This window comes from Dendrobates tinctorius, unplaced genomic scaffold (assembly GCF_039654945.1).
Source record: "Dendrobates tinctorius isolate UK_male_01 unplaced genomic scaffold, ASM3965494v1 ptg000060l, whole genome shotgun sequence".
Taxonomy (NCBI): domain Eukaryota; kingdom Metazoa; phylum Chordata; class Amphibia; order Anura; family Dendrobatidae; genus Dendrobates; species Dendrobates tinctorius.
In genome coordinates, this window is record NW_027361728.1 from 81,640,692 (window position 1) to 81,762,587 (window position 121,896).

The following is a 121,896-nucleotide window of genomic DNA, read 5'->3' on the forward strand; positions in this document are numbered from 1 at the left end:
ATACATAATGCTACAGCCAACACAAACATTCATCACAGCACACACAATAACTCCACATCCATCCAACCACACACCTTTTTCTTTTTTTTTTTAAGTCTTCACAATCCGGTGCCCGCACTAGAGTGACTCCCAGGACATCCCAGCGTCGTCAAGGAGATGCGTCTGGTGGTCGCCGAACAGTATTTGGTTGATTGGTTAAGCTCATGTGTTTCAATTTAATAATCTTTTTTTTGTTTTGTTTTTTCACAGGTTTCACAGCGTGCTCCCCAAATACCAGTGGAAGAGGGGATAATCATTGATGTGGATGCCCTCATCGAGGCTGTGCAACCACGGGAGCCGCTGTGGAACATGGGAAACCGCTTCCATGCCGACCAACCAACCACCCGACGGCTATGGGATGAGGTGTCTTCGGAGGTTGTAGACAACTGGGAGGAGCTCGATGCGAGGGCCAGGGATTTTGTGCGTAAGTATTCCAATTTCAGTAACTTAATATTACAGCATGTGAAGTTTTTAATACTAACCAATTTTTTTATTTTTCCCTTCACAGGTGACAGGGTTATCATACGGTGGCGGTCGCTCAGGGATCGCTTCAAGAGGGACTTCAACAAGGAGATGCAGGCCCCGAATGGATCGAGAGGACGCAGGAGCACCCCGTATAAACATTACAGAGCCCTGTTGTCCTCCGGTCGATGATGGTGAGCAGAAGGTAAATATTCCACACACCATTACAGTTGTACAAATGTATCAATGTTTAACCAAATTATTTTTTTACAGCAATGCTAAATGAAATGTAAATATATTAATATATTTTTTTTTCTCTTTTCTAGCACCATCTGCAGCACTCGGGAGCCTGCTTTCGAGTTGCCTCCCTCTGGAGTGATCCCTTCGGAGACCGCCACCGGGGACCACATCGAGGTATCTGACCCCTCTGTACCTTCCCTCTTGTCTCGTCTCTCTATCCCCTCCACCAGCACTGGAGCAGCAGGGCAGTCTTCATCACATGAAGCTGCAGGTGACTATTTAGAGTTCCCTTTACCCCATCCCTCTGACACTGCTGCAACATCTCGACCAACTTTTGGTTCTGGACGGCAGCGTCAGAAAGATCAGGAAAGGATGACCTTGTCTGACTGTTTGAATCTGAATTCAACCATTCAGAATGCATTCCGTATTTTGGGGCAACAGTTAACTTCTGGGTTGAACATGATCAATCAAAGTATCATGGAACTCAGAAGTTACATGGAATGGTTGAATGCAGAGTCAAACCAGACGCCGATACATATTTTTTTTCATTCAGTTGTCCGGCAAATGGAAGGTTTAAATACTCACCAGCAGATGCATGTGATGCAAGTCTGTCACAATGCTCTAGTGGCTGCAGTGTCCGAAGCATCCCATTCTACCCATGCACCTCATTCCACCGTCCTCCTCCCTCTGTTCATCCTTCCCCAATCCATCCTTCCACCGTCCATAATTCCACCACCATCCATCATCTTACCACCATCCATCCTCCTACCACTCCTCCTTTCTCTAGTTCCCCATTCCATTCTTCCCAGTACCTTCCTTCCCCATTGCATTATACCCCAATGCCCTCACCATACCCACCCCCACACACGCCTTCAATGTTCCCACAAACATCCTCTGTTCATCTCCCATCCCAACCTCATGTTTTCAACCCCCCTTCCACTTCTGATCCTCACCAACTCTGTTCCCAGTCCTCCACCCCCCCCCGATGTGGTCAACCCTGTTCCCTCCGATGATCTCTCCACCCAACAGTACCAGCATCTGTAATTTTGTAAAAAAAATTGGTAAAATAAGTTTTCTCAAAAAATTAGTAATAAACAGTATATAATTTTGAAAAAAAATTCAAAAATAAACATGTTTTTGTTTCAAAACAATTTTATTGTGTAGTTTACTTTTTTTCTTTACTTCTTGGTGAAGTTTCAAAGTACACCGGTGGTGTAAAGGTAAAAAAACACAACACTTGGTGAAGTTTCAAAGTACATCGGTGGTGTACAGATACAAATACACAACACTTGGTAAAATGTCATAGTACACCGGTGATGTACAGATACAAATACACAACACTTGGTAAAATTTCAAAGTACACCGGTGATGTACAGATACAAATACACAACACTTGGTAAAATTTCAAAGTACACCGGTGGTGTAAAGGTAAAAAAACAAAACAATGTTATTACCCACAATTGATGTAAAGGTATCAAAACTATGAAAGAAAAAAGGAAAAATTACAAAAGTTTTTCTTATCCAAAAAAGGAACCTTGGTATAAAAAAAAAAAATAATACAAAAAATTATACCTTGTCATCTTGGCAGTCAACTCTTCCTTCTGGTGACAGAAAATAATCCGCAAATGTGTCCCTCATTCTTGACACTGACACAGTACTCCGAACACTTGTCTGCTGATAATCCCACAAGGTGGTTTCACAAACATTTTCTTCCATGGAAACAGGTTCCTTTGAAAGTACAAAATTGTGCAGGATGACACATGCCTTCACCACCTCATCCACAGTCTCAGTTTTCATTTTTATGGTCATTAACAGCACTCTCCATTTTGCAGTTAAAATCCCAAAAGCACACTCCACCACTCTTCGCGCTCTTGTCAATCGATAGTTAAATATTTTTTTGCTGTGTGTCAATCCATGACTTCCATAGGGCTTGAGAAGATGTTTGGAGAGTTGAAAAGCGTCGTCACCAACACACACAAATGGCATTGGTGGGCCCGTTGTTCCAGGGAGTGGTCTTGGAGGTGTGAATTCAAAATTGTCTCCATACAAATGACGGCCCTTTGCGGACATCTTAAATACCTGCGAATCGTTGGATCGACCATACGCACCAATGTCGACCGCAATAAATTTGCATTTTGAGTCTGCAATGGCCATCAATACAATGGAGAAGAATTTCTTGTAGTTGAAAAATTCTGATCCAGATCCAATGGGTTTCACAATCCGTATATGCTTCCCATCAACTGCACCAACAATTTGGAAACTGGCAAATTTCTTGAAAGTTGTCCGCAATCTCCAGCCACCTCTCCTGTGTTGGCTGTGGGATGTACTCCTCGTGTAGACAAATCCCACAATGCCCGGCAGGTCTGTTGGACAATTCCAGATATTGTCGATATCCGAAGCTGGAACTGGTAATGGAGGGAGGTGAAGGATTCTCCAGTTGCCCGGAATCTGTTAAAAAAAGGGGAAAAAAGTAAAATTAATACAAACTACAAGCAATAACATAACATTAAAAGTCTGCAGAATCAGAAAACTTTGAAAAATAGATAACTTACCGAAGGGTCACAATCAAACGCTCCGCCGGTGAAATAGAAAACCACATGTAGGTGTCTCTTCTCCGGATTTGCGCTCCGACACGCTCCACCAACATCTCAAACAAGTCCTGTCTCATGCGCACATAATTGATGAACTTGTCCGGATTATCCCTCAATTCCAGGTACAGTGTAGAAAACATGCCAAGGGTAAATCTCTGTGCATTTATCGGATTAATCGAAAGCCGTCTCTTCCTCCAATGCAGGATTCGCAGTCTTTTCTCCCTCTGGAGAGCAATAATTGCCAAACGATTGCATTGAAAATCAAATTCCACAAAGAGGGTGTTAATATTCGCTATTACTCCTTCCATCTCTGCTACTAGCTCTAAAACCTTTCAAAGATATTGTTTTACAATACCATAGATATAGTTTTCCCTAGCTTCCAGGATCCAATCACATTTGGGAGCATTTTCAAAGAGCCAATCATATTTGAGAGCATCCCATTTGGAAGGTGTGTAAAAACGGATCCGTCAGAAAACGGACCAAACGGATGGAAAAAACGGATGCGAGCGTATGGTACGGATCCATTTTTTGACGGATCCGTACACAAATCCGTGTAGCGGATCTGTCAAAAAACGGATCCGTACCATCAGCTCGCATCCGTTTTTACACATTTTCACTTTTTGGCGGATTTTGACTGATTTGAAAAAACTGATGAGTGAAACAGGCCTAAGAAAGTGAAAGAACTGGGAGCGCAGGTGGTCGCATCCATCCTCTCAGTGGATGGCCATGGAACAAGGAGATGGAGTAAGATTCTGCAGGTGAACAACTGGCTACGTCTATGGTGCCGTCAGCAAGGATTTGGATTTCTGGATCAAGGAGTGAATTACCTATATGATGGACTACTTGCTAGAGATGGGGTGCACCTTATGAAGACTGGAAAACATGTATTTGGAAGTCACCTTGCTACACTCATCAGGAGAGCTTTAAACTAGAACAATGTGGGAAGGGAAGCAAAAGGCCAGAAAAAAAGCCATACACTTGACAAATACTATTGAGAACTCTGTTATTAGAAGTGGAAAGGAAGAACAAAGACAAAAAAATCTAAATAATAAAAATATTGGAAAAAGAGATACCACAAACAAATGTTTCTATACAAATGCACAAAGCATGGGCAACAAATGAGAACTGCAACTAACACCACAGGAGAAGAAATATGATGTCATTAGAATCACTGAAACTCAGGCTAGTTTCACAACGTGTTGGGTTTTGGAGCGCCCGGCGCACCGTCAAAAGGACGCGTGCGCTGGCAAAAGCATACCTGAGCACGGCCTGCGTACCCAATGCTAAAGAAAGGGTGCACAGGTCGCATGCAGCGTCATGAGCCCGTAGGCAGAGCTGACCGGAGGAGGCACGGCAGGGGGCGGAGCATCATGACGAGCATGCGCTGCGCCTCCAAACGCTAGTGGGAAACTAGCCTTAGTGAGACGATACACATGATTAGAATACAAGGCTAGAATGATACAACTTGTTTGCAAGAATCAGACTTGATAAATGAGGAGGAGGTTTCGCATTGTATGTTAGAAAAGTGTATATCTGCACAGAGATCCAAGCTTCAGAGACTGGGAGTTCTGTAGAAACTGGGTAAGAATGCAAGGAGAGAATAACCGAAAGGACACCATTGTAGACATTTCCTACAGGCCGCCTGTGCAAGCTGAAGATATGGATGAACTCTTTATGTATCAAATGGCCAAGTTTTGCAAAAAATATGATATTGTGTTCATGGGAGATTTCAACTATCCAGGCAAAACTAACACGTCAAGCAAATTCTTATCCTCTTTTCTGACAACTTTATCTTCCAATAACATAGTAACATAGTTAGGCTGAAAAAAGACAATAGTCCATCCAGTTCAGCCTATAAAATTCTGTCAGAATAAATCCCCAGATCTACATCCTTCTAAAGAACCTAACAATAACTGTAAGATGCAATACTGTTACGCTCCAGGAAGACATCCAGGCCTCTCTTGAACCCTTCGACTGAGTTCGTCATCACCACCTCCTCAGACAGGGGATTCCAGATTCTCACTGCCCTAACTGTAAAGAATCCTCTTCTATGTTGGTGGAAAAACCTTTTCTCCTCCAGACGCAGAGAATGCCCCCTTGTGACCGTCGCCTTCCTTGGTATAAACAGATCCTCAGAGAGATGTTTGTATTGTCCCCTTATATTATACATGGTTATTAGATCGCCCCTCAGTCGTCTTTTTCTAGACTAAATAATCCTAATTTTTCTAATCTCTCTGGGTATTGTAGTTCCCCCATCCCCTTTATTAATTTTTTTGCCCTCCTTTGTACACGCTCTAGTTCCATTATATCCTTCATGAGCACCGGTGCCCAAAACTGTACACAGTACTCCATGTGCGGTCTAACCAGAGATTTGTACAGAGGCAGTATAATGCTCTCATCATGTGTATCCAGACCTCTTTTAATGCACCCCATGTTTGCCTTGGCAGCCGCTGCCTGGCATTTGCTGCTCCAGGTAAGTTTATCATTAACTAGGATCCCCAAGTCCTTCTCCATGTCAGATTTACCCAGTGGTTTACCGTTCAGTGTGTAATGGTGATATTCATTCCTTCTTCCCATGTGTATAACCTTACATTTATCATTGTTAAACTGCATCTGCCACCTTTCGGCCCAAGTTCCCAACTTATCCAGATCCATCTGTAGCAGAATACTATCTTCTCTTATATTGACTGCTTTACATAGTTTTGTATCATCTGCAAATATCGATATTTTACCGTGCAAACCTTCTACCAGATCGTTAATAAATATGTTGAAGAGAATAGGTCCCAACACCGACCCCATGCGGTACCCCACTGGTCACAGCGACCCAGTTAGAGAATATACCATTTATAACCACCCTCTGCTTTTTCTATCACTAAGCCAGTTACTTACCCATTTACACACATTTTCCCCCAGACCCAGCATTCTCATTTTGTGTACCAACCTCTTGTGTGGCACGGTATCAAACGCTTTGGAAAAATCAAGATATACTACATCCAATGACTCACCTTGGTCCAGTCTATAGCTTACCTCTTCATAAAAACTGATTAGATTGGTTTGACAGGAGCGATTCCTCATAAACCCATGCTGATATGGCGTTAAACAGTTATTCTCATTGTGATAATCCTGAATAACATCCCTCAGAAACCCTTCAAATATTTTACCAACAATAGAGGTTAGACTTTACTGGCCTATAATTTCCAGGTTGACTTTTAGAGCCTTTTTTGAATATTGGTACCACATTTGCTATGCGCCAGTCCTGTGGAACAGACCCCGTCGCTATAGAGTCTCTAAATATAAGAAATAATGGTTTGTCTATTACAATAAGTAGGGGAGAAAACAAGGATCTAATCCTTATAAACAGGGAGGAAATGGTTGAGGAGGTAAGAGTGGCTAAGACCCTAAGAGGTACTAGGAACTAGAGGAGGAAGACCTGTGAAGACTCAAACTTCAAGGTTAGATTTCAGAAAGGCAGATTTTAAAGGACTCAGAAAGAGAATTGGAGGGATCCAATGGCTGGATATCCTTAAAGGGAAACTGTCACCCCCCAGGTGTTTTTAAGAAAAAGAGCCACCTTGTGCAGCACTAATGCTGCATTCTGTCAAGGTGGCTCTTTTATTTAGCGTCCCTTCCACCACAGAAATAATCGTTTATAAAATTGGTCAGACATACCAGAATTTTGACGGGGGGGGGCAGGTCTTTCCCCCTCTGACACCGAAGCCTCACATCCATCACTCATTTCATCGTTATGTCTTTGCTCCACCTCCTCTGTGGTCAATTTCAAATGCTGTCGCCTGCCCTGTAATATATTTTCTTGGGTATGCACAGTTAGCGCTACCTGTTCTCACATCACTTCATGGCCTGGCTATCGCGCCTGCGTGGACGCGCTGCCAGAGATCCCGCCCCGCAGTCGCTTATGATTTATTCACACTGCAGGGCTGGGAATCTTGGGCATGCGCAGTAGTTCTCTGTGGCTCTCATTTTTTCAGTTTTGGGCACCACATATTAAAAAAAGACATCAACAAACTGGAGCAAGGTCAGAGAAGAAAGACCAGAATGGTGACCGGTCTGCAAACCATGTCCTATGAGGAGCGGTTACAGGATTTGGGAATGTTTAGCATGCAAAAAAGAGAAGACTTAATAGCTGTCTACAAATATCTCAAGGGCTGTCATACTGTAGAAGGATCATCTTTATTCTCATTTGCACAAGGAAAGACTAGAAGCAATGGGATGAAACAGAATTTGAGGAGACAGATTAGAAATTAGAAAAAACTTTTTGACAGTGAGGGTGATCATTGAATGGAACAGGCTGCCATGAGAGGTAGTGATTTCTCCTTCAATAGAAGTCTTCAAACAGAGGTTGGACAGACATCTATCTGGGATGATTTAGTGAATCCTGCTTTGAGCAGGGGGTTGGACGGGATGACCCAGGAGGTCCCTTCCAACTCTACCTTTCTATGATTCTAACTTACGTCTTTTGTTGGAATGTGGCTGGACTCTCCTTACCCGATTTTTTTTTTTTGTAGGATACGCACTGACAGTGAACTCTCTTACTTGCCCGTCACTTCTTATCAAAGCCGGCAGGGGAGCACGTTTCCTTTCTGGGTTGGAGCAGAGGCTGCAGCAGTGACCGTACCCTCTGCCCTCTGATGACAACTCATTTAGTATCCCAGCATGCACTGGGATTCTCCAACGACGCATCATCAGGAAGTAGGGAAAAATAAAGCAGTCTGAGTAGTGAGAGAACAGTAGGGACTTAAAGGTCCCGTCACACATAACGACGCTACAACGATCCCGACAACGATACGAGATGTCAAACAGTACAATCTACCCAACGATGGAGCAACGATCTGGCGTGCCGTAGCGACCTTTGTAACGATGTTGGTGGTCGTTGGGACCCTGTCACATTGCAGGCTCTCTTGACGATTCACAGCTCAATGAGGGATGTATTTTGCGACGCTGTATTTACACAAGCGGGGATAGCATTCCCTTTTTCACGCCCTCTCAGCTCTGATTGGTGGTCGCTACCGCGTCCTGATTGGCGACCATGCATTTAAAAGAAGGTGACATACTACCGCTTCAGTTCATTGTTCCTGACCGCGAGAGTCTTTTGGCTAGCAGAACCTAGTAGCATTCACCGGCTGTCCTAGTAGCGTTCACCGGCTGTGATTCCAGATTGATTGACCCAGACGCCTACTCAGTGTTGACGGTATGTATTTTTGGCGTCTACTTTGGCGTCTAATTCGTTTTAGAGGGAGGGCCTCGCTTCATTCGACTTTTGTATGTTCAGCCATTGTAGTTGGTCAAAGCACGTTACTGGCACGCCCTGTAATAGGATGGTATGCAATTTTGCATCACACATTGGATGTTGTGACTTTTTATTTAAACCTTTTATAATATTTCTATTTTATTTTTTACAGTTTGCTCCATCAACAAGGCACAGTGTTCGGTTGTGGTGGCTGCTTTGTTGGCTGAGGAGGCTCGCCATCGTGATGAAGCCCACATCCTGGAGAGGCATTCCAAAAGAAAACATCGCATGTGGACCAGAGAATGGCTGCAGAGGAAGTCCGAATTGTCGCACATGCAGCTAGTGAGAGAGTTGCAGGACAAAAATCTACACGATTTCCGGAACTATCTGCGGATGTCTGAGGAATCGTTCATCTATTTACTGGAGCTAATTACTCCACTTATTGAACAGAGGGATACAAAAATGCGTGCTGCCATCCCTGCAGATGAAAGATTGGCAGTCACGCTGAGATTCCTGGCCATCGGGCGCTCACTTCAGGACCTACATTTTTCAGCCTCAATTTCAAGGCCCCTCCTGAGTGTTCTTATTCCGGAGACATGCAGAGAGATTTTCCAATGTCTACGCAGCTTCATGGATTTTCCAAAAACGGACGAGGATTGGAAACAGATTGCCTCCGATTTTGAGGAACTTTGGCAGTTTCCTAATTGTGGTGTTGCTTTGGACGGCAAACATGTCCGCATCACCCAACCGCCCAACAGCGGGTCATACTTCTTTAATTACAAGGGCTATTTTAGTATCATCCTGATGGCCCTTGTAAACGCCAACTATGAATTTATGTGGACGTGGGCATGAACGGAAGGGTTTCCGATGGGGGAGTTTTGGAGCATACCCATTTTGGAGAACGTTTATTTAGCTCTGACCTTCAGTTGCCTCCAAACTCCGACACCCGAGGAAACATGAACTTTGTTTTTTCGGCGACGAGGCCTTCCCGCTTCATCTACATTTGCTTAAACCGTTCCCTCAAAAACCTCTAACAGCTGAAAGACATATTTTCAACTACCGCTTGTCAAGGGCACGTTGGGTGGATGAAAATGCCTTTGGGATCATGGCCAATCGGTTCTGCATACTGCCCATGCCTATAAATATGAAGCTTGACTCAATTGACTCTGTGGTGATGGCATGTTGTGTGCTCCATAACTTTCCAGTTCGTACTGCCCGCCTGGGTTCATGGATTCTGTGGACGTAACAAATGGCGACATGCAGCTGGGGGAATGGCGTTCGACCGCACTCGCAATAGCAGGCCTTCAACCTTTAGGACCTGGCAGATACTCTCACGATGCCAAGACCTGCCGTGAACAGTACTGCCATTATTTCAATGGTCCAGGCGCTGTTGCTTGGAAGCATCAGCAGTGACTTAACCGTTTATCTTTTTATTTAACGTGTTTAAAAAAAAGGTTACTTTGTATACTAAATGTTTTAATAATAAAGTTTTAGTTGAAAAAATTTTTTTGTGTTCTTTCTTTATAAAACATATAAAGTTACATACTAATCCGTTTACACACGTTAAAGCACACAAACATAAATGTGCCCTTACCTAATAATACACATACTACACACAAACTGAAAAGCATACATACACATTATATACACAATATGAATATCTGCCTATGTGAACAGTTTATTGGTTTAGGGACACAAAAGCGTCTCAGGTGGACCAGGAATTTATATGGCAAAAGTCGTTAGAGGACGCAGTAGCGTCCGCGAAGCCGCCGCATGTCAATAATAAATGTGGGTGGAGCTGTAGTGTCGTGGGCGTGTTTTATGACCTTACTGCAGCCTAGCTGATTTTAAAATGGCGACCGGGCGGCGTTCTAGTCACTGGGGTGACGCTGATGTGCGCTATCTAATCAGGGAGATGAATGAACAAGACAATGCCTGCACCCAGCCGCATGAACATCCAGTCCTCCATAAGCAGGCAGTGCTGCGGAGGATTAGACGGGGCTTGGCCAGGTGATTTGGTCTGGAGCGGTCCACAAGGCAGATTCGTAAGAAGCTGGCTGATCTGCGATATCGGTCCAGCAACCGCATCGCCAGTGTCCGGGCCCAGATGGTCTCCCATCGTGAGTGCACATAGTACAGACCCGCATAGTCCCAGGAAAGTCCCTGCCAGGGCCTGCACAGACCCGCATAATACCTGCACAGACACACGATCCTCTGTATAGTCCCTGAAAAGTCCCTGCCAAGGCCTGCACAGTCCCGCATAGTACCTGCACAGACACATGAACCCCCGTATAGTCCCTGAAAAGTCCCTGCCAAGGCCTGCACAGACCAGCATAGTACCTGCACAGACACATGAACCCCCGTATAGTCCCTGAAAAGTCCCTGCCAAGGCCTGCACAGACCAGCATAGTACCTGCACAGACACATGAACCCCCGTATAGTCCCTGAAAAGTCCCTGCCAAGGCCTGCACAGACCCGCATGGTACCTGCACAGACACACGAACCCCTGCATAGTCCCTGAAAAGTCCCTGCCAAGGCCTGCACAGACCCGCATAGTACCTGCACACACACACACAAACCCCCGTATAGTTCCTGAAAAGTCCCAGCCAAGGCCTCCACAGACCCGCATTGTACCTGCACAGACACATGAACCCCCGTATAGTCCCTGAAAATTCCCTGCCAAGGCCTGCACAGACCCGCATAGTACCTGCACAGACACACGAACCCCCGTATAGTCCCTGAAAAGTCCCTGCCAAGGCCTGCACAGACCAGCATAGTACCTGCACAGACACATGAACCCCCGTATAGTCCCTGAAAAGTCCCTGCCAAGGCCTGCACAGACCCGCATGGTACCTGCACAGACACACGAACCCCTGCATAGTCCCTGAAAAGTCCCTGCCAAGGCCTGCACAGACCCGCATAGTACCTGCACACACACACAAACCCCCGTATAGTTCCTGAAAAGTCCCAGCCAAGGCCTCCACAGACCCGCATTGTACCTGCACAGACACATGAACCCCCGTATAGTCCCTGAAAATTCCCTGCCAAGGCCTACACAGACCCGCATTGTACCTGTTCTATTGATAAAAGTGTCCGGGCCCAGATGGTCTCCCATCGTGGTGAGTGCACATAGTACAGACCCGCATAGTCCCAGGAAAGTCCCTGCCAGGGCCTGCACAGACCCGCATAGTACCTGCACAGACACACGAACCTCTGTATAGTCCCTGAAAAGTCCCTACCAAGGCCTGCACAGACCCGCATAGTACCTGCACAGACACACGAACCCCCCGTATAGTCCCTGAAAAGTCCCTGCCAAGGCTTGCACAGACTGGCATAGTACCTGCACAGACACATGAACCCCCGTATAGTCCCTGAAAAGTCCCTGCCAAGGCCTGCACAGACACATGAACCCCTGTATAGTCCCTGAAAAGTCCCTGCCAAGGCCTGCACGGACCCGCATAGTACCTGCACACACACACAAACCCCCGTATAGTTCCTGAAAAGTCCCAGCCAAGGCCTCCACAGACCCGCATTGTACCTGCACAGACAAACGAAACCCCGTATAGTCCCTGAAAATTCCCTGCCAAGGCCTACACAGACCCGTATTGTACCTGTTCTATTGATAATTGTGTTTTTTTGACACCGAAGAAGAAGACCAACAGCCACAGCCGGAGACCCCTGAAGAACAAGAGGATGCACGAGGATCCGGGTGGAACATAAGCCCCTCATCCTCAGAAGAATCGGAGGGCCCGAGCAACCGTAAGTGTTTATTAAACAAAAAGTAACCAATATTTTGTTGCATGTTCAGAATTAAAGTTTGACCATTTCCCACCATAGGAATCCCAACTCATGAAGAACTGCAGGAGAGTGACCCAAGCTGTTGAGGACCACCAACGGCTGTTGTTAAGGGCTGTGGCGGCCCAACCACGGGGCGGCAGACGTTAATTTTTGTTTCTTTTTTGTTTTTGGGTTATAATGTAATTAGTTTTTTGTTTGATTTTGATAATGTTCTTGAAAATAATTATTGCTGATAGGCTATAAAAAAGTTAAATATCTACATTTGTTGTGTTTTCTGTTTTTCCACAAAAATTTTAAAAAAAACCTCGCTCACAAGCATTATACAGCTTTCCATTCCGATAGATGTTCCACAGACCCTCAATAGTTGCTATTGTTATAAAAATATGCAAAATAAAATGAAGAATGCAGTAACTTTTACGGTAAAAACAGGACATATTTATTTAAATCCAACAAACAATAAATAAAAACAGTGTATAATTATGCAAATATAATAAAAATTTTAAACTGGAAACAAAAAAAGAAAAAAAAAAAGCTATAATTCTTCATATCTATTCTCTTGATTAGAAATTCCACGCCTGGGAGGAGAAGAGAGTTCGGAAAGAAATGACTGAGAGAAGTGAAGAAAACCAGGGGAAGAGTCTTGAGGAGATCATTTGCATATTCACAGTGCCTTCTGGGATAAGTGAAGAGTCTCCGCGAGCTCAACGATCACTGGGTTTTGGCCGTTGCAGCTGAAAAGAGGAAATCGGAAAACCAGGGGAAGAGTCTTGAGGAGATCATTTGCATATTCACAGTGCCTTCTGGGATAAGTGAAGAGTCTCCGCGAGCTCAACGATCACTGGGTTTTGGCCGTTGCAGCTGAAAAGAGGAAATCGGAAAACCAGGGGAAGAGTCTTGAGGAGATCATTTGCATATTCACAGTGCCTTCTGGGATAAGTGAAGAGTCTCCGCGAGCTCAACGATCACTGGGTTTTGGCCGTTGCAGCTGAAAAGAGGAAATCGGAAAACCAGGGGAAGAGTCTTGAGGAGATCATTTGCATATTCACAGTGCCTTCTGGGATAAGTGAAGAGTCTCCGCGAGCTCAACGATCACTGGGTTTTGGCCGTTGCAGCTGAAAAGAGGAAATCGGAAAACCAGGGGAAGAGTCTTGAGGAGATCATTTGCATATTCACAGTGCCTTCTGGGATAAGTGAAGAGTCTCCGCGAGCTCAACGATCACTGGGTTTTGGCCGTTGCAGCTGAAAAGAGGAAATCGGAAAACCAGGGGAAGAGTCTTGAGGAGATCATTTGCATATTCACAGTGCCTTCTGGGATAAGTGAAGAGTCTCCGCGAGCTCAACGATCACTGGGTTTTGGCCGTTGCAGCTGAAAAGAGGAAATCGGAAAACCAGGGGAAGAGTCTTGAGGAGATCATTTGCATATTCACAGTGCCTTCTGGGATAAGTGAAGAGTCTCCGCGAGCTCAACGATCACTGGGTTTTGGCCGTTGCAGCTGAAAAGAGGAAATCGGAAAACCAGGGGAAGAGTCTTGAGGGGATCATTTGCATATTCACAGTGCCTTCTGGGATAAGTGAAGAGTCTCCGCGAGCTCAACGATCACTGGGTTTTGGCCGTTGCAGCTGAAAAGAGGAAATCGGAAAACCAGGGGAAGAGTCTTGAGGAGATCATTTGCATATTCACAGTGCCTTCTGGGATAAGTGAAGAGTCTCCGCGAGCTCAACGATCACTGGGTTTTGGCCGTTGCAGCTGAAAAGAGGAAATCGGAAAACCAGGGGAAGAGTCTTGAGGAGATCATTTGCATATTCACAGTGCCTTCTGGGATAAGTGAAGAGTCTCCGCGAGCTCAACGATCACTGGGTTTTGGCCGTTGCAGCTGAAAAGAGGAAATCGGAAAACCAGGGGAAGAGTCTTGAGGAGATCATTTGCATATTCACAGTGCCTTCTGGGATAAGTGAAGAGTCTCCGCGAGCTCAACGATCACTGGGTTTTGGCCGTTGCAGCTGAAAAGAGGAAATCGGAAAACCAGGGGAAGAGTCTTGAGGAGATCATTTGCATATTCACAGTGCCTTCTGGGATAAGTGAAGAGTCTCCGCGAGCTCAACGATCACTGGGTTTTGGCCGTTGCAGCTGAAAAGAGGAAATCGGAAAACCAGGGGAAGAGTCTTGAGGAGATCATTTGCATATTCACAGTGCCTTCTGGGATAAGTGAAGAGTCTCCGCGAGCTCAACGATCACTGGGTTTTGGCCGTTGCAGCTGAAAAGAGGAAATCGGAAAACCAGGGGAAGAGTCTTGAGGGGATCATTTGCATATTCACAGTGCCTTCTGGGATAAGTGAAGAGTCTCCGCGAGCTCAACGATCACTGGGTTTTGGCCGTTGCAGCTGAAAAGAGGAAATCGGAAAACCAGGGGAAGAGTCTTGAGGAGATCATTTGCATATTCACAGTGCCTTCTGGGATAAGTGAAGAGTCTCCGCGAGCTCAACGATCACTGGGTTTTGGCCGTTGCAGCTGAAAAGAGGAAATCGGAAAACCAGGGGAAGAGTCTTGAGGAGATCATTTGCATATTCACAGTGCCTTCTGGGATAAGTGAAGAGTCTCCGCGAGCTCAACGATCACTGGGTTTTGGCCGTTGCAGCTGAAAAGAGGAAATCGGAAAACCAGGGGAAGAGTCTTGAGGAGATCATTTGCATATTCACAGTGCCTTCTGGGATAAGTGAAGAGTCTCCGCGAGCTCAACGATCACTGGGTTTTGGCCGTTGCAGCTGAAAAGAGGAAATCGGAAAACCAGGGGAAGAGTCTTGAGGAGATCATTTGCATATTCACAGTGCCTTCTGGGATAAGTGAAGAGTCTCCGCGAGCTCAACGATCACTGGGTTTTGGCCGTTGCAGCTGAAAAGAGGAAATCGGAAAACCAGGGGAAGAGTCTTGAGGAGATCATTTGCATATTCACAGTGCCTTCTGGGATAAGTGAAGAGTCTCCGCGAGCTCAACGATCACTGGGTTTTGGCCGTTGCAGCTGAAAAGAGGAAATCGGAAAACCAGGGGAAGAGTCTTGAGGAGATCATTTGCATATTCACAGTGCCTTCTGGGATAAGTGAAGAGTCTCCGCGAGCTCAACGATCACTGGGTTTTGGCCGTTGCAGCTGAAAAGAGGAAATCGGAAAACCAGGGGAAGAGTCTTGAGGAGATCATTTGCATATTCACAGTGCCTTCTGGGATAAGTGAAGAGTCTCCGCGAGCTCAACGATCACTGGGTTTTGGCCGTTGCAGCTGAAAAGAGGAAATCGGAAAACCAGGGGAAGAGTCTTGAGGAGATCATTTGCATATTCACAGTGCCTTCTGGGATAAGTGAAGAGTCTCCGCGAGCTCAACGATCACTGGGTTTTGGCCGTTGCAGCTGAAAAGAGGAAATCGGAAAACCAGGGGAAGAGTCTTGAGGAGATCATTTGCATATTCACAGTGCCTTCTGGGATAAGTGAAGAGTCTCCGCGAGCTCAACGATCACTGGGTTTTGGCCGTTGCAGCTGAAAAGAGGAAATCGGAAAACCAGGGGAAGAGTCTTGAGGAGATCATTTGCATATTCACAGTGCCTTCTGGGATAAGTGAAGAGTCTCCGCGAGCTCAACGATCACTGGGTTTTGGCCGTTGCAGCTGAAAAGAGGAAATCGGAAAAACCGCGCGAATTTTGGCTCATCTTTCATCGTTTTTAAGAAATCTCAAGATGGAAGAGGCCAGGAGCCATTTGGTGAGCTGCATTTCGTGCTACATGTTCACAGATTTACCAGTGGAAAGGCCAAACTTCACATGCCACAAATGCAAGCTTGTGACCCTGTTGGAGGAAAAGTTGCAAAATCTCGAAGAGAGGTTAGCTACGTTGAAGATCATTAAGGAAGGTGAAGAGTTCTTGGACAGAGCAGAATTATCTCTTCATGTTACAGAAAGAGAAGAAATTCGAAGTGCACCTGAAGAAACAGAGGAATGGAGACAAGTGACCCAGAGAAGCAGGAGGATCAGGAGGCAGTCAGCACCCATACTGCTCAGAAACCAGTACCAGGCTCTCACGCAGGAAAACGATGAAGAAATACATCAGGATAAGACTTTGCCAACAAACAGCAACCTTGTACGCCTTCAGAGTCCTCCTGGATGGAGAAAGAAAAATGTTGTGAAGAAGAAACGGAGAGTGGTGGTCATGGGGGATTCCCTGTTGAGAGGAACAGAGGCCGCTATCTGCAGACCGGATATAACTTCAAGAGAAATGTGCTGTCTTCCAGGTGCAAAAATTAAAGATGTGTCTGACAGGATATCAGGACTCTTCAGACCTACAGATGACTACCCATTCCTGCTACTACATGTGGGGACAAATGACACCGTAAGAAACGACCTGGAAACCATCTGCAGAGACTTTGAAGACTTAGGCAAGAAAGTGAAAGAACTGGGAGCGCAGGTGGTCTTCTCTTCCATCCTCCCAGTGGATGGCCATGGAACAAGGAGGTGGAATAAGATTCTGCAGGTGAACAACTGGCTACGTCGATGGTGCCGTCAGCAACGATTTGGATTTCTGGATCACGGAGTGAACTACTTATACGATGGACTACTTGCTAGAGATGGGGTGCACCTTACGAAGACTGGAAAGCAGGTATTTGGAAGTCGCCTTGCTACACTTGTAAGGAGAGCTTTAAACTAGAACAACATGGGAAGGGAAGCAAAAGACCAGAAAAAGCCATACACCTGACAAATGCTATTGAGAACTCTGCTATTAGAAGTGGAAAGGAAGAACAAAGACGAAAGAATCTAATTAATAAAAATATTGGAGAAAGAGAAACCAATCACAAACTAAAATGTTTCTATACTAATGCACAAAGCATGGGCAACAAACAAGGAGAATTGGAACTACTAACACATGAAAAGAAATATGATGTCATTGGAATCACTGAAACTTGGTGGGACAATACACATGACTGGAATACAAGACTAGAAGGATACAACTTATTTGCAAGAAACAGACTTGATAAACGAGGAGGGGGTGTCGCATTGTATGTTAGAAATGCGTATATCTGCACAGAGATTGAAGCTTCAGAGACTGGGAGTTCTGTGGAAACTGTTTGGGTAAGAATACAAGGACAGAACAATGGAAAGGACACCATTGTAGGCATTTACTACAGGCCGCCTGTGCAAGCTGTAGATATGGATGAACTCTTTATGCATCAAATGGCCAAGTTCTCCAAAAAATATGACATAGTTGTCATGGGAGATTTCAACTATCCAGACATTTGTTGGGAATCTCTCTCAGGCAAAACTAACAGGTCAAGGAAATTCTTATCCTCTCTTGCTGACAACTTTATCTTCCAAAAGGTAAAGGAGAAAACAAGGGGAACTGCTACCTTGGATCTAATCCTTATAAACAGGGAGGAAATGGTTGAGGAGGTAAAAGTGGCTGGGACCCTAGGAGGTAGCGACCATGCTATTTTAGAATTTTGGATAACTAGAGGCGGAAGACCTGTGAAGACTCAGACGTCAAGGTTAGATTTCAGAAAGGCAGATTTTAAGGGATTCAGAAAGAGAATTGGAGGGATCCAATGGCTGGATATCCTTAAAGACAAAAATGTCCAGGAAGGATGGGAAATCTTGAAAAATGAAATTCTCAAAGCACAGTTGTTAACAATTCCGAAAAGAGGGAAGAATAGGAAGCATTTAAGGAAACCAGGATGGATGAACACAGAACTTAAGCACATGCTAAAAAGGAAGAAAAAAATGTTTATAAAATGGAAAGAGGGAGGCATATCTAAAGAAGAATATAATGCTGTCTGCAGAACCTGCAGGGCACAAATCAGATTATCTAAAGCTGAAAATGAATTGAGACTTGCAAGAGATGTCAAAAGCAATAATAAAGGATTTTGGGGATATGTCAAAAGTAAAAGAAAAGTCAAAGATGCTATAGGATTTTTACAGGATGAAAATGATGAAATGGTAAGACAGGATGTTGAGAAGGCTGAACTTTTAAATTCCTATTTTGCATCTGTTTTCTCTCAGAAAGGAAATGTAACATCAACTGTTATTCACTGTCCTATTAAGGGAATAGAAGAATCCAGGATATTTATAAACAGAAAGATAGTGAGGAAACACTTAGCTAACCTAAATGAATTCAAGTCTCCAGGTCCAGATGAATTACACCCCAGAGTACTGAAGGAGATAGCAGAAGAAATTTTTGAACCCCTCTCCATAATCTTTGAAAATTCTTGGAGAACAGGAGAAGTGCCAGAAGACTGGAGAAGAGCAAATGTTGTTCCTATCTTCAAAAAGGGGAAGAAGGTGGACCCAGGCAACTATAGGCCGGTGAGTCTGACTTCTATACCAGGAAAGATCTTTGAACAAATTATTAAACAACATGTATGTCAATACTTGGATAAGAATGAAGTGATTAAACAGAGTCAGCATGGGTTTGTAACTAATAAGTCATGTCAGACTAATTTAATTTCCTTCTATGACGGTATTACTGATTGGGTGGATCAAGGAAATGCTGTAGATATAGTATATCTTGACTTCAGCAAAGCATTTGACAAAGTCTCTCATACAATCCTTATTGAAAAAATGACTAAGTATGGAATGGACAAGGCAACTGTTAGGTGGATTCATAACTGGCTTAGTGATCGGACCCAAAGAGTGGTCGTAAATGGCTGCACATCCAGTTGGAAGAATGTCTCAAGTGGGGTACCACAGGGCTCTGTCCTGGGCCCTGTATTGTTCAACATCTTTATCAACGATTTAGATGAAGGAATTGAAGGTAAACTGATTAAATTTGCTGATGACACAAAGCTAGGAGGGATAGCTAATACTAGAGAAGAGAGAGAGAGGATTCAAAAAGATTTAAATAAACTGGAGAAGTGGGCAGCAACTAACAGAATGGTTTTTAACAGGGAGAAATGCAAAGTACTACATCTGGGCAATAAAAATGAAAAAAGCATATATAGAATGGGAGGAATAGGGCTAAGTGACAGCACATGTGAAAAAGACTTGGGTATACTAATAGATCACAGACTGAATATGAGTCAACAGTGTGATGCAGCAGCAAAAAAGGCAAATGCAATTCTAGGATGTATTAACAGAAGCATACAGTCTAGATCACGTGAAGTAATTATTTCCCTCTACTCCTCTTTGGTCAGACCTCATCTGGAATATTGTGTCCAATTTTGGGCACCACATTTTAAAAAAGACATCAACAAACTGGAGCAAGTTCAGAAAAGAGCGACCAGAATGGTGACCGGTCTGCAAACCCTGTCTTATGAGGAAAGGTTGCAGGATTTGGGAATGTTTAGTTTGCAAAAGAGAAGACTGAGAGGAGACTTAATAGCTGTCTACAAATATCTAAAGGGCTGTCACATTGTAGAAGGATCAACTTTATTCTCATTTGCACAAGGAAAGACTAGAAGCAATGGGATGAAGCTGAATGGGAGGAGACACAGATTAGATATTAGAAAAAACTTTTTGACAGTTAGAGTGATCAATGAGTGGAACAGGCTGCCACGAGAAGTGGTGAGTTCTCCTTCAATGGAAGTCTTCAAACAGAGGCTGGACAGACATCTAACTGGGATGATTTAGCGAATCCTGCTTTGAGCAGGGGGTTGGACCAGATGGCCCAGGAGGTCCCTTCCAACTCTACGATTCTATGATTCTATGAAATGGTGGTTGGGTGGGGGTAAGGGATGGTTTTGCGGTGGCCCAATCCTCCGCACTAGTGTTGCTCCGCATGGGCTCTTGAATTTGTGTCCATGAAGGTGGCCAAGAAGGGTCACGGGCGTTCACACTTTTGACGGTCGAAGTTTCATCCAGTCCACCTGACGCCGCTTCACTCAAAGTTTCAAAAATTACCCTTTCGGCGTGCTTTCTTTGGCTTGCATCCAGCTTACCAAGGCGATCTGCTGCAAAGTTGGCAAAGCTGTCCATGGCAGAGTTTGCCATTATTTGATTGGCCAAACACATCAGGTCTGGGGACATGGACAAAGTTCCCTTTCTTTTCCGTGAATTATTAGTTTGCCGTCGAGATAAAGTAAGGGGAGCAGGTTCTTGACTCGACCCCTCTGCCTCCTCCATACTCCTTTCACTCTCGGTGATGGTGTCACTCCCTTGCTTGGCCTGTTCTTGTTGCCGGTGCTGTGGGAACAAAAGCAAAGAAACCAAAAAAGCAAATTAAGCAAAGAATGGCTAATATTTCACAACTTTTAATGCCACACCCAAAAATTTTGACTGGATGGGCAGATGTTAACATTTTCTACAAAATATTTTTCCAATAAACTATGGCATGTACATGCAAATTAAAAATTCAATTTTCATGGGAAAAAAGAAGGTACTTACATCTCCAACAGGGGACTCTTTATCATTCTCGATCTCTGGGTCTGGTTCCAGATTCGGCTGCATTGAAGACACTGTCTTCCTCGGAAGTTCCTGGTCACGGGTGAAGCCGAATAGGTCGTAGTACCACAGCGAGGGCACGTACACCTCATCTATTCCGCCACCCGACTTCCTCGACTTCTCCACCTTGTTCAGCTCCTTCTTGTAAACGGTGCGGAGAGACTGAATTTTTTTTCTAAAAAGAGTTTCGTCAACCTTCTCGCTCGGGTTATGACGCTTGAACAGGGAAATCATTTTTTTTATAAGCCTCCCTTTTTTTGCTCATATTACTGTAGTCGGCAGACTTTATTTTCCAAAGACATGGCAGAGACCAATATAGCTCAATCATCTCCCGAACGAACTCCTCACTATTGTAAGACATCTGTAAAGAAAAAGAAAAGATTACCATACTATGAACATGCATGGAAGTATACCACGAAAACAAAAAAAAAATTACAGAAAAATACAGGGTGTTGGGTGTGTTCACTTCATACACCCTAAAATGGCTGTCCATGCATGACCCTTTGTTCACAAAAGAAAAAAAAAAAAACACCCTCCCGCCAGAGCAACTGTAGCACAAATTTAAAAAAAAAGGGAAAAAATCCTGAGGAAAAAAAAATGGAAACGCTGTTGAGACTCCCAAAAATATACCTACCATAACCACAGGCTATAGAAGCACCGTTGAATTCAGATGAAAAAGCAGATGAGACAATGTGGAGTCACAGCCGTTGAATGCAAACAGGATCTGAACTAGGACACACCCGGGTCAGGAACAAAGAACTGAAGCACTATTATGTTACCTTTTAAAAGAAAGCCCGCCAATCAGGACGCTGTAGCGGCCACCAATCGGAGCAGAGGGAGGCGTGGAAACGGGAACTCAAATCCACGCCTTTGTCTCGCTTCTGAGTCGCTAACGAGGTCGTTGGGCTAGGTGTCAAACGTGACGATGCATGCTACGCTGCGGGACATGAGCGACCAAAAAAATGTCCTGACCTTTCGGGCACGATCAGCGATACCCGGCAGGGGGGCCGGTCGCTGATCCGTGTCAAACACAGCGATATCGTTGGTGAGATCGCTATTACATCACAATACTTGTGACTCAGCAGCGATCTCGCTAGCGATCTCGCTTAGTGTGACGGGGCCTTAAGTTATATTAGCAAAGAAATTAGATTATATAAATAGACATTAAGGATTAAAATAAATGTTATTTTCCAACCACCACTTTAATTCTAATGGTCGTGTTCTAGTTCTTGTGAAAAGAGGTTGAGACAGACACTATTAATGCAAACAACAGGAATCAGTTTATATGGATGTGATATTCTGGTTTTTTAGAATATCGTGTAGTAGAAAGAGCCATTGCTGTTACCAATATGTAAAGCATCAGTGTCATAAAAGAAATCAAATATCAAAAAAAGACCTAGGACAATCAAGTTTTGTGTGTTGACTTTTCTTTTACTCTATATATTCATTTCCCTATTTATGAATTATAACAGTTTATTAGCTTAGACGTCTCTCTTTCAACTTCTTTCTGCACAAGTTGCAGACTCTACACACAACGCTCTTCCGAGGGAAGACAACACAGTGTATCAAACTTTACCTTGACATTTCCCATGTTTCATATCATGATGTTGAAGACCTTCACTTGACGTTTTCAATTACAATAATGAGTTACATGTCAACTAAAAGTTTCAGTAAGTCCTTTATTAATGTCCAAAAGCTTGCTGTAAAGAAATTCTGAAAAAGTCACAAATCTATCCGCATGTGGTGGCCAAATAAATAACTGAAAAAGACCGTCTTTCAGATCCCAAAATATACAGTAAGCCAACCTTAAAGGCAATGATATCTGATAAGAGCGACTGAAATGGATTGGATTATATAAAACTATGTCCTATATGTAAGTAAATGGATTTTGGAGCTGGTTGCCTTCTATCCCCGTGGTTTAAATAAATGATTGAGTCATTTGTGTTTGATTAATGTTTAAGTTTTACTTGCATGTGGAAAATAAAATGTGATATTTTAGTAGTTATGTGGGCCTCGTAAACAGGACGGCGGAGTCGATATAAAATGGACCGACTTCAACTCATAAAATATGTTAGAAATTGGTACAGTAGATCGATGCAGGATGTGATGTAAATGTTTTCATAAGATTTAAGAAAAGTTATGAAATGCCCAATAAATGTCTGTTCTGTTCCTGATCTAAAGACCTGGGCTTTTAACTGACATGAATCTTGTCACAATCCCGCCGCTGACACCATTATGTCATGGACGGAGCGGCGCACAGCCAACACACGGCTATCACAGGCACAGGGAGGCTTATCTTAGTTATCGCACCACTGGCACCATGTGATAAAAAACAGCAAGCTAGTCTTGCCCTAACAATTTACCAAAGGGGGGTTTATTTTGGTTATCCCACCACTGCCTCATTATGTTACAAGCGGGTCGCGATTTATGAGTTTCCCACTTTCTCAGTTCCACTTTGAAACTTGCAGCTCTCCGGCATCCCCCCTTATCCTCAGGTCAGTCACAGAACTACACCTAGGATAATTGGTCGCCGACCGGGCTGCTTATTGTGCACTGGCAATTAGGCCGCTGCAGTGAGGGAACTATAAATGCTTTGGCCGCAGCCACACAATCAGCTTATGAAATCCCTTTCTATCACTGCCAGCTAGCCCACCCGGCCAGATCACACTTCGCTGCCACCAGCTACGATTCTCTTAATCAAGGAGTTAATTAAGAGGGTCCGTAGCAAACCCCCAAATTAGTAGTGTAATTATCTTAAAGGCACATTATAATTTATTCCCAAAAGGCGGGCAGTGTTAACAGAGATAAAAGATCTTACAAAGTTGAGACATTAAATATGTACAATGCAAATATAAAATAAATGGGTTTAAAAACAGAGGTTAACACTTACATTTGCTTAGGTGGTCTTAGGCTAACCATGTGGGGAGAAGGCGGAGCCAAACGTCTCCATTCATCTGAGTTCCTTTTGGCATGAAATCTCCAGCTTGAATGACCTCCCAACTGAGTGAGTGTACTCTATAGTTCTGGGTCATGACATCATAAAAGGGTCTGAGTTACCGGGGTCGACCCCTTTTCTCTAAGTTACACTTTGAGTTCTGGAACCTTCTCGCTTTATAACTGGGCTTGAGAACCTAGCAGGGTATCCCCAGACACATCATTCATCTTCTCTTGAAATTTCCAATGACATCATCAAACACTAGCTGTTTATTCCACTCTGTATAGGAGAACTCCATTTCTCTGGTTCTGTCGATACTAGGATTTAGCAAGAACCACTGTAGTGAAGCCCGATTGGTGCATGTTACCAATATGTAATTTTCATCTCTCTGTTGCGTATTGTTTCCGAGATCCGGCCTCTTTAATATTTCCCATACTTATGCAATCACATGGTGCTTCAAACAAAAAAAATCCTTTCCTGGCTTTGTGTGTGAGCTGAGGGGAGGGGGGAGGGAGAATCCTCACTGGGATCTCAGATTACACAGAGCGGCAAGCAAATCTGTGCTGCACTTTATGCACATGCTCAGTAGTGACCAGTGCTGTGGGGTCATAGATGAGATGAATCTGTGCTGCACTTTATGTACATGCTGTGGGGTCAGAGTCAGGGAAATTGAAGAGTCGGAGTTTTGGCTTCCTGAGCCCTGCTCATAAAGGATGTAGGCTCATGTGTCAGTGGTAATTAAGCTGAGTCTCTATATAGGAGTGAGAGAATAACCCATGCCTGATGAAGAGAGCATGCATCTCAGAAATGCATTGGTTGTATGTGGACCTTGCTGAGTGCCGTTTGGTGTTGTGACATTACAGCAGGACACTGCCGCTTCAAGTTTGAAAGCTGACAGTGGGAAGAGTTGCCACCAGCCAGGGCACTTTCTACAGAACACTTTAAGGGAGTTTCGGCTCTTTACTGGTGTAACATGAATTTGATGGGTGGGAGTGACCACGCCCCATCCTGCCATGTCACACTGCACATGGGCACAGCTGGCTAGGACTGGCGTTCTAAAGCCAAAATTTAATATCTTTGTGCAGCTGCTGAGTTCCACAAGAATATTGTGACTTATTATTTCTGGAGTAAGCACCTTAATGAATTATCCCCGATGACTTTCCCTGTCCCTCCGTAACCGAGATCAGTGTCAGTGGACAGCAAGATAGATAGAAAGGAGTGTAACGCCGCTGTGTTTGGACCTTGTTTCACAGCGTTATTCCTGCATCTCTGCTTTAACCCTTCGCTCTTTTCCCTCTAATGTGCTGGAATGCTGTTGTCAGTTATCTGTGTGTATGCTGCTCAGTGCCCGGCTCCACTGCGTAGCCGTACATGCGTGCATGGTTCCACTGCACTGCATGACCACCCGCACGTGTGGTCCCTGGCAGTCGCTGTGGGAAGCTACCCGTGGGTTAATGAGGTCTGCTGCACTCTGCATGACTTACCACATGTGTTCAGGCTTCAGCTTCTGCCAGGTGTCCTTTGCATCGCTGATTTTGTTTGGCTTTGCTTAGGGTGCGCGCGGCCACACCTCCCCTGCTTTTATGAGGGATGGGTGTGTTAGAATTGCTGCTCCAGCCTATCGCTGAGAGGTACTGCGATGGGGAGCCCTTGTGCCCCCACGTACGCTAACATCTTCCTGGGCTGGGCTGGTGGGAGGAAACCCATATCTTTGGGGAGAAGGATGAGTGGTGGAACCAGTATATTAGCCTCTGGGCCAGATACATTGACAATATTTTGGTCTTTTGGTCTGGCCCAGAGGCGGAGTTCCGTCGCTTTGTGGAGACTATTAATATTAATCAGGTTGGACTTAGATTTACCTCTGAGCATCATGACAGAAGTATAAATTTCCTTGACTTGACAATTTCTAAAGAACGTGATGGGAGTATCAGGACCTGTACATATCGTAAACCCACGTCCACTAACAATCTTTTAAGATGGACAAGCCATCATCAAGTTCCTTTAAAATAAGGTATACCAAAGGGGCAGTTCATGCGTGTAAGAAGGAACTGCAGTGATTCTGTTACTTTTAGGAGACAGGCGGATGATTTATATGACAGGTTTAGAGCTCGAGACTACCCCTGTGAAATTCTGGATGGCCCTTACAATGAGGCCCTCTTTGCCGATAGGCAATCCCTTCTGAGAAAAAGAGATTAGGGACTGTGGATCCAATATGGTTAGGCTGATTGGCACATATGATGGTTAATCTGAGAGAGTTTATCAAATCCTTAAGAAGCACTGGGGTGTTTTGCTGGCGGATTCGAATCGCAAAAAATTTGTGTCCCCTAAACCGAGCGTGACATATAGAAGGGGAAGGTCAATAGGGGACCAGCTTGTCCATAGTTTATATCAAAGACCTAAAAAACCAGGGACCTGGTTAGATAGAAAACATTTTGTTTTTTTAAATGTGGGAATTGTTCAAGATGTGACAGGATGTGTCAAGGAAAAACCTTTATTAGTGCAGCAAGTGGTAGGGTCTTTACTGTCTGGGATTTTGGTAATTTTAGATCTTCGGGACTCGTTTATAAAGCTACCTGTACCTGCCCCATGGACTATGTTGGGAAAACCATAAGGGAGCTGAGGGTCAGGGTGGGTGAGCATTTATGTGATATAAAAAATAAACGAGATACACCGGTGGCCCGTCATATGAATGAAGTACATGATGGACGCTTGAGTGAGATCACATTTTGTATGATAGAACTGGTCAAGCCTAAAATTATAGGGGGGATTTGGATAAGATCATACAGAGACGAGAGGCTGAATGGATATTCAGGCTACAGTCCCTTACCCCGAGGGGTTTGAATGAGTGTCTATCGTATACTTGCTTTATATAAATAATAGACTGTACAGTTTTGAACCTCTGGTTGGGTTATTGCCTGTACTTGTTGATGGATTTGTGTCGAGAAGCTGCATATTCTGCATGTATTTGGATTTTTCTAACATGCACTCGATTGTGGGATTTTGTATTCTATTAATAATCTATGGTTTCTGATTTTATCAGTTTGAAAGAAAACTATGCATGCTCTACTCCCTTAGGTTAAACTATGTCGGCGGAAAAAATAGAAATATAAAAATATATATATATATATATATCATGATTATCCAATTTCTAATATTGCCTATGGTGAGATTGGGTATTAACCCTTTGAAGGGGATGTTTACCTAAATATGGGTAATATCCTGGGGTTATCACCCTTGTTCCTGTGTATGTACCAGACATCGCTTATTTTATATTGTTTAACTCTGAGCTATATCTATGAGCCGAGATGGATGAGAGACTTTGCGATATACGATCGCTAGTATTATGATGCTGTAAATCATGAATGTTAAATATAATGATGGTCATATGACCGGAGTGCAGGATCCCCGAGACCGGAAGTGACGTCAGTCACGTGATCGGAGCCTGTCCCGTGACTTGAGAGAGTGCCTGGGGCTGAGGTGTGGAACGCACGCCAGCGTGGACCGCAGATGGAGGGGAAGTTGAGCATGTAATAACAGCGCGACCCGAGCGTGTTTACCGCCGATTATAGGTAGGCGGAGCCTGATAATGGGATTGATTAACCCCTTCCTGACATGAGACGTACTATCCCGTCCACGGTACCCGGGCCCGTATGACCGGGGACGGGATAGTACGTCTACCGCGATCAGCGGCGCCCATGTGGTGAGCGCCGCTGATCGCGGCCGGGTGTCAGCTGATTATCACAGCTGACACCCGGCACAATGTGTCAGGGGCGGTCACGGACCGCCCCCGACACGTTAACCCCTTGCACACCGCGATCAAACGCGATCGCGGTGTACCGGGAGTTAAAGGGAAGCATCGGCAGGGAGGGGGCTCCCTCCGTGCTTCCCTGAGCCCCCCACGGCAGCGCAATGTGCAGCGCTGCTGCGGGGGGCTCCTATCCTCCAGGCCCCCGAATCCAAGATGGCGACGGGGGGCCTTCGGGGGCCTGGGGAAGCTGGCTTCCTCAGTGCCTGCAAAGCGCAGGCATGAGGAAGCCTTGTGCACTGCCTGTGACAGATTGCTGATCTGTCACAGTGATCTGTGATGTGACAGATCAGCGACCTGTCACAGGACAGTGATGTCCCACCTGGGACTATGTAATAAAGTAAAAAAAAATTAAAAAAAAAGTGTAAAAATAAATTTAAAAAAATCGTCAAATAAATTAGTAAAAAAAAAAAAAAATATTCCCCAATAAATTCATTTTTTTAAAATAATAAAAAAAAAAAACAATAAATGTACACATATTAGGTATCGCCGCGTCCGTAACGACCTGCCCTATAAAACTGTCCCATTAGTTAACCCCTTTAGCAAACCCCTTAAAAAATAAAAATAAAAAACGAAGCAAAAAATAATGATTTATTATCATACCGCCAAACAAAAAGTGCAATAACGCGCGATCAAAAAGACGCATATAAATATCCATGGTACCGCTGAAAACGTCATCTTGTCCCGCAAAAAACAAGCCACCACACAGCATCATCAGCAAAAAAATAAAAAAGTTATAACTCGCAGAATAAAGCGATGCAAAAATAATTATTTTTTATATAAAATAGTTTTCATTGCATAAAACCGACAAAAACATAAAAAAACGACCTAAATGAGGCATCGCTGTAACCGTACTGACCCGAAGAATAAAACCGCTTTATCAATTTTACCGCACGCGGAACGGTGTAAACGCACCCCCCCCAAAAGAAATTCATGAAACGCTGGTTTTTGTTCATTCTGCGTCCCAAAAATCGGAATAAAAAGCGATCAAAAAATTTCACGTGCCCGAAAATGGTACCAATAAAAATGTCAACTCGTCCCGCAAAAAATAAGACCTCACATGACTCGGTGGGTCAAAATCCGGAAAAATTATAGCTCTCAATATGTGGTGATGCAAAAACTATTTTTACAATAAAAAGCGTCTTTTAGCGTGCGACAGCCGCCAAACATAAAAACCGCCATAAATAGTAAATCAAACCCCCCGTTATCACCCCTTTAGTTAGGGAAAAATAATAAAATAAAAAAAATGTATTTATTTCCATTTTTCCATTAGGGTTAGGGCTAGGGTTAGGGCTAGGGGTGTGTTGGGGTAGGGTTAGGTTAGGGTTAGGGTTAGGGCTAGGGTTAGGGTTAGGGCTAGGGTTAGGGTTAGGGCTAGGGCTAGGGTTAGGGCTAGGGTTAGGGCTAGGGTTAGGGGCGTGTTGGGGTTCGGGTTGGAGTTAGAATTGGGGGTTTCCACTGTTTGGGCACATCAGGGGCTCTCCAAATGCAACATGGCGTCTGATCTCAATTCCAGCCAATTCTGAGTTGAAAAAGTCAAATGGTGCTCCTTCCCTTCCAAGCTCTGCTATGCGCCAAAACAGTGTTTTACCCCCACATGTAGGGTATCAGCCTACTCAGGACAAATTGCAAAACAATTTTTGGGGTCCAATTTCTCCTGTTACCCTTAGGAAAATAAAAAATTGGGGGCAAAAATATCATTTTTGTGGAAAAAAATGATTTTTTTATTTTCACGTCCGAGCGTTATAAACTTCTGTGAAGCACTTGGGGGTTCAAAGTGCTCACCACACATCTAGATAAGTTCCGTGGGGGGTCTAGTGTCCAAAATGGGGTCACTTGTGGGGAGTTTCAATAGTTTAGGTACATCAGGGGCTCTCCAAACGCACATGACACCCGCAGACCATTCCATCAAAGTCTGCATTCCAAAACGTCACTGCTTCCCTTCCGAGCCCCGACGTGTGTCCATACAGTAGTTTTCTCCCACATATGGGGTGTCAGCGTACTCAGGACAAATTGGACAACAACTTTTGGGGTCCAATTTCTCCTGGTACCCTTGGGAAAATAAAAAAAATGGTGACTAAAAGATCATGTTTGTGGAAAAAATACGAATTTTTTATTTTCACGCCCGGGCGTTGTAAACTTCTGTGAAGCACTGGGGGGGTCAAAGTGCTCACCACACATCTAGATAAGTTCCTTGGGGGGTCTAGTTTACAAAATGGTGTCATTTGTGGGGGGTTTCAACTGTTTAGGTACATTAGAGGCTCTCCAAAGGCAACATGACACCCGCAGACCATTCCATCAAAGTCTGCATTCCAAAACGTCACTACTTCCCTTCCGAGCCCTGACGTGTGCCCATACAGTAGTTTTCTCCCACATATGGGGTAGCAGCGTACTCAGGACAAATTGGAAAACAACTTTTGGGGTCCAATTTATCCTGGTACCCTTGGGAAAATAAAAAAATGGTGACTAAAAGATCATGTTTGTGGAAAAAATACGAATTTTTTATTTTCACACCCGGGCGTTGTAAACTTCTGTGAAGCACTGGGGGGGTCAAAGTTCCCCCCACACATCTAGATAAGTTCCTTGGGGGGTCTAGTTTACAAAATGGTGTCATTTGTGGGGGGTTTCCACTGTTTAGGTACATTAGGGGCTCTCCAAAGGCAATATGACACCCGCAGACCATTCCATCAAAGTCTGCATTCCAAAACGTCACTACTTCCCTTCCGAGCCCCGACGTGTGCCCATACAGTAATTTTCTCCCACATATGGGGTATCAGCATATTCAGGACAAATTGGACAACAACTTTTGGGGTCCAATTTCTCCTGGTACCCTTGGAAAAATAAAAAAATGGTGACTAAAAGATCATGTTTGTGGAAAAAATACGAATTTTTTATTTTCACGCCCGGACGTTGTAAACTTCTGTGAAGCACTGGGGGGGTCAAAGTGCTCACCACACATCTAGATAAGTTCCTTAGGGGGTCTAGTTTCCAAAATGGTGTCATTTGTGGGGGGTTCCACTGTTTTGGTACATCAGGAGTTTTCCAAACGCGACATGGTGTCCGATCTCAATTCCAGCCAAAAACGTCAAATGGCGCTGCTTCCCTTCCGAGCTCTGCCATGCCCCCAAATAGTGGTTTACCCCCACATGTGGGGTATCAGCGTACTCAGGACAAATTGCACAATAACTTTTAGGGTCCTGTTACCCTTGGAAAAATAAGAATTGAGGGTGAAAAGATCATTTTTGTGGAAAAAATATGATTTTTTAATTGTATGGCTTTATGTTATAAACTTCTGTGAAGCCCATGGGGGTTCAAAGTTCTCACCACACATCTAGATAAGTTCCTTAGGGTGTCTAGTTTCCAAAATGGTGTCATTTGTGGGGGGTTTCCACTGTTTTGGTACATCAGGGGTTTTCCAAACGCGACATGGTGTCCGATCTCAATTCCAGCCAAAAACGTCAAATGGCGCTGCTTCCCTTCCGAGCTCTGCCATGCGCCCAAATAGTGGTTTACCCCCACATGTGGGGTATCAGCGTACTCAGGACAAATTGCACAATAACTTTTAGGGTCCTGTTACCCTTGGAAAAATAAGAATTGAGGGTGAAAAGATCATTTTTGTTGAAAAAATATGATTTTTTAATTGTATGGCTTTATGTTATAAACTTCTGTGAAGCCCATGGGGGTTCAAAGTTCTCACCACACATCTAGATAAGTTCCTTAGGGGGTCTAGTTTCCAAAATGGTGTCATTTGTGGGGGGTTTCCACTGTTTTGGTACATCAGGGGTTTTCCAAACGCGACATGGTGTCCGATCTCAATTCCAGCCAAAAACGTCAAATGGCGCTGCTTCCCTTCCGAGCTCTGCCATGCGCCCAAATAGTGGTTTACCCCCACATGTGGGGTATTAGCGTACTCAGGACAAATTGCACAATAACTTTTAGGGTCCTGTTACCCTTGGGAAAATAAAAATTGGGGTGAAAAGATCATTTTTGTGGAAAAAATATGATTTTTTAATTGTACCGCTGTACGTTATAAACTTCTGTAAAGCCCTTGTGGGTTCAAAGTTCTCACCACATATCTAGATAAGTTCCTTGGGGGGTCTAGTTTCCAAAATGGGGTCACTTGTAGGGGGTTTCCACTGTTTAGGTACATCAGGGACTCTCCAAACGTGACATGGCGTCCAATCTGAATTCCAGCCAATTTTGCATTGAAAAAGTCAAACGGCGCTCCTTCCATTCTGAGCTCTGCCATGCGCCGAAACAGTCGTTCCCCCCCACATATCAGGTATCTGCGTACTCAGGACAAATTGCACAATAACTTTTGCAGTTCAATTTCTCCTGTTACCCTTGGTAAAATAAAAAAAATTGAACCTGAATTATTTTTTTTATGAAAAAAAGTTAGATGTTCATTTTTTTTTAAATATTCAAAAAAATTCCTGTGATGCACCTAAAGGGTTAATAAACTTCTTGAATGTGGTTTTGAGCACCTTAAGGGGTGCAGTTTTTAGAATGGTGTCACTTTTGTGTATTTTCTATCATATAGACCCCTCAAAGTGGCTTCAAATGTGATGTGGTCCTAAAAATAAAATGGTGTTGTAAAAATGAGAAATCGCTGGTCAACTTTTAACCCTTATAACTTCCTAACAAAAAAAAATTTTGGTTCCAAAATTGTGCTGATGTAAAGTAAACATGTGGGAAATGTTAGTTATCAAGTTTTTTGTGTGCCGTATCTCTGTGATTTAAGGGCATAAAAATTCAAAGTTGGAAAATTGCGAAATTTTCAAAATTTTCGCCAAATTTCCATTTTTCTCACAAATAAACGCAAGTTATTTGAATGAAATTTTACCACTAACATGAAGTACAATATGTCACGAGAAAACAATGTCAGAATCACCGGGATCCATGGAAGCGTTCGAGAGTTATGACCTCATAAAGGTACAGTGGTCAGAATTGTAAAAATTGGCCCGGTCATGAACGTGCAAACCACCCTTGGGGGTGAAGGGGTTAAACAGGGGTTATTTAAATCCCCTGTCTAAGAGCGCCGGATATGCCTTACATCATTATGGCATCCGGCATCAATATGCATTCCTCCTGATGAACCGTGCAAACGGGGAAACGCGTGGGGGTGGCCGGAACATACGCTAAGTTCCAATTATTTGCATCATTGTATATTGCTCTATTTTTAAGGCCTTATGTCCCTACGATTGAGGGGCTATCTATTGGTATTACCATATGTGATTAAGTCTTTTATTAATGAGGGAGACTATTGCTCCTAGGTTAATGAATATGCCGCTATGTGTGTAACACTCTTTGAGGTGGCTTAAATATATGTCAAAATTCAATCATTTGTATTATTATATATGGCTCTAATTCAAAGGCCTTATGTCCCTATGATTGAGGGGCTGTTACATTGATATTATCATATATGAATAAGTCCTTTATTTATGGGGGAAAAATTGTTGCTCCTAGGATGTGAAAATGCCGCTGTGTGTTTAACATTTTTTCTGGATTTGGATCATTGTGGCAATTAGGGGCCTTAATGTTGTTTGGCCTTTTTATGTTGCCTGCTAATTCTGGGTTTGAACCTACTAAATGAAATGTTATATATCGTGTAAGGATCTATTCCTTTCATTTCTTTTTCTTATCTATATTGTTTTCCCCCCTATATTGATAGGGTGATATTAGGGGAGAGAGGGACAGTCCACGATGAGTGGGGGCGCCAAAAAATCGTTTCTTAGGGTGCCAACCTCCACGGCAAGGAAGGAGTCAGTGAGGCATATTGCAGGCAACTTTTGTGTGTTAATATTGTAGGTTATATGGGTTTTTTTACCCTACACACTGGGATAGGTGTTTTTTATTATAATAAGGAATTAAAATTGTTTTTAAGGGAAAGATATGTTCACTATCTCTGAGAGGTAGTCCCTATATAAAGTTCCCTCCCCCTTTGGGGCATTGCCAGAGCTTTGCATTGAGTTCCTGAACCTCGCCACATGAGTCTGTGTGTTCAGCTCCTGCTCTGATTCTGATCAGTTCTGGGGGAGCTGTTGGTCTTTATCTTGTAGCTGTGTCTTGTATCTTGGCCTGCTCTGGGGGTATAATACCCAGATCTCCTTTCCTGGAGGCTGCATATCCAGGCCTGTCCATGTTGTGTCTTGTTCCCTGAATGCCTGCTCTGGGGGCATAATACCCAGATCGCCTATCCTGGAGGATGCATATCCAGGCCTGTCCATATTGTGTCTTTTCCCTGAATCCTGGATCTGCTCTTGACCCTGTCTGAACTGTGTCCTCTCTGTGATGTTCCTGAGGTCCTTCCGTGTCTTGAACCCTGTGCCCAGTGACTGTGACTCTTTGCTACCTGACTTGCAGTGATTTAACCTTGGTTCATCTTGTAAGTAGGAGTCCGGTGTGTTCGCAGAGTTTCTGCTACTCTGTGCTCAGCTGGGGATTCAATGCAATTCCCTGCCAGTTCCAGTCCAACCCGGCAGGGATGGCACCAGACCGCTTGGGTTCCTTTCTAGGTCGCTGCTAGATGTCCAGAGCCTGATGACCGTGGCCTCTCGTCCGGAGCCTGATGACCACGGCCTGATGTCCGGTGTCCGATGACCTCTTCCAGATGTGCTGTTCCTGATGTCCACCTGGTGTCCAGATGTCCTGATGTCCACCTGATGCCCTAATGTCCACCTGATGCCCTAATGTCCACCCTGGTGTCCAGATGTCCTGAAGTCCACCTGATGTCCTGATGTCCACCTGGTGTCCAGATGCCCTGATGTCTTCCTGATGTCCTGATGTCCTCCTGGTGCCCTGATGTCTACTCCGTGTTCCTGATGTCCACTCTGTGTTCCTGATGTCCGGCCTGAGTCCAGATGTCTCTCCGTATTCTGATGTCCAGCCTGTGTCCAGATATCCAGTCCATGGTTCTGGTGGTCCAAGTTGTGCTCTTAAGCCGGTCCCGTTCTCCTTCTTGGATGGAATCCTCCTCCGTGGTCTCGGGGAGTCTCCAGCTCTGTTCCCAGGTGACAGTCCCACCTGTGAGTCCTGGATCTGAGCAGCCTATGCCGGTGCTGTTGTGCCCACATTCCTGGACCCGTGCTATCCGAGTCCCGTTCTGATGTCCTGCCAGTTCCCTAGGGTCTTACTCGTGATGATCTCTGCCATCATCTGAAGTCTGCTCGAGGTCGGTGTCAGACGTTCTCCTGCTGAGCCTGTGCTATGCCCGAGGCCCGAGAAAGAGACCATTCTAGTATGCCCATGCCAGACAATCCTGAACTGCGTCAACCCATGATGACCTCATGCTTCGCCTGTCAACCTGAGTGGTGTTTCCTTCATGATGTGCATATTCCAGAATCCGGTGTTATGCTTTATTTCAGTAAACTTTATTATTCTTCATACCTGAAGTTGTGCCGTGTCTGTTAGTCCTGCATATGGCCATCTTGTCCACTAGCTCAGCTGCAACAGACCCCGGTTGCTACCTTCCCTTGTCCGGGTAGGTCCGGGTCCCCCCCTGTGGTCCAGTGGGTCCACATTCCACGATCACCTGGGACGCATACCCCGTCGTCGTTGTAGTTCGACGACATGGGAGCATTGGCTGGGTAAGCCACGTTGCGCCCGCGATCGTAAAAAGGAGACATCTAATGGCTGGCATTTTGGAGGCATTTTGGAGGTAAACCGCATCATTTTCAAAAAAAGTTGTCTAAAAGTGCAGTAAACATTTAGTCATCAGGGGGTATTGAAATATTTGTCATGAATTTGTAATATGTTTAACTGTGTAGAAGGGGTGTGAAAAAATACTGAAGCATTGATGGACACCTCTGTAACTTAGAAATCTATAGTTTTTAAGTCAGAAATTTTCATTTATGCAAATAACAAAGTTGTAACTCTTCCCCTATCTCTAGAACAGATACCAGGGCTCATAAGAACACAAAGACTCTTTGAGAACTTTTGGTATTTCGAAAGACTTTATCGAAACACCATGGCACATTCCATAACAATGTTGGGAGATACAAAGTACACATTTGCTCAAAACTTCACGTTAATGTTGATGCAGAGCCAACAGGCTCTAATAGAACAGACTTGTAAAATTCTCATTTTTTAGATCCAAAATTGTAATTAAATAACTTCTAAATATATATGAATTTAGATTAAAAAAAGCAAAACAGCATTGAAGGGTGGACACACACTTTATGTCAAAATAAATGGTGCTGTTTAACATGATCACAGCAGGCCATATTCTGTATGCCAAGGTTTTTTCCAGGCAACTCAATCTTTAAATAAGATGGACTGCTCGCTTGCTGTGAAGGCCTATAGCTATTTAAGAATTAATCAATCATGCACACATAAAAAGAAGCTACTCTGGCAGTTATAAACATAGTAAAGTCTTGCGGAAAGCAAAAACCACACAGGTCTAAATAATTAAAGGCCTCTTGTCTAAACGCTTAATCCAAGCTCACATCCTGATGAAAGACGACCTAGAGCTAGGGACTGCCTGCTATTGTACAACTGATCGCTAGTAAATAATGCTACAAGCAGAAGATGTGCTGACTCTTGCAACATCCTCCAAAGACACCACCATACTGAACAGAAAGTGGAAAATAAGGGAGCCCTTTAATGGAGGGGGACACACACTTGCTGAGGGTGATCAAAGAACTGCGTTCGGAGATCAATAAGCTAGAGAACGAGAACAAAGAACTCAGAGGAGAATTAAGCCAGAGTGGACATAATACAATATCTGGCAAGGAGCGAGAGCCTAGATCCGCCATCAGATGTGACCAGGTACAAAAGGAAGAGGTGAAGTGCAAAGGCCTGCTCTGGAGAAATGTGTCGGTCCAGTCTGCTGATCTGCTGCCAGAACAGAAAGGTGATGTACTAAGCTTTCAGCTTTCAGCTCCCTCATCATGGCGGTTCTGCATGAAAACTAGTACAGAGGTTACTGTACAAGAGGTAGTACCATTTATAGTGACCAGGTATCTTGTTTTATTCGTGCTCTATATCTGTATGCAACCAACCACACGACATATTCCCACCACTTCTGTCTACCAGCCTTCAGTTTCATATTATTATTAGTCTTTTATCAAGCACAGGCCTTTACAATATCCATTTGCTCCAGAAATTAGACATTTTTCATTATTTGTATAGTGTTAATATATTCTGTATTTACAAAAATTATAGACTGAAACTCAAAAAAGTAAATTCTGACGAGTAAAGTAAAGTGAATCTGCCTTGGCGCAAAATTTGTATGGAGACCGTCACTACATACTATTTTTAATACTAATGTCATCTTATGTATAGGGATAAATTAGGCTCTCTAGGACACCAGGGCCCATGTGCAACTGCTACACCTGCACCTAGCTACACAATCACACTTGAAAAAATGATTTACTTATATACGGTAGAAAAAAATCATAGGGTGTGTTAGGAACGGCGGAACGCACTAAATAAATAAATAATAAAGTGCGTTCGCCACTCGGGGTCCACCGTGCAGAAGGTGTTATCACTGCTGCTGAGTAATGGCAGACGCGCTTTATGGCTGTATAACGCGCACGGGTTAAACGCCACCCGATGTGCGCTGAGCGGACTCTGTTAGCTCACTGAGGCGCTGTAACATAAACACAAACGCCGAGCCTGTTAGACTCACAGGACACAGCTAAATTGCACGCGCGGATTACGGTCACAGGACACGGGCCCAAGGCTGAGGTCGGTGTCCGTCTAGACCTACCGTGCGTGCGGCGTTGCTACCTCGGACGCCGGTAAGTGCTGCTGACTGCAGCGCAGTGGCAAACACAGCCGCTATACGATAGTGCCGTGAGGCGTGGCACGATCAGATGCTAGTGTAGAGGTGCGGTGTGCACGTGGCCTAAGGCTTTTCACTGACTGGCGCTGACTCTTTCTCTAGTTCCCTATCCACATGCGTAATATCAGAGGGAGGGGAATCTTAATAAGTCAGTCACCAGAATCATACATCCATCACGATTGACACACATCTAGCAAGTAAAGTCTATACTAGCGCATGGCCAAGCGGCCATGCGGGCCTTTTATAGCCGTGCGCTGCCGGGACCTTCCAGATCTCTGAGATGGACCAATCTGATCTGGAGAAGGACCTGAGCATGTGACTCCTAACCTCCAGTGGGAGATCATCTCGTGAGCATGCTAGGTGGAGCAGCAGAGGGACTTAGCCTCAGGAATGGCTTGCTGCAGAGCAGCATGTGAGGCTCTGGATTCCTGTTGTGTCGCTGCAGGAATCCGACGCCTCACAGGATGTCCACCTCATACTCTATATCTGAGTTCTTACTAATTCTATGTACTCACGTGATCAAGTACTTCTGCAACATTAGTAAAACCGACCCGTCACCCGGTTGTGGACACTAAAGCCATAGCCAGAGGCATGGCCGGTATGCAGATTCATCAAGTTTCTGGTGGTCCTCGTCACTGCATTGTGCACTACTGGATTTATCTTCTGAGTAGAAGGAAACAATGTGCGGTTCTCAGCCCTGTCCACAGTTTAGGGGGATGTTAAGTGGGTCCATCATTGAATCTTTATGCATTTTGTGATGGAATATTACAATGTGGCATGTCATGACTGGCTTTTACTATAAGATTGACTGTATGCGGTCTTTCTTAAAGGGAACCTGCCACCTAACTCATGTTAACCAAACCACAGGCAGCCTGAATTGAAGCTTGGCTTCACGATTGTAGCCAAGTACATTATTCTCTAAAACGCTCATTTCAGAGAAAAGGTACGTTAAAGATCCGAACGTCTTTTCCCTGCACGGCAGTAGGTGACTGACAGGTCTCTTGCTGGAGTGGTGATCAGCATTTCATAGAACAGTAGACCCTGATGATTGCAGTCAGGTTCTAATCAATGCTGGCCACATTTGGGACACTATGAATCAGGTGACAGGGTACCTTTAAGTGTTATGAGCCAGCCACCATGGTCAACTGACTAACATGGTGACGCAATGGGCATCAGAAAATACTTTGAAGGTGGTAAACCCACTTGACTATTAGAGTGCACAGGCTCTTCCATTTTCACACTTCAGCACATTCACTTCTGATGTCATCTGGGTCTTCAAGCCAGCCGGACGGCTGAGCTGGTTTAGGATTAGACTTCATTTATCCCTCTTACTCGTGGTCTGTGCAGTTTTTCACGCTTGTCTGTACTCTCACAAGAATCTTTTGGCATGCAATGTCCTTATGACATCTCCCTCCTGATGGTCCAGGCGTGGTGTCCCTTAGGTCCCAGCTACTCACTCATATTTCAACTTCTATGTGTTAGATTACATTAGATGGGATGTTCTGCACAATATTTGGGATTATGAAGGATTTTTTTCCTGGAGAATATCAAATATTCTGTATTCTGTATCATGGACTTTCTGCCTTCCTCTGGATCCTCTGGATCAACTCTGCAGAAGATTACTTTGTACTTTATGTATTTTTTTCAACATTGCAGTGCTACCTCTATAACCCAGGCCAAGGTAGAATTGGAACGGCTTATCTACCAAGCAGTCTTCTCACCGCACATGACCTGATGTACGCTGGGATACAGTGCTGCCCTGATCATTATCTATTGGTTATATACCCGTAGGAGAGAATTAGGGCTTCTTAAGAATCTGTTTGAACTCCACATTCATATCAGACAATGTATTTAATGTATAAAAGATGATTTCTCTGCATTAGAAATATATTTTAATTTATGTGCACGCTGGGTTAAATATGTTACAGGAGTGATAAAAAGCTAATAGCGCATAGATCAAATATTTTTATATTCCTAGCTGTTTATAGTGTGAACTGATTAGAATCTCCATAACTTCATATTGTTATATTGTACATTTATACTTGTCATCAGCAAGTATTAGGGTGTCAAGGTGAAATATCTTACGCATTCATTTAGAGAGGTTGTCCGGTCTTCTGCTAAAAGTCTGCAGTCACAGACGCTCATACACCGTGTGTATGATTGGCATACATTTGGCCATGTTTCGGCTAGACATGTGGCCTCGCTCAATTCACTTGTATGCAAATCTCATACTTATGGTAATGTGATTGCCTACTCTTGGCAGCAATACTGGAGAATCCTGACAGTGTGTGTTGTGTGCACTGCAAGGATTCAGAAGTCTGCAGTCACATAAAGTCTCATAAGTGCAAACTTTTTGGAACCCCTTTAAAAGGAATCTATCAGCAAGATTTCACACCCCAAACTGTTTATATGTGCATGTAGCTGTTTCAAAGAAAAGTCCTGCACTACCTTTATATGGCCAGTCCATTTCCACGTAAGTAAGAAATCAGAGTTTGAACTGATATGCAAATGAGGCTGTAGATCTATTTGTATATCTGGAGTCGCTGTCACTCCAGCTCTATTCCTCTCCAAACACAGCCTCTTCCTGCTTGATTGACAGCCAATATGCCATGTGACTTCAGGCATAAGAGCCATCAGTCAAGCAGGAGAACGGAAGTAGGCAGCACATGGCAGGGACCAGCTCTCCAACAAGCTCTCTGATACTCATTCCATCAATGGCAGGGAGCTTCTCCCCTTCTCTGCTTCAGTAATGTAATAAAGGGGCTGTCTGTGAGGCTCAGTCCAGTTGTCAGCGCCTTTCTCAGTCATGGTTGTTTCATACAGAACGTTGCATCTCTCTTAAAGCACATCACTAACACACAGAGGAGGAAAAACTACTAAATGTTAACATGTTATTGAGTTTTTACATGGCATATCTGGATGGAGTAGCACCTGCACTTTGATCTATATTTTCCTCTAACTGATTATGTGATGCAGAGAACGCTTTTTGAAAGATGGCCGTCCAGGACAGGTCTGTTTTGTTTTTTTGTGCAATCTTGGGATAAAAAGTTGCAATATTATTATTAAGCCTTAAAATATCACACATTAGTCTTTAACTGCGCTCAATGCCTTTACCCACCATTTTCACTTTTATTTTTTCCTCAATATAGCCATTTGAGGGCTTGTTTTTTGCGGCACGAGTTGTAATGTTCAGTCCAGTCACATCATTCTATTTATCATGTGATGAAATGGAGAGCGGGAAAAAAATTCCATGTGCATTGAAATTGCAAAAAAAGTACAATTTTGGGGAGTTTGGTTTTATATAAAATGCTTACTATATGGTAAAACTGACCTAGAAATATGATTCTGCAGGTCAATACGTCTACGCAGATGTCGAACATGTAAAGTTTCTTTTTTTATTTAAGTGGTGAAAAAAAATTCGGAAATTCTTAAAAAAGAAACTTCTTGTGTTGCCATTTTCCAAGACCTGTAATGCTTTCAATTTTGGGGATTTACGGTAGTAAATTGTGAGGACTTATTTTTTGTGCTCTGAGCTGAAGTTTTTACTGATACCATTTTGGGGTAGATATGATGTTTTGATCGCCTCTTATTGCATTTTATTGCAAAGTTTAATTTATTATATATTTTCATAGATCATACTTTTAAGGCCATGTGCACACGATGCAGATTAGCAGCGTTTCCGCAGCGGATTTTACCGCGCAGAAACGTTGCATATCCGCATTGTGATGTACAGTACCTTTAAAATGAATGAAAAAAAAAAAACGCTGTGCAGACGCTGCGGATTTTTCCGCGCGGTTTTCCTGCGGTACAAAATCCGCAGCATGTTGCTTCTTTTGTGCGGTTTTCTATCTCCCCTGTTACCAAATCCGCAGGGGGAAGACCGCAATGGAAAACCGCACAAAAACCGCATGAAAACCGCGTGAAAAATGGAAGAAATCCGCAGGAAAAATGCAGGTCATTTGACCTGCGGTTTTCTTCCATTCTGCACGGAAAAATCGGCAGGGCTCAAAACTCCGTCTGCACTCAGCCTAAGAACACAGCAATATCAAATGTGTAGTTTTTATTGTTCTATTTTTAATAAAGAAAAAGGGGGTGATTTGAACATCTGTGTTTTGTTATTTGTCATATTTTTTAAAACTTTTATTTTTTTAACTTTTTAATGTACCATATTTAATAGTTCCCTTAAAGGACTTGAAGCTGCGATCTTCTGATCGTTTGTGCTAAATCCTGACTTTTTCAGGAAGATCCTCATGACAAGCACAGTGATCACATCAAGGGCGTGCCAATGGGCCCATGGAATGATGTGCCCCCCTGTAGTCATGTGTTACATGTCAGAGATTGACAGCAGGATTTAATAGGTTAACAACTGCGGGCAGCGCTTCCCTCCACCTGTGGCTGTTAAAGGTACTTGATGGCTGATTGAATCAGCCATCATTTGCCGGGAAAGATGCGGGCTCGGCGTGAGAGCCCACATCAAAGGCAGAGACATGTCATATGACTTACATGTATGACATGTTATGAAGGGCTTAAAAAATAATTGGGGGTTAAAAAAAATCAGATTTTTGTACTCCAACATTTTGAAAAGTCAAAGATAAATTACGCTAAAGCATCTGGATAACTAAAACCATGGTCAAAATGCTTAAAAAAAAAAACACACAAATTCTGCACTGGTGCTGTTCCCGTTCCCATTGTTCCCAGCATTATTAAACACGTGCATCGGAGAACACTAGAAACGGCACCAGCGCAGAAGCCACTTGATGCCTATACCTATAGAAGGGCGGAAGATTTCGGAGGAAAGACGAGAACAGTAATGCGCACGTATGAGATTTTCTTTCACGCAGCCGACGGCACAGGGACAGAGTGATGAAATACTGTATATAGAGATGTTCTGAGGCAGACTTATCTTCCAGGCAACGTCCTGCCCTTAGCCTGAAAGAGGTAATTTACATAAACGGATAAAAGATGATTTATCAGTAATTGATATGAGTGAACCCAAACATAAAAGTTCCTGGTTCGTACTGGACAGTTAGTGTCCGGTGTTAAACGCCGAACACGGACTTCTCCAGGAAATCCATTGCAATGTTCGAAGTTCCAGGGGTAGTCCGTTGCAGAGAGAGATAGACAGGGAGAGAGAATTTTTTCTCCAGATCCAAAGATCGGGTCTCCATTGTTTTCAATGGTGCACAGGTTCTGGTTCAAGTTTGGGTGCAGTTCATGTTTAAAAAGTGAACTTTGGACTAAAGTTCGGGTCGGGTATCAGAACCCGAACTTCCATGGGTCTGCTCATCCCTATTCAGCAACAATGCATCTGATGCGGACATATAGGTGTCGCTCTTTTCAGCAGTCTACATTGATGAGCAAAAGGGAAACAGATTGTTTTGAACCATGCTGAGAAGAAAAGTGAACAGCACCTCCAAAAATCATACAATGATCTAATGCCACTAGGCAAAAATATATATAACTGAACGTGAGGTTCTAAGTTTAACATTCTTATCAGACTGTATGAAGCCCACTGCCACATCCTGTGGTTTTGTGCTGGTGGGGCAGCGTGGTCTGAAGACATAGTGCTGTCTCTCCTGACTTTGCATTGCTGCTGTGGCGGTGGTTGTTCCGTTATGGCAGCACTGCGAAGTTTGCCATGACGTGACAGTGGGCTTCATACAGTCTGATCAGAATGTTAAACTAAGAACCTCATGTTCAGTTATATATATTTTTGCATAGCGGCAATTTGTATGATTTTTGGAGGCTCTGTCCACTTCTTTTTTAGCATAGAGAATGTTTTGAACTTTTGAAATTCTGGCTTCATATCTCACCATCCACTACTGCTTTGAATGAAAGACTACCATCATTTTATAGACAATCATCTTGACTATCTCATTCATAAATTTGACTTGCAACAATTTAACGTATGATTAATTAAACAGATGCTTGTCATGTCACTGCATTGTCACTGTTTTACTCCTGGTCGTGGAAAAATCTTTTTCTTCTTTTATACTACAAATTGCAACCTGTTCTCACATTCCCTAATAGTTTACAGTTTTATTAGGCTGATTTCCAAGCAAGAGAATCGAGGCGCCACCATGAAGATTTCCCAAGAAAAGAGAAACAGCATCATAAAGCTCATCAATAGCGATTTCTTGGCCAAGAAAATTGTCAAACTGCATCATGTGAGTGCTATGACAGTTGGAAGAATAGTAAATGAAGTCCATCAATCCATTCTAATCTGATAAGCTTTTATGAAGAGGTAAGTTCCGGACTGGACCAAGGGAATGCAGTGGACGTGGTGTACATGGACTTTTCAAAAGCTTTTGATACGGTGCCACACAATAGGTTGATACATAAAATGAGAACAATGGGGATGGGGAAAATATGTGTAGGTGGGTTAAGAGCTGGCTCAGGGATAGGAAACAAAGGTGGTTACTAATGGAGTTCACTCGGACTGGGTCACGGTTAGCAGTGGGGTACCACAGGGGTCAGTTTTGGGCCTGCTTCTTTTTAGCATATTTATTAATGACCTTGTAGGGGGTATAGAGAGTAGAATTTCAATATTTGCAGATGACACTAAACTCTGCAGGGTAATCAATACAGAGGAAGACCATTTTATATTACAGGAGGATTTATGTAAACTAGAAGCTTGGGCTGATAAATGGCAAATGAGCTTTAATGGGGATAAATGTAAGGTCATGCACTTGGGTAGAACGAACAAGATGTATAATTATGTGCTTAATTGTAAAACACTGGGCAAAACTGTCACTGAAAAAGACCTGGGTGTATGGGTGGATGACAAACTCACATTTAGTGGCCAGTGTCAGGCAGCTGCTGCAAAGGCAAATAAAATAATGGGATGCATTAAAAGAGGCATAGATGCTCATGAGGAGAACATAATTTTACCTCTATATAAGTCACTAGTGCGACCACACTTAGAATACTGTGTACAGTTCTGGTCTCCGGTGTATAAGAAAGACATAGCTGAACAGGAGCGGGTGCAGAGAAGAGCGACCAAGGTTATTAGGGAACTAAGGGGTCTGCAATACCGAGACAGGTTATTACACTTGGGGTTATTTAGTTTGGAGAATCGAAGGCTTAGGGGTGATCTTATTACAATGTATAAATATATGCGGGGACAGTACAAAGACCTTTCTAATGATCTTTTTACTCTTAGACCTGTGACAGGGACAAGGGGGCATCCTCTACGTCTGGAGGAAAGAAGGTTTAAGCATACTCACAGGCGTGGATTCTTTACTGTAAGAGCAGTGAGACTATGGAACTCTCTGCCATGTGATGTTGTAATGAGTGATTCTCTAATAAAATTTAAGAAGGGACTGGATGCCTTTCTTGAAAAGTATAATATTACAGGTTATATACACTAGTTTCCTTAATATTGCATTGATCCAGGGAGCTAGTCTGATTGCCGTATGTGGAGTCGGGAAGGAATTTTTTTCCCCAATGTGAAGCTTACTGTTTGCCACATGTGTTTTTTGTGCCTTCCTCTGGATCAACATGTTAGGGCAAGTTAGGATAGGATATAGGACTAGAACTAGATGGACTTATTCCTTCAACCTTAATAACTATGTTACTATGTTACTATGTTACTATTCAAAAGCAAAGAGGTGGTATAAAAGTCAGTAAGCTGGACTGTGATGGGTGTATCTGGGCCTTGAAGAAACAAGGGAAAAGGGGCTAATAGATTGAGAAATTGAAGGAACTGTCAAGTTTGGTGGAGGAAGCCTGATAATATGGGGTTGTTTCACAGACAAAGGCGTTGAATACTTGACCAGGATCAATGGTGGTCTCAATGCTGAGTTATATGTGAGTAGCTTAAAAGACAAGTTACTTTGTGCACTCGAGTACTATGGGTATGAAAAGGACGACATAGTTTTACAGCAGGACAACCACCTGAAGCATTCGTCAAGACAGGCGAAGAAATGGTTCAGTGACAATGAAGTAGAGGTGCTGGATTGCCCCCCACAATCCCTAGACCTCAACCCAATCGAACCCTTGTGGGTAGAGTTGAGGAAAAAACTGTATTCATACCCAAGTGAGACGACCAGTATGCACCAACTTTGGGAACATGTAGAAGAGATCTAGGATCATATTTCAGGCAAGACATGTTTGAATCTGATTGAGAGCATGCCCAGAAGGATTCAGGCAGTGTTGAAAGCCTAAGGTGAATTTGCAAAACACTAACAAAATAATAAAAATTTAAGTTGAGATTTTTAGGAGCAAAACGGTAACAATTCAGTGACAGGCTAGGAATCTGCATAACTAATCATATGGTAACACTTGGTGAATGTTTTTCCCTGCAATATGCGCTCCTGAAGGATGATGATGGAACTTGATATGATTTTTAATATTAATTCAAAATAGAATACAACCGGTTTCGACTGCTAAGAGTCTTCCTCAGGTATAATGTCAAGAATATAAACGGATCTGTCTGAACACATTTTATAGCAGATCTCCCTGCATGTGGAGATCTGCATGTTGTTCCTATCTTCAAAAAGGGGAAGAAGGTGGACCCAGGCAACTATAGGCCGGTGAGTCTGACGTCTATACCAGGAAAGATCTTTGAACAGATTATTAAACAACATGTATGTCAGTACCTGGATAAGAATGAAGTGATTAAACTGAGTCAGCATGGGTTTGTAACTAATAAGTCATGTCAAACTAACTTAATTTCCTTCTATGACGGAATCACTGATTGGGTGGATCAAGGAAATGCTGTAGATATAGTATATCTTGACTTCAGCAAAGCATTTGACAAAGTATCTCATACAATCCTTATTGAAAAAATGACTAAGTATGGAATGGACAAGGCAACTGTTAGGTGGATTCATAACTGGCTTAGTGATCGGACGCAAAGAGTGGTCGTAAATGGCTGCACATCCAGTTGGAAGAATGTGTCAAGTGGGGTACCACAGGGCTCTGTCATGGGCCCTGTATTGTTCAACATCTTTATCAATGATTTAGATGAAGGAATTGAGGGTAAACTGATTAAATTTGCTGATGACACAAAGCTAGGAGGGATAGCTAATACTAGAGAAGAGAGAGAGAGGATTCAAAAATATATAAATAAACTGGAGAAGTGGGCAGCAACTAACAGAATGGTTTTTAACAGGGAAAAATGCAAAGTACTACATCTGGGCAATAAAAATGAAAAACGCATATACAGAATGGGAGGAATAGGGCTAAGCAACAGCACATGTGAAAAAGACTTGGGTATACTAATAGATCACAGACTGAATATGAGTCAACAGTGTGATGCAGCAGCAAAAAAGGCAAATGCAATTCTAGGATGTATTAACAGAAGCATACAGTCTAGATCACGTGAAGTCATTATTTCCCTCTACTCCTCGTTGGTCAGACCTCATCTGGAATATTGTGTCCAGTTTTGGGCACCACATTTTAAAAAAGACATCAACAAACTGGAGCAAGTTCAGAAAAGAGCGACCAGAATGGTGACCGGTCTGCAAACCCTGTCTTATGAGGAAAGGTTGCAGGATTTGGGAATGTTTAGTTTGAAAAAGAGAAGACTGAGAGGAGACTTAATAGCTGTCTACAAATATCTAAAGGGCTGTCACATTGTAGAAGGATCAACTTTATTCTCATTTGCACAAGGAAAGACTAGAAGCAATGGGATGAAACTGAGTGGGAGGAGACACAGATTAGATATTAGAAAAACTTTTTGACAGTTAGAGTGATCAATGAGTGGAACAAGCTGCCACGAAAAGTGGTGAGTTCTCCTTCAATGGAAGTCTTCAAACAGAGGCTGGACAGACATCTGACTGGGATGATTTAGCGAATCCTGCTTTGAGCAGGGGGTTGGACCAGATGGCCCAGGAGGTCCTTTCCAACTCTACGATTCTATGATTCTATGATTCTATGAAACCGGTTGTATTCTATTTTGAATTAAAAATAAAAATCATCCTTGAATCTAAATATCAAGTTCCATCATCATCCTTCAGGAGCGCATATTGCTGGGAAAAACATTCACCAAGTGTTACTACCTATGAAAGCACTGTCCAGTGCTCTCACTAGTTCCCAGATCTTTGCAGCAAACTGAATGGAAAGAGGAATGGAATGATCCAGGGATTGGATCTACATGCAGTATCTCAAGACACCAAATAGGTGAGTGTATTCACACTGAGTATATACCTTTGATAATTAACTACTACACTTAGAAGCTTGCGCTTCCCATTTTTCTCCCTATAATCCTCTCTTATTTCATAATCATATGCTAAATAGTTGCAAGTCAAATTTATGTATGAGATTGCCAAGGTGATTGTCTATAAAATGATGGTAGTCTCTCATTCAAAGCAGTAGTGGATGGTGAGATATGGACCCTGAAAGTCAAAAGTTAAAAATCTTGTTATCCTTTAGCTCATCAGTGTATATCCTCTGTGCCCATATTAATAGTTTAGATAGATCAAATGTGGTAACACATTCCCTTTAACCCCTTAACCCCCAAGGGTGGTTTGCACGTTCATGACCAGGCCAATTTTTACAATTCTGACCACGGTCCCTTTATGAGGTAATAACTCTGAAACGCTTCCATGGATCCCAGTGATTCTGGCATTGTTTTCTTGTGACATATTGTACTTCATGTTAGTGGTAAAATTTCATTCAAATAACTTGCGTTTATTTGTGAAAAAACAGAAATTTGGAGAAAATTTTGAAAATTTTGCAATTTTCCAACTGTGAATTTTTATTCCCTTAAATCACAGAGATACGGCACACAAAAAACTTAATAAGTAACATTTCCCACATATTTACTTTACATCAGCACAACTTTGAAACCAACATTTTTTTTTGTTAGGAAATTATAAGGGTTAAAAGTTGACCAGCGATTTCTCATTTTTGCAACACCATTTTATTTTTATGGACCACATCACATTTGAAGCCACTTTGAGGGGTCTATATGATAGAAAATACCCAAAAGTGACACCATTCTAAAAACTGCACCCCTTAACGTGCTCAAAACCACATTCAAGAAGTTTTTTTAACCCTTCAGGTGCTTCACAGGAATTTTTTGAATATTTAAAAAAAAAAATGAACATTTAACTTTTTTTTCACAAAAAAAATATTTCAGGTAAAAAAAAATTTATTTTACCAAGGGTAACAGGAGAAATTGGACTGCAAAAGTTATTGTGCAATTTGTCCTGAGTACGCTGATACCTGATATGTGGGGGGGAACCACTGTTTCGGCGCATGGCAGAGCTCAGAAGGGAAGGAGCGCCGTTTGACTTTTTCAATGCAAAATTGGCTGGAATTCAGATCGGATGCCATGTCACGTTTGGAGAGCCCCTGATGTACCTAAACAGTGGAAACCCCCCACAAGTGACCCCATTTTGAAAACTAGACCCACTAAGGAACTTATCTTGATATGTGGTGAGAACTTTGAACCCACAAGGGCTTCACATATGTTTATAACGTACAGCTGTACAATTAAAAAATCATATTTTTTCCACAAAAATGATCTTTTCACCCTCAATTCTTATTTTTCCAAGGGTAACAGGACCCTAAAAGTTATTGTGCAATTTGTCCTGAGTACGCTGATAACCCATATGTGGGTGTAAACGACTATTTGGGCACATGGCAGAGCTCAGAAGGGAAGCAGCGCCATTTGACGTTTTTGGCTGGAATTGAGATTGGACACCATGTTGCGTTTGGAAAGCCCCTGATGTACCAAAACAGTGCAAACCCCCCACAATTTTGGAAACTAGACCCCCCAAGGAACTTATCTAGATGTGTGGTGAGCACTTTGAACCCCCCCAGTGCTTCACAGAAGTTTATAACACCCGGGCTTGAAAATAAAAAAAATCGCATTTTTTCCACAAACATGATCATTTAGTCCCCAATTTTTTTTATTTTCCCAAAGGTACCAGGAGATTGGATGCCAAAAGTTGTTGTCCAATTTGTCCTGAGTACGCTGATACCTCATATGGGGGAGAAAACTACTGTATGGGCACACGTCAGGACTCGGAAGGGAAGTAGTGACGTTTTGGAATGCAGACTTTGATGGAATGGTGTGCGGGTGTCATGTGCGTTTGGAGAGCATCTGATGTGCCTAAACTATTGAAACTCCCCACAAGTGACCCCATTTTGTAAACTAGACCCCCCACGGAACTTATCTAGATGTGTGGTGAGCACTTTGAACCCCCAAGTGCTTCACAGAAGTTTATAACACCCGGGCGTGAAAATAAAAAAATCATTTTTTTTCCACAAAAATTATATTTTTGCCCCAAATTTTTTATTTTCCTAAGGGTAACAGGAAAAATTGGACCCCAAAAGTTGTTATGTAATTTGTCCTGAGTAGGCTGATACCCCATATATGGGGGTAAAGCACTGTTTGGGTGCATGGCAGAGCTTGGAAGGGAAGGAGCACCATTTGACTTTTTAAATGCAGAATTGGCTGGAATTGAGATCAGACGCCATGTTGCGTTTGGAGAGCACCTGATGTGCCCAAACAGTGGAAACCCCCCAATTCTAACTCCAACCCTAACCCCAACACACCCCTAACCCTAATCTCAGCCCTAGCCCTAGCCCTAACCCTAGCCCTAACCCTAATGGGAAAATGGAAATAAATACATTTTTTTAATTTTATTATTTTTCCCTAACTAAGGGGGTGATAACGGGGGGTTTGATTTACTATTTATGGTGGTTTTTATGTTTGGCAGCTGTCCCACGCTAAAAGACGCTTTTTATTGTAAAAATAGTTTTTGCATCATCACATATTGAGAGCTATAATATTTCCATATTTTAACCCACAGAGTCATGTGAGGTCTTATTTTTTGCAAGACGAGTTGACGTTTTTATTGGTATCATTTTCGGGCACTTGACATCTTTTGATCGCTTTTTATTCCGATTTTTGGGGAGCAGAATGAACAAAAACCAGCGTTTCATGAATTTATTTTGGGGGGTGCGTTTACACTGTTCTGCGTGCGGTAAAATTGATAAATCGGTTTTATTCTTTGGGTCAGTATGGTTACAGCTATACCTCATTCATGTCTTTTTTTATGTTTTGGCGCTTTTATGCAATGAAAACAATTTTATATAAAAAATAATTATTTTTGCATCGCTTTATTATGCGAGCTATAACTTTTGAATTTTTTTGCTGATGATGCTGTGTCGTGGCTTGTTTTTTGCGGGACAAAATGACGTTTTCAGCGGTACCATGGATATTTATATGCGTCTTTTTGATCGCGCATTATTGCACTTTTTGTTCGGCAGTATGATAATAAATCATTATTTTTGCTTCGTTTTTTATTTTTATTTTTTAAGGGGTTCGCTAAAGGGGTTAACTAATGTGACAGTTTTATAAGGAGGGTCGTTACGGACGCGGCAATACCAAATATGTGTACTTTTATTGTTTTTTTTATTTCCAAAAAATGAATTAATTAGGGAATTTTTTTTTTTTTGTTTAGCGATTTTTTTAAAAAATTATTTTTACACTTTTTTTTTCTTAACTTTATTACATTGTCCCAGGGGAAACATCACTGTCCTGTGACAGATCGCTGATCTGTCACATCACAGATCACTGTGACAGATCAGCAATCTGTCACAGGCATTGAAGCAGACTTCCTCCTTGCATGCGCTTTGCAGGCACTGAGGGAGCCGCCTCCCTGCAGGCCCCCGATGGTCCCCGTCGCCATATTGGATCAGGGGACCTGCAGGGAAGGAGCCCCCCGCAGCAGCGCAGTACATTGCGCTGCTGTGGGGGGCACAGGGAAGCATGGCGGGAGTCCCCTCCCTGCCGATGCTTCCCTATAACCCCCGGGACACTGCGATCGTGTGCCAGGGGTTAACGTGTCGGGGACTGTCCGTGACCGCCCCTGACACATTGTGCCGGGTGTCAGCTGTGATAATCAGCTGACACCCGGCCGCGATGCTGATCGCTGTGACGTACTATCCCGTCCCTGGGAATTAAGTCCCAGGGCACATGGACGGGATAGTACGTCACATGGCAGAAAGGGGTTAAATGCATTTATTGGCATTTTATGTTATATTGAAATACACGGTAGCATTTGTGAAGTGTAAAGGAAATGATGCATGGCTTTCTAATTATATTAAAAATATAAATCAGAAAAATTGTGATGAGCATTTGTATTCAGCTCCCTGTAGTCTGATACCCCTAAATACAATCCTGAGTGACCAATTGCCTTCAGAAGTCACATAAATAGAGAAATGCGTGCACCTGTGCATAAATTATATATAGCTTTTCTGTGAAGGCCTCAGAAGTTCATTTGAAAACATTAGGGATTAGGTTATAAAAAATAGCCCAAGCTATGAACATCTAACAGAGCACTGTTCAATCCATCATCCAAAAAGTAGTATGTAGTATGGCACAACTGCAAAGCTACCAAGACATGGCTATGCACCTAAACTTACATCCCAAGCAAAGAGAGCACTAATTAGAGAAGCACCAAGAGGCAGATAATGACTCTGGAGGAGCTGCAGAGATCCACAGCTCACGTGGGAAAATATGACCACAGGACAACGTTTAGTCATATATTCCATAAATCTGGCCTTTATGGAAGAATGGCAAGGATAAAACTATTTTAGAATGCAAACCATAAGAAGTTCAATTTGCAGTTTGAAAAAAGCCATATATGAGATAGAGTTAGACTATGGAAGAAGGTCTACTGGTCACATAAGCCCAAAATAGAACCTTTTTGGGCTAAAAGCAAAACACTTTGTGTGATGGAAAACTAACACTAAACGTCACCCTGAAAACACCATCCTCATTGTTAAACATAGTGGTGGCAACATCATACTATGGGGATTTTTTTCTTTATCAGGGACAGGGAAGATAGTCAGAGTTGAAGGGCGGATGGATGACGCTAAATACAGGGCAATCCTGAAGGAAAACCTGTTAGAGGCTGCAAAAGACTTGAGACTGGGGCATAGATTCACCTTCCAGCAGGACAACAACCCTAAACATACTTCCAGAACTACAATGGATTTTTTTAAGATCAGCGCATTGTGGTAGATCAGCTCACTCAGCGGTACACAGAGATAGAAACAGAAACACTGTCTCTTTGAGTCCTTCACTGGTTTACTAGGTACAGGTGGCATGGTGAAGTAAAATAAACATGGCCATTTGGGCAAAACAGGAAAACAAACAAAATGGTATCTCACAATCCATATATCTGTGGTTATCCGCCGCCTCAGGGTTAGTAATAATGCATGATTCAGTTTAGCACCAACACAACCACTTTCCTGGAGTTATTCTCTCTGTTGTGAGCTCATTTTTGGGTTTGCCTCTGGCTTCTGGTGAGGGTTATGGAGCTGGCTGTGCTGACAGAGGAGTAGTGAGTTCTCTATCTGGACTCCCTCTGTTGGTGAAGGGAGGTAATGAAGATGATCTAAATGGCAGAGATTAGCCACCTGAGGAAGAGGACTGTGATTGGACATCAGGAATTTCTGATTGGATTTAAGGCAGCCGACTCCCTAGTTTCTTGCTGGTGTTTTCTCCTGACCATGGCTTCTGGTTTCCAGTTTGGTTCCTGCCTTCTTAAAGCTAAGGTTTCTCTGCTATTGTTCATATGAGTTTTCATCTGGTTACTTAGTTTTTGTGTTCAGCCAGCCCTGGCTGGGACTGGGCTGAATCCCCATTTTGTCTCTGATCAGTTGATCTCTTTTGCTCTGTCTTCAGAATATACCTGAGTGCTGATATAGGGAATTGAAGTCTAGCAACTTCAGGGCCTTTTTCTATCAGACATGTTGGACATTTTTTGGCAGGGTTTTTGCGTGATTGCAGACAGCAGCTTTTCTTTCCTGTCTTTTCTAGTTAGTGAGGGCCCCATCGTTTGCTCAGCCTATCTTTCTATCTGTGTTTGTGTTTTCATCTTTTTTCACCTACAATACATGTTGGGGGCTGTCTATTGCTTTGGGGCCTGCTCTGGGGCAGTTTAGATTTTCCCTTTCTTTCTTTAGGCTTATTTAGTTCTCCGGCCGTGACGAGGCGTCTAGGACCACCGTAGGCACGCTCCACGGCTACTGCTAGTTGTGTGTATAGAATCAGGGGTCTGCAATCCGCTAGTTACCAACCTCTCCGGTTTTCTGGGCTTAGCTTGCTTTTTGTTTTTTCCTCCTCGGTGACTCATTCATAACATCTCTCCCAAACGTACTGAACAATGAATACCTCTTTTTAAGCCCCATACCACTCCTCGGGGTGGAGATAAGGTTGACAGCCTCCCACCCGCTCTACGGATGTCCACAAAAACCCAGCCCTTAAACAAGATGGCTGATTAACCCCTCTAAACAGTGTGCTGGAGCAAAACTTATGGGTTTCAAATCACTGGAGCCAATAGCCTCAGCAAAGCATATCTTCCCTCCAGAACTTTGTCACAGCATATTCAGATATATGAATGTTGCAGTCACAGTTCATACCTAAAACTCATTGAGAATCTGTGGCAAGACTTGAAACACAGAATTACTGTTCAATCAAACAACAGGAGATTGGTGCATAATGGCGGGGCCAATCATTTATATACACCTCCTCACCTGCTGGGCTTCTATATATCGCCACCCTTTTCTAGCACTATGAAGCCACAGCTGTCAATCAAAGAAGAGAAGGGTGAAGATTTAGGGAAAGTAAGCGGCTGTGAAGAGTATATAAATGATTGGACCCTTCGTGAAGCATCGAGTTTGAACAGTTTTCTTCTCCTGACAGAGTCCCTGTTATGATTGAGTCACCATAGGAGGCAGACACAAAAATAGAAGCTACGTCCAGAAAACCAGAGAAGTTGGCAACTATCAGATTGCAGACCCCTGAACCTATCAACACAACTAGCAGTAGCCGTGGGGGGTTCCTACAGTGCCCTAGACCCCTCGATCACAGCCGGAGAGCTAAATAGCCTAAAGACAGAAAAGGAAATCTAAACTGCCCCAGAGCAGACCCCAAAGTAAAAGACAGCCCCCAACATATAATGACGGTGAAGCAAGATGAAAAAACACTCACACAGATAGAAAGATAGGCTGAGCAAACGATGGGGCCCAAGCTAACTAAACAGAACAGGAAAGGAAGGTTGCTGTCTGCAATCTGCCAAAACCCTATCAAAAACATAAGCCAACAAGCTGATATGGAAAAAGACCCTGAAGCAGCTAGGCTTCAAAAACTAAATCAGCACTCAGGTATTTTCAGAAGACAGCTAAAGGAATTCAGCTCACCCCAGCAGGGAATGGCAGAAATCCAGAAAAACAAAGCAAAACAAAGTCAAAGCACAAATGCAAAAAGCCGAGCAGAAAACTTAGGTTTAGAAGAGCAGGAATTCAGACTGGTCTCCAAGGATCCCACAGAGAAATCACCCGCAGGGCAGAAGGGCGTTGGCGGCCTTATATCCAGTCAGTAACTCCACTCAGCCAGTCATCATCATTAGGCTCAGGTGTTTGATAATCAGGCTCACTACCTTTCTTTACCAGAAGAGGGAGTTCATCGGGCCTCAGTAGTAAAGGGGAAAATGAACTCACAACAGTCCCTTTAAGTTTGTGCGTGTAATGTGAAAAAATGAGGAAACGTTCAGGGGGTATGTATAGTTTTTCAAGGCATTGTAGATGTGTAATATAATTTTTCCATATATATGACAAGAATCACAGACATTTATCTGCTTTCTCTATAAGTTTTTGAAATGTGCATTTCGGGGTCCCTGTTCCGTGCATATGTTTAGGATGCTTGTTAGCTATGGCAACAGGTTTTATACTATGCAATAAAAAGAAATACAGAACAGATGTATGCCAGCTGGTAATAAAAATGAATGCTCCAATTAATTCTATTTTTCCTTCAGGCACTGCAATGACGGTCCGCCGGTATTCTATGTCTTCTCTTCTTTCAAGTTCTGAATACTATAAACACAGTGCACACATGAAAAGACATTCAAGTAGTGAAACACTATCGGGACCAAGGCAGAACCAACAGTCTGACACTGATCTTCAGTTCGCCAAAGATGAGGAAACTGCTTCTGAAATGCTGGTTACTAATATCCCCAAGACGAGATCGTTCCCGCAACATATGCACAAGTGCAGGTACTCGCTCATGTTGTGTGCTCATATCTAACACACTACATACACCAACAATAAGAAGTGGACTAAGGGATTCCTGTGGTCTGTGGATGACTCCTCATGGTAATAAGAACACGTATATTTTACTGCAGTGGTTTCCAGTTTCGAGTCCTAAAGTCACATATTGCAGATTTTCCATTAACGGAAAAAGCGCAACATTTTTGTTCGGGAACCTATCAGATCAGATATAGAAAAGTCCTTGAGAAAAAAAATAGGAAAATCATTTAATGATAAGTCAAAACTGAGGAAGACAACATTTTGAAATAGGAAGATGCATAAAATTCATTACTGTAAAGAGATGGAAGAACACAATAGGGTCTAACCCAGGTTAAAAATTTGATAAAGGTAAAACCTCTCACCTTGTAGGGTTGTGAGGGACACACATAAAGAGCCTAAAGACCAGATGCAGCAGCTTCCATAGAATATCAATATAGGTAACCGAATTGGAAGTGTTTCTGAGCTCCTGTTTCTGCACGAGTTATAGTAGATGAAATTACAGGTTTATTGTTGACGCGTTTCAAAGTCCACCAACTCAAAGGTTATTTTTGTATGGTTGTCCTAATGAAGGAGTCCGGTGGACTCTGAAACGCGTCAACAATAAACCTGCAATTTCATCTACTATAACTCGTGCAGAAACATGATCACAGATGCACTTCCAATCTAGTTACCTTCAATGAAATTCATTACGAGATGTGCACCTCTTTAACCCTTTAAGGAGAGGGTGATTTTTCATTTTTTGCTCTTTTGTTTTTTCCTCTTTTGTTTTTTTCCTTTCCTTCTTGCAAGAGTAATAACTTTTTTATTTTTCCATTGAAGTAGATGTATGAGGGATTGGGGTTTTTTTTTTGCAGAATAAGTTGTAGTTTTGAATGACATCATTCATTTTACCTTACAAAGTACTGAAAAATGGGAAAAAATATTCCAAGTGGGACGAAATGTGGGCTTGTCCCAACCATTAACTCTTATCTATCCCTGTAGTCAACTACACATATACTAATGCACTACACTATTCACATTACATCACAATACTATTTACACTCACACTTCACAGTATTTCCAAAATTTGCGGGACGCAATTCACATGACTTTATACACATTACAGTCAAACTCAATTCTTCATGGGGGGAAATGCGGTCAGCATGTCTATATCCTTACAGGTACATTACAAAACAAGAATGTAGATCATGTCCCAGTACATTTATCGCCAAAAAGTAATATACCAAAAGGTCATTATGTGTCTAAACTTTAGATATAAACAAGAATGGGGGATAACAAACAAAGATGACAAGAAAAAGTAAAGAGAGAAAACGGGGAAAGAAAAAAAAAAGACCTTGGGGGGGTAAATGGGGGAAGGGGTTGGGTTGAAGATGGGGTGCCATAAAGGCATGCTTCAAATCTAATCTTAAGAAAAGAGAGTACGGAAATTATCAGACTCTTTAAATTCTTTCCACAGATGCCATATCTGTCAACATTTTCCACATTCACCAGGATTCTCAGCTGAAAGCTTTTTTTTTATCAGAGAGAAATTACATTTCTTGAGGCCATTCCAACATGGAGGGAATATTAGTGGTGTGCTAGTGACGTGGCGTGCCTGTATAGATTTTTTGCATAGGGGATTTGAGCCTGTAGTGGTCTGCTCACTTGTACTATACATTATACTACAATACCACAGTGATGCAGTATATAGTGGAACTCATGAAGCTCAGCCTGTGAGGTCGCGGTAAACTGGTAGATATGTAGAATTATTTTGTCTGGATCTTATCTCTGTATCGTCCCTTATGGTGGCTGTGGCAGCTTTTTGAAACTAGTGGAGTTATTTGTATTTATGTTCCCCTCTTTTTTCTCCCTAATTTGCAGGGGCCATGTATCTATGTATTTTCCTGCATTACAACAGGGCTGCGCACCAGCACTATTAGCAGTTTATAATGGGTCTGTTGCATTAGCACTATTAGCACTTAACCTGTACATATTGCTAGTATACATTGACAAGTGGTTTCTTGTGCCTTATATGGGCTATTTCCTGGATAATTACCCTTGCTTTATGTTGCACTTTGGATATTGCCTCAGGCTGGTCTCACATTCGTGTTTTATCACGCAGCGCATCGTGCGCTATAGTAAGCATGCGCAATGCTCCCCTATCTTTAACATGGGTGCGCATGGTGTAGCGCTTGCACGTGTTCATCAGCGTTTGTCGTGCGCTGCGCCCAGACGCGCCAGACGCTACATGTTGCATTTTTTGTTCTGCCCAACCTCTTAAAAAACGTGCATCGTAATGCGCAAAAAAAATAACATTACAGTCTATGGGTGCGCTGACGAGCGCATGGCTCCGCGCTTATCAGCACATGGAAAGTTTGAGTAAACAATGTCTAGACACTGGTTCAAACCACCCCCTACACAAGAAACATTGTTTGAGATGAGTCTAGATAAAGAAGGTGTCTGCCTGTACTGTACCACAACTCTACAGACAGCCTGGAGAGCAGACACCTTGCAAAACAAGAGAGCATTTTGGATTCAAGCTTCAGCAGCAAGAATGTGAGTATTCTTACATCTAAAAGGTATGCCTGTCTTATCAAATGTATTCTGTACTAATGTTTTTGTTTTTTTTACATGCAGTATGTCTTCAGGATCAAATTATTCACCATCTCGGGAGGAAATGGCCCAAGCAGAGCGTGAGGTGATTATTTTCATGCCTTTGGATAAGTATAGCTGCTGCATCTACAAATGTCTAATAATTGTTGTTCTTTTTTTCAGACTTCATTATCAGCGGACACAGCAAGTGACGCCGAACAGGGGGAGCAGCAAAGCCAAGTCCCGGCGGTGAGACGCAATGTAAGTATAAAATGATTTTGAATGTCCCTTTTTTTTACCTTCTATCTTTCTTCTTTTCTGTTTCTTTCTAGAACTTTTTAATTCACAAAACATTCCAATATTCTAATTATTTTTTTTTATAGGTTCCACAATGGGATGAAGACGTCTACCTGGATAATGAGCACCTGATCCGCCTGGTCCAGGAGCATGTCCCGTTGTGCGACAGCCGTGACCAGCTTCACAAGGACAATGTGGTGACCCGGCGGCTATGGAATGAGGTGGCCGCAGCGTTGATGGATGGCTGGGACAGTGCCCCTGCAACCTCCAAAAAGGCATTTCGTAAGTATTTCCCTGCTCTATGATGCTGCAGTGACTATTGTCCTTGATGACACTGTTGTGTTTACTGATAGATATTTTCTATCAGTAAACACAACAGTAATATCAGGATCAACAGTGACTGCTTTGGGTATTGTATTGCTGAATTGTGCTGCCTTTTTTTTCCTGATAGCACTGTTGTGTTTACTGATAGATATATTCTATCAGTAAACACAACAGTAATATCAGGATCAACAGTGACTGCTTTGGGTATTGTATTGCTGACTTGTGTGGCCTTCACTGTTTTTCCTGATGGCACTGTAGTGTTTACTGATAGATATATTCTATCGGTAAACACAACAGTAATATCAGGATCAACAGTGACTGCTTTGGGTATTGTATTGCTGACTTGTATTGCCTTCACTGTTTTTCCTGATGGCACTGTTGCGTTTACTGATAGATATATTCTATCAATAAACACAACAGTAATATCAGGATCAACAGTGACTATTTTGGGTATTGTATTGCTGACTTGTGCTGCCTTCACTGTTTTTCCTGATGGCACTGTTGTGTTTACTGATAGATATATTCTATCAGTAAACACAACAGTAATATCAGAATCAACAGTGACTGCTTTGAGTATTGTATTGCTGAATTGTGCTGCTTTCACTGTTTTTCCTGATGGCACTGTTGTGTTTACTGATAGAATATATCTTGCATCATACACATACAGTTATTTTCTTTGTTTTTCCAACAGTGAATAAAGTCCGAACACGTTGGCGCTCGATGAAGGACCGCATTAACACTGATGTTCGTGCTGAGGGACAGGTTCGCAGTGGGTCAGCGGCAAGGACCAGAACCAAATACCGGTACCATCGCAATTTGGAGTTCCTAAGACCGGTCTTTGCCACCAGAGCGTAAGTATTTTATTTTTTTTTTAAATCTATGCTTTTCTATTTCACATCTGATACTTTTTTTTAAATGCATGATAGTAATGTTTTTCTTTTCTTTCCACAGCACCTGGAGCAGCACCCTGCAACCTGTCCCTGGAGCGGTCCTTCATCGGATGACCTCGGACCCATCCCAGCCATCCAACAGCCAGGAAGCACCTTGCAGGTCAGCAACATGTACAGTTGGTGACCAGGAAGCTGGTCAATCAGGTGTTCCCCTGTCCCAGGTCTCTATCACTGGTTATGCGGGCACTACCCACCAGCGGCAGAGGGCCTTGGACAGGCCTGTCTTGCCCGATTTCATGCACTGGAGCGAGGCCTTTCATGCCAGCCTCAAGTCGCTGTCAGACAGAGTGGAAAGCGGTTTTTCACTCATGGAACGAGGTTTTAACCACATGCAACACCGCTTCCAGTCTGTCGAACAGCGCCTTGAACATCTGGAGGCCGACCTCAACAGACCAGCGCACCATTTTTTTAGTAAAATTGAACGGGGCATGGCGGAACACCTTAGTCCTGATCAACAGCTGAGTGTGTTGCAGTCCTGCAACACTGCTTACTTGCAGGCTATGCAGCAGAATCGGTACGTGAAGCAGTCAGTGGTGTCATTTCCAACTGTGCCACCACTGACTCGCTACACCTCACTACCGACTTCTGCTGCATATCACTGCATGGCCACCTCTATTCAAAGCCTTGGCAGCCAACATTACACCACCACAAGTCGGAGTGCAGCTGGTCACTTCACCGCCACCACCATGGCAAGCGCTGCTTCTGTCTGGAGCACCACCGCCACCCCCACGCCTGCATGGAGCACAGCCACCGTGACCACTCCTCAAGCGTGGAACGACCCTGCCGCTGTGGTAGGGGGCCGGATTGGGGGGTGGTCCACTGCTTACCACGACCGTACGATGCAAAGACGAGACGGAGGCAGAATTCAGCTGTAACAGATCCGGGTTTATTGGCCGTCCTCCTGACGACCTTAGCCATGCACCGCAGTTCCTTTACAGCTCTCCGTTTCCAGGCCCGGGTACCTTTAACCTTTCCTTTAGTTGTGATGATGTCCCTCGCGGATCTTTCACTGGGGCTGTCCTAGACCAATCTACCGCCAGCGTTTCACCTGTCATCCAATCGGTATCCCAGAGGCCTCGTCTGTCCTGCGGTACGTCATGTCAGGGCCACCCCCCTGACTGTCTTCTCCTGTCAGTCCCCTGGTCGAGCTCTTCACCGTTCTCCGTCTTCTGTCCTGAGTCTTCCTCTGCTGAGCTCCTCCCAGGACTAGCCTCTCTGGAACCCCAACCAGTCCTATTTATCCCCTCTCTCACTGGGAATTCCCCTCCTGGGTTCCTATCTCCCCGCCCCCCAATGACTAAGCAGTTTCTATAGCCGTAAGCTGATGTTAAGTCCTGAACTACACTCCCCCTGCCATCTTGTGGTCAAATTTCGGTACTGCACTCCCTCTTCTGTCTTTCCCTGCTGTTACCTGTCTGTCATTGCCAATCTTCGTCTGTAGTGCACAAATCGTCCCCTCCTACTTCCAGTCAGGTCAGTCCGTCAAGTTACCTTCCCCACACTGCCACCACTCCAACATGTAGTAGCCCTGTCGCCATCACTCCGCAAACATGGACCAGCACTGCCGCCACGAGTCTACGTGCAAGGACGAGCACTGCCACCGCCACCACTGAGCAGCAGCCACAGCAGCAGCCACAGCAGCAGCAGCAAACGGGGGACCTCCATTCCTTATTTGTCCCAAGTTCCAGCCGGAGCCAAGATTCAAGGCGGTCATTGGGCACAATGAGGTCCAGACAGGACTGTCTCAGGAGAAACAAAAAAGGTCGCAAAACTTTAACTGTACCTCCCCCCTCTCCTAGTAGTGAGTCTACCTCCATTTCCATCACTGACCTCCTTTTCCCCACAACTTATGTGGCCCTTTCGCCTAGAACACCTTCATCCACTGTAAGCCGTTCATCGTCACTGCACACCCCAAACTTGCACTCATCTTCTCCCAAACGGGGTAAAAAATAAAGTTATTTTTTCATATTTATTTAAAAAAAAATAAATGTTCATTTCTGGTTTACCATAATAAAGTTTGATAAATGTGTTTTTCGATGCCTACACACACTGCACCGTACACACACTGCGCAGCACACTTTGTGTATTTGACAACTCATATCTCCACTAATGACACATGTTTCTTGTGTCTGTCAAGGAGATATGTGTTGTCAAAAACACAAATATATGACTTGTATTTTCACCACCAGTCTATTCAGTTTGCTAAAATTGCACAGACTGAGTAGAGGATGGTGTTGAGTGCAAGGCATATCTATTGTCACCTTGGCAGGTATCATAAAAATTGAATTGAGGATGGTCTGCTTTCTAACATTCTCAATTCAGTTATTATGAGACCAGCCCGGGGGATTCTAGATATACCTTGTAATTAACGACATCCTCTCTTCAGTGAGTGTTGAATAAACTGATGAAATGATGGGTAAAATACATGTCATATGTAGAATAACCAGGCCTAGTATCACAAGTATATATCAAAACTGGGCCGGTGAATATACATATGATTTTTCACCAGCAGCGTCACTTCAGTCTGAATATATTTCACGCAGACTGTAGCGATGCTGTAGTTTAACTCATATGTGTATTTACCTGCCCAGGTGTGATAACATTCTGAAGTCAGGATGCGTTATTTTTGGCGTCCTCACTTCAGCCTGACACTAGGCCTGGGGATTGTAGAAGTTTTATAAACTTTATTATCTCTACAGTCTCAGTTCAAACTTAAACCACAGTGTTGATCCTACAAATAATATTTAGAGTCACATGGTCAGGTGTCATAAAGAATGACGGATGCTACTGCATAACCAACTCACAAATTTTAAATTCAGGTCATGTGACACAAATATTATTTGTATTATCCACCGTCTCCGCAAACTGTAGAGTTGATAAAGGTCATACAAATTGTGTGTATGTATAGTCACCTATTCAGGAGTGCTAGTAAATTCATGATGCACAAAACACAGCATCATGAATTCACAAGTATACTTGCAAATTGCCTCTTCAGAGGAAAAGAGTATTTGGACTCTATAGCGCCACCTGTTGGTAGTAGCGATCCTACAAGTCACAATCAACCCTTTAACAAGTCTTGTAATATAACTTAGGATAAAAGCCAAATCAGAATCTCAGTTGCAGACACAGTGTTTCGAGCTATTGGCTCTCGTCAGTTTAAAGTATGAGAACTGATTTGGCTAGGTGAGAGGCTCTGGACTGAGGTCTAAGGGGTAAGGTTTCTCCTTATGGAGAGTGACATGCCAGCTCTGGCTTGTCGAGGTAAGGAGGCTTATTCGCCGTGCAATGCTCCTCTGGGAAAATAATATGCAAATTGCCTCTTCAGAGGAAAAGAGGACTTGAACTCTATAGCGCCACCTGTTGGTAGAAGCGATCCTGCAAGTCACAATCAACCCTTTAACGAGTCTTGTAATATGACTAAGGATAAAAGACATCAGAATCTCAATTTGTAGACACGGTGTTTCGAGCTATTGGCTCTCGTCAGTGCAAAGTATGAGAACTGATTTGGCTAGGTATACTTGGGCAGTTGATAATTGTATTGGAGTGTAAAAAAGACATAGTGCACTTGGTACATGTATCAAAACAGGTTTTTTTGTTACCTATTTTTAATAACATACACACAAGAAAATATTTTTACACCATTTGATCTTTCCATTCCACACGTCCTTCATCAGAGATGAAGTAGGCTGCAAATTGGTCCCTCATTTGGCCAAGTTCAACAGATGACCTGAGAGGGTGCTGAGTGAAATCAGGCAATGGGTTAGGAGCAGCATCATCGAGTTCAAAGGTCGGGTGCTCTTTCGCCATTACAGAACCACACACGCCTTCACCACCTCATCCACTGTTTCCAGTTTAAGATTAATGGCTGTGCCAAGAATGCGCCATCTGGAGACAAGAATCCCAAAAGCACACTCTACAGTTCTGGCCCTGGTCAGCCTGTAATTAAAGATTTTTTTGGTGTGGTCCAAGTCACGGTTGGAGTAGGGTTTCAGTAGGTTTGCGCACATTTGAAAAGCCTCATCCCCAACTATTACAAACGGCTGTGGCGGAGCTTCGGTGTGGGGAAGAGGCCGTGGCATGGGGAAATTAAATTGGTTGCCATACAGCCTCCGACCCATGTCCAAGTTTTTAAAAGCCTGGTAGTCATTCCCACGGCCAAATACCCCAATATCCACTGCTACAAACATACATCCGGCATCCGCAATGGCCATGAGTACTGTAGAAAAGTACTTTTTGTAATTATAGTACTCAGATCCAGTTCTTTTGGGTTTGATGATACGTATGTGTTTACCATCAACAGCTCCCAAACAGTTGAGGAAATTGCAGACTGTCCAGAATTTGTCAGCAATTTCCATCCACTTTTCTGCGGTGGGCAGGGGCATAAATTCTGGACAGAGAACGTTCCACAAAGCCCAGCAGGTGTCCGTAACAATTCCCGACAAGGTGGAGATTCCAATCCGGTATTGGAAGTGTAGTGAAGATAGAGTCTCTCCAGTCGCAAGGAATCTGCGAAACAGAGAAACAAGTAAAATTAATATTTCTGTATATTGTTTTTTAAAACAATAAAAGAAGAAAAAAATTTAGTAGATAGCATAAAAATAATTTTGCCATGTTTGGAAAAGTACATGTCACAACAAAGAAAATTATGCAGGCATTGGTTGGTAAATATAACGTACCGTAATGTGACCAGGAGCCGTTCCTCAGGAGGAATCGCACGACGGAGCTGCGTGTCCTGTCTCCGGATGGATTGTTCAACACGAGCAAGTAAATCCCTGAAGCTTTGTTGGGACATCCGTGTGTAATCAGTAAATTTCTCCGGGTTTGCCTGTAGCTCGCTGTAGAAGGTGTGGTACGCTCCACGGCTCTCCCGGAGTTCAACAATCGGATGTATCCACAAACGCCGCCGCTGCCGTCTTCACTGTCTCTCTCTCTCCCTTTGTTGATGGCAAGCAACTGCATAAGCCTGAGCCAGCGCGATGTCCAGATCCAAGTTAAAGTGAAAACTCTTCCAGCGCAGATCCATGTTGACATGAGAGAAAGAAAGCAAATGTGAAGAATACGGCTGTAGACAGGGTCTATATAAAGAATTCCCTTAACACACGCCCACTGATGTCCCATTTGTGGTGTCTGTTGCAAGAATTTTTCTAGAATTTTCCTCCTGTGATTGTGACATCATGAGCATAAAAAGCGCAAACGTATAGAAAATGCTTAAAAACGCATACAAACGCTGCGTTTTTTTGTCGAAATGCGCACGATAATGCGACAAAAAATCGCAGCATTTATAAGCGTTTGCACACGTTTTTTCCATGATTTTGACGTGCGCTCGAAACGCAGCGCTAAAAGACGCAAGTGTGAAGCTAGCCTTAGTCCTCCTTATAATAGGTAATTTATGTGAGGGGGTTAATACTCATGTATGTGCCTCCCTAGGGTCTTCCAGGCTAAGAAGACGGTGAACGGGAGCACCATTTCTTGTGTGCTTCTATAGAGCGCCAACCTCTGCGGTTAGGAACAGGGTTCAGTATCTAGGGAAAGAATTATCCTTCCCTTTGTCCCTCCTATCCCTCTTACCCTATAGTGAGTATTGTTAGGCCTGTTTCACACTTGCTTTTTTTTGCAGCGCGTTTTTCCCGCAAAAAAACGCATTGAAAAACGCATACAAAAGCATACAACTGCTGCGTTTTTTTCAAGCATTTTTATGAGCATGCATGAAAAAAACGCAGCGTTTTTATGCGTTTGTATGCATTTTTAGTGCGTTTTTACCGCGTTTGCGTTTTTTTCCAACATTAGGTGGCCCCTCACACTAACCCAAACCATGACTTTACTAACCCTAACCCTGACCCTAACCCTAACCCTAACCCTGACCCTAACCCTAACCCTTAACCAAACCATACTTAACCCTAACCCTGACCCTAACCCTTAACCAAACCATACTTAACCCTAACCCAAACCCTAACTAACCTTAACCCTAACCCTAACCCTGACCCTAACCCTAACCCTAACCCTAACCCTGACCCTAACCCTTAACCAAACCATACTTAACCCTAACCCTGACCCTAACCCTAACCCTAACCCTGACCCTAACCCTTAACCAAACCATACTTAACCCTAACCCTGACCCTAACCCTGACCCTAACCCTTAACCAAACCATACTTAACCCTAACCCTGACCCTAACCCTAACCCTAACCCTGACCCTAACCCTAACCCTAACCCTGACCCTAACCCTTAACCAAACCATACTTGACCCTAACCCTGACCCTAACCCTTAACCAAACCATACTTAACCCTAACCCTGACCCTAACCCTGACCCTAACCCTTAACCAAACCATACTTAACCCTAACCCTGACCCTAACCCTAACCCTAACCCTGACCCTAACCCTAACCCTAACCCTGACCCTAACCCTTAACCAAACCATACTTAACCCTAACCCTGACCCTAACCCTGACCCTAACCCTTAACCAAACCATACTTAACCCTAACCCTGACCCTAACCCTGACCCTAACCCTAACCCTAACCCTAACCCTAACCCTTAACCAAACCATACTTAACCCTAACCCTAACCCTAACCCTGACCCTAACCCTTAACCAAACCATACTTAACCCTAACACTGACCCTAACCCTAACCCTAACCCTGACCCTAACCCTTAAACAAACCATACTTAACCCTAACCCTGACCCTAACCCTAACCCTAACCCTGACCCTAACCCTAACCCTAAACCCCCTTAACTAACCCTAACTTTACCCAAACCCCTAAATTCCATTGTCTAAACTAATGGTAAAAAAAAAAACGCATGTGCAAAAAAACGCATACATAAGCATGCCAATGCGCACATATGCTCACCATAGACTTATAATGGGTGTCTTGCTGTAAAAAAACGCATTGCGCGCGCATGCGTTTTTTTGAGGCAAATCGGACGCACAAAAAATGCAACAAGTTGCATTTTGTGCGCCCGAGCGCATACCGCAAAAAAACGCATGCGCGGTAAAACGCGTACAAACGCATGTGTATGCGCACATAAGCGCATCCCATGCAAAGTATAGGAAAAAAAAACGCATGCGCTATTTAGCGCTAAATTACCGCGAAAAAAAACGCAAATGTGAAACCAGCCTTAGTCTGTTGTTTTGGGCCACTTATCATTTTTTTGTTTGGGTTGATATTTTGATTTTCTTTTAATCATTACTAATAAATGGTGATGGGCGAGCATGCTCGATATTTGATTGTGCATTTGAGTGCTTGATCGAGTACCGAGCAGTGCTGAGTATAGCATGTTGCTCGGGTCCCTGAGCTGCGGCCATCTCTCTCTCATTGAGTAATAGTCTGCCAGAAAAATACTCTACTGCCTCATTGCCAAACATTATGTTTGGTACTGGAATCGAGCACCTGAGCATTCCAAAGAGCTCGATTGGAGTACCGAGCACCCAAGCAGAGTACTGCTCACTCATCAGTACTTATAAAGTAATTTTGAAGAGGTAAACATTTCCTTGGAGGTTAGGTTTTCCGTTCTTGCGCACAGTAATGGCAAGCGCATGACACGGAATGGTTATGAGTCTGTATTATGTACCTATGGGCTATACCATGTTCCCCCATACGGCACCTCATTGCCAAGCAATGTGTCCGGGGGAGAAAACCTGTAACAGCATGCGATGAGCCGAGCTTTTAATTCTCATGGATTCTTTCTGAATAGATGCACTCGTACGATCTGATTTCTTTGTCTATCATTAACATGCAAACATTTATACGTAATTGCTTTTTTCAGGCTACATTGACCGCTTTAGAGGTATTTTACTTTACTGATTCAATTCAGCATACATTATCTCTCGGGTAATTAAGTCTATTCATTTGCGAAATTCTAGCGCTTGTGTGCATATGGGATGACAGACGACGATTGATCACGTAGTAATTGCTGTTTCACTTTGACAAACACAAAAAAAAAACAAAAATATTGGAATTATTTTCCTTTAAAAAGCCTGCATTCTGCTCTAAAATCTGCTCCGGACTGTTGTCATCTCTAGAAACCGAATCACTCTGGTGTAGATTATGCCAGGACATGCAAAGGAGCATTATAAATGACATATTGTACCATTTGGGAACGCAGCTTGCCAGTATAATGTTCTCTTTCTTTCTGTATTGGCAATACTGCAGCTCCAATCCTAATTTTATATTTGGCACAGATTTTTACAGTGGTTTAACAAAGTTTGTGAGCGCTATATAATTTACTGACTCATTGCATAAATGTTGTCGAAAAACAGAAAAATGAATCCGATTTTGTACAAAAGAGAAAAAAAAAAAGGGAAAAAAAAGTGATGGCACTCACCGTTCTGTCGTGAAAATTCTTTATTAAGTAAAAGGCATTGGCACGGGAGGAACGTACAGAGAGTGGACAACAGCCGTTTCACGCACTTACGCTTCAACGGGAAAAAATGAATCCAATAGCATAAGATGCACACAAGTAACATACCTCTCCACCTAGGTAACTTTAATAAGAATTAAATTGCTAAGTTGCTGTTTTTTTTACAAGCACTTTGCCATTTTAACCTGGAGACAAATCCTTTAATTTTTCAATGAATCCAGAGTGGTTGAAGACAAAATTATTTTAGTCTTGAAACCGACAAGTCACAGTCTGCAGCATAAAAGTCTTGACCTGAAAAGGTTCATGAACTAATTCATCCATGAGTTGCTGTTGATGGGTGTGAGGCCGGTTTCACATTTGCGCTTTATGGCGCAGCGACGGCCTGCGCACGGCCGCCGCTAAGCCACGCCCCCTGCCAGCTCCCTGCCCGCCCCATCCGGTCATCGCCGCCTACTAGCGCACATGGATGCTTGCGATCTGCGCACCCTATCTTTAGCATAGGGTGCGCAGATCGTGCGCTGGCTGTGCGCTAGCAGGATTTTGCCGTGCGCTGCACACTTTTGAAGGTGCACCCGTGTGCGCCGAACGCAGCATGTTGCATTTCAGCGCGCACGGCAAAATCCTGCTAGCGCACGGCCAGCGCACGATCTGCACACCCTATGCTAAAGATAGGGTGCGCAGATCGCAAGCGTCCATGTGCGCTAGTAGGCGGCGATGACCGGATGGGGCGGGCAGGGAGCTGGCATGGGCGGGGCTTAGCGGCGGCCATGCGCAGGCTGTCGCTGCGCCATAAAGCACAAATGTGAAACCGGCCTAAGGTACCCCCTTTCACGATGGCTTGATAAAAAAGAACTCACACAACATACTTATAAAGATCAATGAGCCTAAGAACAGATTGTCCTCCTGTAAAGCATGGAATCTCTATCATTTCCTGAGGCCGCAGCCTAGAAGAAACCTTGGTTCCATAAGGAGAATCAGACTGCAATTACTCCATTTTAAAGGGAATGTGTCAGCAGGTTTTTGCCACTTCATCTAAGCACAGCATAATGTATAGACAGAGACCCTGATTCCAGTAATTTGTCACTTACTGGGCTGCTTGCTGTAGTTTTGATACAATCACTGTGTTAGCAGATATTAGCCAATCAGTGGTGTGGGCGGGGTTATACAGAGCTCAACATTCAGAGAACTGCTAGATCTGCAGCATAGAAAACAGCGATGTTATGAAATAACAGTGTACAGACCAGTGACACATCACTGGAATCAGGGTGTCTGCCAGGGGTGTAATGAGCGCAAACGCAGATAGTGCGACCACGACTGGACCTGTGTAGGACATTGGGGCCCGCCAATGCCAGTGCATATTTCAGCTGGATGTGCATATGAGGATGCATATTCCACTGAAATACATTGCAGTGCAAAGAATCGCAGGATCCCTGTGCTGAAACACACGCTGCTGTCCAATCAGAGGCTGGCATCTGACGTTGGCGCACAAGTCACTGGCGGTGACGTCATGTGCTGACCATCATTTGCACACTGAAGTTAGTTGCTGGCCTCTGCACTGGCTACAGAAGAGGACGCCGCACAATGTCAGAGTAGAGGAAGGGGAGTGCAATGTTTTCATTTTTTAATGCTTTAAAGAACAATGGCAGAACTGGGGACATGTATAAGATGATGGACCCAGGATGAAAGAGATATATACCATGATGAGTCTAGGATCGGAGACATATACAGTATACAGTATTAGGATGTTTGACATATATAACAGGATGGGCCCAGGATGGGGAACATAAATACAAAGAAGGGACCCCAGATGGGGTACATATATACAAGGATGGGGGACATATATACCAGGAAGGGCCCAGGATCGGGGATATATTTTCCAGGATGGGGAACATATATACAAGGAAGGAGCCCAGGATGGAAGACATACCAGGATGGGGGACATATATACAAGGAAGGGGCCCAGGATGGAGAACATATATGCAAGGATAGGCCCAGGATGAGGGACATATATATCAAGAAGGGGGATATAGATACCAGGATGGGCCCAGAATAGGTGAAATTTTTACCAGGAAGGGTCCCAGGATGGGAGACATTAGTAGAGGATGGGGGATATTACTAAATAATGGGGGAGGAAGGACACATGTATGTCTTTATAGAGCTTAGAATGCTAGAAGGGCCCATACAGCTGACAAATATGTGGGGGGAGGGGGTCCAAATTTTGCACCGGAGCCCATTGGACTCTAGTTACGCCACTGGTCTCTGCCCCTATATTATGCTGGTCTCAGATAGGGGTGATAAAAATCTTGTGATGGATTTCCTTTAATATGTTGGAATACATTAAATGAAATCATAAGAACATACCCCTAAAAATGATACTTTATTAGGTTAAAAATAACCAAAAAAAAAAACTTGGTTATGCACCAAAAACAAAAAGTGACAAAAATCAAAACCAAAGGTGTTCAAACAAAACCCCAATAAGGGAACAACTAGGAATCCCTATTAGATACCCTGAGATCACAACTGCCTGGCCGCGGAGGTTGGCACCCTAGGGGGGACGTTGTGGCGCCCTCGCTCAACGATGACTGTCCCTAGGGACCCTGATACACCCTGCAGCCACTAGGGTTACCCTCTACCCAATCGTAAAGGGACCCCTCATTCTAGACAATAAAATACTGCTCTAAGGAGGGCCCTGTATCCCATATAGTTAAAAACAATAGAACACATTCAATCCACATTAACAGGTGGTTTCAGGGTAAAGTTGCGAAGGAATTATTTCTATTTTCACACATGGGCTGTTATTGATCTTGTGGTCATCAGATAATTTCTCAAAAAATACCACAATCACTAGACTCAAACTAGTGCCACATGGAGATAATCACTCTCTTTTAATGTCCAATGGCTGCCATACTATCATGTCAGCAGTGTACATAGGGTTATATCCGCAATTGTCAACTCTATTGTCAGTGTAATTGCTGTTCATAAACAGTTTGGTGCCCAATAGCTTCAACCCTGGCTTAGATAAACACTTTCACTTCACAAATGCCAGCAATGCCCAATTGCCTTCATATATAGCTCACATACAGATTCATGCTGTCATAAACACAGCCAACATAGATTTGCAGCCGAGATATTCCACTGTGTTAGCAATACATTTACTGTCATAAGCGGCTTAATGCCCATTAGCTTTCATCCATGGCTCAGATAGATACTTTCACTTTCCAGCTTATTGCCAGCATATTTATATAAAACACAGAGTTGCAACAGCGATACTCATCTGTGTAGCCCACCACCCGTCATGGGTTAATGCACGCCTCTACGCGTTTCGCCCTTTATGGCTCATCAGGAGGCCAGATGCTCAGATGCCATGTGTCCAAGAACAGGTGCAATAATGTCATGATACCTTGCTCAGTTCCCTCTTTTAAAACTGCCACCATTAGCACATAAGTATACGCCCACCTGTGCTGGCATAGTATGGCGTCCTCCCCATGTTCCTACTGCGCATGTCCAAAACGTCACCGCTGTGTGACCAATCAAAGATCCCCATCCGGATCGTCATTCCAATCACAGTCTAATCCATAGCGCATGCCCAACCTTCGCCAGTTACGCCCAGCGAGGGGTTGCGGTGTACTCACCAATCACGCCATCCAGGGCTCTACTGCGCAGACTCAGAGAGCAGATAGTGATCGCCATACCGGCGTCACTAGAGGCAACACCTCCTGTCCCTCCAGCGCACAATGCGCATGCCCAGGACTCCATAAAGATGTCTGACGCCCCTCTTCTTACTATATGAGATCAATGTCTCCATTTTCAATATAACCGTTCATGTGCTATACACCAATCGATTTCGCCCTCTTATCCATATTATATGGCTAGATTTTAGCGGATTCTTTTTTACACAAATAGGGGGTTATTAAATCTCTCATTAATGTTTTATAGTCAGTAAATAGAAGTTATCAAGGGGGGCAGGCAGTAAAGAGAACATCCTATAAACAAATATTGCATGATAATACATGCGAATCCTCAATTAATGAGGAAACCAAACGAAAAACCGGGGGTGGCCGATAGACCCAAAGGGGTCCCATCCATCAATCGTCACTCATAAGAAGCAGGCAAAGGAGAATTGCTCAATTAACCCTTTTGGTTCCAGGGAGTCCATTCTAAATATCCACTCACATTCTCTCCTCAGGATCATCTTATCTATATTGCCCCCTCTGGGGTTTATATTTACAACCTCAATTATATTGAATTTGATGTCACCAAGATCACCTTTATGGCACAACCTCATATGCTTCGCGAGCGGGGTCTCCCTTTGGTTCCTGACATCACCAATATGTTCCCCCACTCTCCTCCTGAACTCCCTCTTAGTTTTGCCTATGTAGTCTCTGGGGCAGGAGCAGGTGGCCATATAGATAACCCCTGTGGTTTTACAGTTCGAGAAATCCCTCTGGTAAAATATCTTCCCTGTACTTGAACTGCAGAAGGACTTCCCAGGTCTCATAAATTTACAAAAACTGCAGTCTCCACATTTAAAAAAACCACGGGGTTTCCGATCCAGCCATGTCCCAGTATTCACTGGTCTCCTGTACTGGCTGTGTACTAGCATATCCTTAATAGATTTGCCCTTCCTAAAGGTTATGTTGAGGCGCTCTCCCAGCACATCCCTGAGGTCAGGGTCCAATCTAAGAACATCCCAATGTCTGGATAGAACTCTTCTAACCTCCTGGTGTCTGGTATCAAATGTCCCAATGATCCTTATTTGTTCCTCCGAATCCTCCGCTACACGCTTTTGCAATAATTGCTGGCTATTTGACCTGTTTGCAAAATCATAGGCGGTATCGAGAATGTGTCTAGGGTATCCCTTCTACTGAAAGCGACAAAACATGTCCCCAGCCTGTCTCTGAAAGAGGTCGTTCCTGGAGCAATTCCTCCTCAAATGAAGGAACTGTCCCTTCGGGATACCTCTCTTTAGTGGAACCGGATGGTGGCTCTGCCAGTGCAATAGACTGTTTGTGCTGGTTGGCTTACAATAGATACTTGTGGAGACCCCTCCCATTTTATCTTTTCTGATCTTAATGTCCAAAAATGGTATCTCGGATCTGTGGATCTCAGAGGTAAATCTGAGACCCACATCATTCTGATTTAATTCTCCCACAAATTCTGTAAATTGATCTTCCAACCCTGTCCAAATCACGAACACATCGTCTATGAATCTGTACCACATAGACACCAAGCTATGCCACCATTTCTCCTCTCCCCCAAATACAATAGTCTCCTCCCACCAGCCCAGGAACAAATTTGCATACGACGGGGCACAGGGACACCCCATCGCAGTGCCCCTGAGCTGGTGGTAGAATTTCCCATCAAAGGAAAACGCATTATGAGTAAGTGTGAACCACAAAAGAGATGTCACAAATCCGCTAAAATCTAGCCATATAATATGGATAAGAGGGCGAAATCAATTGGTGTATAGCACATGAACGGTTATATTGAAAATGGAGACATTGATCTCATATAGTAAGAAGAGGGGCGTCAGACATCTTTATGGAGTCCTGGGCATGCGCATTGTGCGCTGGAGGGACAGGAGGTGTTGCCTCTAGTGACGCCGGTATGGCGATCACTATCTGCTCTCTGAGTCTGCGCAGTAGAGCGCTGGATTACATGATTGGTGAGTACACCGCAACCCCTCGCTGGGCGTAACTGGCGAAGGTTGGGCATGCGCTATGGATTAGACTGTGATTGGAATGACGATCCGGATGGGGATCTTTGATTGGTCACACAGCGGTGACGTTTTGGACATGCACAGTAGGAACATGGGGAGGATGCCATACTATGCCAGCACAGGTGGGCGTATACTTATGTGCTAATGGTGGCAGTTTTAAAAGCGGGAACTGAGCAAGGTATCATGACATTATTGCACCTGTTCTTGGACACATGGCATCTGAGCATCTGGCCTCCTGATGAGCCATAAAGGGCGAAACGCGTAGAGGCGTGAATTAACCCATGACGGGTGGTGGGCTACACAGATGAGTATCGCTGTTGCAACTCTGTGTTTTATATAAATATGCTGGCAATAAGCTGGAAAGTGAAAGTATCTATCTGAGCCATGGATGAAAGCTAATGGGCATTAAGCCGCTTATGACAGTAAATGTATTGCTAACACAGTGGAATATCTCGGCTGCAAATCTATGTTGGCTGTGTTTATGACAGCATGAATCTGTATGTGAGCTATATATAAAGGCAATTGGGCATTGCTGGCATTTGTGAAGTGAAAGTGTTTATCTAAGCCAGGGTTGAAGCTATTGTGCACCAAACTGTTTATGAACAGCAATTACACTGACAATAGAGTTGACAATTGCGGATATAACCCTATGTACACTGCTGACATGATAGTATGGCAGCCATTGGACATTAAAAGAGAGTGATTATCTCCATGTGGCACTAGTTTGAGTCTAGTGATTGTGGTATTTTTTGAGAAATTATCTGATGACCACAAGATCAATAACAGCCCATGTGTGAAAATAGAAATACTTCCTTCACAACTTTACCCTGAAACCACCTGTTAATGTGGATTGAATGTGTTCTATTGTTTTTAACTATAAGGGATACAGGGCCCTCCTTAGAGCAGTATTTTATTGTCTAGAATGAGGGGTCCCTTTACAATTGGGTAGAGGGTAACCCTAGTGGCTGCAGGGTGTATCAGGGTCCCTAGGGACAGTCATCACTGAGTGGGGGCGCCACAACGTCCCCCCTAGGGTGCCAACCTCCGCGGCCAGGCAGTTGTGAGCTCAGGGTATCTAATAGGGATTCCTAGTTGTTCCCTTATTGGGGTTTTGTTTGAACACCTTTGGTTTTGATTTTTGTCACTTTTTGTTTTTGGTGCATAACCAAGTTTTTTTTTTGGTTATTTTTAACCTAATAAAGTATCATTTTTAGGGGTATGTTCTTATGATTTGATTCTAGACCCTTGTGTAATATTCAGAGATTGTCAAAGATTCGAATATGGGATGGCCGGTTTTCTCGTGGGCCCTATAAATTCAGATCTGTGGCTGAAAGACGCAAACCAGGCATTTAGGATAGGGGGTACACCAGACAACAACACTGGTCCTCTGGCTCTTAAAAATCTGTTTAATGAAGTGTATGGGAGGTATAAAGATTTTTTAAAATCTTGATGGGAGATAAGGACCCTAGAGAACTATCTGAAAAATCAGATAGTCCCTAGAGGTTTGAGGATAAATATCAATCCCTCCCCTAGAATTGCCTCACCTGATCTTACGAATGTGTGGGTAAAGGAGTCAATAGAATCATCAATGAGATTTATGCAGATCCTGTTGGCTGAGGAAAAGAAAGTACTCGAGAAATCTACTAATGAATTAAATAAACTGATTGAAAGAGTTCTTAAGCTTAAAGGAGATCCTGATTTCAACAGGAGAGAGGGGTTGTTACAAACCTCGGTTGAAAAATATCAGGCCTTACTAAAAGAGCGAAAACATCTTCAGTTCCACAGAGATCTGAAAGACTTTAGTGAGAATCAGGTATTCAGTTATCAAAAAGAGAGGCAATCAGAAGCTTCCTCTTCAGATATAGACACTTCTGATACAGAAAGGGCAGAGGGACCATTGAGTATTGGACATCAGTACAGGGAGACTCTACCGAAACAAAGATGGCAAGGAGGGAGGGGGAGATTGGGGAAGAGGGGAAAAGGGCCATACAGGGGAGGTATAAGGACACAGTTGGCCTTCGTGGCACCCAATATGGCATCTGGACCAACTCAACCCTCTGTTCCTATTTCTTCCTCCTCCTCTTTTTTGGAGCAAGGTGCGAGGATGGGATATCAACTCAGAACCCGGTACAATCATTAAGGGGACAGATTTTGAACCTCTCCTCGCATACCCTGACTAGTGATGAATATAATGTTCTAGCAAGGGGGCTGAATTTTGTGCCAACAAATAAGTTTAACTGTTTTGAGTGGGTTAAGGATCTGAATCTGTTTTGTAGAAAATTAAAGTGGAGAAAATTCTTTAGACACAATAGTCGAGAGGCGTGTCGACAACAAGGCCTCAGTGAGGATGATATAGAGGGGTATGAAGCACTTCTTGGTCTCCTGAGGGAAAATGATAGAGCCCCCGATGCCGGTAAGGGCCCGTTCACCTCTTTGAGGAATAAAAGTGATAAAATGCCACCTCCAGGTGATATGGGAAATATTGATATCTTTGCCCTACTGGTAGAGAGGGACCTGAAGAGACTGATGCAACCAGAGAGGGAAAATGAAGATAATCTGACAGTAAATGAGCGATCAGCTCTGGAGGCCCTCAAAAAGAACGACCAGATAGTGGTGAAACCCTCTGATAAAGGAGGTAATTTGGTAATTTTAAACCATATTAAATATCGGACTATGTGTAATGGTATACTACAAGATGATTCCACTTATGAGGTACTGATGGTTAACCCCCTAAATATATACAAGGAGGAGCTTCGCTCTCTTCTTGATTCGGCCCTAATGGACGGTTTAGTTTCGAAAGTGGAATTTGAATTTCTCTTCCCTAAATTTCCACTGACAGCAACGTTTTATGCGTTACCAAAGATACATAAGGGGCTGCATCCACTAAAAGGGAGACCCATTGTATCAGGTGTGGACTCCTTGACACAAAATTGTGGCCTATATGTTGACCAAATTCTACGCCCCTTTGTGGTCTCTCTCCCTTCATATCTGAGGGATACATCAGACCTATTGCTGAAATTGGAGGGGGTACATCTTGAGGAGAATGCATGGTTGGCTTCTATTGATATAGAAGCTCTATACAGCAATATACCTCATAAAGCAGGGATAAGGGGTGTAGAATATTTTTTGAGTCAAAGGTCAGTAACGTGCAGAGGTCACAATGACTTTGTGACATCTCTTTTGTGGTTCACACTTACTCATAATGCGTTTTCCTTTGATGGGAAATTCTACCACCAGCTCAGGGGCACTGCGATTGGGTGTCCCTGTGCCCCGTCGTATGCAAATTTGTTCCTGGGCTGGTGGGAGGAGACTATTGTATTTGGGGGAGAGGAGAAATGGTGGCATAGCTTGGTGTCTATGTGGTACAGATTCATAGACGATGTATTCGTGATTTGGACAGGATTGGAAGATCAATTTACAGAATTTGTGGGAGAATTAAATCAGAATGATGTGGGTCTCAGATTTACCTCTGAGATCCACAGATCCGAGATACCATTTTTGGACATTAAGATCAGAAAAGATAAAATGGGAGGGGTCTCCACAAGTATCTATCGTAAGCCAACCAGCACAAACAGTCTAATGCACTGGCAGAGCCACCATCCGGTTCCACTAAAGAGAGGCATCCCGAAGGGACAGTTCCTTCGTTTGAGGAGGAATTGCTCCAGGAATGACCTCTTTCAGAGACAGGCTGGGGACATGTTTTGTCGCTTTCAGTAGAAGGGATACCCTAGACACATTCTCGATACCGCCTATGATTTTGCAAACAGGTCAAATAGCCAGCAATTATTGCAAAAGCGTGTAGCGGAGGATTCGGAGGAACAAATAAGGATCATTGGGACATTTGATACCAGACACCAGGAGGTTAGAAGAGTTCTATCCAGACATTGGGATGTTCTTAGATTGGACCCTGACCTCAGGGATGTGCTGGGAGAGCGCCCCAACATAACCTTTAGGAAGGGCAAATCTATTAAGGATATGCTAGTACACAGCCAGTACAGGAGACCAGTGAATACTGCGACATGGCTGGATCGGAAACCCCGTGGTTTTTTTAAATGTGGAGACTGCAGTTTTTGTAAATTTATGAGACCTGGGAAGTCCTTCTGCAGTTCAAGTACAGGGAAGATATTTTACCAGAGGGATTTCTCGAACTGTAAAACCACAGGGGTTATCTATATGGCCACCTGCTCCTGCCCCCAGAGACTACATAGGCAAAACTAAGAGGGAGTTCAGGAGGAGAGTGGGGGAACATATTGGTGATGTCAGGAACCAAAGGGAGACCCCGCTCACGAAGCATATGAGGTTGTGCCATAAAGGTGATCTTGGTGACATCAAATTCAATATAATTGAGGTTGTAAATATAAACCCCAGAGGGGGCAATATAGATAAGATGATCCTGAGGAGAGAATGTGAGTGGATATTTAGAATGGACTCCCTGGAACCAAAAGGGTTAAATGAGCAATTCTCCTTTGCCTGCTTCTTATGAGTGACGATTGATGGATGGGACCCCTTTGGGTCTATCGGCCACCCCCGGTTTTTCGTTTGGTTTCCTCATTAATTGAGGATTCGCATGTATTATCATGCAATATTTGTTTATAGGATGTTCTCTTTACTGCCTGCCCCCATTGATAACTTCTATTTACTGACTATAAAACATTAATGAGAGATTTAATAACCCCCTATTTGTGTAAAAAAGAATCTGCTAAAATCTAGCCATATAATATGGATAAGAGGGCGAAATCGATTGGTGTATAGCACATGAACGGTTATATTGAAAATGGAGACATTGATCTCATATAGTAAGAAGAGGGGCGTCAGACATCTTTATGGAGTCCTGGGCATGCGCATTGTGCGCTGGAGGGACAGGAGGTGTTGCCTCTAGTGACGCCGGTATGGCGATCACTATCTGCTCTCTGAGTCTGCGCAGTAGAGCGCTGGATGACGTGATTGGTGAGTACACCGCAACCCCTCGCTGGGCGTAACTGGCGAAGGTTGGGCATGCGCTATGGATTAGACTGTGATTGGAATGACGATCCGGATGGGGATCTTTGATTGGTCACACAGCGGTGACGTTTTGGACATGCGCAGTAGGAACATAGGGAGGACGCCATACTATGCCAGCACAGGTGGGCGTATACTTATGTGCTAATGGTGGGAGTTTTAAAAGAGGGAACTGAGCAAGGTATCATGACATTATTGCACCTGTTCTTGGACACATGGCATCTGAGCATCTGGCCTCCTGATGAGCCATAAAGGGCGAAAAGCGTAGAGGCGTGAATTAACCCATGACGGGTGGTGGGCTACACAGATGAGTATCGCTGTTGCAACTCTGTGTTTTATATAAATATGCTGGCAATATGCTGGAAAGTGAAAGTATCTATCTGAGCCATGGATGAAAGCTAATGGGCATTAAGCCGCTTATGACAGTAAATGTATTGCTAACACAGTGGAATATCTCGGCTGCAAATCTATGTTGGCTGTGTTTATGACAGCATGAATCTGTATGTGAGCTATATATGAAGGCAATTGGGCATTGCTGGCATTTGTGAAGTGAAAGTGTTTATCTAAGCCAGGGTTGAAGCTATTGGGCACCAATCTGTTTATGAACAGCAATTACACTGACAATAGAGTTGACAATTGCGGATATAACCCTATGTACACTGCTGACATGATAGTATGGCAGCCATTGGACATTAAAAGAGAGTGATTATCTCCATGTGGCACTAGTTTGAGTCTAGTGATTGTGGTATTTTTTGAGAAATTATCTGATGACCACAAGATCAATAACAGCCCATGTGTGAAAATAGAAATAATTCCTTCACAACTTTACCCTGAAACCACCTGTTAATGTGGATTGAATGTGTTCTATTGTTTTTAACTATAAGGGATACAGGGCCCTCCTTAGAGCAGTATTTTATTGTCTAGAATGAGGGGTCCCTTTACGATTGGGTAGAGGGTAACCCTAGTGGCTGCAGGGTGTATCAGGGTCCCTAGGGACAGTCATCGTTGAGCGGGGGCGCCACAACATCCCCCCTAGGGTGCCAACCTCCGCGGCCAGGCAGTTGTGAGCTCAGGGTATCTAATAGGGATTCCCAGCTGTTCCCTTTTTGGGGTTTTGTTTGAACACCTTTGGTTTTGATTTTTGTCACTTTTTGTTTTTGGTGCATAACCAAGTTTTTTTTTTGGTTATTTTTAACCTAATAAAGTATCATTTTTAGGGGTATGTTCTTATGATTTGATTCTAGACCCTTGTGTAATATTCAGAGATTGTCAATACATTAAATGAATATGATTTGATAAATAAATGAATGAGAAATGTAGACATTGTACTGATATCAGACCCTGGTTGTCTGTTCTGTTCTATTACTGTGCTTTACCACAGCGAGCTGCTGTTCTGGTTGGGAGGGATAAACCACGCTGACTCCAAATATGCAATTTATGTTTCTATTCTTACCTTCCCTCAAATGATCCAAAGCATTTATGCTAATCCGTACTGAGAACTCTTAACCCCTTCACTCCCAAGGGTGGTTTGCACGTTAATTCCCAGGCCAATTTTTACAATTCTGACCACTGTCCCTTTATGAGGTAATAACTCTGGAATGCTTCAACGGATCAGGCGATTCTGACAATGTTTTCTCGTGATATATTGTACTTCGCTTTAGTGATAAAATTTCTTCACTATAACTTGCGTTTATTTATGAAAAAAAATGGAAATATGGCGAAAATTTAGAAAATTTTGCGATTTTCAAACTTTGAATTTTTATGCCCTTAAACCAGAGAGTTACGTGACACAAAATAGTTACTAAATAACATTTCCCACATGTCTACTTTACATCAGCATAATTTTGGAAACAAATTTTTTTTTTGTTAGGAAGTTATAAGGGTTAAAAGTTGACCAGCGATTTCTCATTTTTACAACAAAATTTACAAAACCATTTTTTTAGGGACCACCTCACATTTGAAGTCACTTTGAGGGGTCTATATGGCAGAAAATACCCAAAAGTGGCACCATTCTAAAAACTGCACCCCTCAAGCTACTCAAAACTACATTCAAGAAGATTATTAACCATTCAGGCGCTTCACAGGAGCAGAAGCAACATGGAAGGAAAAAATTAACATTTAACTTTTTAGTCACATAAATGATCTGTTAGCAACAATTTTTTAATTTTCCCAAAAGTAACAGGAGAAATTGAACAACAAAAGTTGTCCAATTTGTCCTGAGTACGCTGATACCATATATGTGGGAGGGGATCACTGTTTGGGCGCACGGCAGGGCTCGGAAGGGAAGCAGCGCCATTTGACTTTTTCAACCTAAAATTGGCTGGAATTGAGATTGGACGCCATGTTGCGTTTGACGAGCCCCCAATGTGCCCAAACAGTGGAAACCCCCCACAAGTGACCCCATTTTGGAAACTAGACCCCCTAAGGAACTTAACTAGATGTGTGGTGAGCACCTTGAACCCCCTAGGGCTTCACAGGAGTTTATAACGCCCGGGCGTGAAAATAAAAAATCATACTTTTTCCACAAACATGATTGTTTAGTCCCCAATTTTTTATTCTCCCAAAGGTAGCAGGAGAAATTGGACCCCAAAAGTTGTTGTCCAATTTGTCCTGAGTACGCTGATACCCTATATTTGGGGGGACCACTGTTTGGGTGCACGGCAGGGCTCGGAAGGGAAGCAGCGCCGTTTGACTTTTTCAACCCAAAAATTGGCTGGAATTGAGATTGGACGCCATGTTGCATTTGACGAGCCCCTAATGTGCCCAAACAGTGGAAAACCCCCACAAGTGACCCCATTTTGGAAACTAGACCCCCTAGGGAACATATCTAGATGTGTGGTGAGCACCTTGAACCCCCTAGGGCTTCACAGGAGTTTATAACGCCCGGGCGTGAAAATAAAAAATCATACTTTTTCCACAAATATGATCGATTAGTCCCCAATTTTTTATTCTCCCAAAGGTAGTAGGGGAAATTGGACCCAAAAGTTGTTGTCCAATTTGTCCTGAGTATGCTGGTACCCCATATGTGGGAGAAAACTACTGTTTGGGCACACGTCGGGGCTCAGAAGGGAAGAAGTGATGCTTTGGAATGCAGATTTTGATTGAATGGTATGCGGGCGTCATGTTCCGTTTGCAGAGCCCCTGATGTGGTTAAACAGTAGAAACCCCCCACAAGTGACCCCATTTTGGAAACTAGACCCCCTAAGGAACATATCTAGATATGTAGTGAGAACTTTGAACCCCCAAGTGTTTCACTAAAGTTTATACTGCCCAGGTGTGAAAATAAAAAATCCTATTTTGTGCCCACAAAAATGATCGCTTAGTCCCCAATTTTTAATTTTTCCAAGCGTAATGGGAGAAATTGGACCCCAAAAGTTGTTGTCCAATTTGTCCTGAGTACGATGGTACCCCATATGTGGGAGAAAAATACTGTTTGGGCACACGTCGGGGCTCAGAAGGGAAGAAGTGACGCTTTGGAATGCAGACTTTGATGGAATGGTCTGCCGGCGTCATGTTCCGTTTGCAGAGCCCCTGATGTGGTTAAACAGTAGAAACCCCCCACAAGTGACCCCATTTTGGAAACTAGACCCCCTAAGGAACTTATCTAGATATGTGGTGAGCACCTTGAACCCCCTAGTGTTTCACTAAAATTTATACTTCCCAGGCGTGAAAATAAAAAATCCTATTTTGTGCCCACAAAAATGATCGTTTAGTCCCCAATTTTTTAATTTTCCCAAGGATAACAGGAGAATTTGGACTCCAAAAGTTGTTGTCCAATTTGTCCTGAGTACGCTGGTCCCCATATGTGGGAAAAAAACTGCTTAGGCACACGTCGGGGATCGGAAGAGAATGACGTTTTGGAATGCAGACTTAGATGGAATGGTCTGCGGGCGTCATTTTCCATTTGCAGAGCCCCTGATGTGCCTAAACAGTAAAAAAAAACACAAGTGACATTGTTTTGGAAACTAGACCCCTGAGGAACTTATCTAGATGTGCCCCAACTAATCTAATGTTTCCGGTAAAGTAATTTAGTAGTGCATTGAGGTGTGGTACAATTTGAAGCAATCCGTCATACACAGGCCAGGTTTTTCGGGGCAGGTGTCGCATTGATAAATGGTGTCCTTGCGTATTCCGTTTTTGTAACACACTCGGCACCTTTTTTGCGATTTACCTTTTTTTCCATTTTGCGGGACCTCACCCGGGAAATGCTGACCTGGTACAATACGAGCACCTTCAGTTCTGGAAGTTCTGGGGCCCGCTCCTTCCCGAGTGCCAAACATCAGGGCCTTAACCACTACCTCCTGAAACTCAAGGTACGACGTATCGGTGTGGTGTGCACATTGTGACAGCAGGAATGCGTTGAGCATTGACAATTTTACGATGTGCATGGCCTGCTTTTTGTACCACACCTTGGCCTTTCTCAAAGCATTGTACGGTTGGAGGAGTTGATCGGAGCAATCAATGCCCCCCATGTTTTTATTGTACCCCAGCACACATACAGGTTTGCTGACCTGTGCAGAGGTACCCTGTACAGTGCTGAGGGCGCTGCCATCACCGTGTATGGTGGTCAAGAGATGGACATCCCTCTTGTCCTTGTACTTGACCACCAGCAGGTGGTCGCTACATTGGGCCCTGCTCTCACCTTTTCGGAGCATCTGCCCAAGTAGCGTCTTCGGGAGGCCTCTCTGATTTTTGCGGACAGTACCGCAAGCTGCGGTACCTCGCACAGAGAGTGATTTGCAGAGTGGGACACTGGTATAAAAGTTATCAGTGTAGAGGTGATAACCTTTATCCAGCAGTGGGTGCACCAAATAACCACACAATTTTCCCACTCACTCTCAGGTCAGGAGGACACTCAGGGGGTTCAATCCTGGTGTCCTTTCCTTCATACACTCTAAACTTGTGGGTGTACTCTGAGGTACTCTCACACAGCTTATAGAGTTTGATTCCGTACCTGGCCCTCTTACTGAGCAGATATTGATGGAATCCAAGCCTGCCCTTAAAATGGACCAAGGACTCATCCACGCAGATGTTCCTTTGGGGCACGTACACTTCAGCAAACTTTTTGTTGAAGCGTTCGATGACCGGCCGAACTTTGAACAGACGGTCAAAGTTGGGGTCATCTCGTGCGGGACACTGTGCATTATTGTTATAATGCAGAAACTTGTAGATGGCCTGAAAATGCGTCCGGACCATGACCATTCGGAACACTGGAGTGTTGTATAAAACACTCCAATATTGCCAAATTTCAGGCTTCTTCAGGATATCCATGTGAAGAGAGATTGGGCAGGGATCAGTTAGGGTTGTAGTTAGGTGTCACAAAGGGGGGTGAAACAAATGAAAAACGGCAGGCACAAGCTCTGATAAGTGATGCGCGTCACTTATGAAAGTTTTGCGGCTGCGGGATGTGTAGGAGGAGGTGGTGCAAAGGGGGCTGAGTGAAAAAAAGTGAGCACGAGTGTTGATCGGTGAACTGAGTCACCGATCAACGCTCGGCGGCTGCGCACGGAGGCGGCGCAAAGGGGGGGTGGAGGGGGGTAAAAGGGGGGTAAAAGGGGGGGTGGAGGGGGGATGGGGGATGAAGATAGATTGGGGGGTGAAGATAGATTGGGCAGGGGATCAGAGATCAATTAACACTTACAGTTGTAGTGTTCTTTCTTCTTTCTTCTGCAGGGATTGTGATGCTACAAGCTGTGGCACCACAATACCCAGCACAGGAGCTCTTGCTGCGTCCGACCTCTCTGCAGGAATCCTCAGCTAGAGTGAGGACCCCTGCAAACAGGTCAGACAGGTCAGAGGCAGGTCAGGGGCTCGTCACAAAGCGGTCACATCGCTGCTGTGACCTATCATTGGTGGGATTGAATGATTACATCGATCCCACCAATCCCTGCTCTGCCTGATGACCATGGTAACTGCCTAGGATTGGAGCTCACACCTTCGATTCCTAGGCAGGTCATGGCCAGGTCATCAGCAGGGCACAGAGCGGTCACAGCGTGACCGCAGCTGTGCCCTGTGGCTGGCGCGATCGCCGATCTAATCGATCGCACCAACCACTTCCTGCAGGCCCTGCTGGGCCTGTCCCAAGCTCCGGCCTAGGATTGGTGCTATTACAGCACCGATCCGGGCCGGTACCAGCAGGGCACAGCGGCAATATTGCGCCGCTGTGCGCTGCGATTGGCACGATCGATTAGATCGGCGATCGCGCCAATCTGGGGGCTTTTCTCCGGTGCCTGGCACACCAAAATGCAACACGGTGCGTTTGGCGCTGGTCGGCACACCGTCAAAAGGACGCACGCATTGGCAAACGCATACCTGCGCACGGCCTGTGTACCCAATGCTAAAGATAGGGTACGCAGGTCACATGCAGCGTTATGCGCCCATAGGCGGAGCGGCTGGGAGGAGGCACAGCCAGAGGCGGAGCTTAGTGGCGGCCGTGCGCAGACCGACGCAGGTCAGTGAAACGCTAGTGTGAAGCCAGCCTTACACACCTCTATGACTGAAAGCTGGCAACTCTCGGGGGGAAGTTCATGTTCTACAAGTAGCCAGACAGCATTGGAACGCTATTAACCTGCAAGACAACCCTTTATCTGCAGTTTACTAGCATTTGGGGACATAGTAGGTTCCCTTTAACACTATCACACTTCCATCAAAAATTCCCCACCCTTCCTCCCATAATAATGAGCAATATGTGACTAACATGTAATCAAATATGTGATCATATGTAATTGGAAAAGAAAAAATTGGTGCTTTGTTCTTGAGAAATAATTTTTCAATGTCACTGAATGTAAGCTACTTTCTATCTAATGTCTTCAACTTATTCTTTGCGTATTAGCAGTTTTAAATTTAAGACATTATTTTATATACATCATTTCTGCTTTATATGAGATTTTTTTCCTATTTACACTGATCCTGAATTTAATCTCAGTTTGATACTCAAACTGACTGCTAGTAAATATTCATTAGTGGTTCCACCCTTGTCAAATTATTTTGGAGCAAATTATTTTTGGTGGCCAACTGTCCAAAAATTGTGAAGCTAGAGGAGTGTGTACACATTTTAATTATAATTATCATCATTTTGTCGTTCATAGTAATTGCTGCTAATGTAACCATGCAGCATAGTGCAAAAGTTTTAGGCAGATCTGGAGAAAACACTGCAAAGTAAGAATGCTATCAATGAGAGGGGTGTTAATAGCTTATTTTTATATATTAACAAATTGGAAAGTGAATGAGCAAAAGAGAAATCATATCAACATTTGGTGTGACCGGCCTTTGTCTTCAAAACAGCATTAATTAGCGTACACAGTTTTTAAAGGAACTCTGCAGGGTGGTTGTTCCAAACATCTTGGAGAACTATCCACAGATCTTCTGTAAGTGTAGGCTTGCACAAATTCTTCTGTTTCTTCATGTAATTGCAGACAGACTCAGTACGAAAACGAGTGTCTGCATGAAACAGTTAAGCCTGACTGAAGTTCTTTGCAAATTTGGGGCAAATGGATTTGGTGAATTTGTTCAAGATTAATGGTGTCCTCAATACTGAAAAATGCAGGCAGATACTTACCCCACATGCAGTGCCATCAGGGAGACATCTGATTGGCTCCAAATTCATTCTGCAGCAGAATAATGATCTGAAACATGCAGCCAATGCCATTAATAACTATATTCAGTGTAAAGAAGAGCAACGAGTCCAGGAAACAATGACACGGCCTTCAAGGATCCCTAATTTCAACATCATGGAGTCTGTCTCGGATGACATGTAGAGACAGAAGACTACATCTGAAAGAAGATGGAAATGTTGCCCACATTCCACCTTGAAAAAACTTGTACTGTTATACTGCATTTGAATGTGTAATATGTTTAGTTACATACAGTATTTTATTAGTAATAGATTTGTAGTCAGCCAAGCAGTAGGGAATGAATAGAAAGAGTTAGGGTTAATGATTGGAACTAGCTCAGAATGGGTGAGACTACAGTGAAGGAACAGAGGGCATTTCATGTCAGGAAGGCAGATAGGGCCCAGCGCACAATAGAAGTAGACCTATAGTCTGACGAATGAACAGAGCCGCATGAATTGGGTGTCCCTGAAGTGAGAGGAGACCAAGGCAATGCATAGTGAGATCCAGAGTAGAGACATGAAAAGTGATAGAGTGAGTGATTTACTGGAGATGGGATCCTTACAGGAGGTCTAGCAGGACGTTCCCGAATTCTCAAGCTGAAGAAGAAATGGGACGAATTGAAGCAGGGAACACGAGATGAAGAAAGTGCCCTGGGCAGTAGTTCGAAGGGATCGACAGGCAGAGAAGCTAAGTAAAGGTCATAGTAGCATAAATAGCTCCAATGAGGGTAAAAGGGTGTGGAATCCAATGGTTGAAGTACAGGACTCTTGCTGACTGGACTGTAGTGCTGTTATTGGGGACAAGGGAAGTGCCCAAAGCACTATGCTGGTTTGTGGTAGAATGAGGAGAGAATTTTTTCGAGAAGAAGACACAGGGCCTCAGATTAGTCAAAGTGGCGGGAACTTAGGACAACACCGCCCCCCACCCCCACCCCCGATGCGTCCACCTCAACGACGAACGGTTTAGACAGATCAGGCTGGACCAAAACAGGGGCAGACATAAAGCGTTTCTTTAATAAAGCAAACGCCTCCACAGCCGGAGATGACCAGTTTTTGATATCAGCCCCCTTACGGGTCAGATCAGTGAGGGGCTTGACCACCTGTGAAAACCCCTTAATAAATTTCCTATAATAGTTTGCAAACCCTAGAAAATGTTGAAGACCCTTTAAGTCTCTGGGTTGCACCCAATTCACAATAGCCCATACCTTCAAAGGGTCCATACGAAACCCTTTGTCAGACGGAATGAACCCCAGAAAAGACCATTCTTGGACAAAAAAATTTACACTTTTCAGGTTTTGCAAAAAGCTAATTTTCCCGTAACCTCTGGAGAGCCACCCATTGATGATCCATGTCAACCTGTTTGTTAGATGAGAACACGAGGATATCATCCAAATACACCACCATAAAGCGCCCAATAAAATCAGAAAAAACATGGCTAATGAAATCTTGAAAAACAGCTGGCACATTGGTGAGACCAAAGGACATAACCAAATTCTCAAATAACCCTTCAGAAGTGAGAAATGCCGTTTTCTACTCATCCCCCTCCAGAATACGGGTAAGATTATATGCCCCCCTGAGGTCCAATTTAGAAAACCATTTGACCCCTGACAATTGGTTGTATAAATCAGGGATGAGCGGGAGAGGGTAGGTATCTCTCACGGTGATTTTATTCAATTCTTAAAAATCGAGGCAAACCACCATCTTTCTTTTTTACAAAAAAGAATCCAGCCGCCACAGGAGAGACAGGGGGACGGATGGGGCCTTTACATAGGCTTTCAGAAATATACTCTTGCATAGCGGTTCGCTCCGGGCCAGACAGATTGTACCGACAGGCCTTGGGCAATTTAGCAGATTAATAGTACAATCAAAAGAGTGGTGTGGTGGTAAGACCTCGGCCTCCTTTTTGGAAAAAACATCCTTAAAATACTTCACGTACTCCGGAATACCTTCCAGATTAACGGATGACACAAGAACAGTAGTAAGGCAACTTCTACTACAATTAGGACCTCATTTAACAATGTCCCGGGATGTCCAGTCTATCACAGGATTATGTAGCTGTAACCAGGGGAACCCCAACAGCAGTCCTGCAGGCAGATTGTCCAGAATAAAGCATGAAATATGTTCCTGGTGCAAGGAACCCACTTTAAGGAGAAACTCCTCTGAGACAAATTTGATGACATTCTTAGCCAGTGGTGTTTTTTCATGGCAACAACATGAATAGGAGTCTCCAACCTAACTGTTCCTAACTTACACTTGGCCGCCAAGTTAGAATCAATAAAGTTCATGGACGACCCGCAGTCCACAAAAGCAGAAGTGGGCGTGCAGCAACTCCCACAACTAAGTTCCACTTCCAACAATACTTTTGAAAATGAGGAAAAAGGTACCTGAAAGTCTGGGTGACCTCCACGACAATCACTCAGACTCAGCTGCTTGTTAGTCGGTGGGCAGGAGGGGCAGTCCTATTTCCAATGTCCGGAATCTCCGCAGTAAAAACACAGCTTTCCTTCACATCGCCGTGTCCTCCCCTTCTCCTTGAGGTTGGTGGCCCCCACCCTCCATAGGTTCAGATGGTGGCAAAACAACAGGATTAGCAGGGAGATATGGAACCTCTTGCTGTGTAACACCTCTCTCTCTCTTAGTCTCTGATCCATACGGATAGCCTGAGTCATAGCATCCTCCAATGAGCTGGGTGGTGGATGGAGAGCCAGAGCATCCTTCACGTGATCCGACAGTCCTCTCCTGATCTGGCATCTCAGTGCAGAATCATCCCAGGACACCTCAGTGGGCCATCGACGAAACTTGGAGCAATACCATTTAGCCGAGAGCTTCCCCTGAAAGAGACTCATGATTGTGTCCCCTGCCACTCTGACCCGGTCAGGCTCATCAAAAATAAGTCCTAAGGCCTCAAGGAACTTATCCGCAGACATACAGTACAGACCAAAAGTTTGGACACACCTCATTCAAAGAGTTTTTTTTATTTTCATGACTATGAAAATTGTAGATTCACTCTGAAGGCATCAAAACTATGAATTGACACATGTGGAATTATATAATTAACAAAAATGTGTGAAACAACTGATATGTCTTATATGCTACAGTAGGTTCTTCAAAGTAGCCACCTTTTGCTTTGATTACTGGTTTGCACACTCTTGGCATTCTCTTGATGAGCTTCAAGAGGTAGTCACCGGAAATGGTTTTCACTTCACAGGTGTGCCCTGTCAGGTTTAATAAGTGGGAGTTCTTGCCTTATAAATGGGGTTGGGACCATCAGTTGTGTTGTGCAGAAGTCTGGTGGATACACAGCTGATAGTCCTACTGAATAGACTGTTAGAATTTGTATTATGGCTAGAAAAAAGCAGCTAAGCAAAGAAAAACGAGTGGCCATCATTACTTTATAAGAAATGAAGGTCAGTCAGTCTGAAAAATTGGGTAAACTTTGAAAGAGTCCCCAAGTACAGTGGCAAAAACCATCAAGCGCTACAAAGAAACTGGCTCACATGAGGACCGCCCCAGGAAAGGAAGACCAAGAGTCACCTCTGCTGCGGAGGATAAGTTCATCCGAGTCACAAGCCTCAGAAATCGCAGGTTAACAGCAGCTCAGATTAGAGACCAGGTCAATGCCACACAGAGTTCTAGCAGCAGACACATCACTACAACAACTGTTAAGAGGAGACTTTGTGCAGCAGGCCTTCATGGTAAAATAGATGCTAGGAAACCACTGCTAAGGACAGGCAACAAGCAGAAGAGACTTGTTTGGGCTAAAGAACACAAGGAATGGACATTAGACCAGTGGAAATCTGTGCTTTGGTCTGATGAGTCCAAATTTGAGATCTTTGGTTTCAACGACAGTGTCTTTGTGAGACGCAGAAAAGGTGAACGGATGGACTCTACATGCCTGGTTCCCACCGTGAAGCATGGAGGAGGAGGTGTGATGGTGTGGGGGTGCTTTGCTGGTGACACTGTTGGGGATTTATTCAAAATTGCAGGCATACTGAACCAGCATGGCTGCCACAGCATCTTGCAGCGGCACGCTATTCCATCCGGTTTGCGTTTAGTTGGACCATCTTTTATTTTTCAACAGGAAAATGACCCCAAACACACCTCCAGGCTGTGTAAGGGCTATTTGACCAAGAGGGACAGTGATGGGGTGCTACACCAGATGACCTGGCCTCCACAGTCACCAGACCTGAACCCAATCGAGATGGATTGGGGTGAGCTGGACCGCAGAGTGAAGCCAAAGGGGCCAACAAGTGCTAAGCATCTCTGGGAACTGCTTCAAGACTGTTGGAAGACCATTTCTGGTGACTACCTCTTGAAGCTCATCAAGAGAATGCCAAGAGTGTGCAAAGCTTTAATCAAAGCAAAAGGTGGCTACTTTGAAGAACCTAGAATATAAGACATATTTTCAGTTGTTTCACACTTTTTTGTTAATTATATAATTTCACATGTGTTACTTCATAGTTTTGATGCCTTCAGAGTGAATCTACAATTTTCATGGTCATGAAAATAAAGAAAACTCTTTGAATGAGAAGGTGTGTCCAAACTTTTGGTCTGTACTGTACATTCAGGGGCAGAAGCAGGTAAAGAGAAAACCCACAAATGAGTAAGGAAATGATTATCCCCACCCGCTGACTCTCATCTCCAGAGGATCGGGGAATAAGAGAAAATAAAAAGCTTGCAACTCTCCATGAACATACGGAACCTCTCCTTTTCCCCGGAGAAGGTATCTGGAAGAAGTTAACCCATTCATGACCAGACCAGGAAAAGGGGAAAACAAGACTCCAATGCCTGTCTGGATCATGACAACAGAATTGTGGATGGTAAAAATATTTTCCAAAAAATGGACAACTTACCAGTGGACTCACTACAATAATTGTTTAAGGTAAACTCAGCCAGTGGTAGAAAAGAAGACTAATCCTGGTTATCTGATACAAGAAAAGGATAGGTGCATCCCTAAATGAGCACAAAATGCCCTCCAAAATTTAGCTACAAATTAAGTCCCCCTATCTGATACCACATCCGAGGGAACCCCGTGAAGCTTCACGATCTCAGTGATGAACATCTGAGCCAGTGTCTTGGCATTAGGGAGAGCAGGTAAAGCAATAAAGCACAATTTTACTAAACCTATCCACCACAACTAAGATAACAGTTTTACTATCCGTCAGTAAATCCACTCTCAGCCACCAAGTGCAGTGACTCCCATCCCTCCCTGCATTTCCCCTGGCTCACTCTCCACATTTGATCCCATCACAGAAGAAGTCTCCAGGCTCCTCTCTTCCTATCGTCCGACTACATGCACTACTGACCACATTCCCTCACATCTCCTCCAGTCTCTATCTCCAGTCGTCACAACTCACCTAACTACAATCTTTAATCTATCCCTGTCCTCGAGCATTTTTCCCTCCTCCTTCAAACACTCTATCATTATTCTATTATTAAAGAAACTCGCTGTCGACTCATCCTGCACAAACAACTACAGACCAGTCTGCAATCTCCCCTTCATCTATAAACTCTTGGAGCATCTGGTTTACTCCCGCCTTACCCGTTACCTTTCCACTCACTCCCTCCTAGACCCATCACAGTCCGGTTATCGCCCTCCAACATTCGACTGAAACTGCATTCATCAAAGTGACCAACGACCTTCTGACAGCAAAATGTAACGGTGTCCACTCTCTGCTCATTCTCCTCATCCTTTCTGCAGTTTTCAATACTGTTGACCACCTTCTCCTACTCTCTAGGCTCCAGTCACTAGGCATTAAGGACACTGCTCTCTCATGTTCTCTTCCTGTCTTTCTGACCGCTACTTCAGAGTCTTGTTCTCTGGCTCCACTTCATCTCCTATTCCTCTTGCTCTCGGGGTACCTCAGGTCTCAGTCCTTTGCCCTCTTTTCTTCTCTCTCTACACGGCCCCAATTGGACAGACTATCAGCAGATTTTGCTTTCAGTACCATCTTTATGCTGATGACACACAACTATACACGTCATCCCCTGACCTTACCCCCGATGTCCTACAGAATGTCAGTCACTGTCTGTCTGCAGTCTCCAACATCATGTCCGCTCTCTATCTGAAACTCAACCTTTCCAAAACTGAACTTCTTCTACTCCCGTCATCTACCACCCTCTCTAAATCTGACATTTCCTTCTCTGTGGGTGGCACCATAATAACACCCCAGCAGCAGGCGCACTGTCTGGGTGTTATGTTTGACACCAATCTCTCCTTCACCTCCCATATGCAATCTCTTGCCCACTCTTGCCGCTTACACCTAAAGAACATCTCTAGAATCCGCCCTTTTCTCACCATGGAAACAACAAAAACCATCTCTGTCACCCTGATCCACTCCCACCTGAACTACTGTAATGCTCTATTAATTGGCCTCCCCATCACTCGACTTTCTCCTCTCCAGTCCATCCTTAATGCAGAAGCCAGGGTCATCCATCTGGCTAATCGGTACTTGGACGCGTCCGCTCTTCGCCAGGCGTTACACTGCCTGCCCATTCATTAAAGGATCTAATTTAAAGTACTTGTTCTCACTCACACAGCTCTCCACGGTGCGGCTCCCCATTACATCTCCTCCCTCATTTCTGTCTATCAGCTGTGCTCTGCAGACGATTTTCGACTAACCTCTGCACTAATCCGTACCTCCCACTCCCAACTCCAAGACTTATCCCATGCTGCAGCAATCCTCTGGAATGCTCTACCACAAGAAATTAGGACCAGCCACAACTTGCACAGTTTTAGGTGCTCCCTCAAAACACATTTGCTCAGAGCAGCCTATCACATTCCCTAATCAGTCATTTTATGTGTAAGTGTGCGGGAGTAGCCCATTCACTCTCTCTATCTATCCCCCACTCCCCCGAGATGGCTCGACCATCATTGTAAAGACATCATTGTAAATACACATCTGTACTTTGTATCTCCCACACCTCATTGTAGATTGTAAGCTCTCACAAGCATGGCTGTCTTATTTTGCTTTAATCACTGTATTATTGTTAAAGATGTTACTTTTGATTGTTGTGTTTGAAACTGCTAAATTGTAAAGCACTGCGGAATATGTTGGCGCTATATAAATAAAGACTATTATAATTATTACTAGAGGATGAAGGAAACTTTGTAATGAAATCCATGGATAAATGAGTGCATGGTTGGTCAGGAATGGTCAAGGGCAAAAGAGCCCATGACTGACAAGTATGTGGGGTCTTGGAACGTACATAGACAAAGCATGATAACACAAAGTCAACTACATCCTATACGCAACCTTGGCCACCAAAATCAACAAGAAAGGAGGTCCAAGGTCGCCTTACTACCTGGATGACCAGCCAGAGCAGAGTCATGATGTGACTTCATAATTCTAACATAGAGATGAACAGGTACAAACAATTTCCATGAAGGACCAGCTGGGACATCCCCCTGAGCCTTCAATACCTCACCCTCAAGTTCAGAACACATTGTGAAGACGACCGCCTCTTCTTGCAAAATAGAGACAGGATCCTCACTCCTCCCATCCCCAGGGAAACTCCGAGACAAAACATCTACTTTGACGCTCTTAATCCCAGGACAGTCATACATATGATGAGGAGGCAGTTTTTGACACCCATTTTCAGAGAACACTTTCTCAAAATCGGACAGGAAAGATGGAATGATTTTAATGGCGACACTAGTAGCACCTAGGCATTTATTTTTGCAAAAATCACTCAACTTAATAATCTCTCTGGCCTGCCAGTGTATGACTGGATTATGTTTAGTCAAGCAGGGAAGACCCAGCGCGATAGGAGTATTTTTTATTTATTTTTTATTTATTTTACTCATTTATATAGCTCCATTAATTCCACAGCGCTTTACAGACATTATCATCACTGTCCCCAATGGGGCTCACAATCTAGAATCCCTATCAGTATGTCTTTGGAATGTGGGAGGAAACCAGAGTGCCCAGAGGAAACCCACACAAACACGGGGAAAACATACAAACTCCTTGCAGATGTTGTTCTTGGTGGGATTTGAGCGCAGGACCCCAGCGCTGCAAGGTTGCAGTGCTAACCACTGAGCCACCGTTCTGCCCCTTGAGTGGGGAGACTTTCCAAAATATATCAAGAAAGGAGCTCCTTGTGAAGAGACCCTATGCGCAGGTTCACACCATGCACTACTTGCGTAAAATCACTCCGACCAAGAGGCGCAGAGTCCCTTGCAAGTATGGGGACTGGCTTCGACAGAGTTCCACAGGAAAGATTAAGGTCCTGTGTGAACTAAGCATCCACCATATTGGCTCCCACCCCACTATCCAAGAGGATGGATATTTTCTCAGTTTTCATACCAATACCCACTTTTTTGGGAAAGAAAAACTGAGATACATATGAAATATATTCACCCAGATTATCCTGGACACAACCTAGGGTAAGAGGTTTTCCAATTTTTTTTGTGCTTTAGGTAAAGGACAGACCCCTAATGAAATGCCCCTTTTGACCACAGAAAAAAATGCAAAACTGTTTTGTGGTGAACCGCAAGGGACTCATACAGAGGGGAGGCCCCTCCAAATGGCACTGGGTCATCAGAGCATGCAGGCAGAGCCTCTGTTTTAGGGAATACCATAGGGGCAGAGTAACAACAGGTCTACTCCTGAGGCGTCTATCAATGCATATGGCAAGAGCCACGGTGGCCTCCAGCAACTCAGGAGTCTCGTAAAGCGCTAGTGCATCTGTAAGGGGGTGGTGTTGCTATGGACCGTAGAGACAAGCTGCCACTTTAATAGACAGCACCCCCTTGGTTAGAGCAGTGGGACATTTTGCGCTTCCCTGCTGTAAAGACTGGTTTCTTCTGCCATACTGGAGAGGGGAGGGGCTGCTTTTCTGTGTGTGAATAGAGAGCCGAGATTTCTGCAGGAACGACACGTGCCTGTGCTGTGAAGGAAAGACTTTGTAAACTCTTCTGTGGAAAACAAGGTGGCTTTCCTATGTTGCCGTGGGGAGCCACGAAAAAAGACAAGAAAGGAATCCAGAGGAGGGAATCCACCATTTTTAGGAGCATCACTGGACCTGCACAAAAGGAAAAGACCACGTTGCACAGAGCTTCCATGAAGAAGTGCGCACCATTTTGCAAAGCTGCAGGGTCCTGGGACTGCACTGAGATACCAACACTACTATGAGTGCTAACCTCTTCTGTGTACATGCTAGAGTTTAAGATAGGCTGCAATAGATAGAGCACGGCAGCCGTGTGGCCGGTGTAGCAGAGGCCAGATAGGTTATAATTAGTGTAGCATCATACATTACTTTACTGTGTTGTCTTGCCAGTTGGATAAATACACTGAGCTGTGATAGTTGGTGCTCCATGCTGTTTGACGGCCCAGCTAGAAAATATTATCCTTGTAAATTGTCTGTTTCCATAGCATACCCCTGTTTCTGCATTTTCCTAAATACTGCATTCCTTGCCTGTAAATAAATTAACCCTTTGTTGTTTACACCTCATCTTGAGTACCGTAGTCTCCCTGCATTGTGGTGGTCCCCCGGCCATCGCTTCCCATCTTTTAGTCTTTGAGACAGGCCCTGAGAAAACTGACTCCTAAGAGCCGAATCGTTCCATCGGGTGTTCCTTTGCCGGCCCGTCTCCCTGCCAGAGCTTATGTAGCTTAGACTCAGCAACGGCGACACAGTCAGGATCATCATACATGAGGCATAGAGCCTCAAAAAAACATAAACTGACTGGAGAGACAGCGAGTCCGCAGGAAGTGAAAAGGCCCAAGATTGAGTATCTCCTTGAAGGAGAGAAATAACAATCCAAACCCATCCATTGCTCCTCACTCCCAGATGAAGAATAAAGCCCAAAACACAGCTTGTAGGCTTCATAGAAAACACCATAAATTTATTCCGCCCCCCAGAAAACCTATCCGAGAGGGTCACCTTAGGTTCAACGTGACTGACCGCCAGACCAACAGTCTGCTGCTGAGAGACCCTAAATTGCAGGTCTGACACTTCAAGCGACAGGCCCTGCAATTGTTTGGCAAAGACTACAACGGGATACATACCAAGATATAAAATGTAAGGAAGAGGGAACTCAAACTGTCCCTGTAGCTCCGACCCTAACTATCCCTACCCCGGGAGTACTCTTAACGGTAGAGAGTACCAAGTCTCCGACCTTACTATGCTCCTGTCAAAACCCTAATCTGTCCCCTCCCATACCCCATGAGGTATGGGACAGAAATGAAAAGTAAACCAGACACAAAGAAAACAGGGATAACAGAAAACCTCTGTCATACAAAAGCACTAACCAACAATAGGGAGGAGGATAGGGACAGGGAGGAATAAACTAAATTTGAAAAGGGTCCAGGAGACAAAAAACACACACATACAACAGCAAACCACAGAACACTACAATTCCAACTGCAACTCTCTGCAAACTTCTCCTAAGAACAAGGAAGCAGAGCTTTCACTGGCCAGGCAGGGAGGGTCTGGCCAATTTTTATAAGAAGAGATAATGAAATGGAGCTGCATGTTTCTCACCAGCATAGAAATGGTCATTAACCTCTTCAGCACCAAAGGAAACCAAATTTATTTAATATGGGATCCAAACACATAGGCTAAATGGAAGATCTATGATTCATAATGTGCAGCGATCTTCTACATCCAGATCTCCCAGGTTGGCGTGACACACTCCTGACGCCGAGGATACACATTCAGCTGAAATGTATTATAGAACAGAGACCCACAGGGTCTATGCACTGCAATAAACATAGTCGACCAATCAGAGGTCGGCAGCTGACGTCGGTGTGCAAGTTACTGTCAGTGACACTAAAGGCAGGTGCATGCTCCTGTGCCGGCTATAGAAGAGGACACCACACATCAAGGGATGGGGTAAGGTGAGTAGAACCATTTATTTATTTTTTTATTTGTTGGTGAAAAGCAGCAGAACAAGGACTTTGTTACTTGAAGAAAAGCAGGATGGGGCACATTATACCAGGATGGGGGACAAATATTGCATGAAGGAGCACAGGATGGGGGGCATTATACCTTACTGGAAGGGGCCCATGATAGGGGACATTATATGAGTATAGGGAACATAAATTATTGGAAGGGGCCCAGGATGAGAGACATGATACCAGGAAGGGGCCAAGGATGGAGACATTATACCACTATGGGGGACATTATTACTGGTTAGGGAACAGGATGGGGTCTTTATACTTGGAAGGCACCCAGGATTCGTTATATTATTACCAGAAGGGGCCAGGATCGAGGACATTATTATAGGATGGGGGGACTTTGTTACATACTGTAAGAGGGTGAACATGTATTTCTTCACAAGATCTGGTCCACTACAAGGGCCCATATATCCATTGAAAATGCAGGAGGGGGCCCAGATCAAAATTTTTCTCCAGGACCCATCGGACTCTAGTTACACTACTGTATACAATATCTATAAGCGTACATTCACAACCAGATTTCTTTTGCAGAAATGTATGCGGTTATCCCAGTCGCCTGATTGGAACTTGCAAAATTCATGTGCCTACTGCCAAAGAACCCCTATTGAGATGAATGTAGCTGACAAAATCTCCTGACAAATGCCTGCAAATTTCATGTAAAAAAATTTACTGTCAGGTTTCGTAAGAATTGAATAGAAAAAGAAGATATTATAGAATAGTTTTCACATCAACACCTACTTTTGTTGTACGCCATACTGCCTCAGTGTGCTACTATACAGTGTCTCTGCATCTTATGGTTATTAACAGTATACAAAACGACGCACTATGTTATGCAATCAAATCAACTACGAATTATCCTCAATTACAAGTGAGAAATTAAATAGAAATGCCCATTCGATATTTATACATTATGTAAATGTGTACATTGCATTCAATGATAGGAGAAATTTAATGTCACTTTTACATATTCGGCCACCGACGTTCATCGAGAATTTGTATATGAAATAGTGCAGAGCAGAAGAGGATCTGCTACATCTTAATCTCTGTCACCTGAAGCTCAGATGCTTCAATTTAAAATGACAGATAGTTTAACCTGAGAAATGGGAAATGCATTTTATCATCTTGCTTTGAAATTGCTATTCATATTAGGCATAGTGAATCCTGGAAAAAATATTTATCAGTCAAAATGCTAATTTACCATTTTATGTCTCTAATATATACTGCTCAAAAAAATAAAGGGAACACTAGACACTCTTACTGAGCTGACACATGGATGTTAGTGATCTTCCTATCATTTCTATCTGTCGTTTATTCCATTTGCACAACAGCAGGAGAAATTGAATCACAATCAGTGTTGATTTCACAGAAGTGTGACTGACTTGGTGACATTTTGTTGTTTAAAGGTACTGTCACACTTAGCGATGTACCAACGATTCCGACCAGCGATATGACGCGGTCAGGATCGCTGGTACATCGCTAAGTGGTCGCTAGTGAGCTGCCACACAGGCAGATCTCACTAGCGACATCGCTGGGGACGGGGGTCGCTACTTACCTGTCACACCAGGCGATCCTGCGTCCTCCCGCTCAGCTCCACGCGTCGCTCGTCGTCACAGCAGGAAGCGCCGCAGGAAGCTGACGAAGAGAAACAGTCCAGGACGTTCTCGCGCGATCAGCGATAATCAGCGGGGGAGCGGGTTGTAGGTAAGTATCACACACAGCGATATCGCTAGCAATATCGCTAACACGTCACAAGTTATAGCAATATTGCTAGCGATATCGCTTAGTGTGACAGTACCTTAAGTGTTCCCTTTATTTTTTTGCGCAGTATACATTATCTCTTTATAAATACCTAAAACTGTTGCACAGTACTATATGTGAGAAAAAATGCTGCAAAGTAAGAATGCTTTCAAAACTAGAAATTATAATAGCTTATTTTTTTATCAATTATCAAAATGCAAAGTGAATGAACAAAAGAGAAATCTAAATCATATAAATATTTGGTGTAACTAACCTTTGTCTTCAAACGTTATCAGTTCTTCTAATTGAACTTGCACACAGTTTTTAAGGAACTCAGCAGGGAGGTTGTACAAAACATATTGGAGAACTCATCGCAGTTCTGTGGATGTAGACTTGTGTGCAAATACTTTTGTCTCATCATGTAATTCAAAACAGAAACATTGATGCCAAGTTGGGGCTCTGCGAGGACCATATTATCACTTCTAGGACTCTTTGTCCTTCTTTCTGATTATGATAGTTCTTAATGACATTGGCTGTATGTTTAGAGTTGTTGTCTTGTTGCAGAATAAATTTGGCGCCATTCGGACGCCACCCTGATGGCATTGCATGATAGTTAAGTATTTCCCTGTATTTCCCATCATTAAGCATTCCCATCTCCATTTGCTGAAATGCAACCCCAAACTTGCACGGAACCTCCACCATGTTTCACCGTTGCCTTCAGACATACATTATTGTACAACTCTCCATATTTTGTTATATATCCTTTGTGGGCAATGACAGAGGTCAAACATTTTCTGTGAGTCTTCACAAGTTGGCTCACACTGTTGGTGGTATGTTTGCCCATTCCTCCATGCAGATCTCCTCTAAAGCAATGATGTTTTGGGCCTGTTGCTAGGCAACATGGACTTTCAAATCCCCCCAAAGGTTTTCTATGGGGTTGAGATCTGGAGACTGGCTAGGCCACTCCAGGACCTTCATACGCTTCTTTTGAAGCCAGTCCTTCGTTGCCCTGGCAATGTGCTTGGGATCATTATCATGCTGAAAGACCCATCCACATTTTATCTTCAATGCCCTTGCTGATGGAAGGAAGTTTGCACTCAAAATCTCACAATACATTCATTCTTTCATGTACACGGATCAGTAGTCCTGGTCCCTTTGCAGAGAAACAGCCCCAAAGCATGATGTTGCCACCCCCATGCTTCACAGTAGGTATGGGGTTCTTTGTATGCAACTCAGCATTCTGTCTCCTCCAAACACAATGAGTTTTGTTTCTACCAAACAGTTCTACTTCGGTTTCATCAGACCATATGACATTCTCCTAATACTTTTCTGGATAATCCATATGCTCACTAGCAAACTTCAGACGGGCCTGGACATGTACTGGCTTAAGCAGGGGGACGCATCTGGCACTGCAGAATCTGAGTCCCTGGTGGTGTAGTGTGTTACTGATGGAAGCCTTTGTTACGGTGATTCCAGTTCTATTCAGGTCATTTACTAGGTCCCCCATGTGGTTCTAGGATTTTTCCTCACAGTTCTTGTGATTATTTTGACCCCATGGGGTGAGATCTTGCGTGGAGACCCAGATCAAGGGAGATTATCAGTGGTCGTGTATGTATTCCATTTTCTTATTATTGCTCCCACAGTTGATTTCATCACACCAAGCTGCTTGCCTATTGCAGATTCAGTCTTTCCAGCCTGGTGCAGGGCTACAATTTTGTTTCTGGTGTCATTCGACAGCTCTTTGGTCTTCACTATAGTGGAGTTTGGAGTGTGACTGTTTGAAGTTGTGGACAGGTGTCTTTCATACTGATAAGTTCAAACAGGTGCCATTACTACAGAAATCTTGCATGTTTTCAGGTGACCAAAAATTATTTTCCACCATAATTTGCAAAATAAATCTTGCCAAATCAGATAAAGTGATTTTCTGGATTTGTTTTCTCATATTGACTCTCATAATTGTGGTCTACCTATGATGTCAATTACAGGCCTTTCTCATCTTTTTAAGTGGGAGTACTTGCACAATTGGTGGCTGACTAAATACTTTTTTCGCCACTGTAAATACAATTTCCCACCTGCTTTTTTTCCATCTATCTTCACCCACCACTCCCTTATTTCATTGATAGCCCTGGCTTCATAGAACAAGAGAAGGATGGAAATATACGGTAACTAAGCAGGTTGGAAAGTGTATTTTAAATGATTGGACATTCTGTGCTGACAGAGTCTCTTTATGCCTTCTACACAGCTGTTTTTGTTTCAGTTAATGACTGTGTTTCAACCAATATATGATATTGATGAGCATTATCTCATGTTTGGTATAATTGATTACTCATGCACATGACTATAATCTTCCAAAAATCCTTGAATTTCTACAAATGTACCTAGAAAAATTTATTTAGATTCCTCTTTTATATGTTCACTTTGTTTACTTTCCTATAATGTTTGCACAGCGGTGTGTATGTATTGTAAGGTTGCGGTGGGACACATCGTGGATGGGAGATATGTATCACAGAGATGGATGTCCTCTGTGATGTAAAACCTGCAGTAATGCTCTATTACACATAGTACTAAGAGGGGTTAATCGGCCATGATAGAGCTAAGTCTTAATGTTAGCAGCTGATGTGTTATGGCAGTATGACTGCTCTCCATATCTCCACCCCTAGGTGTGGTTCACGTTGTAAAATGGGACCGATTTACCTAACACATGGTTTTGTGTATGGGGTGTGTAGACCCCGTGGATTGTGTGGCTTTGCTAAAGGACTAAGAAACTGGACTCTAACTCAAGTGGACAAACCATCAGTATTGTATAGACTTTTTGATTTATGTTTCACTTTGTGCTGGACATTGGCTGTATTTAAGTTTACCTGTGATGTGGTATATGAGGACTGAAATAAATGAGCCGAACTTTTAAATGGAAATGATCCATGTGATAACTCCTATCACTCCCAAGTGTGTATTGTTACATTTGGTGTTGAAAGTGCGGGCAGTGTTCACAGGGAACATGTGTGACTGCTAAAGAAGTAGTGCATGTGTCAGGGTCCTGACAGTGCCGGCGTACAGCCTCCGCTAAGTAGGGACTCACCTGCACCGTAGGGACCCCTGGGGACATGAACAGCCGGACAATAAAGATGCACGGGACGTGAATGTAGAAGATTAGAAAGCTGGCACAGGACCTACGGTCATGTGAACGGTCATGTGACTGCAAGGGGGCGGGGCTTAGCATCCTGCTTTCAGAGGAGGAAGAAAACTCAGAGTCGGGCAAAGCAGAGGTCAGGCACAATACAGGCAAGCGAGGTACAGGAGGGATAAACAGACGGGAGGTCAGACAAAGCCAAAGGTCATACACAAGATATCAATACAGTACCAGGGATGAGACAGAACGGACAGTCAGGGCCAAGCAGAGATCAAAAACCAAACGGACATAGAAGGTACCAAGCAGAATCCAAAGCGATATCCAGAGAACAGACCGAGTCATACACAGGGAATCAAGCAACCAGAACACAGCACTAACACACTCAGGGGTCACCACACAATGCCAAGGGCGAAAGTATAACTGACGGGGGATGGGAGCTTCCTGAGGCTATAAGAAGCCTCCCCAGAACCAATGAGAGGCCACCCTAATAGGTCCCAGGTGTGCAGGTGAGAGTCTGCACTGCAATCAGAACATTAACCCCAGAAGTGTCGGTCACCCAGCACTGGTATCATGACAGCATGTTTGGTATAAGCGAGGGAGCAACGTCAGACAGTATGGAGGACTGGATTAAACACCTGGTGCAAGCCCATCAACAGCAACACCTGGTGCAACAGGAGACAAATAAGTTTATGCAAAGCTCCAGTAGCAGCAGCAGCAACAAGTCCAGTACTGAAAACAGCAGAAGCAGATTAAATTACTCACAGAGGCAGTTTGTGGCATGATTGCAACTCTGACTCCAAAGTCAGCTGATGATTTCTCTGTCCCGAAAGCAGTGAGAAGAACCTTGTAGAAAATGACCCTAGGTGACGACATAGAAGTCTTTTTAACTGTTTTTGACAGGGTCGCCGATAGGGAGAAACTCCAGACAGAACAGTGGATGGAAGTCCTGGCACCATACTTAATGAGTGAACCACAAAGGCCTACTATGATTTAGCCTTACAGGAAGCCAAAGAAAATGCAAAATTTAAAAAGGAGATTTTAGCGTTGGGGGGTAACAATGACTGCCAGAGCACAATGGGTCAACCACTGGGCATATCAATGGGAAAAAACCCCGATCTCAAATGTCTCATCTACTGCACCTCATTAAAAAATGGTTGCAGCCAGAGTGCTCTACCCCAGCGCAGATGGTAGTTATTTACCATTTCGTGCACTCCCTTCTGAGGCCGATGCAGTCTTGAGTTGCCCAGGGAGTTTCCTGGAATGACGATGACATGGTTGGACTGTTTAAAAGGTATCAGTTGGTTGACGAGTCCTTGGGGCACCAACACACTCCATACTGGGGGTCCCATCAGAGGGCGGATGCTCAAAAGGGGGCGGCTGAGATCATGCCAAAGGACTCATTGGGGAATGTAATTTGCTGGAAATTTCACGGCCTGTTGTCTCCTGACCACTGAGCAAATGGACGGTAGCATGGGACGCTGGTGTTCATTCTACGCATATCTGGCTTTTATGTAGACTGTCCACTCGTCAAGGGGCCCCAGCTTGTCCTTTAAAAGTGAATGGTCTGCAAATGTGTGGACTACTAGACTTAGGGAGTTTAGTGACCCTCGTGAGAACCACATTCCCTCTCCAATTGATGCCTGGGAAGATGGTGGGCATCTGCTGCATTCACGGGAATGTTAAAGACTAGCCGGTGTCCAGAGTGATCATTGAGTAGCCCAAGCCACTGAGTCCCAAGAGGTCGGCGTCGTCCAGGATTTATTGCACCCAAATATCATAGGCCGGGACTTTGTGTTGTTTTGGGACTTGTGGGGAGGGGCACAGACTTTGATTTCTCAGGTAAGAGGCTATTTGACCCTAAAAAGTCTCATTAATCCCAGAGCCTGACAGGTTTCCGTCCTGTGTAATGGTGGAGGATGAGGAGGTAGTATCCCCAATGCTGACATTCCTGAGATAGGGGTGACTGGAGAAAATGTGGGGTCTGTCCAACATAGGGACCTAACTCTAAAAGATGCATTTAATAATGTGATCGTTATAAACACCATAACGTAGGAGCCGGGAGCTGACACCATATTTCCCTATTTTATGATCAATGGGGACTTATTGTATTGTAAGGTTAGAGAGGAAATAGTGGAGCAATAATTTGTACCAGGACTCTATAGACTGAGGATATTGAACATGGCCTATTCCCAAGTTCTGGATTGCCAACTCGGTTTGTATAAAACCCAAGAACGGGTAACTTGGAGGTTCTAATGGCTTTGCTGTCACCAAGAGATCCTAAGTTCTGTCCCACCTGCAAGTTAACCGCTTCTACCTCTCATTTTCAAAATCCCCTCATGCCAATGGCCATCATAGGGGTGAAGTTTGAGTGACTTGCCATGGACCTGGTCGGGCCCCTGGTTAAGACTGCTCAGGGGCATCAATATTTATTGGTTGTACTCGACTATGCTACTCAGTACCCAGAAGCAGTTCCCCTAAGAAAATCCTGCATGAAAAGTATAGCCCTTGAGTTGGTCCACATCTTTGCCCAGACAGGACTACCGAGAAAGATCCTGACTGATCAAGGAACACCCTTTTATAACTAAGGTGATGATGGAACTGTGTAAGGCCTTGCAAATTACACAACTGAAGAAGTCAGTTTACCGTCACCAGAAAGACGGCCTTGTGGAAAGGTTCAATAAAACATTAATATTATTCTCTATCAAGGAGATTCCACAACTTTTACTGGATTCTCTCCATCTCAGCTCCTGTATGGCTGACATCTGCGAAGTCTCCTTGATATAGCAAATAAGACCTGGGAGGGTGAGGTCAAGCTCCATTGGAGCATTATTGAGCACATCACCAAGATGCAGGAGAGGGTTACGAATATAATTACATCATAAAGGAATATCTCCTCCAGGAACAAGAGGCTCAATCCCAGGTCCTTGGGCTTATTGCCACAGTAGAGAGTAAGTTTTTGGTCAAATGGCAAGGGCCCTATGAGGTGTTAGTGAAGCTGGGTGAATTTTAACTACAAGGCTCATCCAACAGGAAGACAAATGCTGTATGAGGTCTACTACATCAAAGCATGGAAAGATAGGGACACCGTTGAAGCTCCATGTATGCTCTTTAAGCTAGAAGGGGACATTGAGAATGTCACTGTAGCTGAGATGCTGTTGAGAGCCCAAAAACAGCTGTGTCAAGAATTGCTGCAGCAGAACCAGGACCTGTTCTCAGATTTTCTGGGGTGTACAGATGTCATAGAATATGAGATTCTGATGGAACCTCATATAAGGGTGAACTTAGAGCCCTATCGAATTTCTGGAGGCCCGGAAAGAGCTGATCTCCAAGGAAAAGAAGCATATGCTGAATCTCTGAGTCATTGAGGAATCTAAGAGCAGGTGGCCTAGCCCGATTGTCCTTGTTCCAGAACCAGATGGCGAATGAAGATTCTGTAATGATTATGGGAAGCTGAACGAAGTCTCCAAGTTCGACGCATATCCGATGCCACATGTTGATGAGCTGATCGAGAGACTTGGGTCGGCAAGGTATATAACCACCCTAGATCTAACTAAGGGGTATTGTCAAATCCCCATGTCACAAGAAGCCATAATCTTCAGCCTGGATTGGAGAAGCCATCTGAGAAAGGTACAGGTGGTGTTTGATGCTCTCATGAAGGCAGGATTCTTTAGAAATAAAAAAAAAGTTCCATGGGGAAAGAGGAGGCCAAATATTGTGGATATGTAGTAGGTAGAGGCAAAATCAAACCCCAGATCAATAAAGTGTACGCAATCCAGAACTGTTAGAGAGTGCATTCAAAAAAGCAAGTTAGGGCCTTTCTGGGAAACATAGGGTACTACAAGAGGTTAATTCCAAACTTTGCCATGGTGGCTGCACCGCTGACCAACCTCCTTAGTGGGACAAAATCTGTTATGGGCAAATGGACGTCGGAGGCAGAGACTGTCTTTCAATAACTAAAGCAACCGATCCTAGTAGCTCCCGACTTTAAGAAGGAATTTGTACTCCAGACGGACACCTCAGAAGTTAGATTAGTAGTCGTCCTTCCTCAGGAAAAGCACAGAAGAGCAGCCTGTTCTCTACATGATTGGAAAACTGTCAGTATGTGAGAAAAATTATTCTATTTAGAAAAGGAATGCTTGGTCATAAATTGGGCAGTGGATACATTGCAATACTATCTGTTTGGCTGGAGTCACACTAACCAGCGCAAAATACGGTCCGTAGTTTACATGCGTAATACGGATGAATGACCCCTAAATAGTGCTCCGTAGGTCATCCGTAAGCCAGGTGCGGTCGCGTATTTTGCTCATGTCAGCATCCGTATGTAATCCGTATGGCATCCGTATGCAATCCGTATGGCGAGATTTTCTCGCAGCCTTGCAAAATGGACATTTAACGGTTTTGAGGCCTACTAACTATTTAAAACATTAGGCTGCACTGTATTTATTGGCTCAGGAACAGGTGGCAGCCTCCATTCTGTCCATTTGTCACCTTGCCTTCACTAGGTGTGTTGCTGTGGTATGTGCAGCATGTCAGACAGTCTGACTTTCACCACAACTGAGCAGGTTCTCTTCAACTGGCTTTTGTCATGGTGCTTTGGCCAACCATACCCAGTGATAGTGGATCCGCGGAGGAGGAGGCGCATGTGGGTACATCCACTTTTGAGGCAACGAATCACAAGAGGTAATTTTCATCGCCTCTATTATTCTCTGTGGGAGCATCCTGTCAAATTCTAACAATACTGTCGCATGAGCCTTGCAACATTTGCTACACTCTTGGAGACACTGCGCCCTTGGATAACCTTTCAGGATACAAGGATGCGCAAAGCTATATCTGCAGAGGAGCGACTTGTACTCACAATACGTTATGTACTACACAACCACATTCTCTATGTTCATGATGTGTTGGGCAAAGTTTGAATTTTTGCCTTCATGGAGTAAGTTTTAGGCCCTCATCTTAGTCCACATATGTTTCAACTTACAGACACGAATGTTGGGTGGAATATGGACTGAATATCACTTACTCATTGTGCAAAGCAAGATGTGTGTGTTCTAGCATAGTCAGGTCAATATGTATTGAAATATGGACAAGACTAACACAAGTCGTCATGCCCGAGGTCAGGATGGAAGACTGGTTGAGGATATCAAGGGACTTTGAGGAAGAATGCCAGTTTCCAAATGGTATTGGGGCCCTTGATGGCAAACATATCCGGGGGCGTAATCCGCCGAACTCTGGCTCCCAATTCTTCGATTATAAACAATACTTTTCTGTAGTATTGTTGGCTCTGTCTGACCCTCAATACAAGTTTATAATTGTTGACATTGGGGCCTATGGAAGGACGGGAGACTCTAGAGTCTTCAATACTTCCATTATGGCTCGGCGGCTACGCACCAACCATTTTGATCTACCACCACCACGACAGCTACCAGGCTCCACGCAAGAATCTGTCCCTTATGTTCTTGTGGCAGATGATGCCTTTCAGTTAACGCGCAATGTCATGAGGCCATATCCCCGGCGCAACCTTCACCACAGGCGCAGGATATGTAACTTGCGCCTATCACGTGCTTGGCGACTGGTGGAGTGTTCCTTTGGCATTCTTTGTGCCAAATGGCGGCTACTCCAGTCTGCCATTCAGCTGAGTGAACCAAATGTTAATGAAGTAGTGAAAGCCTGTGTGGTACTTCATAACTTCACCAGGATACATGATTGTTCCTCCTCTGCTGGTGTTGTGCGTAGGCCGGACAATGTGTGTAGGGTGAGGCCACCTATCAACCATCAACGTAGACCGATCTCTGGCCTCAATGTGCGTGATCCTTTCACGAATTACTTTATGGCACCTTAGGGGGAACCTTCTTGGCAAGAGCATGCTGGATCTATGTTGGCAATGTTGCTTTGATGTGTGTCAAAATATATATATTTCTACCCCTTGTGACTCTCTGACTGTTGCTTTGATTTGGTACGCGTATTTTGATATGGGTTTGGACAATTAAGACAGAGACGTAAAGTGTAGTTGGCCAATTTTTACTTTTGCCTTTTTTGTGTTTTTTTTAAGTTTGTAAGGCAAACATATTCTTGCCCTATGAAAAACTTGGGCAATGGCCCAAATTGGGCTTTTGACATATTTCAACATTGTTGTTCAAACAAAATTACTAACATATCCTACAACATACATAGTGCAATAACAACATTGCAACTGTACACATTTGGAATACAAAGTAAAAAAGAGGCGTTATCCATCATCAAAATGAGCTACACAAGATAATACTAACATTTATTATAAATGTTTTCAAACCATATTAATAAGCCACCATGACAGGCAAGGCTACCTCACGCGTTTCTGACACATATTACATGTCTGTAATAAACACAATATTTCACCGCACTATACTGGGAAAGTCAAAGGATCAAAATAGAAGACTGACTTGATAATACATAGAGAGAGCGTGATGGTCTTGAGGCTGTTTGCCTTGATTTTGGAATATAGTTAGCTGGCCTAAATTGGACTAAGAGAATATGGACAGCACGCCTTTTCTATGCATTTTCAAGTGAGTACTCTATTTTGATCCTTTGACTTTGCCAGTATAGCCCCATGAAATATTGTATTTTTGACAGACATGTAATATGTATCAGAAACACATAAGGTAGCCTTGCCTGTCATGGTGTCTTAATCATATGATTTGAAAACCGTCATAAGAAATGTTATTAGTATCTGTTTTAGCTCATGTTGCTGCTGGATAAAACCTCTTTTGGACTTTGCCTTGGGATTTTAAACACCAGTTCAAACACACTGGACATCTCCTCCCATCAAAACAATTAACAACAGTCATATACAGTATGGGTTTACTAAGTCACTTATAAATTGTGGAATGTTGGGGAAGGAGAAGGCGAAGGAGCAGCCTGTGCTTGCTGCTGACTACTTTGAGCAACATCGCCCTGTGTGGGTGCATACTGTTGCCCATGCTGTTGGTAGTGACCTTCCTCCTGTGATTGTTGGGGGTAGTGGCCATAGTAATACTGCTGAGGGGCATCTTCTTGGGGCGGGTAGGCCCGTGGCTCATACCCACCAATATAGCCATGTCGGCCCCAACCAGGTTGGGACCAGCCTCCAACACTGGGTGGGACTAAGTGGCCATATTGGTGGGGTTGGCTAGAGCCAGAAATCTGTTGCTGGTGTTGGGAAGGTTGGGTAGGGGGAAGAAGGAGGTGAGGTGTAGGCCCACGTATTAGAGGATGTTCGGACCCTGCTTGAGCAAGCATCTGTGTAGATGGTCTCATGCGCATTAGATTTCTGGGGGAAAGCTGCCACCTCTCCAGATATTCGAAAAGCTCATATGGGGTATTGGGGGGGTGCTTGCATCAAGCAGGATCTGAAAAGATCCTCTAATACGGAGCCTGACCTCACGGGTAAGGGCATGGAGATAAAGGGTCAGGCTTCGTGAGTAGGCCTCCTCCCCATCATCTGTAGTTACTCTAGATAAATAATTTAGCACCCCTGTGTCCGCATTGGTCCTGCTCTCTTGAACAGTGACCTGGCGCCTTCTTCGTGTTCACCGGGATGTAACAGCAGCCTGTGGGGATCCCCTGATATGGCCAGTTGGGCTGCTGCTCAAGTTGCCCGACTCTTCCAGGATGGGTGATGGGGCAGCAGCAGACCATCCTGGTGGTGTTGTGTGTTGGGCAGCCAATGGGTTCTCCTGTGATGACTCATCTTCTGCCATCCTTCTTGTAGGGGGAGAAGATGGGCCAGCCACCTCATCCCCTACAGGATCAATTATGGGCTCTGTCTCTGAGGCCATTCCTCGATCCGTAAGGTTGGATTGAGTTCTGTTATGAAATAGAACAGAGGCAAAAATACATCAATATTTTTGGCCCTGTAAAGTATTTGTGTAATGTGGTGTGAGGTATCTACTTACGGTCTCAGATCCAGAATTGGGGCGAGGAAGGAGAGCCGGTCGTAATAGATATATTTCCTTTTGACGTATCCCGCATCCCCACTCCTGGACCGCTGCTGGCGTTCCCGGCGGTATTGGTCCCGGATGCTTCACCAGCGTTTCATCACATCTTCCACTGCAATGTGACAGGAAATATTGTCAAATTCACATATTTGATAGGTCACATTTGCTACCAGTAGTCTAGGCATGGGGCCTTCTGGGGTGTGCTTTCTACCCATGGTGGCATATCTAATTGGGCAGATACACAGGGTCTCTTTAGCTACACTTAATAATTGGTTTGTCTAGGAGGATGAGGAGCTTGTGGCCTAAACCCAAATTATGGCTGTGTGAATCCAAGTGTCACATCCAAATCTAACGGCCTCATGAGGCAAAAAGTACATGCACAGGAAGGGGGGTGCTGATTCTATATTCCTTTTTTGTTGTGCGCTAAGGTTACTCATGTTTTGCCTTGTACTTATGAATTTTATGCTGCTCCTCACGTGGTCGGTCACCAAAGTCATGGTACATCTGGCGACAGATGCGCATCCATGACGCCTCCTTTCTTGCCCGGTTTGCATAATTGGCATCACGTTGGTCCCAGATTTCGGGACGCTCCTGGCACCAGGACTATTAACATCTCCACATTTATGTAAGTGGACGCCATGCTGCTGCTGTACTCCGTGGAGGCGTACTTCCGGGATGTCTGCTGCGATTGGCATGGAGCGTAGAATACGGATGAGAAATATACGCCTGGTGTGAGTGACCCCATAGAGAATCATTTGTCCATGTCTAATGCGTGCTTTTAGCGCCTCTCACTCGGCCTTATTCCTCTCCAGTGTGACCCCGGCCTTAGGACGAAAATTTTAATTAGCGCCAGACCATGCCCCACTCAGGTGGATGAGGAAGAAAAAAGGAAAAATGCTTTTGTTACTTACTGGTTTCTAGCCCTGCAGGATTTCTGCTTCCATGTGGAACATAGAGCTGGAAACTTACATGGTAATGTCAATGCTCTCTCTCAAATCCCATGTCTAGTGGTAGGAGATGTTAAGGCTTTAGGCAGAGGGGAATGGTTTGTAAGGTGATTGCCAGACATAGTGGATGGGAAATATGTACACAGAGATGCATGTTCACTGTGATGTAAAACCTGGAGCCCATGTAGTACTAAGAGAGGTTAATCAGCCATGACAGGGCTAGTTCTTAATGTGAGCAGCTGAAGATTTAGGGTGGAACGGCTACTAACCATATCTCCACCCCTGGGTTTGGTTCACATTGTAAAATTATAAAAGTTTTGCAAGACTATTGTACCCATTGCAGACTATTCCAATGCTGATTCGGCACGTGGATGTTCTAAGACTGAATAAGGCCTTTTCTAAGTTCATATGGAGAGGGAGAAGGGCTAGACTTGCTTTGAGAACTTTAATGCGTTCAAAAGAGGGAGGGGGGTAGGATTTCCAAACATTAGAGGCTACAATCTCTCATGCTTAATGAGAGATGTAATTGATTGGGTTAAAAACACAGGGCGTTATACCGATTATACGCTAGAATCGGAATCACCTGACGGCACTGCTTCACACACTATTACCACATATTCCGCCAGATATTAAACACTCGGTAATCTGTAAGGACACTATTGCCACATAGAAGGCAGTAAGGAAAAAACTGAAAATGTCATGGAAGGTATCAAAACATCTTAATCCCTGGGCGTTCCCAGCTTTTATATTAGGTAGAGAAAATAAATTATATACGGCATGGATACAAAAAGGTATACAGACGTTAGATGACTTAATGCACGTTCAGGACTGTCATTGGTTGACGGGACCAGAGGTGATAGACAAGTATAAATTGCCACGATTCCATCTGATGCTCTATAGTCAATTAAAACACTATGTATTAGATAATCTACAGGACGTGAGGAGGGAGATCGACTCCGAGGTATGGGGCGACATGGTTACCAGGGACATTGGGGAAGTATCAATCTCCTCAAAATATTTGGGGAACTGAGGGACACACTGCGTCCATCAGGAACAGACAGAGTTTTTCACAAATGGGAAAAACACATACAAGATGGAGATCTTGATCATAAAATACTGCAAGGTTGGGAACTGGTAAGGAAACATATTATCAATGAGCAGTGGAGGGACAGCCAATTCAGGATAATGCACAAAATAATATGCGGATTTAATATACAGCCAACTCCACAAAAACCTGACAGGCAAACGAGTTGCTCTAAATGTAGCACACCTAAAACAGACATGGAACATGTAATGTGGTCGTGCCCTAAAACACAAGAACTCTGGGTAAAGACTCAAGACATGTATTTTAAGATGTGTGGGATTTGGGTGGACATCGACCCACTGAGCTGGTTGTTCCACTATACGACAGGCAAAACAAGAGGTGGAAAATTGCATGATTTGTTTCACACCGTGACACTATTAACAAAACGTTTAATTTAGCAAAATTGGCTTGCCAAAACACTTCCAGAGATGAAGCAGATAGGGGCAGGGTTGCTTTCTGTCTTGTATTTGGAAAAAAAAGAGGCAGAAAGACAGAAAGATATAATGACGGAAAAGTTTTTCAAAAAGTGGAGAGTGTTCATGGAATCGTTTCTGTCTACTGGTGAAATACAGGAGATAATGGTGTCTTTTATTAACTCAGATTGGTACATGTTAGAAGATTTAAGTTGTAATTTGGGTAAACTTAAATGTGTCATTTAGTAAATATAGCAGAAAGGATAGATACAGAAATTGGCTGGTCAGAGTATAGCCACTTTGAGCGAGTAGATTTGTAGACATATGGGGTTAAGTTATTGTTGTTTGTGCAATATTGTTTTTGATTGACCTAATCTTATATATACGCTTAGATTGTATAAAGTGTCCTTTATCCTATGGCACTGTATACATTGGTCAATATGCTGTATTTGTCAAAAATCCAATAAAAAAGATGTTTAAAAAAAAATTGGACCACCTGTGTATCTGACACATGGTTTTGTCTATGAAGGTGTGTAGACCTCCTGGATTGTGTGGCTTTGCTAAAGTATCATATGTATTTGCGTATCAGCCGAGATTTTCAGCCCATTTTTTGGCGCTGAAAGTCCCCCTCTCGGCTTATACGCGAGTCATATACGCCAGGGGTCGGCGGGCGAGCAGGGGTGTCAGGTCACACTTACCCCCCCTGTCACGTCTCTGCAGCCCCCCGCTTCTCCCACGTCTCAGACTCCTTCCTTCAGCGGTCACATGGTACCGCTCATTAAAGTCATGAATATGTGCATATTCATGACTTTAATGAGCGGTACCACATGACCGCTGAAGGAAGGAGCCTGAGACCATGGGAGAAGCGAGGCTGCAGAGACTGCACCAGGAGGGGGTAAGTATATGCGATATTCACCTGTCCCTGGTCCACCGCTGCGCGCCGCTCTGTCCTCTTCGTCCTTTGGCTGTGATGTTCAGGTCAGAAGGCGCGGTGACGTAGTTAGTGCGTGCCGTGCCCTCTGCTGCATGAACGTCACTGACAGAGGACCTGGAAGACAGAGCAGCGGCGGTGGACTGGGGACAAGTGAATATCTGAGGTGCCAGGGCCTTGAGCCAGCGGTGACATGGGCACCTGTCCCCTATAGCGTGCCAGTGTCCCCGCCTGCTCAGGACACCGGCACCTGGCCCCCAGCGACAAGAGGCGAGTATGTCATTTTTTTTATTTGCAGCAGCATATGGGGCATAATTGTCAGGGTCCTGTCAGCGCCGGCAAGCAGCCTCCGCTGAGCAGGGACTCACCCACACTGTAGATGGCCCGGGGTCAGGTACAGCCGGAAAGTACAAACAGGACCTGGGGACACTGAAGTTTAGCAAGCAGTGAAGGACCTACGGTCATGTGACTGCAAGGGGCGGGTCTTAGCATCCTGCTTCCAGAGATGGCAGGACACTAAACAGAAATACTCAGAGTCAGGCAAAACGGAGGTTATACACAGAGATAGCAGTAAAGTACCAGGGATGAGGCAGAACGGATAGTTGGGGCCAAGCAGGGGTCAAAACCAAACAGACATAGAAGGTACCAAGCAGAATCCAACAAGCAATATCCAGAGAACAGACCGAGTCATACACAGAGTATCAAGCAACCAGAACACAGCACAAACACACTCAGGGGTCACCACACTATGCCAAGGGCGAAAGTATAACTGACAGGGATTGGAGCTTCCCAGGGGTTTAAGAAGCTCTCCCAGAACCAAAAAGAGGCCACAATCATTAACCCCAGGTGTGCAAGTCAAAACCTGCACTGAGCTCCAGACATTAACCCCTGCCGTGCAGCTCAAAAACCTGCACTGGGATCATGACAATAATCTATGGAACAGCATATGGGGCATAATCTATGGAGCATTTTATGGAGCATCTTATGGGGCATAATCTATGGAGCATTTATGGGGTATAATCTATGGAGCATTTTATGGGGGCATAATCTATGGAGCATTTTATGGAGCATCTTATGGGGGCATAATCTATGGAGCATTTTATGGGGCAGCATATGGGACATAATCTACGAAACATCTTATGGGGCCATAACCTTTATGGAGCAGCATATGGGGCATATTCTGTGGAGCATCTTATGGGGCCATTATTAACCTTTGTGCAGCATTATATGGGGTGTATTTTGTATGGAGCATCTTATGGGGCCATCATGAACTGTATGGAGCATTATATTGGGCTCCTGTTTCAATATGGATATTCAAAAGCATTTAACCTACTAATGTCTCAATTAATTTTACCTTTATTGGTATCTATTTTTATTTTTGAAATCTACCAGTAGCTGCTGCATTCTCCACCCTAGGCTTATACGCGCGTTAATAAGTTTTCCCTGTTTTTTTGTGGCAAAATTAGGGGGGTCGGCTTATACACTAGTATATACGGTACTTAGAAGCTGGACACTAACCCAAGTGGGCAAACCAGCACTATTGTATGGACTTTTTGATTTATGTTTCACTTTGAGCTGGACAAGGGCTGTATTTAAGTTTTTCTGTGATGTGGTTTATTGAGTCTGTAATAAACCAGCAGGACTTTTAAATAGAAATGGGGCCTTTTATACCTCATATCGCCCTTATGTGAGTAGCATTATTGAGATTATATGTATATATATATATATATATATATATATATATATACACTCACTGGCCACTTTATTAGGTACACCTGTCCAACTGTGTGTTAAGACTTAATTTCTAATCAGCCAATCACATGGCGGCAACTCAGTGCATTTAGGCATGTAGACATGGTCAAGACAATCTCCTGCAGTTCAAACCGAGCATCAGTATGGGGAAGAAAGGTGATTTGAGTGCCTTTGAACGTGGCATGATTGTTGGTGCCAGAAGGGCTGGTCTGAGAATTTCAGAAACTGCTAATCTACTGGGATTTTCACGCACAACCATCTCTAGGGTTTACAGAGAATGGTCCGAAAAAGAAAAAAAATCCAGTGAGCGGCAGTTCTGTGGCCGGAAATGCCATGTTGATGCCAGAGGTCAGAGGAGAATGGGCAGACTGGTTCGAGCTGATAGAAAGGCAACAGTGACTCAAATTGCCACCCATTACAACCAAGGTAGGCAGAAGAGCATCTCTGAACGCACAGTGCGTCGAACTTTGAGGCAGATGGGCTACAGCAGCAGAAGACCACACTGGGTACCACTCCTCTCAGCTAAGAACAGGAAACTGAGGCTAAAATTTGCACAAGCTCATCGAAATTGGACAGTAGAAGATTGGAAAAACGTTGCCTGGTCTGATGAGTCTCGATTTCTGCTGCGACATTCGGATGGTAGGGTCAGAATTTGGCGTAAACAACATGAAAGCATGGATCCATCCTGCCTTGTATCAACGGTTCAGGCTGGTGGTGGTGGTGTCATGGTGTGGGGAATTTTTTCTGGGCACTCTTTGGGCCCCTTGGTACCAATTGAGCATCGTTGCAACGCCACAGCCTACCTGAGTATTGTTGCTGACCATGTCCATCCCTTTATGACCACAATGTACCCAACATCTGATGGCTACTTTCAGCAGGATAATGCGCCATGTCATAAAGCTCGAATCATCTCAGATTGGTTTCTTGAACATGACAATGAGTTTACTGTACTCAAATGGCCTCCTCAGTCACCAGATCTCAATCCAATAGAGCATCTTTGGGATGTGGTGGAACGGGAGATTCGCATCAGGGATGTGCAGCCGACAAATCTGCGCCAACTGTGTGATGCCATCATGTCAATATGGTCCAAAATCTCTGAGGAATGCTTCCAGCACCTTGTTGAATCTCTGCCACGAAGAATTGAGGCAGTTCTGAAGGCAAAAGGGGGTCCAACCCCTTACTAGCATGGTGTACCTAATAAAGTGGCCAGTGAGTGTATATATACACACCCACACACACACATATTTGGTGGAGTGCTGGAGTGGTGCTGCTAATCTAATTTCCCTGACCATAGTTTTATATTTACCAGCCACTGTCTTCGGCTCTGCCTGTTGCCTCTCTTGTTCCACGCTGCCAACTTGTGGCTTCAACTCTGACAGGAAGACAGAGAAAATGGTCACAAGCTCTCAATGTAAGTCTACGTGGCCTCATTCGGGCTCTCATAGACTTACATCAAGTTGTGACTTCTGGATCGCCCAGCAAACACTGGAGCGATTTGACAGGGCACAAACTGCTGGAGACTGACCAGAGCAGCGCCAATAAAATATGAAGATAGTAGATGGCAAGTATAAGTCTAGGGGCAGGGACCTTTGATTAGTGGCACCACTCCAGTGCTGCAATAAAAAAACAAACACTGGAGTAGTGTTCAGTTATGCCAATTAACCCCTTTCTGACGTTGGGCGTAAATTTATGAAGACTTCAGACTCTCTCGCTTTGATGTGGGCTCCGGCACTGAGTCATATCTTTCCCGGGACTTGTCAGCTGTTTTGAATCATGATCCATCCGCGGCTATTAACACCCGTCACGTGTTCGCGGGTTACTGGTTCTTTGGCATGACAACCAGAGGTCTCCTGGAGACCTCTATGGTTGTCAATGCCGGCATGCTGTGAGCGCCACCCGATAGTAGGCGCTCACAGTAAGTGAGTAATTCTGCTATATAGAGGCAATGGCAGATTCTAGTCTTCCATGGAGACTATTGAAGTATGCCAAAAGTAAAAAAAAAATGTTTTAAAAAATATAAAAAAATGAAAAAAAAATATAAAAGTTCAAATCGCCCCCTTTCGTCCCATTGAAAATAAAATAAAAAAATAAAATCACACATATACATATTTGGTATTAACGTGTTCAGAATCGCCTGATCTATCAATAAAAAAAGGATTAACCTGATCGCTAAACGGCATAGCGAGAAAAAAAGTCAAAATGCCAAAATTATAGTTTTCTGGTTGCCACGACATTCCATTAAAATGCAATAGGCGAACAATGGTATCATTAAAAACGTCAGCACGGCGCACAAAAAATAAGCCCTCAGCCAACCCGAGATCATGAAAAGTGGAGACGCTACGGGACTTGGAAAATGGCACTTTTTTTTTTTTAACAAAGTTTGGAATTTTTTTTCACCACTTAGATAACCTAGACATGTTTGGTGTCTATGAACTCGTAATGACCTGGAGAATCATGATGGCAGGTCAGCTTTAGCATTTAGTGAACTTAGTAAAAAAGCCAAACAATAAACAAGTGTGGGATTGCACTTTTTTTTGCAATTTCACTGCACTTGGAATTTTTTTTCCCATTTTCTAGCACATGACATGGTAAAACCAATGGTGTCATTCAAAACTATAATTCATTCCGCAAAAAACAAGCCCTCAAATGGCCATATTGATGGAAATATAAAAAAAGTTATGGCTTTGGGAAGAAGGGGAGCAAAAAACGAAAACACAAAACTGAAAAAAGCTCTGGGACTTAAGGGGCTAAAGGAATGAATCATTGTCTTTTTCCAGTGTTCTTTCTAATAATATGTCCAAAATACAAAACAGTCTTTAGGAAGTTGACAGTGGAACAATCTGGTGTCATATCTTTTACAGTAAATTCCTTCTGCCATGTTCATCATATTTATATTCCTGAACTGTTCTTTGTCTTTTTAGGGGCAGAGTAAAGGCTGTCACTTTTATGCTGCCGATGGATATGAGAAATTACGCTGGAAATCAAAAGACTTTTCAGAGTCCTCAGAATCAAAGCACAAATCACTTGAGTACAATAATTGAAAAGGATCCATGACCTGGTGAATTTTTTAAGACCACCAGACACATACTGATGAGCAGCCATTATAATGATAGCTGGATCTAGGGTTACATTTTGTAAACAGTGCTCTGGCAGCCTGCCTTCTCATATGGACAAAATGATTGCTTTGTGTCACTGACTGTCCTTTGTTATTTGAAACCTGTGTCAGCTCAAAAACGTATTATGTTGTGATCTTACATATAACTTTTCACTAATTTAACTTTTCTTCAGTTTCAAGGGCTAGCTAGTTAACTAGAGAAAGAATTCTGCAATAACAGATATTCTGAAAATCCAATTCTCAAGAAAAATCTCCTTTGCCAGCAACCGGCATAACCAATAGTTCTTACCTATTTGGTAATTTTTTGTACTATTCATCTCCCGTCAATCCCACGGTTCATACCCTTTTCCAGTGGATGTTCTACACAATAGTTTCAGGCTCATCATCATCATTTGCTCTTTGTGTAGATATTTTACTTTAATATGGTAAAACATATTTTTGTCCGTTTGCCGGTACTCATACCTTGTACTGACGTGAAGCAAGATCACCAAAACAGCTATCTACAGATTGAAGATTTTTCCATTTTGGAGAATATCCTATGTCGCAAGGCTTGTTAAATGGTTAACATTGACTTGGCTACCCCTAATAGATGTCACTAGAGAGCAAGCTGGAAAAAAACTAATTTGCCCACCATTAGTAGCAGGGAGCAATGTCAGGACCAAAAGGGTCCCCATGTCAACTTGGTGCGCTCCATAAGGAAAAACATAATCCCATAGTTCAGTCACGTATCCACCTGTCAACCACCTTTAATAACTTAACTTACAGGACATCACATAGTTTAATGACTGCAAGCATGTGACATAGCAATTTGTACCAGTTGTTTTGTTATAGAGCTTTAGATGAGTTGTCCTGGACTAGATAAATATGAGTACTTTCCTCCAGACGTCATCTTGCATGGGTTGCGCCTGTTCTCACAGCATCAATGATGTACTGTGTGTCATCTCCTATGTGACCATGTAGACCTCAACACCAAAGAAGCTGAAGCTCCACATAGAGGACTGGGGAACTGTAGCAGGCTATGAAAGGATGTGTAAGGAGTCAAAGTCAAGTGAGGGCTTTGGACACATGGGTATAGCTTTGTTTATTTTAACCCTTTTCTTTCATTTGCTATGCTGTGGGGTCTGGAGAGACCTATGATAAACACCTTTTCACAGCAACTCTAGAACTTTTGATTTGAATTGTTTATATTTCAGACCAAGTCAAATCTACTGGCCGATTCGAGAAAATTTGCCTTAAACAAATTTTGAGATTTGCTTATTTTTAGTCGTTAAGATTTTTAGAGAGTGGGCTTGATGCAAAGAATGCATTAAAAAGAGAAAACACGCACAAAAATAAAACAAATTTATACCTAGTGATTCTACAACCAAACCATCTCTGCAGCTCCAGTAGAAGAACTATTGGTCTTTGTGAACTGCAAAGAAGTCACTGGCCTCCACTGCATTGTCAGTGAGATCAATTATTGATCATTGTACCATCATTTCTAAACAATTGAAACATTGATGGGGCCACAGAAATAGTGGTGTTGGAGTGGCTGAGAACATGACTAGGTGAGTGTAAGTTATTTTATCATTTTGATGCATTCTTCTTTGTTCGCTGTATTAAAAATCTTTAAAAACCCTTAACAACTATGAAACAGTAATGTACAATATGTTAGATAAAAATGATATGTAAGATGAATTAAAATAGTCGGTGCTCAAATAGCACATAGAGTGGTATGTAACTCTTTAGGCACCCCGGGTGAAAATTATTATGAACAGATAGGGTACCGTTACACTTAGCGATGCACCAGCGATCCCGACAACGATATGGATCGCTGGTGCATCGCTAAGTGGTCGCTAGTGAGCTGCCACACAGGCAGATCTCACCAGCGACATCGCTGGGGTCAGGGGTCGCTACTTACCTGTCAGACGAGGCGATCCTGCCGTCCTGCCGCCCGCGTCCACGCGTCGCTCGTTGGCGCCACAGGAAGCCCAGCAGGAAGCGCCCGAGAGAAATGATCCAGGACCTTCTCGCGCGACCAGCGATAATCAGCGGGGGAGCCGGTCGGAGGTAAGTATCACATGTAGCAATATCGCTAGCAATATCGCTGCTATGTCACAAAATCGGTGACTTTACAGCGATATTGCTAGCGATATCGCTATGTGTAACGGGGGGCTTTAAGCAAGTTGAACATGAAATGATCTCTAAAAGGCCTAAAGTTAAATATGACACATTTCTGTTAATATATATATATATAAATATATATTTATGTCTTACATTTTAAAAATGAGAAAAAGGAAAATAGGACAATGCAAAGTTGGGCACCTTGCATTGTTTGTACATAGTAGCACTCCCTTTTGCAAATATAACAGCTTATAAATGCATTTGAGTCCTTCAATTTTTGAGGGATTTTCATCTATTCTTCCTTGGAAAATTCTTCCAGTTCTGTGAGATTCCTGGGTCGTCTTGCATGCACTGCTATTTTGAGGTCTAGCTACAGATTTTCAATGATGTTCAGATCAGGGGACAGTGAGGGCCCATTGTAAAACCTTCAGCTTGTGTCTTTTGAGGTAGTCTATTGACTTGTGTTTAGGATCTTTATCATTATCCTTTTGTAGAAGCCATCTCCTTTTCAACTTCAGCTTTTTTTCTACAGATGATGTTATGTTTGCATCAAGAGTATGTTGAACTTTCATTGAATTCATTCTTCCCTCTACTCGTGAAATGTTCTCTGTGCCATTGGCTGCAACACAACCCCAAATCATAATTGATCCACCCCTTGCTTAATGGTTCTCTACACATACCTTTATCATTGTGGCCAAAGAGTTCTATTTTATCCTCATTGGTCCAAAATGCATCAGTCTTTAGATACGTCTAAAGACTGATTAATCTTTTGCGTACATCTGATGCTGAATTTTATGATGAGGTTGCAGGAAAGGTTTTCTTCTGATGACTCTTCCATGAAAGCCATATTTGTAAGGTGTCTCTGAACAGTAGAACAATGTACCACAACTCCAGAGCTTATACACCATGATTAAGGCTTTGTGCTGAAACGTGTCGGTTTGTCTCATGTGGATTTCTAATGGTACCAGCATCTGCTGTATTTTTACATTGGACTAATTAAAAGTGAAGCTTTTCACTTCATATGATTTCATTCCTGCTTTTCATCGCTAGAGACCTTCTTTTTCCTTTTGCATCACAACTTCAAAGTCTGCTAAATCTTTCTGAAGATCTTTTGCAGTTAAGAAAGGGCTCTGATTTGCCTCTCTAGCAATCCTAAGAGCAGCTGTCACTGAAATTATGCTTGGTCTTCCAGAACTTATCTTGACCTCCACTGTTCCTGTTAACTGCCATTTTTTAATTACATTTCAAACTGAGGAAAGGGCAACTTGAAAAAGCGTTGCTATTTTCTTATAACCTTCTATTGCTTTGTGGGCCTCCACCATTTTCATTTTCTGGGTGCTAGGCAGCTGCTTAGAAGAACCCATAGCTGCTGATTTTGGCACAATGTTAGAGGAGGCTGGGTTTCTATAAAGCTGGGAAATTTGCATCACCTAATGATGATAGTAAACAAGCCATAATCCTAACAGGTTAATTAAAGTCTGAAACCTTGGTCAAAGTTATCTGAGCACACAAATCTCTAAAGGTGCTCAAACGTTAGCATCAGTCCATTTTCCTTTTGTAATTTTTAAAATGTAAATAAATGTATATATATACTAGCTGAAGAGCCCAGCGCTGCCCAGGCATAGTAACTAACTGTGGTTA

The 121,896-nt window shown here is 43.6% G+C and overlaps 2 protein-coding genes across 2 annotated transcripts in view; both read left to right on the forward strand.

Moving 5' to 3' along the window:
- LOC141092705 (uncharacterized) overlaps positions 1 to 3,075 on the forward strand; it is a 4,162-nt gene extending 1,087 nt beyond the window's left edge. Inside the window, exons 1-2 of the mRNA XM_073579095.1 lie at positions 1 to 706; positions 828 to 3,075. The exon at positions 1 to 706 is cut by the window's left edge and continues 1,087 nt beyond it. Of these exons, the coding sequence (XP_073435196.1) occupies positions 690 to 706; positions 828 to 1,785 (975 nt within the window). The 5' untranslated portion in view covers positions 1 to 689 and the 3' untranslated portion in view covers positions 1,786 to 3,075. The remainder of the gene's footprint in view (positions 707 to 827) is intronic.
- Positions 3,076 to 36,123: 33,048 nt separating this feature from the next.
- Positions 36,124 to 119,868, forward strand: CCDC195 (coiled-coil domain containing 195). The gene is made up of 3 exons (XM_073579152.1): positions 36,124 to 36,373; positions 55,090 to 55,327; positions 117,959 to 119,868. The coding sequence occupies exons 1-3, from the start codon at positions 36,124 to 36,126 to the stop codon at positions 118,089 to 118,091; spliced, it is 621 nt and encodes a 206-aa protein (XP_073435253.1). The 3' UTR covers positions 118,092 to 119,868.
- The last annotated feature ends 2,028 nt before the right edge of the window (positions 119,869 to 121,896 follow it).

Bases quoted from the DNA above. Each gene is read 5' to 3' on its own strand.
- CCDC195 (XM_073579152.1), top strand. From the start codon at position 36,124: ATGGAGGGGGACACACACTTGCTGAGGGTGATCAAAGAACTGCGTTCG. The intron at 36,374-55,089 runs GTGATGTACTAA...TTTTTCCTTCAG, and splicing joins TCTGCTGCCAGAACAGAAAG to GCACTGCAATGACGGTCCGC. The intron at 55,328-117,958 runs GTACTCGCTCAT...TTGTCTTTTTAG, and splicing joins CAACATATGCACAAGTGCAG to GGGCAGAGTAAAGGCTGTCA.